Here is a 144,179-nt window from a genome sequence, read left to right as displayed (position 1 = left end):
TCCAACTCATAATTCCAAACCGTGCTGTTTATGCACTTGTCTGAACATTCTGAAAAGTGTTCTTTTCAAAATGCCTACTTCTGTGGATATTCTGGGAATATTTAAGAAAGTTTTTTTAATTACTGATTTAAATAGAGGTTTTTGGAAAAAGATTGGGTTATAAATGGATGCTCCTTTTTGAAAATAATTTTATTTGCAGTGGTTAAATTATTTTATGGTTGGTGTCCTTTTAACATGTTCTGTTCTTTGAAAAGTTTTAGGGTTTTATGTTTGCTTTACTTATTGCTTCCTTCAGTGATTTCTTTTCATCCAACTGGATGGCCAAGATAGCTACCAAAAACAAAGAGAAAAGTAAAATATTTCCATTTATTCCAAAACTATTAAGAAGTCCTAGTTGATGCAGCAGGTCTTTTTTTTTTTTTCCTCAAGGGATGGAGTGGATATGTGGAGATATAATGGAATGTGACCTTGGGATACGGTTGGGAAAGAGTTGTTGCCAAGGGTGTGGTCATATAAGAGAGGGCATAGCCTGCAGATGCATAATGGGCAAAGAAAGAGACTTAGAAGAAGCCCTCCTTATCTTCTCAGGCTGTAAAGAACACATGAAAGATTTGAACTTTCAGAGTTGCAAGACTGATGACAGCCTTCCTAGGTAGACCAGAAAAGAAACATGACCAGAAGAACTAATTTTACTTTATTGTAAGGCTACATTCACAAAATCTTGCAAGTAGTTTTTTAACTGCAATACTTTCCAACAAATATTTTTCCAACAAAAAAAATGGTTTTTCAATTGCAATGTTTTCCCAGCAAATGTTTATTTGCGAGAACATTTGTTAATGTTAATATATAACTGACAATGATGAGCTTTTTAAATTTTACCACAAAAACCATAGATTTGAAAAGCCTGGATTGAAGTTGAAGCTGGGATCAGAAAATAAATTATATAATGTAAATCAAGCCTTTTGAGTCTGTCAGTGGACGAGGGAAGAAAGAATCAGACAAAATAGCAGAATAACCTAGTTGGAAGGGACCTTGGAGATCTTCTAGTCCAATCCCCTGCTCAAGCAGGAGACCCTGGCCTATACCATTCCAGACAAGTGGTTGTCCAGGCTCTTCTTAAAAGCCTCCAAGGAAATCAGTTGTGGAGCACCCACAACTTCTAAAGGCAAGCTGTTCCACTGGTTAATTGTTTTCACCATTAGGAGATTTCTCCTCAGTTGTAGGTTGGTTTTCTCCTTGATTAGTTTCTATCCATTGTTTCTTGTCTTGCCCTCTGGTGCTTTGGAAAATTCTTTTAAAAAAAAATCCTTCCCTTTTTTTGACAGCCCTTCAAATACTGCAACACTGCTACCATGTCATCCATAGCCCTTCTTTTCACTAGACTAGGCATACCCAATTCCTGTACAAGGAAGACAGGGTGCAAGTTTACAATTCCAAAAAAAGCACAAATGTCTTCTGCTGTGGGTCATAATAAAAAATATTAATTCAAAGATACTTAACAAGTATCTGGGATCATGCTATTCTCAAAAAAAAAATGTTTTATTTGTGTTATGTTTTGTGAAAACCCAAATAAAATTTATATTAAAAAAAAGATACTTAACAAGTGAGGCAATATTTGATTTTAAGGTATGTGTGACATGTCCTTCTTTTGCCAGCCATCTTGTAATCCCAAAGATAAGCGGCCTTGGAAGCCAGTGCTTTGTTCCTGGGAAAAGAGTCCCAGAAGGTGTTGGCTACTCTAAAATGTCCTTCCATGGGGAGAAAAGAAACCCTCCAATAACTAGGAGGAGCCGAAATCTATGGCAGTGACTCATATAATGAGAGCCAAGGTAAAAGGAGGCATTCCAGTCATGATTGATTGTACCCAGAGCCTCACTGTTTCCTGAAACAGAGCACAGCTACCCTACATGAGCATAATCAATCTTCCCATCATTTGAGGCAATATAGTAGGTAGGATTTTTTTTTTTTAAAAAAGACAATGCTAGCAGCAGCAACAATCACAAAAGGAAAAGAACCACGAGTTTGTCTAAACGTCCCCCCACCTCCCTCAGACTTTGTTCTGCTTACTATAATTCTGTATTGATTTTGGACCAAATCCCATTAAATTCACTTCGACTTAAATCGGAATAAATATTCAAAGGATTGTTCTGCTAAAAAGGCTGAGAAGTAAATCTAAACATTCAGAAAATTTCCCAGTTAGTTAACTTTTCAGAAAGTTAAGTCTAAGGAGATGCAGATAGTGATTTTATTGTGGAACTGCTCCCCCCACAAAAAAAAGCCTCCTCCCAAACCCAAACCACATTCCAGAAAAATCCCTAGTTTCTTGGGACATGAGAGTCCGCTGAGCTATCTTCAAAAATAGGAAATCAGATCTCATCCATCATTCACGTGTGTTTTGCACTTTGCATTGTGGTGAATTAAGTCACTTTCATAGCACGTTTCTGCATCCATTTCAAAGTAGCCTGTGACCTATGTCTCCCCATAATATTTAGCAGTGTCTGAGACCTGAAGCTATTTATCTCTAGCTTAGCTGTGATGCACTTGAAGTACATCTAAAATTAGGAGGGGTACTTTGTGATTTATGGTTTTGATGATTAGACAGGATAGATTATAGAAAGAAGAGTAATATGATGTAACTTGAGAGAGAGAGAGAGAGTTTAAGATATATTTGTACTTACAAGTGCTCACAAGTGAAGAATATCAGAAGCTACTTCTTTTTCTTCCTTTCTTTTCTCTTTTTCTTCAACTATCTTTCACCTTTTGCTTTCTTTATTTCTTTTTTTCTTCCTTACTTTAGATTAGTCTGTGTTCATTTTTATTATTATTTTTGTTTACAAAAAAATTGTTTTGTTGTAATAAAAATTAGATACCAAAAAAAAAGCGAGGAGCAGTGTTCCCTGGCTCTCTCCAGCACTGATTTTTGCCTCTTGTCTTCAACATGTTATGTTGGGCTTAAGTTAAAGAAAGCTTTAACAGATGTCCTTAGACTGCTTCTCCAGGTCTGAGGAACAAAAGCAATGGGAAGAAAGGGGAAGGGATATGTGGTCCTTTATAGAAGCAGCACCTACACAATTACCTTTTAACAGATTTCAGCTCACAAAGAAGAATGATACTTGTGATGCTTTATTTAGCAATAAATATGAATTTATTGGGTCACTGCAGAGTTAGTTACATAAAGCAGTAAACGTTCCCATGTAAAAGACATGTTGGAATTTGTGGAATGCTAACTCAAGTATACGGGGCACTATAATAATACCTGTAAGAAACAAAGGGAATCATTCTGTACTCTGCCTTTTATTTTTAATAAAACCTTCACCCACACAGCTATACTCATTGCAACCTGTCCCAAGGTGGGTATGTGCCTGGGTCGTTAGCCACTTCTGCTTTACAGGAACTGAAGCCATGTTGCTTCTGGCAGCTTCTTTCCCTGGAGGTCCCATTGCAGATTGCAGGCTTTGCTCTGTAACAGTTGTTGTATAAAATAAAATATCATTGCCATCAGGCTCTGTCATATACAGGAACGAGCTGGAAGAAGGCACTTAGTAACAAGCGAAGCAATAAGTCTAACTGCATTTCTGATGGATAAATGCCTGAATATATATCTGAAGAGAATTGGGACCAGGGTGTCTATTGGATCAATGGACAATTAAGATTGAAGGGAAGTCCTGTTGGATGTAACACATTTGCCAGGTATTGGCTATGCCTCTTAAGTCCACACATATTAAAGTTTGAGAAGCGCTGCAATGTGGCAACCTTAGGAAAGCTGGTCTCCCATATGAGCCCCTTTTCATGATGCAATTTAGGTCTGTGCAGTTGATTGGTGCTGAAGTGAGCTTCCCTACCCGTCTGCTGAAGATGTATCATCCACTGAACCCTGGGCATGAAATCAGCTATTTATTGATTTGCTAAATTTATGTAGTGCCTTTCTCACTTAGGTGACACCGGAAAACACCCAATAAACTAAGCAATAAGAACAAAACTTAACTATTAAAACAATTGATGCAATATAAATAAGATCACTGGAGAAAGCACCATTAACTCACATACAATGCAACCATCTCATGGGTTCCTCGTTACCATGTGATTCCCAAGCCTGCTGGGAAAAATATATTTGAAGGAATTTCTGGAAGGCCAAAAAGGTTGGAACTTATCTCACCTGAAAGTGTTTGTGTGGTGATAGTGGTGGGGAAGATGATATTCCAGTGGGAGGGTCCTATGGCAAAAACTCATTACCTGAATCTTGTCAAATGGAAATCTTTGGTAGATGTTACCCATAAGATAACCTTCCTGCTGGATCTTGTAATGGAATGTATGGATGACCTTGAGGAAAGAGGGGAAGAGATGCCACCTAGGAAACAATTAGACAAGATACAGATGCAGATAATCAGAGTTGGAAGGGACCTTGCAGGTCATCTAGTCCAACTCCCTGACCCTACACCATTTCTGACAAATGGCAGTCCAGTCTCTTCTTGAAAGCCTCCAGTGATGAAGCTCCCACAATTTCTGAGGGCAAGCTGTTCCACTGGTTGATTGTTCTCACTGTCAGAATATTTCTAAATTTCCAGTTTGAATCTCTCCTTGTTTAGTTTCCATCCATTATTTCTTGTCTGGCCTTCAGGTGCCTTGGAAAATAGCTTGACCCCTTCCTACCCTGAGGATAGTCAGAGAAAGAAACTTAGGAAGGACCCACCCTAATGGATCAAGCAATTAAAAGTCGCAATGTGAAGTTTGTACAGACTTGCAATATTTTCTTCATGTAGCCTTACAATAAAGTAGAATTAGCTCATCTCGCTATACATCCTGTTTGATTTACCTGGGAGAGCTGACACACCTGATGGCTACAGGTAGAGGTAACCAAGGAGGGGTCCTCTTTTAAATAAAGTCACGCTGCTGCATCATTCATTGTGCCTTTGCTGTTATTGCCAAAGTCCTTGTTTTATATTTCAGCAAACATAAAGGGGTTTCATTGGTGTGTTTTACTATATGGCCCTTTGGGATATATATATTTTAATGGAAAATCCGATTCTAATCCAGCACCTTAATTGCTACCCTACATAATGGCTATATTAAGTGTTCATGCATTTTGGAAAAAAAAAAATCTATTCACAGAAACGGGGGGGGGGGGACGATGACGGGGGGACTTCCTGGAAAAATAAAAAAAGAATGGCACACCCGAGATGTATGCATTACAAAAAGAAAGTCTTACAAAAGTTCATGAGAATATTTTAATAAGTATTAAATTAAGGACTTGAGCAAAAATGAACTTGACAGGGTCATCCATCCCTAGCAGAGAGAAAGATTTATTTGGCACTCTGACATCAAAACACTTGGCAGAGCACTGGGTATCTTCCTACTCCCTGTCCTGTAAGTAATCCAAGTACAATAAAACAATAGTCAATCTGGTTGCAGATTTCGGTTGATGTAAAACAGGGAATGGATTTCAGGAGCATCATTTAGGAAAGCGAGTGGGGAGCCCTAGCTGAGATTATGTTTCATGCCATCTGGGATTCGTTTGGTAGGAAGAACGTCTTACAGCAACTTTGCTGAGGCTAAGCAAGAGTATCTTTGAGAGACACCTGGGTGAAAAGCAGACTCTGACTTCCATGGAATAATAAAGACAGAATATGAAAGATAAGTCTTTTAAAAAAGAACCCTTAACACAAAATGCCCATAGTGGTTACAGCTAATTGATTGTGCTCTTGCCTTTATGGGAGCCCCGTTGAAAACAGAATTGCTGTTTCTTACACAAACAAGGATCTCGACAGATTTGAACACTGGGCCCTATCTAACAAATTGAAATTCAATGCAGAGAAAAGTAAGGATTAGGCAAGAAAAACCAAATGTACCTGTACAGATTAGGTGAAACCTGACTCAGTAGCTGTAATTATTAGAGGGATCTTGGAGTCCTAGTGGACAATCACTTAAACAAGAGCCAGAAATCTGTGGCAGCAGCCAAAAAAGCTAGTACAATTTTAGGTTGCCATAATAGAAGGACAGAATCAAGATCATTACAAAGTATTACTAAGACCATACTTAGAATAATGAATCCAGTTTTATTATATTATTATTATTATTTTATAATAATGTATTTCACCATATTATAAAAAAGATGTTGAGATTCTGAACAGAGTGCGGAAAAGAGCAACAAAGATGATTAGGGGACTGAAGGCTAAAACATATGAAAAATGGTTACAGGAAGTTGGTATGTAGGAATATGCCTACCTACATGGATGAAAATAGTGTTCCAATATTTGAGAGGCTGCCACAAAGAAGGAGTCAACCTGTTTTCCAAAGCAGCAAAAAAAGCAGGACAAGAAACAATGGATTGAAACTAATCAAAGAGAGAAGCAACCTAGAACTAAGGAGAAATTTCCTAGCATTGAAACAATTAACCAGTGGAATGGCTTGCCTTCATAAGTTGTGGGTGCTCCATCACTAATGGCTTTTAAGAAGAAACTGGACAGCCACTTGTCTGGAATGGTGTCCCACTTAAGCAGGCTAGAAGACCTGCAAGGTCCCTTCAAACCCTTTTATTCTGTTGAGGAGGTCTGTCTGGCTTCTGTTGAGTCCCTGGTTTAGCTTTTAGAAATAAAACAATACCATATTGTCCAATCACCCATACCTTTTATCAAGAAATAAATAAATAAAAACTACAGTGGACTAAAATTAAGAAATCAACCAGTTTAAAACATACAGAAAGGCAATTTCATCCATGTATATAAGGAAAATGTTAGAAAGCACTTTCTGAATGAGAACTTCACAACCCATATTGAAAGGAAATCAGAAAAAGAAATTAATCTCTCATAACTCATATAACTCTTATTGAGGTAGAATATGAGGAACAGGGTTGGTGGATTAGCCAAGGTGGATTATACCTACCATCCTGTTTTATAGAGCGGCCCAGCAGATGCCAACAGGAAGTCCACATACAGGAGAACAGAAATCCAGGCGCATCGTGCGATTCCCTTTTAGGATAAACAACATTAAGCAAACTGCTGAAAAGGGGGAAATAATTGTAAGCCAAATGAATTAAAAGCATTAAATTAAAAAAAAGAGAGAGAAAAGAAATTGCAATTAAAGCTAGTAGACAGCATATAACTCATTATATCTCTCTATATTTTTTCTCATTTTGTTTCCATCACCTATATATACCAGTTCCTGGAATATATATTGCAGCTAGATCTTTTTCATTTGTCCTATCTACGTGACCAAGCCATCTTATTGTTTCATACTAATTACTATTAATGTTTCATATTGAAGCAAGCTACACAATACCAATTAATATATTTAGGCATATGCTATAGTATTTTTGTTCAGACTTTATATGATACCATTATATTCAATTTATTCTTCATGATAATACAACATATTTTCACTTAGGTTCACAGACCCATAACATTTTTTTCTTTCTTCTTTCTCTTTCTTTCCTTTCCTTCCTTCCTCCTTCCCTCCCTTTCTTTTTTCTTTCTTTCTTTCTTTCCTTCCTTCCTTCTTTCTTTTTCTTTCTTCTTTTTCTTTCCTCTTTCTCTTTCTGTCTTTCATTTCATTCTCAAGTCATATATTTACTATTTGCCTCTCTTACATCCCAAGACACAATTTTCTATATGCCATGATGGTCACCAGATGGGTTTATAGATATTGATCTTTACTATCCATAATGCTTTTGGTCATCCGTGCTTTTATATTACCCTTTTTTGTAATACTGAGAGAGTATACTCTGTGCTTCAGCGAGTTGCATTGATGTTACATGTAACATCTCTGTGAATCTTAAGGGCCAATCAATGCTGCACAACCAAAGCCCAATTTTGACTCAACCATTTTTAAGTGCGTTGAAATTAAGCTGTTCTTAGTAGAAGAAATCTGAGCATATATATTCAGTCTTCCCCTGAATCACTCTAATTTAAAAGTGCCTGATTTGGGTTGGATACTTTTGTATAATTTACAGATGACATAATACTTTAGCATGGTATGAAAAGAGGCTTTGGGATTAAAACCCTCAGTTCTAGGCAATCTTCTTAAATAATCATCTTGCTAATTATATTGCCACCAGACATTTCCCTGTTAATAAAACAGCAGGCTGAATCTGTCCAGCCAAGTGATTTTATCTCTGGCTGTGAGTATGTACAAAAACTGACCATACTTACAGCTCAGTTTTTGCTTCAAGCATACCATATTCTCTATTGCCTCTGCCTCTAATCTATTATAGGACAATAGTCGACAACCTCTTTATGGTCAAGGGCCAATTTTATTTGTTTGTTTATCACATTTATCACATTTCTGAACTCCACCCCATCTTCTTCAAAGAGGGATCTGAGTCAGGAGACTAAGGGCTAAATATGGGTGGGACAAACTGTGTTTGGACAAGAAATTGGAAGTTTTCATCTGTTTTAAAACTGTTCTATGTTGATTTCATCTAAATCTCACCTCATTATAGCTGGAAATGGTGATTTGGGGGACAATTCTTAGATCAGTCTTTAGGACTGCCAAAGAAGAACCCAGGAGCTAAAAGTCCATTGCTTCCTCAACTTAGGGACACAAGTCTAATTATGGGTCACATGTAGCCTTTTCTACTCTTCTCAGGATTCACCTCCTACCAGTCCTGCTCTTCCTTCAAGTCCACAAGTTCTTGTAGGTAGATGCAAGTTATCATTTACACTGAGGTGCTTTTTTTTCTCTCCTAGATGAAAAGCAGCATTTGGTTTTGGGATGGACTATGTTACAAAAAATAGGCAGAAGAAAATAAAATGATGAGAATCAGAATCCATGGTTTATCTTTAAATAACATTCAACATTAAGCTAAGTATAATTAAAGATGATTTGAGCTACAGAATTGTAACTGAATGGTCTTAACCAATTATTTATGGGGCTTCAAAATGTAATCCCATATAATTTCCTCTTCAAATGAATCAAAACAAATAAAATAAATAAGCTTTAGGGTCACTTACTGCTAACCCATGGTGAGTACCATTAATTCAACAGATCATGTATACCCTACACCAGTATTCCTCCTTGGACTGCAGTGTCCAGTTTCTATGCTGGAAATGCTGTCCGTGGCCATTTTCAGGAGCAATTATTGCCTGCATTATTGAGGAACTCATATTTGGCTTCTGCACTAAACCAAATGATTTGGGTTCATTTTAATTATAGATATACACATACTGATATAATTCAGATATCACTCTAATGGTCAGTGCTGAAATCAATGAAATTTTGACAGATCAATCTAACATAGATGGTGATGATCTAAAACTACAGAACAGCCTCACCAGGTTCACATTACAAGAATGGAACAGTATTTTTCTTCTCTTCTTCCCTCACTTGGATGGAGCAGAATAGAAGCTCCAGAGTTGGAAAACATTCAACCCTAATATACCAATAGATCTTCTTCATTTTGCCTCTCTTGATACTGTAATATCCATATCAGACACCAGGACAGCAGAACAGATGAACACAATTGAAATGGTATTAGGTCTACAAGATAAGAACATTACAGGTCACTATAAGAAAACTAGAACTATATTTTATTGAGAAAGGCTGTAGTAACAGAATCTTAAAAATAATTATTTGCCATCCAGCTCCCAGAAAGTCTAGGCAGTTCACAATTATTAAAACTTTTAAAAACAAAGAACAAAAACACCAGATTACTAATAGTTTATTAAATTTATATGAACCTAAAAATCTAACCTGTGTTTTTCCTGCAAGGAATTAAGGGGGAGCCAATGTGAGTCTTTTTCTGATGTTTTCCTATATATATAATTTGTTGCAGCCTCTTTCAGTATCCATCTTCAGCTCTCTTGTTTAAATAGATCTGGAGCTAAGCAACATCTGGAAGCAGAAATCACCTCAGCATGTAGTTTGCATTATACCTAGCTGGTGGGGATCAAACAGTGAATCTGTAGTTGTACCATCTGACAATAGTCACTAGAATCTGTATCAACATATTTAGATTTGCTAAAATAACAGTTGCAACTTCATGACCAGAGATTCTTCCCTCCCCCAAATAGTCCACAAATATAATTGGATAATTTGGACATTACTTTTTAACTATGAAATCTGAGGTGAGCATTATTCAGAAAAATCTTCATTTTTACAAGCAAAACCATTGCATGCGCTGGGATGAAAGAGTAAAAAGCATTAAAATTACTTCTTCTCCCACGTGTATAACCTAAGTAATAACACCAATAGTAAGTGAACTGAGCTTAACGTCTGATGATTTCATGAATGCACCAAGTTGCTCTCTTGGCAGAAATATTACTGTCTTCTCCTGGAATATCTTTACACCTTTCCAATCTAACTTACAACTCTTAACATTTTCTAGTGCCTCTTTCTAAGCCTCAACCAACTTTGACCCTGACCATTTTCAAGATGAGCCAGCTTTGGTTACATCTGCTGAACACAAGAAAAAGAATTTTTTAAACCTTACTTGCCACTGAAATGGAAACTACAAGCAGCTATTGTAAAAAAAAATGTAATAAGAAACAAGTGAACTCACAAAAAAATAAGAATTAAAAAGGCATAAGCAATAATAAAGTAAACCACCATGGAAAAAGTACTCCTTCTAGATATGGAGTGCAACTATCCAGTTAGCCACTATATGGCAGTACCAAGCTGCTAGTTAGTGGCCATCTGAAATTTAGAAGTTTCAGTTTGAGGATGATGAAGGAAAAGACCCTCACCAAGAATATTTTGAGAGCTATGAGGGGTTTAAAAGGACCTCTCCTACACATCTGCATAAGTGGACCACTGCACAACAAGCAGAAAAACAATTCTTCAGATATTTCCAGGTGTTGAATATTGCCTCTTTAAGAAGACAGAAATATAGCCTTTGTAGAACCTTGGTAGCATAGAAGAACAGCCTACTCTGCCTATGGTTCAGTGACTTGCTGATCTAAATAATTCAGATTCTTCCAGCTGACCAGACTGGATGTGATTAACATTGTTTCCAATTAGAGTTCTCTAATTAGCCTTTTTTTTCTGACCATAAAATGCTTTGTCTGGTAATACACTGAAAAAAAAATTAAGAGTATACATATTCAGCAAATGTTGCCTTGCTGTTTGTTTGCTTTATTTATTTATTTCACATGTTCTATGTAAATATACCCTTTTCCTGACTATGTAACTTATAAACAAGATTTAGAATAAGATTTTCCCAACTGGAAAACAGGCTCTCCTGGATCAATGGAACTCTATTGCCACCTTGTGGCTTGTGGCGGTTTTTTTGCAAGATTTCCCATCCTTACCTATGCTGCCCAGCCAAAAAGTCACAAAAAGAAACAAGCCAAACCTGAGAGCTGTTTACACACCTTTTCAGTATTTTCGCTATGCTGCAATTACAATTTGGAACCAAAAATTAGATTGGAACCTAATTCATCAAATCACGTAAGGGACAGCTGCAGCAACCATTACCTTAGCATCAGTACGCAATGAATTGTATATTTTCTCATTTAAGTTGGATATCTGCAGAGGAAACAATGGGAAGCCAATGAAGAAAGGTATACTACACGGTTGCAGCACCAAACAGATAACTTAAGGACTTGAGTTCAATTCAAGTATGCAAGTTTGAAAAGCTGGGTTTTGTGTCACGATGTATGTTTCATTATTTTCATGCAAGCTTGTTTCTGCTTGTTTAAATTTAGCTTCTCTGTCTTTCCCCTGATGCCATAAAAATGACATGTGAGCATGTGCAGGATAAATTTTACAAGTCTTTCGTTTAAAATAAATGCTTCTCAGTGTAGGGAGATGACAATTAATGGATGATACTGAGGTATTCACAGGATGAGGTGAGGAAAGGCAAGATGGAGGCTGCAATGATGCATTCAAAACTCTGCCTAGTTCTGATGTGCTATGAATTCACTGTCATGGCCGCCATTTTGATTTTTTCCCCACACCCTGCAGAGCCCTGGGATGACAAAAGTGAGCCACTGTGCAATTGAGTAGCAATCGGAGGACACTGGACATTCTTCATTGTCTCATATTAACTTGCTAAACTATGATGTATCTCCTGTATTTGATGCTCAAAAGCAATGATCTGGATGGGCAATTTCTTTCATTTTCACATTGGAAGATTGTTCTAGATTTATCCATTTTTATCTACTTTGAAAATGGATATGTGGTCCTTAGTATCTTCAGGAAAGATTGAAAAAGAAGGTGCTGGCCTAGAAACCAGGAGATTATGAGTTCCAGTGAATCCCACTTTAGCATGAATACTGGCTGGGTGACCTGGGACCAGTCAGTTTTTCTCAGCCCAAATCACTTCACAAGGTTGTTATTGTGAGGGAAATAGGAGGACGAGGAAGTATTAGTATTATGTTTAGTACCTTGAACTACTTATAACTAAATAAGTAATAACACTGGGATAAAAATATTGTGATGACCCATAGTCTCTCAAAATAACCCAAAACCCAAAACATATATTAAAGTCCGGTAAAGCCTTCAACTTAACTTCACTGTTTTATTAGACACAGTTTAAAGTCACAAAAGTAAATAATGAGGCAAACAGAAAACCAAAAGAAACCGCATTGATGAGAGTTCTGAAGCAAGCCAAGATAATTAATTATAAACTCCAGGAAAATAACTGAGAAAAGTTCATGGGAAGAACGCCAGCAAAAATAAACCTCTTTCAAGCTAAACACTAATTGACTTCAGCAATTCTAACTGCGCAGTTGCAAACTTATATACATAGCTCCCACCTGCAAGCCACGAGGAGGATCATGGTAATCTCCTCTTGAGTAGACCTCATTTTTCCCTGATCCTCTCCTCCCTGTGTGACCTAGGATGGATAGGGGATGGGCCTGGATCCTCTTCTGACTGCTCAGCTGGCCTCTGCCCTTCCTCAGCCTCCTCCACCACCTCTGGAGCCACACTCCCACTCCCTGTTGGCTGTTCCTCTTCTTCCTCAGAGTCAGACTCCACCAGGGGCATGAAACTATCCCCCCCTCAGGGCCTCCTCCCCTGGGACCAGGCAGATGAGGATGTTGAGGAAACCGAGTGTGAAAGTCCTTGACCAAACGAGGAGCATGAACATCAGTGGCATCAACCCAGTGAAGTCTTCTGGTCCATAACCTTTCCATGCCACAAAATACTGAAATTGGCCCTGGAACTGGCATGAATCTCAGATGCTATCCACTTTGTATTCCTCCTCTCCCAGAGGGGCTACTGGGGTCGGCTGTGATGGAGTCCATCTATGCGGACTGTCGGGTGAGGCAGGGACTAACAGGGAACGATGAAAAATAGGATAGATATACATGGTCCGTGGTAAGGAGAGATGATAAGCCACAGGATTGATCACCGCCTCTACTGGAAAAGGTCCCAAGTAATGGTGATTGAGCTTTTTTGATGGTCGCATCATGTCGGTCTGCAAACTGTTTATAGCCTTCCTTGGCTCTCTCTAGTTGATCGCGGACCATGTGGTGCACGGCTTTTAACTCCTGCAAAAATGTATCCACTGCTGGAACTGGGGAATCAGATGGGGCTAAAGGGAAAAGTCATGAATGAAATCCATAGTTATCAAAGAAAGGGGATATACGGGTGGATGCATGTTCAGCATGGTTATAAGCAAACTCCGCCACCGGCAGCACCTCCACTCAATTGTCTTGTTGAGTATTGCTGAAACAGCGGAGGTATTGCTCCAAAATAACATTCACTCTCTCTGTCCCCCCATCAGTTTTGGGGTGACGAGCAGATGACAGACACATCTGAACCTACAGTTTCGTGAGTAGAGTCTGCCAGAAGCGTGCCATAAATTGTACCCCCGCCCCCGATCTGATACCATGCAGTCTGGTAACCCATGCAACCAGAAAACATGGGAGATAAACAATTGAGCCATTATCTTGGCCTATGAAACACCCACACATGGAATAAAGTGGCCCATTTTAATCAACATATCCACAACCACCAAAATGGTTGTGGCACCATTCGATGGTGGTAACTCAATGATGAAAGCCAATGAAACTGCCCCCCATGGTCGTTCTGGCATGGGCAAGGGCTGCAAGAGACCAGGGGCCGCACGAGGAGCATACTTGGCTTGGCGACAGATCCCACAGGATGCCACATATCCCGACATATCATGTTTAAGTCTTGGCCACCAAAATGTCCTAGAGTTGAGGTGCAGTGTTTTAAACACCCCAAAGTGTCCTGCCGCCAGACTATCATGACATTGACGTAGGATAAGGCCATGAAGAGGACCTCCAGGCACATAAATGCGATCACAGAACCACAACAGATCCCCAATATATGCCCAAGGAGTCTCTTGTCTCCCATTCTCATCCAATTCTTGATGTTGAGCTGTCACAAATGGGTCCTGCTGCTGCACCTCCTGAATCCTCACTCGAAGGTCCACAGGTTCCTCGGTGGCCTCAAATCACTCCAACAGAATCATCGTCCAGGGCAAGATTTTATCCTTCCTTTGGGTTTACTCAGGCTTCCAAGATAGGGCATCGGGACATTGATTCCCTCCACCCAGAACATAGGTCACCTGGAAATCAAACCGAGCAAAGAATAAGGACCATCTCACCTGATGCTGGTTCAATGTCTGAGCTGTACTTAGGTGTTCCAAATTGTGATGATCTGTCCAAACCTCGATTTGGTAATGAGCCCCCTCCAGGTGGTGCTGCCATGTCTCAAAAGCAACCTTAATCGCCAATAGCTCCTTGTCCCAAATTGTATAGTTGCACTCTGGAGGCAACAACTTCTGGGAATAAAAAGCGCATGGGAACAAGGTGCCTACGAGAGCATAGGCCTGGAGGAGCACTGCACCAACAGCCACATCGGAAGCATCTGTTTCCACCACAAATGGCTGGCCTGGATCAGGGTGTTTGAGGATATGCTCAGAAGCAAAGGCAATTTTCAATGCCTCGAAAGCTGCCTACTCCTCAGCACCCCAATGGAACTTCTCCCCCTTCTTGAGCAGATTAGAAAGGGGAGCAGTCAAGGCTGCAAAGTGGGGAATAAATGTGCGGTAGTAGTTCGCAAACCCCAACAGTTGTTGCACATCCTTATCCCACTGTGGAGGTTCCCACTCCTGCAACAATTGATTTTTTTCTGGGTCCATTTCCACCCCAGCAGGTGAAATATGATGTCCCAAGAAGTCAATCATGGTTTGTGCAAACTGACACTTCTCACGTTTAGCAAACAGGTGGTTATCACACAAACACTGCAACACTAGCCAATTTTCCGGCAGGAAGTCTGAGTAAATCAAAATGTCATCTAAATAAATGACCATGAATTGATCCAACAAATCATGGAAAACATCGTGCATGAAATGCATGAACACAGCTGGGGCATTGGTTAATCCAAAAGGCATCACGGTATACTCAAAATGCCCGTACCTCATCCAGAAAGCTGTTTTTCACTCGTCCCCTGCACGAATGCGAACCACATTGTAGGCCCTATGCAAATCCAATTTTGTAAAGATCTTAGCTTGACGAAGCCGCTCAATCAGTTCAACGCGGCCAACTCCGGTTCCAACAGAAAATATATCCGACCCACTGGCAATTTTGCATCGGGCAACAAGTTGATTGGACAGTCATACACCCGATGCAGAGGCAACTGATCTGCCTCCTTCTCCCCATCAGCAAAGTCCAGCAACTCCTCAGGTAGATCCAGGTCCACACTCCCTGCACAGGAGTGCAAGCAATGGTTAGCACACTTCCTATCAAGGAACTTCACAGATCCAGATGACCAGGCAATCTGTGGATCATGGGCCTGTAGCGACTCCAAACCCAGCACCACTACAAAATGAGGCATTGCGGCAACATAAAATACAGTTTCCTCCACATGCTGCCCAATACGCATGCAAAGGGGTTTGGTTGCAGCAACCACAGGTCCCGAATGAAGGGGCCGGCCATCAATGGTCTCCACCATTCCTGGTGGGGATACCTGTTGCTGAGGAATAAACCACTGCTTGACAAAATGAGCATCCATGAAATTGGCTATGGCCCCTGAGTCGACCAAAGCTGGGATCTCCACTGCTCCCACACCAGGCAAGAACACACTTGCTGGAAACACAAGATGCTTCACCAATAGCGACTGTGGTGGAGATGTTGAAGAAGTTAAAGGTGATGAGGGTGGCAAGGTTGGTGAAGATAGCGGGCCTATGAAAACGAGCAATACAATCCATGAGTGAGCCACGCCCCTGCTTCAACTCTCTCAAACGTCTGTTTGCTGTTTGGCTTCAAACAGGGTCCTCAAACATGGCCTGAAACCGATGGCAAAACTTGACATAATTGTCCAACACCTGGTTGGGCTGGGTCAGCAGAGACGTTGCCCAACGTGCTGCAGAGCCTGACAACAAACTAATCAAAAAACCCATCTTATCCTGGTCAGTGGGAAAGTCCTCAGGCCGAAGGCACATGTAAAACTGGCACTGCCCAAAAAATGCTGGAAATTGGGCCAGCAAACCATCAAATTTATCTGGCACTGCCACTGGGCATTTTTGCAGCTTGCATTTGTGCCACCTGTGCAGTCAAAAGAGCCACTTGCTGAGTTAATTGGGAAATCTCTGCTCTGAGCTGATCCATGATCACCCCACAAAAAGCAAAAATAGGTTGAAGGGGTGGCTGAAGTCACAATGTGATGACCCGTAGTCTCTCAAAATAACCCCAAACCCAAAACATATATTAAAGTCCGGTAAAGCCTTCTATTTAACTTCACTGTTTTATTAGACACAGTTTAAAGTCACAAAAGTAAATAATGAGGCAAACAGAAAACCAAAACAAACTGCATTGATGAGAGTTCCGAAGCAAGCCAAGATAACTAATTATGAACTCCAGGAAAATAACCGAGAAAAGTCCATGGGAAGAACTCCAGCAAAGATAAACCTCTTTCAAGCTAAACACTAATTGACTTCAGCAATTCTAACTGTGCAGTTGCAAACTTATATACATAGCTCCCACCTGCAAGCCACGAGGAGGATCATGGTAATCTCCTCTTGAGTAGACCTCGCTTTCCCTTGATCCTCTCCTGCCTACGTGACCTAGGATGGATAGGGCTGGATCCTCTTCTGACTGCTCAGCTGGCCTTTGTCTTTCCCAGCCTCCTCCACCACCTCTGGAGCCACACCCCCGCTCCCTGTTGGCTGTTCCTCCAATTCCTCAGAGTCAGACTCCACCAGGGGCATGACAAATATAATAAAAGTTCCTAAATTCTGGAAAGCTGTTTTCAGTGAATATAGAGAGAATTCAGAACACAATCTCATCAGATTCTAACTCTATTTATGAATATTTTCAAGTTAAATATTCCTTTTCTGAAGAAACATTTCCTCTGTTCTGAGTGTCTGTCCAATCCAGGTAAATTATGGCTAAGGGTTTAGGTGGACATGCATATTAAAAAAATCTTGTGTTTCCTGTCCTCCCATTTCTGCATTTTATAAATCTATCTATCTTTATTCTTTCATCTCCACTGCCTTTCTTCTGGATTTCATCTCCCATTTTTGACTTGTTTCTCTTGTCCCCTTTTAAAGACCATCTATCTGCAGCTTTCTGAAGTTTAGAGAGAGAGAGTCCAAAGTTACCAATAGTTTCTGGTTTTCAACATATTTTGTCAAATACCAGAAGAATTTAAAAGATTTCTTTTACTGAAAAATAAATTAAGCTATAAAGTGAATTACCTGTCAAGCCTTTAAAAAATCTCTCTGCTTTGGCAATTGTTCAAAATTAAATAGTGAGGTTTCTCAGGGAGGTGGGAGGCACTTCAAATTCCTTGTCATTTTCTGTGTGCAAAAGGCTGCTAGCATTACCTCTATTTTATGTGCCTTCCAATGGATAAGTCAGAAAAAGTGTCAGTGAAAGTATGAATCAACCCTTCTGGAGAATGCTCCTGACCTCACGGAGTTTAATGGGGACATTTATTTGTTTCCTTTTTACTACAAAGAATATCTCACAGGCTTACAGTGCTATTGTCATCACTCCCAAAAGACTCTTTAAAATGTCACCAGAAAGGACCATTACATCATCAGAGCAGAAGTCATAGTTTTCCATGTTTACTCCCTGATGTTATCCTCCAAAAGGTGTCAACCTTTCTGTGTGCACATAAATCAAAATGCAAAAAAAAAGCTCATTACAAATGCTAAGGCTCAAATAAATCTAACAGTATTTGAAAAAAAAAAACCACTTTTTTTTGCAAGTCCCCTTTACAGTTGTCAGTTTTTCTCTCCCTCCCTTCTGCACCATCTTAAACTTTTTTTATACCCTCCCACACACCCGCCAGAAACCTCTGTAGGGGAGTTAATGCTACCATTGAACAGATGATAGGGTGCAGGGAGAAGTAAGGATTTGGACAATGGAGTTATATGTACTGATAGAGGAGAATATTTGTAGTTTAGGATTAAAATAAGGGGTCCTTGGTACCCTCTGAGCTTTATTGCTTTTTTGCAGATGTTTCACTACCCAAACTAGATAACATCATCAGTGCTTCTATGTGCCATGTTACTTGAAGACCACAGGGGTGGGGTTCTACTGGTTCGAGCTGGTTTGAACTGGATGATAAAGTTACAACTGGTTCGCCGAACTGATATTTCAACTGACCAGCTGGCTCCTCCCCTCCCAGAAGTCTCCACGCAGCACATTGTCAATGGAGCAGGGTCCGTGTGGAGGTCCTGGGAGAGAGGAAAATGGGCCTTCTGGAAGTCTGGAAACTGACCTGTTTCTGGCTTCTGGAGGACCTCCAAAGCCTGGGGGATGCGGTTTTCACCATCCCAGGCCGGGGGAGGCATCTGGACCCTTGGGAGGGCAAAAAATGGCCTTTCCAGAAAAACCAGAAGTGGTAAAACGGGCCTATTTCTGGCTTCCGGTGGGCCTCTAGGAGCCGGGGGAGGGTGCTTTCATCCTCCCAGAGACCCGGAGAGGCCTCTGGAACCTTGAGAGGGCAAAAACAGCCTCCCCGGGCTCTGGAGGCCCACCGGAACCCAGAAACAGGAAGTTCCAGTAGGCCCCACCTACCATGGCCCCGCCCACCCAGCAACTGGGCAGTGAACCAGTTGCTGTATTTTTGAACCCCACCCCTGGAAGACTGGAGAGTGGAGTGGACCTTTGTCAGTCCACCCAGCACCTGTGCTTATAAGAGGACATTCCTGTCCTTGGGAAATGTTGGCTCAATCCTCTTAGGGGGGGTCCTCCTTATAGTATCGACCTTGTGTCAAGTTTTGACTTTCCACTATGTATTCAAAATGGACAGTGATTAATATGTATTTATGTGTGTGTGTGTGTGTGTATGTGTGTGTGTGTGTATATACACACATATACACATGTATGTAGCATGTCTATATGTGTGTCATGTGTATATCTATCTATCTCTGTATCTCCATATCTTCATGTCTATCTCTGTCTGTCTATCTATCTATCTATCTATCTATCTATCTATCTATCTATCTATCTATCTATCTATCTATTTATCTATCTCATGCCCATACATGACACACATATGAACAAGTTATATACATATATACTTTTTTTTAAAACCAAGCAACAGAATTTCATTGTTAATGTGTGCCAGTATGCTCACAGTAAAAAATAACAAAAAATCTTATCTATCTTACTTTATCATAACACTTAAGTATGCACAGCTGGTTGAAGTTCGTCATTTTTTATCTTAAGCTTCAATATGGCTGTACTTCAAACTGAGCTAAATAGCCTGGCCTTTTTTTCCTGCTTATTTAGTCCTGTGGAAACTTAGAAGTAGGCCAGCGTTCTCTGTTTTATACTAATATAATTGCCTCCCACAGACAGGGGCTTAAGTCACACAGAGAGAAGAAGGTTCAGGGTGAGAATGGGGAGGGAGAGGAGATCTATTCTGGATCACCACAAGAAAAAGCTTCTTAAGAGTAAATGGCACTAAATGCCAAGTTGCCAACCCAGCTCATCTTCAGTTATGCCATAGCATATAAATATAGTGTGGCATTAAGTTTAATTAAAGCCTATCTTGTGTCTTCTTTGGGTTGTTGCTTCTTCCTTGTTTGTTTTCCCTATAGTGGTTGGATAGTGTATTGGTTAGAGTGCCACCTTTAATGCAGGAGGCCAGGGTTCGAATTCCAGCTGGTACCTACATCACTAATACAGGTCCTTGGGCAATAAGTCACCAACACTTCACTTGCCTAGTTCATAATAATATGAGAATGACATGAACTAGAAGAGTCATAATGCCTTGGACATTGTCCTATATAACAACAACTGTGCCAGATGTTGGGGAACCAGGACAACCCGATGATAAGTCTACTGGAACAAACCAAAGTGCCTGAATGAGCCAATAACAGTCAGAGGAGAAGTTGAACTCAATCCATCATTTTTGGAGATCCCTGGTGAAGTTCACCAATGAGATGAATTTGAAAGAGGGTGCAATCTGAAATGGGAGGAAAGGCTGCTGCACTCCAAAACCCTATGAAATATATAGTAATTTTGATTTGAATAAACCTTACCGTATGAACAAGGACTTACTATTCTTTTACAAAGAAAGATATCCTCAACTGGGAAAACAGGACAAAGTTATATGTTGCAGTTTTATACATACCTGTAAACATTTAGAGTAATGAAGTGGGGTAGAGATCATCAATCTTTTGACTATGTAATTGAAGTTGGATAGCTTATTGATGAGAGTCCCTGGGAATATGGTTTAAAAAATGAGTCCTTTAAAGAATGCCTTTTGGTAACGTTTTCTGTTCAGAAATCCTGGCTGCAGTCATATAATTTCATTTTCATAAATCTTTATCTGGAGGAAATACCTAAGTTATAAATTGGCTTGTGAACATATAATTACTTAGCCATTGAGAACAGTTTTCCTTTGACTTTCACAGGAGAAAAAGTCTTTGAACCAGAAGAGTTTAGATTCATATTACATCTTTCCCCTTTCCAAATTAATTCATAATTTACTGGCAGTATCTGAAAACATGAACCATTAGCAGAACATAATGATGTGCCGCTTATTCAAGAATATTCTGAAATTAGCATTATCATAGGTGGTTGAAACATTAAAATACTGCATGGCTCTGAATACATTCTGTTTCATAAATCTCACTGCTGGTAAAGAATTCAGTAACTCCTGCAGGAAAATGTAAGCATAATTTCCAAGATTTTGCTTTTTAAATAATTTCCTAGACATCAGGGCAAACCTATTTGGAGTGACCTTCGTAGAAGGATAAATTATGTCTTCCTTTCTCAAAGAGGACAATAGGAGGTAAGGATGAGGCAGCAATGGCATCATGTTCAGCCAAAGTTTATGGGATCTTATTATCACCATTAAATTCACTAGCATATTCCAGACACGCACATTTAAAAAGAGACCTCAGAATGCATTCATAAATATACTAGCTGCCTTTTGAGCTGTTATCTAGCCTTCTTCAGGTGGTACGTGTATATTGGTACTGAGAAATCCTCAGAAACTGATACCAACTTTTATGTTGGTGGTATATTCATTGAGTGCCATCTGAAATAGAGGAAAGTTACAGCAATGTATGAAAGCTTGGCCTCATGCCACAGGCGATATACATGGATACAAATGCCAGGACTTCTGCTCTAAAGAATAAACTATTAAATATAAAGGTAGACTGCCCACGGATTCATTTGGAGTGTGATTTGCACTTTGGAACAAAGCCCATGTTGACTCTGACTAAATCAGAAGCTCTGTGCTTCAGTCTGAGCTCCATCAAGTCATTGACTGGCAGTGGGAGAGCAGAAGTGGATAGTAGAATGGCTTTGTTTTTCAACAGAATGGATTGCAACCTGGCAGAATACAGGAAAGTTGCATGCCAGGGGTATGAGGATTGGCTGGGTTTAGGGGGAAAACGTACAAGGGTTTGGATGCTAGGTATCGGTGGGGCAGGATATAGAAACTTGCCCGCCATTTTGTGATTTGGGAACCGAATTAGAGGACATGTAGTCACTTGTGGTAAGAGAAATCAGATCACATTTCAGATAGTCATGGTGCTGAGAGGAAAAGATTGATTCATTTGGGTCCTATCCATGAGGATGGAAAGACAGCTGTAAGCTTAGGAGTATGCTAAGAGAAATGATTGGGGCAGCCTAGAGAAATGCTGTGGGACAGTGTTTCACAATTTGGCACCTTGAAGATGTGTGGACTTCAACTCCCAGAATTCCTTAGCCAGCATGACGGGTGATGGCACACTGGATACTATTTACTCTGTTCTGCAGAGGTTCTTGGGAAAACATTGAGAACTATAGCTGGATGGATCAGGCATTCGTTTGGCCACAGGACTTGATCTTACCTTACTTCCTCCCTCTCAGTATTTGGATTCTGTACTGAATGGAGAAATGGAAATGGAGAAGTCATTTTTACAGGCACAAGCAATTGTAGGAAGCCAGGAACCACTCACAAGGCTATGCCATTCAATGCAGGTTGCTTAATAAGGATCCCCTTTGCTTGCATATTTTGTCCAATGGAAATTCCTAGCATGGAGTGAGCTGTATTTTATTGTGGTAACCTTGGGGGTGGGCATCAGGAATTGCTAAAGGAACTACACCCCACGGTTAAGTCATCTAGGCTCCCTACATTTGAGATTAGGCCTTAAGAATATTGTTGCTCGGGATGCATTTCTAATGAACATCAAAGGGACACCTTGAGTATTTTTAGCAGAGGTCTTTTTAAGGTTAAGAACTATTCCCAGGGAATCATTTCGATGCTGTTGCAAAGAAAGCTACTCTCCATGAAGAGATCAGGAACTAAGCCTGACTCAGAGGAGGGTTATCGCTTCTAAAAGACTGAAAATGTAACTATAGAATGGATTCAATGAAATATTATTTTCAGTGCCACCCTGAGGAGATACATATGTGTGTCGGTAGGCGATCCAGGGAAGGACTAATGTCATTGCCAAAACTCTGATGGTTTGAAGTGGGTTAGGACTGGATGATGTTCGTGATGTGGGATGGTGGAAGACAAGAAGCAGCAACTGTTTTTCCTTACTCCTAGTAAAAGGGAAATTAAGAACTCAGCCTTCAGGAGGACTGAGAGATACTTGATTCTTCTGTGAACATCTCATGGAAATGAGGATACTTCAGCACATGTACACACAAACACAGAGAGACTATTTCTACCATATGCAGGAATACTGACATTGCATCTATGTCTGCAGAGCTTCTTACAGGTTTGGGATGGGATAGAAATGTCCTTCTGTCTACAAAGCAGCACTTTCATTGCACCCACTGGGTTCTTAGCTGGGCTTTGGCTGGCATTAAGACTGCCTTGTCATTTTTTGTTTTTGGATCCCTTGTGTACAGAATATGAGAATAAGTTTTTTAAGGAAAAAAAAAAAACACCCCATGCCACAAAACTCTGAAAATCATTACTCAGACTTAATATTTATTAGAGTACTGGCCTATCCCTCTGCAGATGCAATATGAAACATATTATTTATCAAATGAAAATATTTAACTCACAGAGTAATTTGAAATGTGTTTCTTCCAGAGTAATGGTGCCACCTGGTGGTACAAAGATGATTTTTCAAACCTGTCTTTAGATTTATTCCTAAATTACAGTAAATATTCAACTTTTTAAAATAAAGATAAGCCAATTACAGAAATAAAGTAAATAACTTGATATCCACAGTGTTGGTGCTAAATACAACTTTTCTTGTTCTGCTACTATCCAAATATATTGGATTTTAATTTCTGTAATTCTCCAACACCTGCAGAAAAATGGCATAACCTTACACAAGATTAGCCTGTGGATGTCGAAGGATGCATTGAATTTATGAAAAATAAGTTCCATATTGTTGATCATTTACCATCTGATTTAATAAATTAGTGTGAACTATAGAGGAAGAAGAATAACTATAATATCAAATAAACTTCTGATTTACTAGCTGGCCATCCATTTAAATCTCTCAAAGAGGAAAGATTAAATTCTCTCTATGGAGGTTTAGAAAAAAAAATATCACTCTTTAAGATCTCTGGTGAATGTTTGTGTTCTTCTGAAATGTTTCAAAGAATATATTGCTTTTCCTTGTTGTTTGATTGGATATCAGTTTAAAGCTCTAATAAACAGAAAAACAGAACATAAACCCTTATTCTAATAACATTAAATATAGCTAAGTCACAATTTTTTAAAAAATAATTATATTATGTATTTATTGTATTATTAGGATGAGCTTACCATTGTAACATTCTGAAATAAAGTTTATGAATACAAGTTTGTTTTTTGGCAGCGTCAGATTAAGTGTGCCAAAGATGGGAGTAAATGGCAAGAAGATGACAGGCAATTCCTTCTTTGCATCTGTCTTTATGTAAAAGCATAAAATAGCCCGACATATCAAAAGCAGCTCCAAGGGAGATAGAACAGGTATGCAAATCAAAGCAGTCAGGGAACTAGTCATGAAAAGACTAGCCTCTAAGGCGTTAGAGGATGAGTATAAAGGACTTGAAAAAGAGCTACAGAAAATGCCACAGAAAAAGGATACTAAGTTAAAAATGGATATAATTAAACATAAAATGGGTCTAATAGAAAAAGAAGAACTAGCACAGAAAATCAGAGGTGCAAAACAGAATTACTTTGAAGATACAAATAAACCAGGTAGATGGTTAGCATATAAATTGAGAAAGAAGAAAGGAAAATATTGCAATTAATAGATGATCAAGGCCAAGTTTGCTATGGTAGTAAAGAGAAGGAAATCATACGAGACTATTATGGGAAACTATACACACAAGAGAATATTGATGAGGAAAGAGTTAAACAGTACTTACAAAATGCTAATCTACCCCAGATACCTAAAGAGATTGAAACAATGTTAGAAAGCAATATAACGATGATGGAGTTAACTGAAGTACTCAAGAAGCAAAACAATGGAAAGGCACCAGGCCCAGATGGACTTCCGGCAGAATTTTATAAAACACTACAAGAATTGTTGAACCTTCCATTGCTAGAAGTTATGAATGAAGTTATGTTAAAGAAGAATACACCCAAATCATGGTCAGAAGCTTATATTACACTTGTCCCAAAAGAAGAGACCGATCCATTACAAATCAAGAACTATAGACCTATTTCCTTACTAAACGCAGATAATAAAATTTTTGCTTCAATATTGGCAGAAAGACTTAAAAATACTTAAACAATTTTATCCATCCTGATCAAAATGGATTTCTGCCAAAGAGACAAATTAAAGACAATATGAGAGTAATATTGGACACTTTGGAATACTACGAGGCACACCCTGAAAAGCAAATGGCTTTGATATTTCTGGATGCACAGAAGGCAATTGACAATGTGAATTGGCGATTCATGTTATTACAGCTGGAACAGATGGGCTTTACTAAACAATTTATTCAGGCAATAGAAGCTATATATCATAAGCAAGCATAAGCAAACGGCAAAGGTAATGATAGAGGGAGAACTGACAGACTCTATTGATATAAGAAAAGGAACAAGACCAGGGTGCCCACTATCACCTCTGTTGTTTCTGTTAACCGTGGTAGTGCTAAACAGAAATATTAGAGAAGAAAAGGATATAAAAGGGATGAAAATTAAAAAGGAAGAATTTAAGTTGCAAGCATTCGCAGATGATCTGGTTTTCATTTTAGAAGAGCCTTTAGAAACAGCATCAAAATTGATAGAAAAGATAGAGGTATATGGAAAGGTGGCTGGTTTGAAAATAAATAAAGATAAGACATAGATCTTGAAAAAGAATATGCTATCAAGACAAAAGGAAGAACTGGTGGATCTATTGAAAATTCAGGTCACGAATAAGATCAAATACTTGGGGATACATCTGACAGCAAGATGCAGTACACTAAAAGAGAATAATTATATCAAACTTAAGCAGCAGATAGTGCTAGATTTGGTGAAATGGGGAAATTTACAACTGTCATTAATAGGGAGAATAACAACTATCAAGATGAATATATTACCCAGAATTTTATATTTGTTCCAAACAATTCCAGTTAGGCTTGGAAAAGATTATTTTGAAGATTTAAATAAACTTGTGTTGAAATATATTTGATGTGGGTTAAGGAATGGATAACATTAAGGAATACTAGATTGTTGACATTAGAAGGACATGATCTGTTGTTGGGGTGGCATGCTTTTCTATGGTATAATGGAACTAAATCACAACGGTATTTTAGAAGACATTATATACAGGGGTCTCTGTGGTTAAATTGGGAGAAGACTAAAAGATAACGTTATTTGAAAATTCCAGTCTGGCTATCAACAATTGAAGCATTTTCTTATCCTATAATATATAAAAAGGAACAAACAGTTAGAAATGGTGAAATATTGAATGAAAAGGGTGAACTTAAATCTATACAAAAATTAGAGGAACAAGGTATAAAAATGAATTGGTTTTCATATGCACAAATACATTCAAGGTATGATAAAGATTTTAAAACAGAAGGTTTCTATGATAAACTGACTGATTTAGATAAGATTTTGACAGGTACGGATGAAAAGGTGATTAAAAAATTGTATGGATATTTATTAAAAATTAAACTAGAAGATGAACAAGTTAAAGAAACTATGATTGCTTGGGGAAAGAATTTTGGATATGGGATTGATCTAGAGAAATGGCAAAAATTGTGGTCTCAAAATTATAAAATGATAATGTCAACAGCATATAAAGAAAATTTGTATAAGATGTTTTACAGATGGCATTTTCCCCTGACAAGAATAGCAAGAATGTTCAAGAACAAATCTGAAAAATGTTGGAAATGTCATCAGACATCTGGCTCATATTACCATATGTGGTGGACTTGTGCCTATGCTAAAAAATATTGGACTAAAATCCACACGTGGTTGGAACAAATGACAAAAAAGCATATAGACTTGAAACCAGAGATATTTTTATTGGGAATTTTACCTGAAATATATAGTAAAGAATTGAAATACCTGATTGTAAATGTATTAACAGTGGCTAGGATTGTATTTGCCAAAAACTGGAAAAATGAGAAAATACCATTGCAGGAGGAAATCATTAAGAAAATATTGGAATGTGCTAAAATGAGTAGATTGACATTTGAAATCAGAGAACAAGATGATAAACAATTTTATAAAATTTGGGACCTATTCTATCAATGGTTAGACAATAAAACATGGTAATGAAATATGTAGATTCTTAGAAACTAATACATATATAAAGATGTATTTTCTTATTATATCTACAAAATGATTGTAGGATAGATTTGAGATGATAATATGAACTGTCATAAAACAAATTAAGTAAAATATGGATTATTTTGTAAAACATGAATGAATAAAAGTATAGTCAAATAATTGATTAATAATGATATTCATGTATTTAATATTTGATTGAAAATATGAGAGTATATACAATGTAATTGTAATTGAAGACTACGAAATGGAAGCACAAAACAATTTGTAAACCAACCAACACATTGTATGTATATATATATGTAAAATGGCTTGATGTTTTTGTGTTTTGTTTGTCTATGTTTGTCTTAAAAACCAATATTTTTTTTAAAAAAAAAAAGCAGCCAGGGAACTAGTAAGAGAATACTATCCACCCTGGATAAATACAATCACCTGGACCAGATGGGTTTCATCCCAGGGTTCTGAAGGAGCCAGCAGAAGTGATTTTGGAACTACTGAATGTAATCTCTCAAAGATTCTGTTACACGGGGGAACTCCCACAAGACTGGAAAAGAGCTAATGTGATTCCAATCTACAAAAAGGGGGGGAATTGAATCCAGGAAATTAGAGGCCAATCAGATTGACATCTATACCTGGGAAAACCCTGGAAAAGATAATACAGCAGCATATTTGTGAGGGATAGCATCAAAATCACAAGAAGTGATAATATGATACTGCTCTGTACTGGCCACACTTGGAATACTGCGTCCAATTCTGAAAATACAAAAAATATGACACCCTAGAATATGTTCAGAGAAGAGTAACAAAGATGATAAGAGGTCTGGAGGCTAAATGATGGTTAAAAGGATTAGGTATGTCTAACCTATTGAAGCTAAGGATTAGGGGTGACACAAGAGCTGCCCTCCAGTACTTGAGGGGATGTCACCGAGATGAAGAAATGATTCTCGAAGCACCTGAGCTGACACCACAAAGTAATGGGTATAAAAAAAGATCCAACCTAGAACTAAGGAGAAATTTCCTGACAGGGAAAACGATTAATCAATGGAATAGCTTGTCTTCTGGGGTTGTGTGGGCATTCCATTGTTGGAGGTTTTCAAGAAAAGAATTGGACAATCATTTGCCCAGGATTATATAAGATCTCCTGCAGGAGGTTGGGCTAGAAGACCTTTCAGACCTATGATTCTATGACTTATAAGATTAATGGCACAATATAATTTTAGATTCAAGTCTGACCATCACACTCCAACACTGCATTCACAAGTATCATGAAACATGTGATTCTTTCATTTGCAGTATCATTTGAAATGTTTATTTCTGCATTGGCTTTGTTAAAAAGGTGAAGGCTTTGGCATGGGTAAAGGGGATTCACAGGTTCCCTTATAGGGAAAAGAAACCATGAATCATTATCAAGGACCTTTGATCATATTATGAAAACACCATCAGTATCAATCTTTCTGGAACCGTTATTGTTCTCAGCATTGTAACTGATTATCTCATTTTATTGTAACAGGCCCTTCGCAACTGTGAGTCCCATATTTTCTAACAGCTTCTTTTTTTTTCTAATGGAGAATGAGTTCCAAAAGGACCGGAACCAGAACAAGGGAATCATTCTAAAGAAAAGCAGGTACCAGCAACTCAAGAGAGCAGTTCTTATGACAAGTACAATCCAATGAAGAACTGAATGGAAATCGTAATGGTAATGAAATACCCCTTTTGATGCCCATACAGTATCCAGAAAAAAAAGATAAGGTGGCAAGCAGGAATTTCTGGTGGAACACGGTAGATAGTGTGTCTACATATAAGCAGTTTGCTGCCACTCACATTGTTTGATTACAAAGCAAGACATTGTGTTATGTCAGGTGATTTTGGTTCCCAGACAAATGACTGGGGAAGCAAAGTCCAATCCGAGCACAGAAGTAATCCATCCACTTTCAAGAGCATTAGGAAATGAGGGTTTTCAGTAAGAACTGTCGAGTTGAATATTGGTTTCCAGATTTGTGTAAGTGCTTGTCAAATAGCCTTAGCGATACTTTGACTAGATAAAGGCAAACCTATAGCATGTAATTCCATTAGCAGTTCTTGTCTTGTTTTCCGTTCCAAGAAGTCGAAGTCTTGGGCATGATCCAAGACTGATTTGAAAAAGAAAACCCCATTAAATGTGCACATTTAATTTTAAAACAAGATGTTTTACTTCCAGTATTACAGGCCATCATTTCTTATTCTTGTGTTACTTATCGACACCCACTTCCGTATAGGCTGGGTCACTAAGAAAATAATTTCCATTTTAAAAAACAACAAACAGAAGCTGGAATAGTTTATGGAGGAACCAGTCTTTCAAGGACATTTCCTTTCCGAGTACAGAATACAAGCTCAGAGCAGGGGAAATAAATAAAAGCTTAATCCTTTGCATTCCCAGCTGGGAATTTGTTTTCTTTTCACAGCTTTGAAAGCAAAGCTAAGGGAAGCTCGGAAGAGGTCTAAAAAAGAAAACATTTCACTCTGATCTACAAAGGAAGTTATGCCCTGTGTCTCTCTTCTTTCTTTAAGGAGCATCAGATAAGGCCTAAATGTATTGCTGGCCCTCCTTTAAACTATTCTGCACATATGTTTCTGTATTTAGCACTCGTCAGTTCCAAACATTAGAAAATGAAGTCTTGGGGAGGGCCTCAGCAAGGAGTGCTAAAAGTTCTGCCGTCCTATCGATTTAAGTCAGCCTTACCATGAAAACCAGACAAAAAACATGACTAGATGAACTAATGCTACTTTATTGTAAAGCTACATTACTAGAACCTTGCAAGTCTGAAAGAACAATTCTTCTGCTGTCTTCTTTACAGTCCGAGAAGTTAGGGAGGGTCTCTTCTGAACCTCTCATCTGAGCCATTGTCCAGTTATGGGCTATGCTGCCTTTTGTCTGATTGTCCCCTAAGCAGTGCTTCTTGACCTATTTTCCCAGTTTTCCTCATGTAACACTATGTAAGTCCACACAAGACAACCATTTAAATATGAGCCAGCAGTGTGCATCAGCTGCCAAAAAAGCCAACACAGTTCTGGGCTGGATAAACAGGATAGAATCAAGATCACGTGAAGTGTTAATACCACTTTATAATGCCTTGGTAAGGCCACACTTGGAATATTGCGTTCAGTTTTGGTTGCCACGATGTAAAAAAGATGTTGAAACTCTAGAAAAAGAATGCAGAGAAGAGCAACAAAGATGATTAGGGGACTGGAGGCTAAAACATATCAAGAACGGTTGCAGGAACTGGGTATGACTGGGTATGAAAAGAAGGACCAGGGGAGACATGATAGCAGTGTTCCAATATCTCAGGGTCTGCCACAAAAAAGAGGGAGTCAAGCTATTCTCCAAAGCACCTACGGGTAGAACAAGAAGCAATGGAGGGAAACTAATTAAGGAGAAAAGCAACTTAGAACTAAGGAGAAATTTCCTGACAGTTAAAGCAATTAATTAGTGGAACAACTTGCCTCCAGAAGTTGTGAATGCTCCAACACTGGAAGTTTTTAAAAAGATGTTGGATAACCATTTGTCTGAAGTGGTGTAGGTTTCCTGCCTAGGCAAGGGGTTGGACTAGAAGACCTCCAAGGTTCCTTCCAACTCTGTTTATTCTATTCTATTCTATTCTATTCTATTCTAAAACAAGTATATGTGATAAGAATATTTGTTGACCCTATCTATGGAAACATTATAAGAAATGTTGGAATTGCAATATTATTTTCCTGTGCCTTTGTGTATATGGCAGCTGCAGATTCCTACCCATTTTTTAGTTGAGGATGGGTGAGGCATGGAATCTACGATACGTTTTTGTGGGTTGAGTCACTCATTTGCAGTTGGACAAGTGAGGAGATTCAGGCAAGTCTCACAATGTGATCTAGAATTCTTTTGAACTTAAAGAGACGGAGCAAAGAGATTGGAAGTTTTGTACTACAAGGTCCACTACTTGCAATGTGGACTCAACTAGGTTCCTTCAGTTAGCCAGGAAAGATAAGTGGGTGTGGAAATATATTTTTGGGATAATGTGACAGTTATATCATTGATGTTTTTATTTTGTAAATTACCCAAAATCCATATAAATGGGTTGGGAAAATATTTTGTAAATGAATAAAACTAGTAGCTGGAGAAAGAGAAATCCTGCTATTTTAACATACAGTAAATCTGGTATTTTGTTGGGTGGTGCCAGATTCCTTATTTTTCCTTAATTAAGCTATTAAGAAATCAAAATCTGATGAGGCAGAGTCTGTTAGACACAATCAAGAGTTGTCTGATGATGTATTATTCCTATGCATACTGCATTGTTTATCTTTGTCTTGAAGTCTTGAAATGTGGCCAAGGGAGATTATCTTAGATCAGGGGTGTTAAACTCAAGGCCCAGGGGTTGGATCCAGCCCACAGGATGCTTAAATCTGGCTCCTGGACCTCCCGAGCTCCATTTTAGGCTGCGGCGGCCTTCTGCAGCTCTCTGCCAGTGAAAAAGAGCTCATTTTTTGCTGGCAGAGTGTTCAGGCCACTACAGGTGCCTCCAACATGAGTGACATTGAGCTGGCCACGCCCAATCTGAATGCAACTTTTTCCCCTTCGCGGAACTGAGGTGGGCATGTGACGCATTCAGCCCATGGGATGGCAGTTTGACACCCCTGCTATAGAAAAAGATAAGAGACATCATGGAGATAAGCAGGAGAAAAAAAATCCCAAGATTTCAAAGGTCCAAGTGACTTTTAAACAATGCTGTATTGTTAGCTAAGAGAAGATGGAAAGTGGAAGGGGAGCTATTGAACAAAGGCTTCCAATTCGAAGAAAAATCCAGTGTCCACAAGTAGAAAAAGTAACAAGAAAATGAAAATGAAGCCTGTTTTTTGGGAGATCAAATAATCATAACAACATTGAGAGCTAGTGTAAGAAACCCAGAGTATTCATGGGCAAAATTTAATATAGTGAATAAGGTTGAATGAAGGTGGAAGGAAGATATTCTAATTCTTTACAAACAAGATTACAGCTATATTTGCAGAAAGAGGATATATTCACAAACCCGTTCTACAGAAAGCGAGCTGTGAGAGATGATGGACAAGTGATCCTACAGGAAAACACCAAGCTGATGAACTTCGCATGAGTGGAGGCTGCAAGAAAACAGGATCTTAAAGAGCCAGCAGTTCTGCTAATGTAGCTTAAAGTTAGGAAAAAGATTGATGTGCATTTAGCCAAAGAAAGGAGAAGCAAAAGAACATGCAATTTGCTGGGCATTGCCCTAAAGCTTTATTTAAAATCTCACAAAGAAGAATAAAGCCACACATTGGAGAAAGTAATGTCAAATAAACAGGCAGCTTTCAGAAACCGGCAAAGGGACAGATAGAAGATAGATATCAGATAAATGTAACATACTGTAGATAATGGAGACAGATAATCTAAGAATGAACTTTCTCTTTGCTTTACAGATTCTGGCAAAGCTTTGATCTGAAAGATCATGCCATAATGAGAAATATAGGGAGATTAATGGATGTGTCAGGCTATCTGATTAAACTTTAGAAGCTTTACAGTGAACAAGAACCTACTGTTAAGAATTAAGTTTGGAGAACTAGAAGGGCCATTGGGCTGGGTGGCTGACATAAAGCAAGAAAATCTCCCTTATCTCAGTGGTGGGATTCAAAGATTTCTACCCACCAGTTCAGTGGGCGTGGCTTGGTGGGTGCGCTTTGTGCGCATGCACACAGTTTGCATGTGCATGCGCGAAACATGCACTTTGTGCAGGTGCAGAGGCATTCCAACTCACCTCCTGCAAGCCTGCACTCTCCCTGTCGCTTCAGCAACTGCTGCAGGGAACTCTGCTGTGCCGCGCAAAGCAGCTGCACTTCCAAAGCAGGGGAAAAAGATAAGTAAGGGAGCCTGGGTGGTGGGCCCAATAGCAGAGTGGAAGAGAGAACCGGTTCAGTCTCTGCTGCTCATCACTGCCACCGGCTCGGCAGAACCGGGCAGAACTGATAAGAGTACCGCCACTGCCTTGTCTGTATTTCAAGATATGTATATAGGAAAAGATAAAGGCAAAAATCCTATCTTCCCCGTCTATTTAGAGTGAATTTGAGAACCAGATCTGAAAGGCAAACTGGAATCCTAGTGCAAGACTGAAAGATTTCCAATTTGGCACATACAACTTTCTTCCACAGAAGTAAAGAACCTGCAGACAGGTGATGGAAGCTAGTGGTGGATAGAAAAAAAATGACTACTGAAGCAAGTTGAGGAAAGTAGAAGGACAAGAAGAGAATGGATGAAGTGGATCAATAGGGAATCAAAGACATTTCAAAATAAATTATGAGAGAACTATGGGCTATTATTGGAAATAGATTTGAGATGGTAGCCACTTGCTTATATAATCAGCAGAAATTGAGCTCTGCCTGGAAGTTCTATTTCTGGATGTATAGGAGGAAAATTGTAGGGTTTTGTTTTTTCTTGGCCTGCATTATATCATCATTTAAGAATTACTTTAATATTTTACCATCACTGAAGGGAAAATATGGCTATAGAATCTTAATGATGGAGTCAGTGTTCCAAGTCTTCATCCCAATACCAACTCCATTGACAGAGATCTCGCCAATGTTTGAAAAGCACAGAATCTTTTTACATAAGGACTGCAGCTTTGGGAAGGTAGCGTGTTATCTGAAAACAGCTATTGGAAAGAAGCAGTTGAATGGAAAAGGAAACTCCCCTAACTTTCCCAATTGCCTCTGACTACCATAATCAAATCAACAATTGGATGTGGGAGGAAATCTGGTCTCTTAAGTGGATTTCTAGAAGGTAGTATCCCTTGGTCAAACTCTGCATTTTTACATCACGCCACTCGCTTCCCAGTTTCTGGAGAGTCTCTATTAATCCTTATGTTTGTATTATCAGTTGATATTGGGCCCTTTTCTATTGCCGAGAGAGTCAATGGATTAGACCTAGATGGTGAAAGATGTTACATTCCAAGCCAGATTTTAAGATTTGCTTGCTGGTTTTTATTAAGCTTCCTTTAAATGCTGTACAATCTACATTTTGCTTGTTTGATTTATATCCAGCCATTTCTTCAAACAGCGTACTGATATATATCATAACCATTGCTCAATTCTGTATAGTGCTGTATAGATGCTTCTGGAAGCAGAAATATGGCCATTTTCAATTCAGTTTTCTTGTTAATCCCAATCTTCCCACACCTCTTCCCCCTATTTGTATCATGATCTCTATCTTATAATCGTCAGAAATTAGATCCCAGCAGATCCTTTTGACATATTTTACCCTTTAATTTCCTGAAGCCAGTAGTGGTGATGACCCGGGGTGTGGCATAAAAGCAACAAAGTCACAAAAGTAGGTAAAGTCCCTTTAATACCTCCAACGTGGCCCCCAATGTCCAGTTATCATCGGCTGGAGACAAAACTCTCCCAAGAACAGTTTTTAAAGGGAAGAAATTCAGTCCGAACCCAAAGTACATATAATTATAAATAAAAACCAACACAAATCACAGCTGCAGCAATTAACAAGACAGGGCAGGATAAGGAATTGCTGACTTCAAAAGATAACGAAACACACACAGTTGGGAGGATGCCAGAACCCAGATAAGACTTGACAAAGATAATTAATGCTTTGCTTCCAGCAAGGTGCTGTGTGCAAACACCCTTTTAAAATCCTTTTTTCCCAGCAGCAGCTAATGAAGGGAATCAGGGCCCTTTTCTCCTCCATTACCCACATAACTCATGTTGCTCCCTTCTCCGTTCCTACCTGCGTGCCCTAGGATGAAGAGGGGATGGCCCTGGGTCTTCCTCTGAATGCCCAGCCAGACTGTGCCCTTCCCCAGTTTCTTCCACAGCCACTGGAGCCACACTCCCACTCCCTGTCAGCTGCTCAACCTCCCCCTTGGAATCAGATTCCAACAGGGGCATGACACCAGTGTGCGTGTCATATTTACTGCTGAATTATATTCTCTGAATCAGGGGTCTTCAAACTTGGCAAGTTTAAGACTTGTGGACTTCAACTCCCAGAATTCCTCCTCCAGTCATGTTAGCTCAGGAATTCTGGGAGTTGAAGTCCACAAGTCTTAAACTTGCCAAGTTTGAAGACCCTTGCTCTGAATGCATTTGCCACCAGAGACCAAGCTATATCAGGGATAGGCCAAACAACTTAGTCAGCCTGACCAGCTGCCATTTTTGCTGCAAATTAGAACTATGCCACATTTAACCATTGGCCTAGGAGTATGACCGACCCAGTAGAACTAATTAGGATTGGGAATTTCATAGTGAATTGTCAAAGCAAGGTACTGTGCCTTTGGTGTAAGTTATGTTTTGTATATATGTCTTTAAAAAAAAAAAGCTTGATAAAGCAACCACCCATCTGCCCTCACTCAACCTCCGCCCCCAGTGATCATTCAAAGCCTTTCACTCTCCTAAGAAGCTCCAATTTAGAGAGCCTCCAGAACACCCTGAAACTCAAGAGAAAATGTTTTAGAGAATTCTGAAGGTCTATGGAGGTTCTCAGTCACCCAGGTCTTGGCTATCCCAAGGGTATTTTAAAGAACTGAAGAAGCTTCTTGGGATGAGAAGCAAAACATCTTCAAAGAAAAAACAGTTGCCTCTTGAAAAAAGTACCTTTGGGAGAATTCTGGAGATTCCAAGGAGTGAGTTCAGAGGATGGGGAACTAATGGGCAACAAAGGCATTTTATGAGTTCCTGCCCTACAGTCCCTATTCTCAGGGTTGGGATACGACAGGGTTAACTACCAGTTCGGGATTTACGAGCTTCTCTGCACAGTGAGCCGGGCACCTGTAAATCGTCATCAGCATGCTATGTGCAGAGACGCAGCCTTTGAAACAGCCCTCTTTTCCTGCTTTTTTAACTGCAGCAGTGCCTCATTTGGCAGCTGAAGTTGAAAAACCAGGAAATAAAGATCAGGTAAGAGCCCGGGTGGGCAGGTGGGCAAAAACATCAGCAGCTCTTCAGAGCTACCAGTTCTACAGAGGTGGACAGAACCGGTAGAAACCCACCCCTGCCTATTCTACAAGACTGGACAGCTATACAATCACCTTTAATTAAGCACATTCAGTGCAATACTGGGAGACATCAAGCCAAGTCATGTCCCATCTATCGCTGCTGTTTAGGTTTTTGATTTTGATACTTTGCTGTCCCAGATTCTCTCAGTCCACAACACAACACTCAAGAATTCCACTAACATGCTATTTTTTTCTTTTACTGTTTTGAAAAGTCACCCCCAAAGTTCTTCTGCCTTCCTGTACTTCTAAATGTGCATCTGCCTCCTTTCTGGGCAGAACTGCTGCTACTCTGGTCAAATAATCTGTTTTCTGAGTGCTTATATTTGATAAAACTGCTTAGGATTGCATTTTTGAGCCACAATTCCTCATCTATAAAATGGGAAATATATTGACTTCCTTCTCAGGGTTGAGAAGATAAACAATTACAATACACATTGCATAGAAAACAATCAGATTGTAATTAGATATACTGAGAAGTTATATTGATTCCTTTTAAATTAATTCTGCTTAGGGCAGCTGAATAAGAATGCTGCAAATAGTAAACCATCATTACTAAAGTTGCAGATACCTCTGGTGTTTTATGGTAGTGAGGCAACTCTAATATTTAAAACTGGGACAATTAGAATAAATTTAATCATACTTCAGGTATGTTTTATATTCATCTTGCTAGTTGCATCTTGATTTTCTTCTTAATCTCATAATGCTTTCCAAGTGCTAGGGCCTTCTCTAATGCCTCAGGGCATCTCATTACAAACAGGTTTCTTCCTAAAGTAGTTTGGCCAGCAACCTGGAGGAATATTTAAAATATTCTGTGAGCACCTTCAAAAAATGGCTTGCATTGTGAGGGTATCCTTCTCCAGAAGAAAAGCTAGTGAAGCTAAGATTAAAGTAATTGGTCCATAAATCAAAGGTGAGATGAATTCAAAAATAAAACTTTTTTAAACTCATAATTCTCTTAAATAAAAAATGTTCTCAGTTGGACTTTAAATGACTGACCTTGCCTGATTTTCATATAAGTGATAAGTTATCAAAATAATGAATCATTTAGCAGTATATACACAAAGCATCAGGCATTCACTTTGTGACTTTTGAGGATACAGAAAACTACATAGCAGGGACAAAGGAATCTAGATAAGCCATGCTATTTTCTATTAAATATGTTAATTTCACACAAAAGCACAATAGATTGCAGATAACTCCAATTGTAATTTGAAATGGGAAAGCCAGAAGTTTGTTTTGTCCACAAGAATACCATAAAACAAGAAGTCAAAATACACAAGGACAACATTATTTTGGCCTAGGTGCCTCTGTTTCCAGTCAGAGTGAGTATCCACTGTTGCTTTTTTTTCTTTTTGAAACTTTAAGGAACTGAAATGCAGTTCTCAAGATTCAATTGGAACAGGCACTCCATCTTAGGTGTGACTTTCTGCAATGAAGCTATGGGCAAGTGGACACCTGCCATTTATCTGAACAAGTCATGAGAATGCCTAACCTAGCAGAACAAATGTTAACATGTCATTAAGACAGGATGACAAGACAGGAAATGATCAAAAAGAGCAATGAGAGAACACTCCCATCTTTTTAGAGTGGTCCAATCATGATAGTTTACTGGAAGGCAAGTCTGTGGGTAGCATGTTCCTCTCAAGTCTGTTGTGTTTATTAAGAAAATTTCTCTATGAAGAAAAACAATCAAATGTTAAAAAAAAACTTCAAACGTTTATTAAGACATACAGTTATGTCTGTCAGTCTACACACGAGTTTGCTACTAAAAATAAAATGTCTACGATTCACAAAACCAAAAAATACCCACACTTTTTGAGTGCCAAGCCTAATGTATAAATAAGTGACTCGTTCCTTTTCATATCAAAATTCACATAAAAAAATTGTCAGCTCCCACCCACCCCTCCCAGTTCTACCTAAAAAGCCATGATGAATGTAAAAATTTAAATACACGCACAATCTTGTCAAGGGAGAAGGGGCAAAAGGAGAAATAGGAAGGGATCCTTTTAAGAGCCTTAGGATTGGCATTTGCGGCATTTGATCATACAATTTATGTATTCATTCCCAAAGGTGCAAATATTGCCAGGAGATTAATACTGCTTTAATTCAGCTGCAAGAAATAATATATATATATATATATGTCTGTCTGTCTGTCTGTCTGTGTATATGTATATATGTATGTGGTCTGTGTGTGTGTGTGTTTTATTATATATATTTATATATGTAATTGAACAGCACTGAGAAGGCTTCAATCCGCAGCCTAAAACTCCTCACATCACTCTCCTGAACTCACTGGTGGAGTTGAGAGAGAGGTCACTGGAGCTTTAATTTACTTCATACTGCCTGTACTATCCAAAATGTCTTTTTTAATGAAAAAAGACTAAACATTTAAGTGTTGAATACTCCAGCATTAACAAAAAATCAAGATTGCTTATAGATTACATGAATGTAAATGCCCCATCTGACATGCCCAAAGCATTCCCACCCCCCCCAACATACTGGAGCACTGCTCTAGTCCAACACAGTCCTCCATATTGGCATTGTTGAACTCCAGGCCTCTACATGATTTTGGTCAGTATTCTTAACTGATCTCCATTTGCTGCAGAATGAGGAGCCAAGGAGACATGCATACTACTTTTGTCTTTCTGTTTAATTTTCTCATTTCAATATGAGCAATACTGACTTTTGTTTCACTAGTCTCTCTGTCTGTCTTTCTCTGTCTGTCTCTGTCTCTCTTCACCCTCTTCTTGTGTTCCTTCCCTTGAGATTCTCAGCCCCAAACATTCAACTTCCCAGATTCTGCCTTTTTTGTAACACAGAGGCAGATTCTAAAAGCAGTTTCCAGTGGAACCAAGCAGCTCACAGAAATCAGCATGGGATATTATAAATACATTTTGGCCAGCATTCTGAGAATTACACTTGCTCACAACGAGAAAAAGGAGAAGACTCTGTCTGCTGAGCCCTGGAGTAGGTATTTTTGCACCAGCCTTTACTAGTTCAATTCTGGATGGCTCCTCTTAGATCCTGTGTTATCACCCCTTCCTGTTCTTCAGCCAATCCTTCTGGGGCAGTTGCTATGTGATTGGCTTCACTGGAAGATGCATTGTCCAAAGTATTGTAATCTTCCTTGGCATCAACAGAGTCCTGCCCTATGACAGCGTGTCCATCGTCCATAGGCTCAACTCCATTCCCTTCCTGGTGTTGAATATTGGGGGCTCCAGTAGCTTCTTGCTGAATAGTACGTTGCTCTGCTCCAAGATTTACTTGTGGCACTGGATCTGGTCCAAGCCCAGGGGGCTGAGTGGTGTTTTTAAGTTGGCAATGGCACAAGGGACAGGTTTCTTGCACATACAGCCATTTCTTAAGGCAGCCCGCATGAAAAAAATGACCACAGGGTGTGATGATAGCTGATTTCATGTCCTGAAAGGAAGAGGCACCATTATGACATATTACTTAACCACAAATACATTTCCCAAGTCTAATATTCATCATTACAATCATTACATCTAGCCTCTGCTGACATTTTTATTTGTCATTATTTACACATAGCCTGACTTCTTAATTTGGTGCTATCTGAATATATTGGATTTTAACTCCTGTTATTTTCAATCACTAATGGGAATTGAAATTCAGTAGATTTGGAGGGCACCATACTGAGACTTTATATTCTCTGCCTGAGTCAACTGTAATATCAAAAAACATGAAGCTTAACCTTTCATTTTGGGTAGGCACTGTTTACATCAAAAGGTTAATGTACTAACAGTGAGTCTACATTGGCGAATTTATCAAGACACTGTAATTCTATGCAGAAAGGGCACACAATGCAATTGTAGGTATATCTTATTTGGCTTCTTAAATTTATGCTCAATCAAAAGCAAAACATGGTATATCCTATTTCTAGATCCCTTCACAGATAAAGATGGAAAGAAGAATCTTGTGTTGGTTCCAAACAAGCTGATTTCAATTCGCCACAAATGCTTTACTCAAAAGTAGGGTCTACAGTTACATGTGCTTTGCAGGGGTGTTCCAGCATTTTTCTACAAGCATCATGAGGAGAACCACTACTGTCATCTAGAGCTGGAGGAGCAAGAGTGATCAGTACTCTAATGTGCTGAGCTTCTGAGGCTATTTCAAGAATCTTCAGAATGCAAAACACTGTAAGATCATCATTATTTATCCTTCAACTGCACATCAAATTGCTGCTCTGGGTTGCATCTGCAACCAAAACTTGAAGTGCTGCTGTTGCAGAAGTGCATAGGAATCTTCCTCCTTCAAAAACGTGATCTCACAAAGCTGCAGGAATAGTCATGACTCACAACTTTCTATCCCTTGTGGAGGATATCCTGATACTTGATCTTTTTATTTAGTCAGGATCTACGATCTGTTGCCAAAAATGCTTTTCTTTAGAAACACCAGATTCCCAAACACTCAAACACAACTATTGCTATTCTCTTGTGATTTGGATTTGTTTTAGAGTTCCAGTTAGAACATACAACACATTTTGCTTCTGAAGAATCATACAGAGGCCAGAATGTTGGTATTCAAAACCAATCCAAAGCTATAAAGAGGAATTTTTAAAAGGAAAATCTAAGTGACAATCAGAACCTGTGAGGAATTTAAAGCATGCTACGGAAGTGCTACCTCTGTGCTTATTTTAGTTTCACTGCAAATTGCTTAAATGGCAAAAACCAATTGAGATAATTGGCCTTTTAATTTCTGGTCAACTTGTTCTCTCAAGAGGCTAGGAATAGGCCTGACTGATTGGATGGATTTTGCAACTGTCATTGCCAAGAGAGGTAGAAACTAATAAGATTAGATAGCAAACATATAAACAAACAAATAGCCCACCTGAACTATAGGAAGCTATAGAAAAAAAGATGATGCTGGGACTCACCTACCAATGTCTTATTCCTAGGTAAGCATCCTATAACTCGTTTCAGTTGCCAATATCAAAGTGAAACCCTTAATACTTAAGTTGCTATTTTTTTAATATCATATTATATTGTTATGTTTTCATCCCACTTTTACCTTCCTTCTTTTCTGGGAGCTTAAGATGACATATACTGCATTAGCTCATCCCGTTTCTCCCTCTATCACAGGGGTGTCAAACTCACAGCCCATGAGCCAGATGAGTCATACGCTGGTCACGCCCACCCCCATTTTAGCCAAGGGGGAAACAGTTGTGATACGTCACGTGACATGTCATTGTGAGTTTGACACCCCTGCTCTACCCCCCACTCTGCTTGAGCTGACAAAAACAGTGATCGGTGTGGGCATTTCAGCATTACACAACACTAGCCTTTAAATCAATGCGGTTACTCAACTCTGCAAAATGAAAGAGCCGGCTTTTCCATATTTTTTATGCCAAATGGTGACAAGGCTGGTTAAGTTAGCGCTTTATGGGGCAGCTAAGCAGCAGTTGGCTAGCAAAGCTGAGGCATTTCTCTGGTCCTTAAACTTTGGCTTAAGGTAAGGTTTATGTAGCATATGGAAAATTTGGAAATGTAGGATCCCCGTTCATATAATTGTCCACTTTTTCCTCTCCTCTTCAGCAACTGGAAAAACTGGTCCTATGTTCTGGCACACAATCTGTGTAACCCTTTGTTACACAGCTCTGACAATTTCTGTCAGCAGGCAATTTCCCAGCTCGGCTCATTTAGAATTTAAATCAAACCCAAAGCTCCAGCCTTTTTATATAAAATACCACAAGGAGGAGCCAGAGCTGCTGAAGTTCAGCTTAATCACAGCGTTTACCTGATAGCAGATGGCACAGATATCGTTATGCTGTTCCAACTGGTCTTTGGTGGCAGTGGGCAGTGATTTGATCTTATTGACAGCATCTCTGCGGAGAAGAAAGCTTTTCCATCCCAACTGAGCCCGAAGCCACACATTATAGTAGGAATGAATGAAAATGATCATCGAGCCCATCACAGTCCATTCTCCAAAGATAGTCTCTGATACGCCATAGGCCACAACACAAAGAGCCACGAGAAACTCCAGCAGCCGATAAGTGCCGTTCACGTAGTAAATAACATCATCCATGTTTTCTACTGGCTCTTTTCTAAACTCTTCCACCATAAATAAGACATAAATGAAAAGAGTCCCCAGGACCTGAAGGAGGGGAAAAAAAACCCACAGCTTTTGATTAAAGCAGGCAAATCACAAGGTTGCAGCTTTTCAGTGTTAGCCTATATAGTTTTTGAAAATTGCTAATCTTATAAATCAACTGCTATTATTGCCAGATGCTAAATGAAATCTTGCTTAAGAAAGTTCAAATCCAGAGCTTGCAAATACGCCTGTGAGAAAAAGGAAGAAAAAAGATTGTGTACAGGGTTTGAGAGCTGCTCTACACCTGGATAAAACAGACTTTTGATCACATGCTCAACACATGCTCTGACCACACACCTGAGTTAGTGAGGGTTTTTTTTTTTAAAAAAATATAAATTTAATAAACAAACATTGCAGATGAAATACAAATGTTGGGTTCTATTTCATGTTCTGGCACCAACATTTTATATTTATCTTTCCTTGGCAATGGATATTTTGTATATTGATATAAATTTATTATGACATATTTTAGTAATCTTTACAAAATAAGCCAATACCATGTTTCCCTGAAAATAAGACCCAACGAGGATCTTTGGATGCTCATAAGATAAGCCCTACCCCCAAAATAAGCCCCAGTTAAGATGGGGAGCCCTGGAGAGAGGGATATGGGGCAGCACAGAAGACGGAGAGCCCGTAGTGCCAAAAGTTTTCAGCAGCAGGCGCAGCCCACCAGCCCCTTGGCCAGCATGCTTTGGGGCTATGCAGCCTGCGCAGTGCAGTGAGTCTGAGCACTGCGACCGCTGGACTGGCCCTCCAAACAGCAGGTGGCGACAGAGGCACGAGGGGGAGACATGCAATCCAGCCCACCAAATGTGCCATTGCAAAGACAGACAATGTGGGCGCCCACCCATATCATCCCATCATCTGACTTTGCTTGTCTGTGGCTACAATGAGGCAGGCAGTCAGGCAGCACATCCAGATCACATGCGTCCCCCCTGTGCCGTCAGGGCTCAGACTCACTTGTTCTGCATGGGCTGTACAGCTCCAGAGTGCACCAGCCAAGGGACTGTCAGGCTGCAGCTGCTGCCGGACACTGTCAGCACCCATGCACTTGCTGCCTCTTGTGCATGTGCCGTGGGTGGCACCAGATAGATAGATAGATAGATAGATAGATAGATAGATGTGTGGGTGTGGGTGTGGGTGCGCGCGCATGTGTGTATGGATGTGTGTAGGTGTATACATATAAATAAGATATATATATCTTATTTATATATAAACACGGTATATTGTGCTTGGCCAGAAATAGAAAGTGCTGTAAGCAGGAAGGTGCAACTTTCATAAGCTCAAAAGCGGTAACAGGATTTGTCTAGAATGTTAAGGGCCATACGCCAAAAAAGGGCAAGATGTGGGCACAAGCCAATGAGAAATCTTAAGGAGTTCTAAGGGCAAAAGGGATGCCTTAAGAACCACACAGCTTATGAGACTCATTTTTGCCCTTCCAAAATCCCAAAGATCTCTTCAATACCAAAAAAAAAAAAAAAGTTTATTGGCCTTATTCATTCAAAAGGAAAAAACAGGAAAACTATTGTTGCACATCTATGTCTGTCTGTGTTTCTATCTGCTAGGAGTCAAAAATAATTTGATGCCACATAGTCGATCAGTGTAGGCAATCCTTGGGCTGCATATTTTGCACATTTCCTTTAAGAGAACCGGTGGGAAATGCTCCTTTACATTCTACTTTTTTCAACGTCTTGCTCAATCTGCACCTGACTGGCTCTTGCTGATCATAGGAATAAAGAGGCCCTTACAACTTACCTGGAGAGAAGTGAGGATGCTGCTAGAAATGATGATCAACAGCCAAAAGTCCATGTGGAAAAACTGACAGATCATGTAGGCCATGTAAGCTGGGAAAACCAGCAAGAACAAACAGAGACTCACAGCGCGAAAATGCTTCCAAAGGCTCCTATAAAAAGAAATTTCCCTTTAGAGCTGAGAATAAACTTCAGTGCAATCACAGAAAGGACTGGCTCGATTACATGGTTTTATTTATTTGGATTCCACCTTTATTATTATTTTTTACAAATAATTCAAGGTGGCAAACATATCCAACACACCTTCTTCCTCCTATTTCCCTGCAACAACAACCTTGTGAGGTGGGTTGGGCTGAGACAGAGTGAGTGGCTCAAAGTCACCCAGGTGGCTTTCATGCCTAAGGTGGGACTTGAACTCACGGTGTCCCACTTTCAAACATGGTGCCTTTCGTATCATAATTTCCATTTCTTTCTTTATCCTGAAAGTATGTAAGTAGCACCCATCTGTGCCTCATAGTTTCTCTTTGAATATAGTTCAACAATTTGGTGACTCTATTTGGAGGAATCTGGGAGATACCTGATCGTAGTATCTGAAGGCTGCCTTTGACAACCTTGCCTTAAGAGAATATTATAATGCAACAAAAACCTTCCTTTGGAAATGCGTTTTATGCTGACATGCTGCAATTATCAGTTAATTTGCAGAGTAACATTTCTTACAACCCTGTTGTCTTAAATTAAATCACCACTCAATGGAACTGAATAGAATTTTCTGAGGATATATGCCCACTCAGCCCTCTATACTTCCTGATTTGGCTACTATTAACTTTTTTTCCTCACAACTTGTCCAGATTTTTATTTGTCCAAGCTCATACAGAGGATCCAATTGGCTAGGAGATGGAGTTAACCCTTGCCTGGACTCTCGTAACCATACAAGGGAGAATATATGTCTTCCACAAGACCTTTCAGATCTTCCAATAAGACATGGCTTTAGCATCATGGATAGTTATTCCTGACCTCCCTTTTAACTGACAACAACCACAACATCCAATTTGCATGATACGGATTTCTTGAAACATAATAGTTGCATGCTATTTTGTAATCTTAAACTGCTCATGTAAAGGGCATTGCCTCAAATAGATTTGTTGGAATTTCTGACTCAATCTTAATTTCTAAGAAACATAAAAACTAATCCTCAGAATCATCATCAGCTCAGGTAAAAGATGTGTTAGGACAACAAAAATAACATATGCCTACCACCAAGACTATCCCAGGTTAAACTCTGGTAACCTGAACACAGTTCAGAAGCCACTGATGTGTGATATACTCTGCCTTGGTTGAGCCTCTCTGTGCACAGAGAAGAATGGCTGACTATAGCCTGGCTAACTGCTTTTCTATTTATTTTTGTTTTCAGAATGTGAGGTTTCCACCCACCTATATCTGGGGAGAGTAAAGTTCGGACAGCACGTTATTGCTGAATGTACAAATGAATGTGGAATGAACAGAAGACAAAACTGCTGAGGAAATTTTGTGTAAATGCACAGGAACGACATGCATATTCACGCTGTCTTGGTTTATATTCTCTTCTATTGGAACAGTATTTTTTGGAATGCAAACTGCATTGGGATTCTAACTGCATTATCGTATTACACTTGGGATGGCTGAAGTTATACAATCATCTGAAGTTATACAATCATCTATTCCGCATGCGTGTGAATGAAGAAAATCAAGTCCCAAAATAATAGAATAAGACAAATTGCCTCAAAGAGTAGATGTTAGGGAATGCAAAAACAGACCGCAAAATTAACAGCTTAGCTCCTTTATCTGAACATCAACAAATGAAATGCCGAACAGTTTGTGATATAATTTGAATGTGTGGTCAGCCTTCAATTTCATAGGATCAATCATTATTACATAATGGCAAATCACACTGCTTCTTATTTCATGACCCAATTCAATTGAACTAAGCTAATTACATGCTTCTTCAATCTCATCTCTGTGTTACGAGGGCCTCAATACTGTACTATCAATCATTCATGGTGACTTCAAGATACAAGATTCAGAACTGAATAGTTAAGAACATTAATGCACTATAATTCCCCCTCCCCCAGATCTTTTTCCCGCTATCTGGTTTGAAACCAGCTAATCAGAATTCCCATGTGCCAGTATCAACCTGCAGAATTAAGCTAGCTATTCTCCTGTAGCTCTGCTGTCCTCATTTCCCTTTGCTAAAAAATTTAATGGCAACATGGTGCAAGCAACAGATGCTGCTAACAGGTGACCTCCAGCATAACAGGCCCAGTAGATAAAAATAAACCTCCTCATATATACAGTCCTTTCTGGCTACCCTGAAGAGGAAAAGTGAAGTAGAGAGGAAACATAAAAAGATGAAAAGCAGCACTAACCCAATTTGAGAACCAATTTTTGATAAAAGTATATTTCTTTTACTCTCTCCAGTCACTCGCCATCTTTCCCTAGATTTTATATGCATTCCATATATTCTTCTTGCTACTGGTAAGTTTGTTCCACCTTCATTGTGGAGCCTGAGAACTCTTTCCATACAATAGACATAAGGCCAGCCAGAAGAGAGACTGCCCAACTTATCTGCACATCATTGTATCTCATCTCTGCAGATGCAAAGAACAGAAATCATCCAGGTTGTGGTGGAGCTTTCAAGGGCTGTTAGGCTCAGCTGCTCCCTTCTCCCTTCACGATAGCATATGGTAAGCCATAGCTTGTCTTAACCTGGATTTATTTTAAAGTCATGCTGGCCTTGACCTATATGAACCTAAGATAACCTGAGATACCATGCCCCGTGGAACAAAACGGTTGCTTTGACACAACACGTTAAACCATCTTATCCATATTGCCATTTTATCCCCTATAAAAATGTGCTCCCCCATCAGACAGACAAACTGCTGTCTGTTTTGTCCACATCAGTTAAGCTATGGTTTGTGCTTGCTCTGTAAACTATAGCAGCAAAAAAAAAAAAAGTAGCTTGTCCTTTGAATTGTCCCAAAACAGTGTATGAAGGAAAAGTATGTGAGCCTTGGAATTCGGGAAGCCTGGCTTGTGTTAAATTATCAGCCCTGAATCAAGACATAAAATATTTACATCCAGAACAAGAACAATCAAATGATGGCTGCCTATACTGAATGCTATTGACTTACTTGTCTCTTGAAGCTCCCAGAGCTAAGACAATGGGGTCTGCGATCTCCAGCATGGACTGAAGGATGGATGCCACCACAATGAAGAGAATAATACTGAGCAGGAAAGCCCGATGCACCACTTGTAACTCAATGAGTCCAGTCTGCACAGCCAGGATCAAAAGTGTGACTCCTTCTGTCATCCCCCTTTGTAGATATATTTTTAAAGGCAATGAAAAAAGATCAAGAACAAAACTGTAGTTCTCAGGGATCTGAGGCAGTTTTAAAAGCATGTGACTACTATACAACTATCTTCCAAACCTTCTGATGTAGCCAAATATCTCCCTTATCAGATGATCCCAGCCAAAGGACTCTTGCTCAACAATTCTCAGAGGGAGATTTTATCTTGACTTTAAGCTATTTGTGAATTTGCTGGCTAGACAGGCAAAGCACCATCCTTCAATGTTAGTTGTTCATCAATAACTCAAATGAATAAATGTTGCCTGTCACTACCTCTCTAAACCACAGCTCTCTAATCTATAGATCAGTAATCTATGGTGAGATTGTACAGTCGGGTGTCACATAAATATATTTTATCTTGTCTTGTTTGAATACATTTCATATTTGCTGCACATTCCTGAACATTACCCACATAATTTAAACATGGCAAGAAATATATATGTATTTCAGTCATTGTGATGACAATGATATGAACCAGGATGGTTTTGTTCATGCGATCTCCGCTTGAAATGGTCCCAAATCACTTTTGATTTCTTCCAACTTTGGTTCATTTTCAAGTCCCAATTTTCTATAGATTAATAAGCTTTTTCTAGAGCAGAGTTCCCCAACCTTTCTGGGTTGGTGGCCCAGAGGGGGGAGAGGGGCAGGTGCCTTTATGCATATATGTGCCGGTGCAAACGGGACAGCAAGTGCCCATGCAACGCTGTGATGCTAGTGCCTGTGGCGACAATAGAGCAAATGGGGATGCACACGCATAAGTGCACGCATTGGCCAGCCACTCACGCGGCCTAATCGCCAACAGGCCACTGACTGATAACCTGCCGTGCCCCACAGGTTGGGGACCCCTGTTCTACAGAACACCTGACTAATGTTTGCTATTCTATTTTTTTCTGGTGAAAGGAAAAGGCTTCATCTATTGCTGAATACAACTGAAAGCAGGCTTTTAGGTTGAAATAAAGAGAAATGGTGATAGAAGGAAGTTTACAAGTCTGTGTTTCTCAACCTTGGTGATTTTTTGATATGTGTGGACCTCATCCCCCCAAATACCCATCAGCATGATGACTAGGGCATTCTGGGAGTTGAAGTCCATATACGTTAAAGTTGTAAAACACTGCTATAAGTTCTGAAAATTGCAACGTTACTAGCATCTTTTAATATACATTGTGGAGCTAAGAAACTGGAGGAACAATGCAAAAAAGCTATACATCAAGGAGGCAAGCAAATGAGAATTCCACCTGAGGTAGCAAAGATGCTGTACTTTAGAAAGTAAGGTCATAAGAAGAGGATTCAGTGACCCTTCTAATCTATCTTGAGTCCAGAGATTCCAAACGAGTTAAAGAAATTTTCCCCAATCCAGCAGTATAAGTATACGGGTGGGACAAAAGGAGAGTTGTACTACTATTAATAAACAGTAAACTTCTTAGAAAATATATATTGTATCTAAATAGTATCTGAAGGTATTTGGGGGTGTTTGTTTTAAAGAGTTGACACTGTGCAATATATTTAATTTGCTTTGGAATAATAAACATGGGATAGGCCCTTAAAGGGTTAGAGGCACTGTTATTTGGGCACTTACCGATTCATAGCTGGATCATTCATGAATGCCCGGTAGCCTTGCAGGTAAAACTTGCAAAGTGTTAGAACGCCAAGTGCCACAAACGAGACAGTGAACACCAATCCCAGTAAGGAGTAAGGAGTGCTACAGCATTCTGCAATACTAGGGAAAAGAGCATACATCAACATTAGAATCCATAGTGTTCTTAATATAAAGGACAACCAGGTGTACTATATGCTGTTGGATAAAATGTATTCAAAGAGAAGACCATGTGCGGAAGAGAAGTTTAATGCAAGATCATTGGTAACTCCAAAATGCATTCAGTTTTTGTTCAACGATACTTCAATTCAGAATTATTTCTAAAAATGCAAAATTAAACAGATGGAATTTGTAGCATCATTTCCCGTTTATCCAAGCATTTGAAACAAGTAGATAATAGTTGTTAGGCAAACTATATAATGGATATAGTTCCTAGAGCTATTCGATAGATATTTTCTCTATACAATGACAGGATTTTGTGGAGCCAAGGATCACCTTCTATAAACTAAATACAACTATAATGGAAGAAATTCGATTGTCACATAAAGTCTAAATGTCTTTTTTATGGGTGACTCCCCCTTCAAATAATCAGAATCATCATCAGAATAAATTCCACTTATTTCTAGTATTCAAACAATTTCATCTGGCTTATTATATAAAAGCAAACTGAGTATCTTCAGTGGAGGAAATTCATCTGAATCATCCCTATTTCTTTTTCAGCATTTCATTTCATTTCATACTATGTTGTTCACTAACACTTTATTCAATTACACCAAGAGTTTTGAGGACAGTCTTTAAAAAGAGCAATTTTTCAAATCCTCTAAAGAAGATTATTTTATCTAATACATTTTTTCTAAATAGCTCAGAACGCACAAAATTGTATAATGTATGGTCCTAAGGGTCTGTAATGCTGAGATCAAATAAATTAGAGTGCCAAATAAACTCTTCCATGGGGAAAGATTACACCTAAACTGAGCAGTTTCTAGCTTGAAAAAAATACCAAAGCCACCCATTTCTGGTCATTTTGAGTACTAAAAAAAAAACCCACTTCTCCCAACACTGTTCTCTAGATAAACATTTTATTTTATGAGGGAATAAATATTACAAAAGACCTTCACAATTCTTTGATCTAGAAACAATGCAAGGAGGGAGGGAGGGGGGGAGGGGGAGAGAGAGAGAGAGAGGGAGGGAGAGAGAGATGCTTGTGAGATGAATGTGGTTATCTGCTTCATCTCATTTGTAGAGCAGAGCTTTCAGCCCTTTCAAATAGATTAACTAAGGCCAAGAGTTGGCAATTGCTAATTACCTTGTTAGGAACAGAAAGAGAAGCCTCTCCCTAGAGGCTGGCTGATCCCGAGTGCTGAAATAGGAGTAGATCTGAAGAGCAAACAGCAGAAGCCAGAAGACCATGAAGAGAACAGGGACAACCAGCTGGTTCCACAGAGTCATCCCCAGGGCCAGCAAGCCATAAACTTCTACTATCTGGAAGAGAAGATACGGGTTTCTTATTCAAATCTGAAACATCAATCCAAATAAATACCTTATGAATGTTTACTTCAAATGAATGAGCGTTTGCAATGGGATAGCTTTCCCTACCCACTATCTTCCATGCACATTGGCCCACATCTACAAGTATTTGCCATCTGGCTTTAGATCATGAGTTGTGTACAGTACAAGTGTTATTGAGTGTTATCTGAATGTTACATACATACATACATACTTGTGTGTGATGTGTGAGTGTGATGTGTGTGTAGATAGAGATAGACAGATAGATAGATAGATAGATAGATAGATAGATAGATATAGATAGGTATAGTTAGATAAGTAGTATGTAACACATCTATAAGGCATTAGGTTGGAATTTATATTTATTCATTGAATTTATGCCTGCCTTTCTGTTTATTCCAGCAATCAAGACAGTTTACTATTATAAAGTATATATCAAAACAAAATTAACACAGTTAAAATCAGAAAATAACGCAGTCATTAACAATAATTAATAACTAGATGCTTGGCAAAAGAGAGATTCCCCTCCCAAGAATTGAAAGCAAATGGTTTAAGGAGCGCATTCTGTAGCTTGGCAGACATGAAGGAGAAATTAATCAAGGAGGGAACCAACCTAGAACTAAGGAGAAATTGCCTGGCAGGTTACAACAATTAATCAGTGGAACGACTTGTCTCCACAAGTTGTGGGTACTCCATCACTGAAAGTTTTTAAAAAGAGATTGGGCAACGATTTGTTTGAAATGGGATACGGGTTCCGGCTTGAACAGGGGATTGGACTAGAAAACCTCCAAGATCCCTTCCAACTCTGTTATTCTATACTACATTTGATAGTCAAGCTCCTGACAGTGGGAGAAGTAGGTGCATTCATCATTGCCCTGGAACACAACCACCCTAAATTTTGTCCAGTTGACAACTAGTAGCACTGCAAATCTTTCAGTGGCAGCATCACACGATTAATGTACCTTGCACCAGTCAGCAACTTGGCTACTGTTGAGTTTCGTACCAACTAAAATTTTATTTATTTATCAAATTTATATAGCCAAAGTAAGTAGTCAAAATTACCAGAAAATTCTGGATTCTTTTAGCTGTTGAAGATATCTTAGGCGATTAGGAAACATTTCACTTCACTGCAGTCAGAAGACAGGAAATTGAAGAACTTGTTGTCATTAGTATAGCTCGGGCATTCCCCTCTGAATGACCCATCACCACTTTCAGCACCATAAAAGACAAGACCAACCTCTATGGGACATCCTAGGTCAATAACCTTCAATAACTCCCAGCTCTATTTTGTTGACATGTACTGAGATGAAGGACCACAGCAGTACATCCAAGGTCTAACTTATTAGATTACCTAGAAGGATCCGGTATCACAAGCTGGCAAGAAATCCAAGAGAATCAGTAAGGTTGGACAGCCTACCAATTTCTGGTGATGGTTATCTACCAAGGAGATCAAAGGAATCTTAGTACCACGTAGACTAAATCACAACTGAAATGGTATCAGAAAATCAGTTTCATCTCATTAGATGCATAGTGAGAGTCAGTTTGGTTTGGTGATTAAGGCACCAAGTTAGAGATCAGGAGACTATAAATTCTAATCCCACTTTAGGCATGAAAGCCGTCTGGATGACTTTGGGCCACTCACACTCTCTCAACCCAATCCACCTCACAGGGTTGTTGTGGGGAAAATAGGAAGAGGAAAGTGCACTGGATATATTCACTACTTTGGATTATTTATAGGCAGGATAAAAATAAATAAAAACGAATGCTGTCTTACAAGCCAAAGCACGCTCATACACTAACACTGACTATTTTTTGCTACATTTCTGCTGACAAATCATATAACTCAAGTTTAAAAGAAGCGGGTGACATAAATATGAATCACTACATCCTCCCACTCTTTTATGTTATATTGCTGATATTGCTCTTTAATTAACAGTTCATGGTGCAGACACTGATGTGTGCATGACAATTCTGTTTATTATTAAGAGCCATGTGATGACTTGGCACCTCACAGCCCTAAATAAAGCTCCAACTCTCACCTAGCTGCAGCAGAGACATACTTTTTATTATACTGCCTCTTCTACAGAGATATTAAAGAGTCGGGAACATTGCACCTCTTTCTGCAGATTTCCCAGAATATAGGGTTATTTTTTTTGGGGGGGGGGTATTTAACTACCACTGGCAGACCAATACCATCTTACATCTCTGTCAGTAGCCAAATTTTGCTTTCCTGCCTCCAAGATCAGAAGCCAAATTCTGATCCAGAAAGAGAAACATTCTGCCTGTGGTCACGTGTCCCGTTCCCCCCCGGTTTTGTTGGCTTTTAAAGAATAACATTTTTTTTCTTTTCCTTTCTGCATTTCAGACAGCAAATGGAATGAATGAAATGAAAATGAAGCTTTCCTAAAGGACAGCATGTCCAGGCAGACACGCTGGGGATTGATTTTTCTCAAAGGAAGAATTGCTGCAGAGGATTAATGTGGGAATAGAAAAGCAAACAAGGGGAAAATGAAGTGTGATCCCAATGACTAATTGAGCTGGGGAGGAGATGATTTCCCCTAAAATCTGTGTGACTTCCAGTTTAATTACAGCAGTGCTGAGCATAACAGTCTGCTTGGCTCCTATAAAAGCTTCTGGGGGCAGGCATTGTGGCTCTAGCACTGAACGGCTAACATTCAAAAACGACTAAAAAGCATTCGGTTGCTATCGCTATTTGATTACAGACTGGGGAAAGGTTTTTTCTTAAAAAAATATCCAAACTGTTTTATTTGAATTTATTTATTATAAAACTATAGTGTTATAGTGATAGATATATTATGTATATGAATAAGATGAGAATAGAAAAGTAATACTAAAATAATGAATATGGCTGTAAATTTTAATTGTTATTGCACCCAGGCAACACACTGTTAAATGGAAGATGAATTGTATTTAAAATAAAATAAAAAAGCTTATATAAAAAAACTAAACTCTGGAGGTGTCTACAGAGTTGTCGTCTTCATCTTCTTTAAATCAGTAGTCTAAAAGCTGATACTGTTCTTTTTCCTTTGTGAGCATTTAGCCAACTGATGCAAGAAGTTGCTTAAGATGGACAATATCTTGAATTAGATTCACATTATCTGGACCCACAGTCTGTGAGCAAACATCACCATTCTGTATCACTTCGGGGCCCGTACTAGTTTTTCCTATTTCCTTTTCTAGGATCGCCAATAATAGAATAGAATATAATAGAATAGAATAGAATAGAATAGAATAGAATAGAATAGAATAGAATAGAATAGAATTTCTGAACAGAACAGGATAGAATAGAATTCTTTATTGGCCAAGTGTGATTAGACACAGGAATTTGTCTTGGTGCAAATGCTCTCAGTATACATAAAAGAAAAGATACATTTGTCAAGAGTCAAGAATCATTAGGTACAACACTTAATGATAGTCATAGGGTACAATAAGCAATCAAATCATACTAGGAAACAGTCAATATAGTTCGTAAGGACACAAGTGACAAAGTTACAGTCATACAGTCACAAGTGGGAGGGGATGGATAATAAGGAGTGATGAGAAAGTTAACAGTAATAGTAGTTCAGATTTTGTAAACAGTTGGACAGTGTTGAAGGAATTATTTGTTTAGCAAATGTGATTCCTAGGTCTTTGGCAAATCAGCAGCTAATTGGTATCTTTCACTCTGATCAGTTTAGACAGAGGTCTCCAAACTTGGCAAGTTTAAGACCTGTGGACTTCAACTCCCAGAATTCTGGGAGTTGAAGTCTACAGTTCTTAAAGTTGCCAAGTTTGGAGACCTCTGAGTTAAGAGTTTAGATAATGTCCCATTCAGTTGGGTTTTGAGCAATGTTAACTCTTCATTCTGCCTTGCTGCTTTAAAAATGGAAAGTTTTCTTTCTAAAATTCACAGAATTCTACCAATGTTCTGGGGCTAATCCTGCCTGGCTGTTTCTTTTAAATAGCACGGAAGACATTTGTAACACCTTTTTCCAAGATTTCATGACAAAGGGACAGGTTAAGAAATCCAGGGAAGCTTATCAAAGAGAACTACAAAGAATGCAATGGACTGAGCTTTGCAACTAGTTCTACCTTTACTTTTCCCTCCAGGAATTGAGGTTTTAGAACTGAAATGCTCTGGAAAGGTACCTGCAAAATGAAATTGACTCTGCTGCACATTTTCATCTACTGATGGCCCTTTCAAGTTCAGTATTAATGTAAGCTGAACCAACTTTTGTGTAAGATGAGTCAATTGTCAGACTGGCTTTGTGTAATAAAAACCTTCAATTTCAGTAAGAAGTTTTAGGTTTTTTTTTAAAAGCATCAGAAAGCATGCAGTTTCTTTTTTTAGGAGAAATAAGATTGTGATTACAATGTGCTATTAACAAAAGTTGCTATTCCTAACTAGTGATTACGCAAGATTAGAATCTTAACACAAAATCACTGAGCTATAATTATATTACATTGCATACCAATTGCTGGAAATGCAATTGGGGGGCAATTAACTCTGTGGCAATTATGTTACTTTATATAATACTCTTCCTTTGTTCTGTTCGGCACTGTGCACTGTTATTCTCAAACACTGTTTATTTTTTATTAGCACCTTTCCTACAAAACTACAGGACACAGTATCTTCTAAATAGCTTAAATATTCTGAGTAATTTACAAAGAAAGTTGGTAAAATGATAGTATGGGCACTGATCCTCAACTATAACGCGGTTTGCATTTCTCAATAGCTGCAAAGTTCCCTCCCTAGGAAATGCTCTCCTTTTGGGGGGTTCTGGAAATCAGTTATTTTCGGGGACGGGATGGAAGAAATATGCCACATTCTCTACCTTCAGAACTTCATAGAAAAGGCGAAAAAAATGAAATAGATCCAATTCTTCAGATGCAATAACTGTTTTGTAAAATGCTGACATAAGTTGTCTTCGTACCTAACTGTTTGTACATGTGACAATGAGGACATAACCAGATAGCTTTTAAATCAAAGGATGAAATTTAAGGAACAAACTCTAAGGAGGTAATGACAAACACAGAAAAGGAAGACAAGAAATCTGTACACAGAAAACCCTTGGATGTTGTTTCTTCTCTTAGGCTATTTGGAAGAATTCCAGTGGAGCGGCAGCTTATTAAGGATTCTGTCCTGTGGGCAGCCCAGTCTGCATGCACAGAAGTAGGAAAAGGTTGCCCACAGCATGAAAAGTATGCATCAATGCTCCAATTAAGTGGTATCTAATCCTTATACAGCATGGTGGTTTTGGTGAGGATTCAGGTAATTTACATCCTCATGCTGCCAATAGCAGATCTAGCTATGGTCGTTCAGTTTGTCCTTAACAGATCTGTAAGGGTCTTTTAATTCCAACTTTTGCGTCAGCAGAGAGAGAAAATGGATACACAGGCAAACCAAGAACTCATCTTACAATTTTTCTTTTATGCAGTTTCCTTAGCTTCAAGCGACACAAACTAATTGTTTTGGTTAAAATGTGTTGAACTGTAGACCCAGGTTCACATCTCCATTCAGCAAATTATTTGGGACTAGTTCCCAATGTAGCACTAGTTACATGTTTAACATCACATTAATTGATATTTATCATCCTTTAGGTCAGTCTTTTTCTTTCCTAGAGATGATAGGAATTTTAGTTGCAAAGGTTCTAGGGGCATTTGGCTGGGATGGGCTCTTCTTCGTGGAATAAACTAACTAGTTGAAATAGCTTTGATAACTTTTACCCACTGAATTCTCCCTAAATGGCACAGAAAGAAAATGGAATTACAAGATTGCTATTTTAAAAGAGAGCAGACCATCTTGTTAATTAACAAGCTGATGGTCATTTATATGTCTTCAATTCTTCAGCTGCATTTGAGATTGCAACAACATAATTAGCAATTTCAGTGGTTCATTAACTTCACAACTTAAGGAGTCATAGTATTTTTTAATCCAAAGGATTTATTACAAACACACAAGAAGCAATGTTTAGAAAAGAGAAAGACTATCCTTATTTAGCATCCTGGAATGATGTCAAAATGCACTGTTTCTAGGTGAAATTTTAAAAGATAAAAGTCAGCAGGGGAAAAAAAGTTTGGTCTAGTGGTTACGGAACAAAGCTAGAAACCGGGAAACTAAGTTCTAGTCCCAACTTAAACATTAATGCTGGGTGGATAAGTGTGGACCAGTTGCTCTCTTAAGTCATTGAGTTTTGTAGGGAAAGTAAAAGAGAAAGGAGTATCACATGTTTGCCATTATTATTTGTAAAAAATATAATAAAGATGGGATAAACAATATTTTAAAAAGTTGCAGGCACTGATATTACATCAGAACAGTCCAACCTAAAATCCATGGTACTTTACTCACTATTTAATAAAAAATTACACCAATAAATAAAGATTAATAAAGAGCTTGATACAGGATGTAGCTTTCCAAATGATTATTGGCCCTTTTAAACTTGTCTCACACTCATATTTCATCACTTTAAAAAAAACCAAAATCAAAACACAAAAAAATATTTTATTTCAAATTTTGCCATTCTTCTGCATCAATATTGTTTTCAAACATTCAGCTATAAACCAGTGTTGAAAGTCTAATGAGAAATCAAGAGGTTTATCAACTAATATTCAAAATGTATCTAATTGGCAGCAGGAAGTAAAAATTCCTGCTTTAAAATCTCTTACACTAGTTTGGACAAAACAGTATTTTCTAATATTTGTTTTTCCTTAAAATTTCCAGTTACCCATTGAATAATATTACCAGGTTTTGTTTTCACTCATTTCCTAAAATGTCATATAAAGTACAGATAATCCTCAACTTACAACCATTCATTTAGAATGAATAGAGAGAGGGCTGTAAAGCACTATAAATCGGTATATAAGTCTAAGCGCTATTGCTATTTAGCAATCATCTGAAGTTGCACTGGCACTGACGAAAATGACTTACCACTGGTCCTCTACTTATGACTGTAGCAGCATCCCCACAATCATGAGATCAAACTTTGGGGTGCCTGGCAGTCGGCATGTATTTATGACCACTGCATTGATTTGGTGTCATGTGATCACCATTTGCAATCTTCCCAGCTGGCTTTTGATAAGCAAAGTCAAATTTGGGGGAGGGGGGGAAGAAGAGCTGGATTTGCTTAACGACCATATGACTTATGGCAGTGATTCACTTAACAACAATCATGAGTAACAAAGGTAAAATTGGATGTGATTTACTTCACACAACCACCTTGCTTAGCAACAAAAATTCCTGTCCCAATTTTGGTCATAAACCGAGGACAACCTATATTTATCTTGTATAAACACAAATGAATAATTTACACTGGTCAGGGTCCCCCCCCCCCAAAAAAAAATAAAAAAGTATCATCAGTACTGTTTACAAAATAGCTCTTACCTGGACAAGTTCTCTATAGGCAGACTTGGCTAAATTGTATGGCACCAAAAGATTCGACGCCAGGAAATAGAGGACTTCCAAGCCAGTGAACACCATTGCAAATTTGTTGATGATGACAATAGTTTCCAAGGGAACCAAGCAAAGCCGGGCCAGCAGAGGGAGCATGTGAGCAGAGAAGAGCCAGATCTGCTTGGTTTTCATGACACAAGAACAAAGAGTGCAGACCACCAGCTGACCTGCAAAGGATTAAGAACACCAAACAGTTCAATCCTTTCACTTTATCAAAAAAAAAAAAAGCAGAAAAAAAGTTTCTCCTTATAATTCTTTTTCCTCTCTATCTCTGACACTCCCAACCAATTAGTATCACATCTTTCTTCTGACCGTCCCTCTCCTTTAGCAATGACAAGTGACTTGCATGAGTAATTATGGGTTTATCCATTTACTTTTTTAAAAAGAGGAATATCATTTCTATATCCTTGAAGAAGGCAATGGCAAACTGTCTTCTTACTCTTGCTGTGAAAATTACTTGGCGCTTCTGTGAAAACACCAGGAATCAAGTTTGACTCAAAGGAGACTTCTTTTTATGCCACTGGAATAAAGATCTCATACACATTTTTAAAAATCACATATATTTTTATTTTATACAATAAGCATGGGAAAACATGCAGCTCTTAGTTGGCTCTTTACTGCCCAATTTCAATAGCCCAATCTCAGAAACTTGCAGAAACGGGAAGTTTATGAATATTCACTTTCAGTTTTTCAAAATATGCACATAAATATTTAAAAAATGAACTAAATTAAAAAACAACTCTTGACAATAACACATCATCCTATATGCACCTCTGTTTTTTAAAAAAAATAGTAATATTTAAGCTCGATTCCTTTTGAAGTAAAGTGGTCTGAAAATTTGAAGACAATCAGTTCCTCATATACTTGGCTTGGCTCATCATTTGTAACAACTTGTGGAAAAATTCCCTTAAAGGGTAATTTATATAAACTAAATCAGCTCATAATCATCAATATTACAACAATGTTATAAATTGAGATGAAAAAGACCAGACTGGAACAATGTATCTACTACTTATGTATTTATGCAGAGTACTTCAAATAACATTATGTATTTATGCAGAGTACTTCAAATAACATTTTCAATAACTTCCAAGTACACTGCATTCTTGATAAATTTCATAGTACAACCCATAATTGCTAAGGACCCCTTATACTGCACTAGTAACTCTTGCTCTAAGATATGATACTTAGGAGTAATAAAAAGCACACTTGAGGTACAAATGGCGTAATACAGTATAAAACAACCATTGTTTTTTAAATCTTTACATTTCCTTGCCAGTCATTGGCTACATATTAGCTCTTTCATTAAGTTTTGACCTTCAAAGAAACTTTTTGACTTCATCTTTCCAGTGTTTAAGAATAGCAAATTACATGCTCGCAAAAAATGCAGTGAGGCTAAATAACAGGCTCACACCCTTCTTAGAGCAGGTTCAAACTTAACTATATTGGCTCAGTAAATGTAGTTTTATTAAAACAAAGACAATTCTGCCTTTACCAGTGTGAAAATCAGGTTACTTGCAACCACAATTTCCATGTATAATCTTGAATTTAAACAAAATCCATTTTGAATATTGATAATACACTTCCCTGATGAGAATGTAAATGCTTGTTTCTGATATCTAATGCAAAGTTGACCCTGTAAGGTGGTTAAGACATCAGGCTAGAAACTGGGAGAGCATGAGTTCAAGTCCCATCTTAGCCAAAAAAGCCATCTGGATGATCTTGGACCAATTACTCTCTTTCATCTCAACCCATCTTACAGAGTTGTTGTTATGATGAGAATAGGAGGAAAGAGATATATTCGCCGCTTTGAATTGTGTAGAATACGGTAATACAAAAGCCAAACATGAAAATCAAGCCAGTATTTGGTACTTTCATCAACGAATAATGTTATCACCTCCATTACTTCAGCTTTTGTCTTACACTATATTTAGTAATGATTTTCTTTATGCCATTCTTTTATAATGCTGTTAAATTTACATTCTGCTTTCCTTCCAGCAGCCCAAGGCAATGTATTCCTCCAAATGTACCTCAGCAATTTCCTTTTCAGGTAATTTGGGGCAGAGTGTATATGCTAAAGGTCACTTTTAGTGAGTGGTGGGTGTGTTTCCAGGCCGAGGGTAAACTTTAGGGATGTACAAACTGGTTTATGTATCATGTTGTAGAAGGCTTAGATGGTTCATGTCTGAACTGAAGCATACTCTGAATATGGAATGAAATGACACTGCTTTGTTCTAGATAAAGACCAAAATGAAGTTGTTCCAAAGAGAAATGCAGAGGAGGAAAAGACCAGGAAGATCAGCGAGACTGGCAACAGTTGGGGAAAGATCTGGGAAGATCAAGTGGGTAAGTGGCTCACTAGAGAGATCATGACAGGATGAGCTAAGGGCTTAAGACACTGAAGCCTTGCCTTATCTGCCCCATAAAATCTCACAGAACAGATTGGCAAAACTTCTGGAGTTTAATAAATTTAACAACTAGTTTGTCTGTTTCTTTGTTTTGGATTCAAAACAAAACACACTTTCTCTTTCAGGCATACTTATAATTGATTTGAATTTGGGTTTTCCCCGAAAACCAATCATAACTAGGACTAGCTGTAACCTTAACTACTATATCACAGTGACTATCTGGTTCAAGCTTTGCTCAAGCTTTCAGTATTCTGAGACAAACTGTATGCAGATACAGAATTTATGTATCTTTGCTATGAAGTGTTTGTTTTTATAAATGGAGAAAGAACTTGTAGCACTTTGAGTACTATTCCAGAATTATAAACTGGTACAATAGCGAGAACCACAAAGTTTCAGCAAACATGTTTCTATAATGTGGCTGCAATTGTTTTGGAAATGATTTAGAGAAATAACTCTATTATGAGCACAGTATCTTTCTATTAAGCATGAACAAAGCTGCAGTTCCTTTGAGGCATTGAATCACTAAAGCCAACTATGCTTAAAGAACTTATCTGAGTCTGAAAAAGAGGGCTGCTTTAGTAGAAAACAGAGAATACTATCTGTGCTCATGCGTAAGTCACGCCCAAAGTACTTATTTCAAAATATTTCTGAACCCTGTACAATCCCATTAAATATTCAAACAGTTGGAAATTAAAAGCTCATTAAAAGTGGCTGCATAAACATCTATCATCTTATTAAAATATTATATTGGTTGCTGAGTTAGACATCAGCTTCTATATTGGCTGCCTCCAACCTGACAAGTCTCCCAGTTAGTTTACTAATCTTATTCAATGTATCTCTCTGGATTTTGAATAACTTCCAAGTGCCCAACCCCCATTTTGCTGTGAGATAAGTAATAATTAAAATGCATTTTTAAATTCTCTGTTCTTCTCCCATCTTAATTATATAAGTTATGATTAATTTAACAATCATGAGGTATGCTCAGGCTATAGTGCTAAAAAGGTTAAAAATCAATGGGGTTTAAAGAATGAATATAGCTTAACAAATCAGGATGGGAATGAACAGTGTGATTGTGCCTGGACATTAAGCATATACTTTTGTGTTGTAACTTCTTCCCTTCTGGTCTCCTATTAGAAGCCTGATAGCTTCCATCATTTTGGGATTTCTCCTACTTCCTTTTCAAAATTTATTACTTTACGTACAAAATTTCTTGGGGATCCCAAGAAATGTAACAAAACACTATAGATTGCATCTTCTGAGTATTACTAATGTTTTACAACAAATGTAACGTTGTATTCCCTAAGTCAGGACTGTCAAACTTGCAGCCTGCGGGTTGGATGCCTCACCCGCTGGCCATGCACATGCCCAGTTTAGCGAAGGAGGAGGGAAAGTCGTGATATGCCATGTGATTATGCGGTGATGATGTGAGTTTTACACTCCTGCCCTAAATGGACTTTTGTAGCAGGATCAGGATCAGAACAAATCTTCCATAATACCCACACAGCTACGGTTCCCACTGTTCTTAAATTGGGAGGGGAAGTTGCACACCATATTGTGCTGTGATCTGGTTCCTACTTTCCTCTTGACTTCCCCATCTCTTTCTTTTTCTATAATGTTTCTTCCAAACAGGGAGGCTCTGTTTGGTTATCTATAGAATATACCCTGGGAATTAGTTCCTAAACTAGCAGAGGGACTAAAAGAATCACACTTTAAAAAAACCATGTACATGTTTTCATCAAAATTAAATATGGGAATACTCCCAAAAGAATTAATAACTTAAATATGGACTGGCAGGATATATGAAAGACAGAAGAGTCATTAAATATTTTAAAGTTGCAATAAACACATGTTTCTTCCTCTCTTTGAACAAATAAATCATGCTTATAATGAATGGCAGAAAATTAGCCCAAAAGGGGAGACAGAAAAGTTGTCCATAGAGCAAACTTCTTCCAAAGCCATTATCCATTCATCAACACAAAATGAATGAAAAACCAAGACTAGGTCACACATCATAGTTTCAGTAAATAAGCTGTTTAGATTTCATTATTAAACGGCAAACTGATTTCCTGTCAGACCAGCTGTAATCTTTCTATGGGTGACAAATCATTTGAGCTGCAGGGCTGGAATGTTCTTTACTTCAAAAGAATCTATCAATCTTTTCCTGTAAATCTAAAAAAAAAAAAAAGCCAGCCAAAATCACAATGTCATCATGAAAACCAGCCCATCCTCCTCCAAGCTTGAATATGGTATCAAGTTCAATTCAGTAAATTGGTTGACTCATGTTTTTTGTTGATAGTTGGGAAGCTCTGCTTCCATCCTCAATGTTTGATCAAAGAGGACTGGATAGCTGTTGTGGGAACAGTTGTTTTGATATTGGGATTCCACAGTCTGGACATCTGGTATCCCAGAAAGAAGTAATCTGAGAGCTCTGTGAAAGAATCCCTCATGATAGCTTGCAGTGCAATTACAAAGCTGTGTCTTGATCAAATAGAATAAACACCATTTGATGCAATGTAAACTGGATCATTCCCAGAGTCTTTTCACATATATGAGGTTTAGGTTTAAAGAAGCCATAACTCATAAATGTTGAATTTGAATTGAACAACTGTGGCTTCTTTAAAAAAACAAAAACAAGTCAAAGCTTGAATTGATCTTATGTACTGAACTATTCACTCTGCAGAATTCTTACATGTGGTTCCAAAAGAAGAAAAATTGGACAACTGTAGATTTCTGCAACTACTTTTTGCACAATGGGAAATCATAGTTTCCCAATATGTTTTAAATGGATCTCGGTGCCAACACAGCAGAACGCTATTCTGGATTATACAGGTAGTCCTCAACTTAGAACAGTTCAATGAGTGGCCATTCAAAGTTACAACAGCATTGAAAATAGTGGCTTATTACCATTTTTCACACTTATGACACTTGCAGCATCCTCAGGGTCACATGGTTTACATTCAGATGCTTGAAACTGACTCACATTTATGACAGTTGCAGTGTCCTGGAGTCATGTGATCCCCTTTTGTGACCTATCTGACCAGCAAACTCAATGGGGAAGCTAGATTCACTTAACAAAGGTTTTACTAATTTAAGATCTGCAGTGATTCACTTAACAAATGTGGCAAGAAAAGCAATCAAATGGGGCAAAACTCACTTAACAACATAAATGTTTGGCTCAATTGTGGTTGTAAATTGAGGACTGTACAATGATATATACACAAAAACTCACCTCACCATTTATTTCTACCCTCCTTTCCAGTTTAAGTCGAAAGAATTAAAAAGAGAAGTATATTATTGCTGAAGTGACACAATGCTAATTAAGACTTATTTTCATACTCCAGACTGGTGTATGAGAATAGAAATTGTTGCTATTAATATTGTTTTCTACTGTTTGTAAAAGATCATATTGAGGCACAGGGCATGCAACAACATGACATAAAATGTTACTGGATTACTCAGAGAATGTTACTGGTGGCATAAGATCTATTTTATTCATTGCAATGCTAAGCAAAATCTTGCTATTCTATAGAAGGTGATGATGTTTGATGTACTCACCGATTAAAGCTGTCACAAAACGATTCATGGAAAGAGGCTCTAAGTACATTGGCCCTTCATAACCGGATTCTAGCTCACTTCTTACATAATCCCTAAAAGAAAATGAGCTACATTAAAGAACTTTTAACATGAGGCGATATTTGAAAAATGGAGGTAGTTCAAGACCAGAATCATGCAAGATACAAAGTTATGGTATTTAATCATGATTTATTCAATATAACACCATCAACTTGTTAAATTATCAATCATAATATATTAAACCAACATTGAAAAGCATAATCTGGTTTAGTGCAATGTGAAAGTCCAGACTAACATTTAAACGTTATTTTTTTTTTAAAAAAAGGTGTCCATTCCATATGGTTCTCATTGGTGACAAATCTTGATGATGTATATTAATTGATTTTATTAGACAACAAAAATGCTCTATGAGAAATGTAGCTATCAATCTCTCCCTCACTGTTATATGTTTCTCAAGGAAGGTCATGCTCTCATCTTCCCCTCCCTGGTAACTCAGCCTTGTTATTAAACAGATATGGCTGAATTATTCCAAGAATTCATTCATTAATTTGAATTTCATTCCTGAAGTTGCCAAACCTCCCTTAACAACATATTTGCTTTGTGAAACCTTCCTTTGTGTGCAAAGCAGTTGACAAAAGGCCAAAAGTTTGGCATACTGCAAAATTTCTGCTAGATAGATGACCTTGCCTGTATTTGAGAGATAAAAGGACCAATATAAAATGATAAGCATTCCAGCTTATTTGAGAGTCATCAATGGTCAAGGTTCATAGTAACTCTATCTCTAAAATAGGCCCATAGTTCTGATCTTTAAAGATAATTCCTTAACTAGTTGCAACAGTTGCAATTTTTTTCTAAGTCTATATTGATTCATTTAATTTAGATAGATACAGACAAATGCTATATATACACCAGACCAGCCACATAACTGACCTCCTGCCCATCCCAAATTACACACCAACTTATTCCTTCTTTGCTTGCCCCAATCTTTCCTTCTGCTTCTTCCTTTATTAAAGCCACAATTTCTCTATAGTACTTTAAAAGGCATAAAAAGATACAGGTAGTTTTTGTTTAGGAACAGCAATTGTGGACTGGCAACTTAGTTGTAAAGCAAAGTGGTCACTGAATGAAACCATGACTGTGCTTACAATTTTACTTCAGCTTTTCTTTCCTTCATGGGTCTGCAAAGGTCATAACTGCAAGGATTGTTCACAAATTTATTTCTTCATCAGTGTCCTAACTCAACAGTTGTTAAGCAAGGCAGTTACCTCTTCCTGTAAACGCAACAAAACCTAAGCAGTTGTGTACCTATCTCCTTAAACTAGATTATGTTTACTTGGGTAATTGTACTTTCTTCACTTATCAGCTGATAAACATTGCTTTTTTTTTTTTGAAACATAATGAGATCTGTTCATTCCAAAACAATTCAATCTAAAATAATAAAACATAATACAGTACAGGTAGTTCTCAGTTAATAACCTCTTTGGCAACAGTTCAGAAGAGCAAGGGCACTGCACAAGTGGTACTTCTAACCGGTCCTTGAAGTTCCAGCCATCGTACCACCACCTTAGTCACAATTCAGGCACCTGGGTGGGTGACTGGATCACACCTACAAGAGTTGCAGAATCTCACAGTCATGTGACCACTATTCGCCACTTTCCCTGCTGGTTTCTCACAAGCCAGATCAATGGCAAAGCCAGAAGGAAAGGTCCCAAATTGCTTCACTGTTTTTATCTCCAGAGGAGCCCTGCAGTGGAATATAGGTAGTCCTCAGCTTACAATAATTCATTTAGTTCAAAGTTACAATGGCACTGGAAAAAAGTGACTTATGACCGGTTTTTCATACTTACGACCATTGCAGCAACTCCGCCCCCCCTTGGTCACATGAGCAACATTCGAACGCTTGGCAGCTGACTTGTATTTATGACGGTTGCAGTGCAGTGTCCCAGAATCACGCGATCCCCTTTTGCGACCTTCGGACAAGCGATGTCAGTGGGGAAGGCAGATTCACTTAACAGCTGTGTTGCTAAGTTAACAACTGCAGTGATTCATTTAACAACTGTGGCCAGAAAGATCGTAAAATGGGGCATAACTTGCTTAACAAATATCTCACTCAGCAACAGAAATCTGAGGGCTCAATTGTGGGTCGTAAGTTGAGGAGTACCTGCATGAGATCTCTGAGATCTTGTAGTCCACAGCCTTACAAGCCGTCCCCCTTCCCTCGCCTTACATGCACTTGGGGGCCCCAGCAGCAACCCCCCCTTCCATAGTATTCATCTGCCCTCCAGCCTGCTTGCAAGCTATCCTGGATTTGCAACTCCCAGCCACCTTACCTCATTGACTTTGCTTGTGGGAAACCTGCAGGAGGTTGCAAGTCACAGTCATGTGTGGTCCTCGCTTTACAATATGCAATTTTCACTTAATGGCAACAGGGACTGTCAGGATCACCATCAATAAGCAATGCAGCCCACCTGACATCACACTATGCGATTAGTAACTGCTTAGTAACAGAAATTCTACTCCAATTATTGTCATCTCCTCTACCAACAATCACAACTGAGCCCAAAGTGTCCACTAAGCAACATGATTTTTAAGTGAATTGTGCCCCATTTTATTAGCTTTCTGTTAAGTGAATCACTGCAGGTGTTAAGTTACGAACGTAGTTGTTAACTAGATCTGGTTTCCCCATTGACTTTGCTTGTCAGAAGGTTGCAAAAGGTGATCACATGGCTCCAAGACAGTGTCATAAATTGTCTTAATTTCATAAATACATACCAGTAGTCATGCATCCAAATTTAGAACAAATGCCCATGCAGACGTTACAATGGTTGTAAGTGTGAAAAACGGCCATCAGCCCCATGGCACTATAATTTTGAACGGTCACTAAAATGATTGATTGTAAGTTGAATACTACCTGTATTTGCAAAACACAGATGACCGACTGTCTTTATTACAAGGGTTGCAAATATCTGTCCACTCAGTTTCACTTCTCCAATTAAAATTATTGTAAGAATAAATAAGTTTTTCCAAAGATAAATTCCAGAAACCATAAAGCGTTCTGTAAAATAATTGCTCAAATTATGGATTCTGAGACTCTTTTCTTAATGGGTATGTTTAAGAGAGCTGTTTTACTATATAAACTGATGGTTGTGTTTTATCTATTTTTATAACTGGAAGAACAACATGGTTGTTCCTAGAAGAAGCAAGCTATATTGAAAGGTGCAGCACATATAAGTCAAAGAAAAAGAAAAAAGAACTTGATATAATTGTTGCTTATCTTTCCCTAAAGTATAACAGATGTAGTAGACTATACTGACATTGCAAATTAGCTGGCAACAGAAAATAAAAATGCAATTATGACCAAAAAAGGAGAAAAAAACATCTTCTAGTTCTCACAGCTAGGACAGTAGATAACTAACTCTCAAAATTTCCCCTCTCCCGCCAATCAGTTACACACAATTCAACGGCCTTTTTGCTGATGAAGTGACTTCACCTTTTCCATGCTACTTCCCTTCTTTCCCTTCTACTAGCTCCAGAAAGTTGGATTAGGCTGGCAAGGAAAGTGCTGTATACATTTCCCCCATTACTTCCGTAAATCCCTCTCCTGTTTTATTATTACAGTTTTCTGCAAACTCTTTTTCCTTAAGCAAAAGATAAAGAAAAAAAAAATGAACAGTGTCATTCCGCTCTCATTCCTAGTGAAAGAAAGTGAAGTTCATCACCCTGGCATGAAAGGATTATAACTGCTAATGCAAACAAGTGAGAGCATAGTCATTCATAAAGCTGAAGTGAGAGACTAGTCCTTTATCTGCCCTTAAGCCGAGAGACACAACAGCAAGTTACATTTTGTAAACGAGGTCATACATTGCTGCTGCTGGGCTTTATGGAGTGGCCAGTAAAAATGAAGGGGAAAAAATAAAAACATTGTGCAAGAAAATGTTTTTCCCAATTGCTCTTTACGTATAATTTATTCTCTGTGACATTTTTTTTTAAAAGACACATTCTAGAAATAGCAATAGCGCTAAGACTTATAAACCCGCTTCAGAGGGCTTTACAGCCCTCTCTAAGCATTTTATAGTCAGTACATTGCCCCAACAATCAGGGTTCTCATTTTATCAACCTTGGAAGGATGGAAAGCTGAGTTAACCTTGAACTGGTGAGAACTGAATTGCTGGTAGTTGGCAGAATTAGCCTGCAATACTGCAGTCTAACCACGACGCAGCTCATGCATAGGTGTTCTTATGATTTCTTTTAAAGTGGCCATTCTACCACTTCCTTCATTAAAAAGAAGTATTTCCCCCCTGTGGCTACAGTATGAAAGACAGCTGATGATATTCTGCCATTGCCTAGAACTGCTGTTACGAAGACGCAGAAAACTTTACTTAAACTGTAATCTATGCTAACCTTCTGTAACAGAATCTTTTGCTTAGCTGATCAAAAATACAGCACACAGCCATTAAATTACCAGTTACAATGGTGCTTACTTTTAAAGGCCATGTGATGTGGAACTTCAGACACTATCTCCCAGATACCATGGCAATCTTTCCAGATCTTCAGCTGAAAGCCTCTGCCTCCTTAAATTAAGGAAGAGGACCCTTTTCCATAGAGCTGTCTCGAGTGTCCAGGTTGGGAGGAGCTCCAGTCTCGGCTCTCACAGGCTGAGCTTGAGATTGAGGAACGCCTCTCACCATCACGTGGTCCTCTGGGCGCTCCCCAGTTTTTTGCTCAGCCTCGTGGCAGTCAGGCTGGTTTTCCTTTTGCTCCTGGTCGTTCTAGCACCTCGTGTTTTTTTTGATCAACTTGGACTCTCAGACAGCGCAGGAAACTGAGGTTTGAGCTCCCTAGGGAGCCTTTTCTTCTAAGGGGATTTGTTTCACTATTTCTTTAAGGGAGAATCCAGCGCTTCGAGCGCTGCCCCCCCCTCCGATTGCCGCCTTTTCGCTCCGTGCGAAGCTGCATCGTTCCTTCCTGCCTGGTTTTTTTCTTTTCGCCGTTTTCCCCCCGCGAACGCCCTCTAACTCAGGGAGATGCTTCCCTGCCTCTCCCAGGTACTTCTTTGTGGCCTCCGGGCCTCTTTAATTTCTTCTGGGTGATAGCCGCCGCTGGGGATTGCCTCGTCATTGCGCCCTCCATTTTGGGCTCCCTGTGGCGTCCGCCATCTTGGGAGTGGCCGGAGTCACCGCCATCTTGTGTGTGGCCGCATGGCCGGGCGCCATTTTTCAGAGGCCTACAACAGGCTGCTTTTCTTAATTGTTTTATAGGCAGACTCCGGACTGCCTATATCCTTGCCTGTTTGCGCTTAGTTTCTATCAGGCAAACCAGGGTTAGTTGGCTCTGTAGCCCTTCCCCAGCAGGCGAGTTAGCAGCTCTGCCATCCCCTTCCCGGTCCGTCCGGCAGGGGTAGCTGCCTGGCGTTCAACCTTTGGCTAATTGGCTTGGCTAGACCCTGCTGTGCAGCAGCCTCCTATTTTAAATACAAAAATTTTTTGATCAAAGGGGGGTGCAAACGTGCGCTTAGGATCCCCGCCTCTACGTAGGCCGCATCCAAACGTGCAACCGTCCGAGGACCACGTGATGGCACTTTACTTTAAAATTTTTGGTTGGTAGCCCCAGGGACGCCTGCCACTGCTCAAGGCCTACCTGCAGGCCGCATTGTGTTTGATTCCTGGGCAGATCCTCGGACTGTCCAAATCCCTGCTGGTACCTTGCAATCCTGCCTTGGTACTCCTCTAGATATAGGAGTCTACTGGCTACACAGTCTCTCCCCAGCAAGGGAGGTAGCAGCTCCGCCATTCCCCTTCCCTGGTCCGCCCGGCAGGGACAGTTTTTTGGCGTCCATCTTTGGCAATTGGCCTCTGGGCTAGGCCCTACTTCTCAACAACGTGCAAAGCACCTCTGTTGCCCTTGACCTAGGGGGTACGGTAAACGAGTACTGGGTTTCCCGGCCCCTGCTTAGGCTGTGTCCAGACTTGTTAATCACCTCACGTTAATCAAGAATTTTTCCTCCTTTCTCCTCTCCAGATGGCAGACGACAATGCATCTCGTGGCACTTCCCTGAAGGCCAAGGCTAAGTCTCACCACCTGCGCAAACAAGCACAGGAAACATCCAAAGCCTCTCAAAGGGATGCCCTTAGGCGACACAGGGCCCTTGAAAAGGAGATTGACAGACGCTCTAAAGAGTCAAGCTCTGTGCCTCTGGACCCTTCCAATCCCACTCCCTCTACCTCCACCCATCCTCCTTCCTCCCCTGCTTCTGCCTCTTCATCGCAGCCTGGACAGGCCCCTGAGGCCACCTTACCCCCGCTGCTGCAGGTCTGCGCCCGGAGGAGCCTCACCCACCCCCACGGTGGAAATCCCCGAAAATCTCAAACAAGCGATGGAGCTGGCCATCCGGCACGGGATAGCACAACAGTTTCAGCGCTGACCGGTCTGGCCCCTAGGCCTGAGGCCCCGAGGCTCGAGGATCAGCGACTTCGCATGGTCAGGTAGCTCTCCACGGGACTTGACCCTGCCCTTGGAGATGGAGGAGATGGAGGCCCAGGAACTCGGGACCCTACCCTCTTTGGGGACGAGGAGGATCTCGAATTGGGGTCTATTGTAGACAGTGAACTCTCTCAGGAGCAGGCCCCCAGAAGGGGACATGTCGGAGGACGCAGGCCTCTCTCCAGGCCAGCCCGCTTTCTGGGGCTGTTTAAACCACATCTATTTAGGTCCTCCTGTTCAAGGCCAGGAATACCTCGGGCCTGAATCCTCCCCCCACCCAACCCAGCGGCATCGGGGTTCCTCCCGACTCTATTTTCTCCCAGCCTGTGGTGGAAACCAAGTGATTCCTGTCCCACCCATATTCTCTGACATGGTCTCAAGGCAGCTAGCCTCCTTGGGGCCTCCTCCCCTCCCAACGCCCAGGACAAGCAGTTTTTCAATCTTGAACCGCAGTTCTCTACCTTGCTCGATCCCCCGTGACGGCCGCCCGTAGTAGGTCTGGCCTCCCGCTCAACTCCCAGTGAGTCACTCGAAGCTCTCCAGCCCGAGGACAAATGAGCTGAACTGGCTCCTGCGCCGCGCTCATCTCTCTGATGCCTGGGCGGTCAGGCCTCCACGGCCACGCCTTTTTTCACCAGAACCTCCATCAAGTGGCTCCAGCAGCTCAAGCAGCACGTCCCCGCAGCTAATCTCAGAGCGCACCAGGATATTGCCAAGATCCTGGCCGCGTCGAGTTCTCTGCAGACACCACCTTCCAGGCTGCAAAATTCTCCACCAGGGCCATCTCGCCCCAGGTCACTGCCCGTCGCTTTCTGGCTCCGCCACTGGCAGGCGGACGTAAAAAACAAGGCTAAGATAGCATCAGCCCCATCTCTGGGGGAAGCTATTTGGACCGGTTCTCACCCATTCCTGGCCGAGACCCGCAACAAGCGCAAATATCTCCCTTCTCTTGCTAGGAGGTCTGATTTCAGAGGTTCCTCTCCCTCTTCTCGCCAAGGTTCTTCCCGCTCTTCCTCCTTCTCCAGGTACTACCAATCCTCTCCCTACAGGCCTCCCGACCGATCGAACCAGACAGGTCCGGAGGCACCTCATCCAGGAAGCCCTCCCGGGATCCGGAGAGGTTCGCTCCGTCATTCCCGATAATGCAGTCGCCCCAGGTGGCTGCCCCCAAAAAAAAAGAAACAAGCATAAAACGAGGAGAAGGAGAGCGAGAAAGCCAATCCTCTTCAGGCTTCTCGCCTAGTCTGGCTCTACTCTGACACTCAACTCCTGCAAAACCTCTTTCTCTTCAACCTTGCCCAAACCGTTGGGGAAGCCTAACCCTCATAACTGCCTTCCTCTCCATACCAAGACTCCCGTAGACTATACGGCTCCCGGACGCAGGCTCATAGCCTGGAGCACCCTTGTCCTCCTCACCTTGCCCCAGGGCATCTGGCCGGCAACACATTTATCCCCACCCCATGTTAGCTGGGGTTCCTCTCTGGGCTCCCCGGTCCACAGCCTCATAATCCAGATACACGGACCCCTTGCCCTGGTCCTCACTACTACCCTTAGTTCTCTCTGGGGCGGTCCTCGGTCAGTTGGCTCTTGAGTAGGGCCGACCGCCTCGTTCTGGGCGGAACCAAACTTGGTCCCCACTAGCACAGGTCACAGTTCGGGAACTCCTCACGTCTCCCCTCCATCACTCTGTCCTGGAGTTCTCTCAGGGGGTTCCCAACAGGGTCTATCCCATAACATCCTAGGGCGTCCCATCGCCACCCTCGCAACGGTGACCCTCCGGTTATTATGGGTGCCTCCCCTCAACCCTGGCTAGGTCTCCTCAGGGGAGCTTTCCATCCTCGCCTCTGCCCGGCTCCTCGCATCGGGTCCCTAACAATATGTTTTGGCCGCTCTGCCTAGTCTCCTTGCCCCACGGTCTCAGTAAGTATCCATGGCATCCACGGCAGGGCTACCTTTTAGACAGCCCCGCCTCCTTCATCAGGCCCTCTTGTTGAGGCATTCCAACCTCCGAGGGGTTCTCCTGTTGGGCGTGCCCTCCAGCGGGTCATCAGGGTTCCAGGAGAGGTCCCATTCCAGACGGGAGCCCGCCCGCAGGACTAGCCAAGCTTTTGGATACCCAACCTGGACACTCGAGACAGCTCTATGGAAAAGGGGCGTTGGTTCTTACCTGATACACTTCTTTTCGTAGAGCTGTTGAGAGTGTCCAGCCCCACCCGTAGGCCGTCCTGGTGGGAAACCCTGCTGTTCGACCGAGCAAACTAATATTTTTTTCCTGAGTAAGATGAGAACAGGACCTTCCTTCTCGTCTTCGCAAAACTGGGGAGCGCCCGGAGGACCATGTGATGGTGAGAGGCGTTCCTCAATCTCAAGCTCAGCCTGTGAGAGCCGAGACTGGAGCTCCTCCCAACCTGGACACTCTCAACAGCTCTACGAAAAGAAGCGTATCAGATAAGAACCAACGCCCCTTCCAAGGCCACTGTCTTATATCCACCACAGGGTTTCCCAGCCTAAGCAAAGCTTTCATCCCTTTCCAAATGATCAGTGACAGATCTTCAATGTATGGAGGACTACAGCCCCCCATTGTCCACAACCAGATTAGTAAGTGAGATTGGGAATGAGCGCATCAACCGATCAACAAACTAATAAATTCTTGATTCTTATATAAGGCTCATGGATCTTATTTTTAGTTTTTTTATTTTTTAGTTCTTTCATTTTTACAGTGCTTTGATGGAATATGTAATCTTACTATTTTATCTGTCTCGTTTATAATACTACTTTATTTGTTGTAACCAACACTTTATCTGCTATGGTGTAACAACCAACCAGGGAGTAACAATACTGAACAATCTGGATACTTAATCATGCTTGGGGTTATTTCTTGCTCAGAATAAAGCAATGAGTGTATACACAAGCCACTATAAAAACAAAGAGTAATTTTAGAAGCACTTAAAGCTTCATCTATGTATCTTTTTGTTAATGGGGGGGTGGGGGGAATCTCTGACAGTTAACAAAGATACATTGTACTCACTGTGGTCAAAAATCATCTATAGCTCCAAAGTGGAATGATCAGAATGTTTTTTAAAAATAATTCATTTTCAAATAACAATTTCAACACTAATACGCATGAATTTTCAGTAGAGCAGAAGCTAAGCTATAATTAAAAATTAGCCAAGAAACAGACTTAATTGGTTTTCTGTTAAGAAACACTTGGACAAAGATGTTAAAACTACACCTAATGTATGCACCTGTTTCATCAGCATAATCCAGTTATGTATCCGATATGCTACTGACTAACATCAGGATTGGAATATGCCACTTTGTATAAAAACAAAAACGTGATTTAGATAAAGATAAGCACATCCAGATAAAGTTAAAAGCATATCCGGAAATAAATCTCAAAATCACTGGGCATGCCTTTTATTTGTACCTAAGGATAAATAATCTTCTAAGCAGAAGGAAGATGTCACTGCCAAGACCTCAGAGTCAACACCAAGTTGATGGCACTCCAATCAAATAAAGGATGCATGGCTAGCAGAGTGTTATGCTACCAGACCCTCATTCTTCATTTCCCAGAGACTATATGAAAATGATGGCACTTAATTGAACCACTTTACTACAGAATCAGGAGTCTAGGAGCATCTCTTCATACCAAAGCTGACTTCTATCACTTCACTTCAAACACTTCAGTTCACTGATCCCTTGATCAAGTTTCAGATTATTCATCAACCATCAAATGTTTATCATATGAAAATAATTTAATAAATACTAATAGTATTATAAATAACAACAAAGTCTTATTAAACCTTGGGGGCTGATACTGGGCTAGACTGATGTTGAACATAGATAGATAGATAGATAGATAGATAGATAGATAGATAGATAGATAGATAGATACACACACACAGAGAGAGAGAGAGAGAGAGAGAGAGAGAGAGAGAGAGACTATAATATATACAACTCCATCCATCATCCTGTATGCTTATCTGAAAACAAGATCTCTAAGCACCTGACATTGGACTATTGCAATGTACTGTACATTGGGCTGCCCTTGATAGCTATTCAGAAGCTGCTGTGGCTTGGCAGCAATGGATGTGCCTTGGCAGGCTTGTGTGTCACTATTCCTCTATTAGTTGTACTGGGATTTCCAGTTGCAATTCAAGGTGCTGGTTACTAGATATATAGCCCTTCCTGGAATAGAGCTAGTTTTTGCAAAATGAACACCCCTCTCTTAGAATTTCTGCCCATTCAGTAAGATCAGACAGAGTTGGTGTGCTGTGTGTCTTGTACGATGGTGTGGGCGGGCTGGTAGGGCCACTGCAGAGCATGTCTGGGCAGGTGCAAGTGCTACAGAATATGACCCAGAACAGTTATTTTCTTTGATTCTTTACAGAATATGCTACAGAAAATGACCCAGAACAGTTATTTTCTTTGATTCTTTAGTCTCCACTATCTAATACTAAACTTTTTAACAGCAGACTTTGCAATCTCTAAAATAATCGTCCATATGACTGACTTCTAAAGTAATACATATCAACAATTACTGGCACAAAAATTGTATCTTCCCAGCCCTCAATCTCATATTTTGTAGGTACTCTGAACCACATCGTTAGAGAAAACTGGAGATCAGGCTGGTATTTAAACTTATTGGAATTTCCTGTGAATTTGGACCTGAACTATGACTCTATGGGACTTTGGGGTGGGTTTGGAATGAAGGATTGGCAATTTTGATCTGGATGGCGGGCATTAATATGCTAGGTGTGATGATGAGCTCATTGGGTACCTCAAATGTCACAATGTGCCAGGTTACCACTAATCTCTTCTGTAAGTGTCCATGGAGATTCTCAATCATTCAGATCATGGTTATCTCAAAGGGTGCTTTTCAAAAGACAACTGGACTTTATTGGGGGCGGGTTTCCCCTTGAAAATGTTTTGCATCTCATCCAAGAACTGAACAGAAGAAGATTCTTGAATGAGAAGCAAAATGTTTTCGAGGAAAAACCCCAAGAAAGCCCAGTTGCCTTTTAAAAAATGCCTTTGGGTCTTCTGTCAGTGATTGCTGGGGACTGCCCAAGTCAGAGATGAAGCAGGAGATAGGTGCGCCCTGTCTCTGTGGACAGACAGTCTGGGGATAAACCCAACCAACCAGACATTAGGAGCAAGAGAATGTAATATTGCAATATAGGAAAGGTACTTAAATTAGTAAGTATGCATAATTATACAGTTGAATGTAAGGGACTCAGGATGCAAAGCTGTTATTCTGGGATCAGGTCTGAGTTACCTAGGCTGGTTGAGGTACAAGGAGGTTCCTTTTTTAGTTGCAAAGGGAGGGAAGGAAAGACTGGTCAATTCTGCCATGAAGACAGTGAGGCAGTCATAGCACCGTTAAGGCGATATGGTGGAGGACTGTTGAAGTGGAAGGCAGAGCTCCAAGCTGATTTCCAGCCTCAAGGCTACATCTTGGGAGCCAGGTGATAGACAGCTGGAGATCTCAGTCCCAAAGTATTAATAATTAATGTCAGACCTGTTTCAAATAAAATCACCTTCATTTATAATTTGTTAGTGGACGAGAAGGCAAGCCCATACAAAGGAAATGTCAATGTAATTAAACAGGCAGGTAAAGAAATCAATTCTGTTATTCTTACCTGGAGATCTGATGCCCAGCATACAGCAGCAGTCCAGTTAGAAAATACAGATAAAGCTGAACCAGGTGTTGTCTGGGCAAGGTTAGGAGCACAACACTTAAGATATAACCTGAATAAGAAATTGAAATAATACAGGGTTAACTATAGAAATTCTTACCGAATGATTTTCAGTCACTTGTGTGAGGACATCGTGATATCTCCTATGGACCTCCATGCTTTCCCTGTCTCATTATTGATATTTAGCCTCCACACATGAAGACCCAAGCATTACCCAAGCTTTTGAATGAACAGAATAGTTTACTATTGCACATCATCCACCAAAGTAACCATCTTGCTGGGATTAAGCTTCAGCCTTTTTGTTCCTATCCAGTCCCCCACAACTTTCAGACACTGAATTAAGGCCTGAACTATATCTTCAATTAGACTCACACCTAGGATTGACGTCTCTCCTGTTGAAAATTTTAATAAGGGTTTTAAAAAGAACGCCAAATGACCTCACTTCTCCCATCTCCAGCAGTATTGATTGGAACTGCCTGTTTAGAAAGGAGTGGAACCACACAAGAATGTGGGTCTCAAATGCTGCTCAGAAGTCCAGTGTATGATAGTTTACTATTGTACATCATCCACCAAAGTAACCAATGAAGTTTCAGACTCATGCCTATGTTTGAACCATGACTGAAAGAGGTCCAGATCATGCATTTTGCACTCAGACCCTGAAAATTTTGCAACCCACGCCCCACTGGTTTCTCTAAGACCTTCCCTAAAAAGAGAAGGTTGGATATTGGGCAGAAGTCATCCAGTATGGTTGACCCAGATATGGCTTCTTTAGAAGCCATCAAGCCATTGCCTCCTTCAAGACAGCTGAGACAAAGAGTGAGAGATTCTCCCAGGATCACAAGAAACAGTGAGTCTACTTGAGAGGTGATATCCATTGTTTGGGGTGGACATTCATAACTGCTCCTCTACCCTAACTTCTATCCTTATCACAAATGTGATAAAGTGAACTTTTATCCATTAAAAGCTTAGGCTACTCAGTTTAATGCTTAATTTCAATGTTAGTTTAAGATACCAACAGGTTCTACTTGAGGGATAACAGTTTTCCCCTGTGGTGCAATCTGTTAAAAAGTAGCAATCACAAGTCCATTGTTTCAGTGGGCACATTTTTCTTTTCAATAAAAGATGTTATCTACTTTGAAAAACAGTCTATGTTCTAGAAAAATGAGTACACCGGGACCCAACAGCTGAATAGGAAGTTTATTTCCAGCCCTAGTTCCTGTAATGATTGATAATGGGAAACAAAGCACAACATTATTTTCTCCTTTCCATGTCAATCACTAGGCCAGATATTAAAAGCCTTAAAACACGATCTTGTATCTCTCAACAAAGAGGTCTCGAACAGAGATAATTTTGCAAGAACTATCACAATCATATGTATCTTTTCTTTCTGCAAATTGACTCTTCCAGTCACCTAGGTACAATGGTGGGAGTAGCAGCAAGTAGTGACTGCTTGGAATGGATCATAAATAAGTACCTTTCCTTTCGCCAAAAATTCATTGTAAAAATCAAGATTTGAAACATTCCAATAGTAAAGCTTAGCAGCCACTTCAGATAGTAAACGAAGTTCCTGAATGGATGCCAGCAAATAGCAATGCCAATAATATTATACTAGTGCATATACAACATGAGCCACAATCAGGATCAGAGTTTTAAGTCTGCAGTTTAAAAACCCAATGTTCAGATTTAAATCTGTGCATGGTCAACAAAAACCAGAATAAAGACAGGCCAACTGCCTGTATTTAGGCCAGATATTCTTCTGATTCAGCTAAAGGATGGAGAACTATATCGGATCTATTCACAAGAAAAAAGGAAAGCCCATTCATTTTTAAAAGTATCATTAAACTTTGACAAAGTGGAATAATATTGATTACACTATTTGGTAGCTGAGACATAAAAAGAAACCGTAAATCTGGTGTTGCACAGTCTTTCCAATATTAATCTTTTTTGCAGTGTCCTATGTTCAACAAATCCATAATTGTTCATATAATGAAATGTCAGTATCTAATTAAGAAGTACATTCATTTTTTAAAATCCATATTGATCTCTGTAATACCATAAGCACCATTCATAAACACATATATTTTAGATGAGTAAATTTTCTATTTGTAATATAAACTGAATGCTAACCCTCTTTAAGCATTCTTTACCATGTGTAATATGAAAACAATGTTTTTGCTAAATTACCCAACTTTTAAGTTTGCAATAAATTTAAAATTCTTCAAAATCTTTAATGAGGAAGGAAATTTTTTGAATTTGAAAAGATTAAAACCTGAAGTCATTTTATGCAGCGAATGCAATAGAAGATGTTAATATGCTATTGAATTATATTCCAAAACTTTGGAATCTAACTGCATCTGAGGAATTCTGGTTGTATGAGGGATTGAAGATTCCAAAATGGGCGTTGGTAAATTTACCTAAGAACACCCTTTCTATCTATGCTGCTAGAGAGCCCAGGATGGGTATGATTCCTCCTGATGACATCATCAAGCTGGGTCCATATAGTATAAAAGTAGCAGCCTGTGGGAGAAACCCCCCAGTTTTGGCAAAGATACTTGACAGACTTTAGTGAGTGTCTCTGAAAGCCAAAACAGAATCATGAACCATAACATACCTCACCACAATCTGGGCGCAACAAGGGAGGGGCTGGTCTTTCTAGCAGCATAGATAGAAAGGGCGTTCTCAGGTAAATTTACCAACACCCATTCTCCTCCATGCTGCTGCGAGAGCCCAGGATGGGACATACCAAAGCCTTCATGTCCTCGGGAGGGTCCTCGTCCGGTCTCTCACTCCGAAGTAGGCACCACTCGCTGAAGAACCCGTCTACCAAAAGCCGCGCTTGTGGAGGCGTAGGAATCCAGGTGGTAGTGTCTGATGAATGGAGACGGGGATGTCCATGTAGCCACTCTGCAAATCTCCTCTAGGGGTGCCTGGGTGGCCCAGGCAGCTGAGGGTTGCAGCACTTCTAGTGGAGTGTGCTGTCAAGCCGTGTGGTACTGGCAGAGCTTTGGCTTTGTAGGCCTGTGAGATGCAAGCCCTGATCCACCTGCTTAAGATGGCAGGAGAGGCCTTGTTCCCCCAGTGGGAAGGGGAAAAGGATACAAACATAGCCTCTATCTTCCTAAACGTTGAAGTGCGTTTGATATAAATTCTAAGAGCCCTTCTAACATCTAAGGTGTGCCACTTGCGCTCTAAGGCATGGTGTGGACAGGAACAAAAATCAGGAACTACTATGTCTTGGGATCTGTGAAATACAGAATTTACTTTGGGTACAAAGGTAGGGTCTAAATGAAGAACAACTCTATTGTTGTGAAAAGTGCAGAGGTCCTGCCGTATAGATAGAGCAGCCAACTCTGACACCCTTCTAGCTGAAGTGATGGCTATTAAGAAAACCACCCTGAAGGTCAAGAATTGAAGGGACACCTTTCTGAGGGGTTGAAGGGAGGTTCAGTTTGGGCCTGGAGTACCTTGTGAAGGTCCCAGGATGAGAACCTGTGAACCACAGGAGGGTGGAGATTGGAAGCCCTTTTTAAGAATCTCTGAACTGAAGGATGATGGGACAAGGAAAGAAAGGAATCCCATGAGATGACTGAAGCAAGAGCCGCTACTTGACAGCGTAAAGCGTTAGGAGCCAGAGCTTTGTCAAGGCCATCCTGGAGGAAACGGAGGACCTGTGGTACCTCCACTACTGTAGGAGAGAGACCTTCCCTGTGACACCAATGACAAAAAACCCTCCAGGTGACATTGTACATATGCTTCATAGAAGATTTACGAGATGCCTGGATAGTAAGGATGACCTGGTCTGGGAGATTGGCTTCTCTTAACAGTTGCCGCTCAAGCACCATGGTCAATTTGAACCACTGGGGATCTGGGTGTAGCAGTGTCCCCTGATATAGTGAGATCATGCGGTCTGGAATCCTCCAGGGAGTGGCTACAGACAGGTTCACCAGATCTGCAAACCAAGGTCTCCTGGGCCAATGGGGGGCTAGGAGAATCAGATCTGCCCGTTCCTCCAACATCTTCCGAATGACCGCTGGAATGATGGGAAGAGGGGGAAAGGCGTAGAGGAGACCAGTGGGCCATCTGCTCCAAAGTGCATTGATCCTCTCCACTCCCTGACAAGGAAACCTGGTGAAAAATCTGTTTACTTGAGTATTTTGGGGAGAGGCAAAGAGGTCTGCCTCCGGGGTCCCAAAACCTGAGAGATCCCTGAAAATGGACTGGGGAAGGGTCGACTGGGCTCCTGCTCAGCCAATCGGCCTGGGAGTTGTCAATTTCCGAGATGTGGTCTGCTGTGATAGACAGCAGATGTCTCTCTGCCCACCTCCCCAACCTTTCGGCTTCCCTCATGAGGGCTCTGGACCTTGTGCCTCCCCTGCCGGTTGATGTGCGCCTTTGCAGCCATGTTGTCTGTCAACACTAGCACATGGGACCCCACTATCCTGTCCCTGAAATGTTTCAGGGCTAGATAAATGGCTCTGAGTTCTAGCCAGTTTATGGGCCCAGTCCTGTCTAACCAGGACCAGATCCCTTAGAGCCATGAGACCTCCATGTGTGCTCCCCAACCCATGATGGTCAGTCTGTCAAGTTCCTTGAACAGGAGACCCTTCGAAAGGGCTGGCCAGGGAAAGCCACCACTTGAAGGAACAGCGGACCTCTGGAGAGAGCAGGACCTTGGCAGATGTGTGGCTGGTTCCTGCTCGTTGAAAGGGGAGCAGGAACCATTGTACAGCCCATGAGAATAGCCATGCCCACGGAATGATGCCTATGCATGAGATCATTTTGCCCAAAAGTTTAGACAACAGCGACAGGGAGACAGTGAGTTGACATTGGACCTGTCAAATGTTCTTGATAAGGCTCTGCCCTCAGGCTGGAGACAGAAAACCTTGGCACAGAGTTGTGTCGATGATGGCTCCCAGATGGAGCAATCTGGTTGTTGGGAAGAGATGACTTTTCTTGGAGTTGATGGAAAAACGTGGTACTGGAGGCAATGGAGAGTAGTTTGAAGATCTTGATGGGCAGAGTGGGTGGAGGACGACAGGATCAAGATGTCGTCCAAATACCATAGGATCCTCACTGGAAGAGACTGGAGCGAAGCCACCAATGCCGCCAGTAACTTTGTGAAGACTCTTGGGACAGATGAGAGCCCGAAAGGAAGGTGAAATTGGGAATTCTAACATAAACGGAGAAACTGGCGATGATGAGGCCAGATGGGAATGTGTAGGTAAGCCTCCGTGAGATCAATCGAAGAGAGGAGATCGCTCTCCCGAATAGAATGCAGAGTTGCATTTTGAAGCACCTATATGGGATAAACTCATTCAGAAATTTTAGGTTGAGAATGGCTCACCACCCCCACCACCCCGAGGCCTTAGGGACCGCGAAAAGCCAAGTTGTAGTTCAGGGATTGGTTGAGTGGCCCTTATATCAACCAGGGGACTAATGGCCGATTCCATAAGTGCCCTTCGTGAACTGTCCCGGGAAATGGGGCAGAGTAAAAAATTTTCTAGGGGTGGTGATAGAAATTCTAATTGTAAACCCGACATTACTGTATTGAGTATCCAGGCATCTGTCATTGACTCCTCCCATCTGGAAGCAAAGGAGGCCAAACGACCTCCGATGGGAGGGAAGAAAAAGAGATTATTTAGAGCGACGGAAGGAGCAACCCCCTCCCCCATGAAAGGGCCATTTACCTGCAGCTTGTTGTCTACCAGTAGCCTCATGGCGTTGATCTTAATGCTGAGAATATGCTCTCTGAGTTCTGGAGAAGCAAGAAGTGTTTTCGGACCTGAATGAGGGAGGCCAGTATGGGGTAGGGTGGAAGTCTGCCCTCTTTCCGGTTGATGAAAGGACTTTCCTTTTGTCTTTTGTTTCAACAACAAATGGATCAAGGGCATCTCCAAGCAGCTTCTCACTGGTACATGGGGCAGAAGCTAGTTTCCACTTCCGTTGAGGCTCCACTTGCCAATTTCATAGCCATAGCAGTCTCCTAGCTTCCACTGATGACGCCATGGCCCTGGAAGAGAACTTGGCGGCATTGAAGGTGGCATCCGCCGAGAACTCTGCTACTGCTATGATCTTATTGAGGTCTTGATGCGACCTACAATCTGATGGAGGTATGCGGCCTTGAAGCTGGCATAGCCAGCGAATGGAAGACCTTGTAAAAAATGATGCAGCAGCCGAGGCTTGATGGTTATGCTTCAGTGTTTGTCCGGAGTGTTTGTCCTCTGCCTTTAGTACATCTTCAGGCTCAGTTAGAGTACTTGAGGAGAAGGAGGCCACAACTGGGGAATCTAATGGGGGAACTGCCAGAGCTGTAGCTAAGGAAGGACCCATGTTGTAGAACTGCCTATATTGGGATGATGGGCGGGGGCCTGCAATGGGGAAAGCAAATTGTTCCTTGACTAAGTCAAGAAAGATGATGGGGGAAGGAAGGACCTCCGAATGAACAATGGGTTTGGAGAAGAGGGAATCCCCATGCCCCGACTGTAGCACTTGAGGCTCGGGGGCAATTTCCTGCGCTGACAACTGGGTTGTTACCAGTGCCTTGTGTAGGAGAGATTTGAATAAAGCAGATTGGAATACAGAAACTGAAAGAGGCTGATCAGGCCTCAGATCTTCCTCTTCCTCTGAGAGGTTGGGGTCCCAGATTTCTCCCTCTTCCAGATCAGAATCAGGGAAGGGGCTGCGCTCAGATGATTCCTCACACTCTCCCTGAGTGAGGTCCACTCCTTCCACATAGGTAAGATGGGTCCTTTGTTCTACACGGCGAGGCAGTCCCCTTTGGGGAATCTGCACTAGAGGAAAAGCCGGGAAGGAAGGCTGAGGTCTGTCTGAAGGACTGAATATGTGTTGAAGCCCTTCTGCCAGACCCTGTCTGATGGCTAAGGAGACTACTTCGTTGATGTCAGAAGATCTGCCACTTGATGGAGGAGGCGGGGGCCGAAGGCCTGCTACTGTTGGAGTAAAAGTGGCCTCTGGTCTTGATCGAGAGCTGCTTTGGGCCACAGATGGGATAGATGAAGAAGAAAGATCCCAAGGAGTCTGGGCGAAGTTGGGACCTGACCCGCTCAAGTCTTGAGGTGCTGGTTGGATTTCAGGTTGCTTTGGGGACCAGGATTGGAGGTGGCTAGGAGGAGCTGAGGTATCTTCCCTCTCCCTAGAAGTAGCTGGGTGAACAACTAGAGGATTGGCTGGTTGGGAAGCCTGTTGTAGTTGACCCCTCATTTGTTCAATAGTTTTGTTGAACTGCCTTTCTAAGGCTGCATGCCTTCGTTTCTCTGCCTTTAATTTGGCCTGGGATGTTTTCTTAGGGACCAAAGCTTTGGCCCTAACCTTGGCCACCACCTCCCTTTGAACAGACTGGGAGCATTGTCTCCTTCTCTTTCGTCTGCCAGCTTGGGGGCCTTGAGAGATCAGGCCTGAAGACTCTGTGTGGACCTTGTCTTGATCCATAGTATGCATAAACAGACACAAAGGTGCTGGAAGTGATCCTCACTATGTGTTGCCTATGCAGTAGCCTGAATAGAAGCTTATGAATGGTAGAAGCTGGCCTTTGGGGGATGATGCCACCTAAATTGGCCGCTTGCTACTTTCTTTAGAAGAAAAAGCTTTCAAAATGGCTGCTCGCCACGTGCGGTTGAAGAAGCCTTCAAATTGGCCGCTCGCAAGAGCTACAGGCTACGCAAGAGTTAAATCACTCCTTAGGCTGTAAATAGCCCCGAACAGCAAAATCGGCAATAAAGTGAAAACTGCGGTTTTAACAATCAGCTGAGAGGCGCTATTATCGCCGATGCGATCTTTACGATCGTGGTGGCTGAAATCTCTGAGGGAAGACCGTGAGGAAAGATCAAGGGTTGCTCTCTACTTACAGTCTCCCTTCGATGAAGAAACGTCGAATCCTCGGTGTTGCAGGAGGGTGACGGGGATGTCCAGGTGGCCGCCCGGCAGATGTCTGTTATTGATGCCTGAGTAGCCCAAGCTGCTGAAGTAGCCGCACTCCTAGTGGAATGTGCTGTTATTCTACTGGGTATCGGCAAGGCTTGTGACAGGTAAGACCTAGAGATTGCTGCACTGATCCAACGGCCTATAGTTGACGGGGATACTTTGTGACCCAGTGTCTTGGGCTGGAATGAAAGGAATAAATGTTCCGACTTCCTAAAGGGCTGAGTGCGCTTGATGTAAATATGCAGAGCACGTCTCACATCAAGGGTATGCCACTGTCTTTCCCTATCCCGCGAGGGTCTGGGACAAAAGTTTGGGAGAATGTGGAAAGCTGAGTTGACTTTGGGTAAGAAGGTAGGGTCAGGTCGGAGAACCACCCGATCGGCGTGAAAAACGCAGAGGTCCTTTCTAACTGACAGGGCTGTGATTTCTGATATCCAACGGGCAGATGTGATGGCTACAAGGAACACTACCTTGAATGTTAAAAACTGGAGGGTTGTCTCCCTTAGGGGTTTGAAGGGGTGTTTAGTGAGTGAAATGAGGACTTTATTAAAGTCCCAGGTTGGGTACCGGTGTACAGTTGGAGGGTGTGAATTAGTGGCTCTTCTAAGGAAGGCCCGAATACGAGGGTTGTTAGTGTTTGGGGATAAACCCCCTAGCAGAGTGTGCAGCAGCAGTCAAGCCAGGCAGGCAAATGAGAGAGAGAGTGGGCCCAAGAGTATACACACACTGGAGACAAAAACACTGTTTGTGGTTTTAAAATAGTTATTTAATACACACAGAGATTAAAGAAGTGTCATTCAGTCCATATATCATTATCCAGTATATCAATCCAGTTATCAAGTCCATTAACAGTAAATACAATGTCCTTATCTGCTTGTAAATCTTCTCCTCCCGATACCTTTCTCTCAAAGACAACGCTGAGTAAACAGCTCACCAAGTAAACAGTCCTTGTGTTCAGTTGAAATGGTATCTGGCACAGTAGCCTCCAAAGTAAGCAGATAGACGTTTCCCAGCACACAGCAGGCAGCAGACCAGGAACAGAACCAGGTGCATCCAGAAGCAGGGTCTATTACGTTTCCTTCCTACCTATATTACTGCCTGCAACCGCACCCACAATGACATTGCAGTTTCTTGTGCTTAAAGCTACAAAACACTTAAAGCTAGGTTTACATATTTATTCAACCCAAACCAGTTGGAGTATTCATATACCCAACATTCTCCCCTTTGGGTGACATAAATATATAACCTTTACATTCTAAACCCATATTTTTCACAACTCTCTAGATGCTTAATAGCACCTTGGGCTTTAGTAAAATGATCAGCTACATTGTCCTCCGACATGCAGTACTCCAGCTGTATCAATTTACTCTGTACAGATTGTCTTACATTAAGATACCTCAAATCTGTATGTTTACTTCTCGTTTTAACTGCAATATTAGTGGCCATTTGAATTGCTGCCTGATTATCTTCATGTACAACTACAGGGTAAGTTACAGTTATACCCATATCCTTCAACATTTGTTTGTACATAATTAACTCAGTACACAGTAAAGATAAACAGGAGAATTCTGCCTCCATAGTAGACAAACTTATATGCTGTTGCCTTATAGACTTCCAGCCTATTAATGTCTTACCCAGCATTATGGCTGTTCCTGAAGTCGACTTTCTAGTATCTCTTTCTGCTGCAAAACTAGCATCTGCATAAGCACTCAATATGAGATCACCTTTGGTTCTAAATACAGTGCATGGTGTAATGTACCTTTAAGATATCTTAGGATTCTTCTCAATGCTATCCAGTGACATTGAAGCGGGTCATTATTGCGTTGTGCCAGCTGATTAATACTAAAAACAATATCTGGCCTTGACCAATTGCTAATATATGATAAGCTACCAACCAAGGATTGATATAGTTCCTTATCACACTTGGGACTTTGTGTATCCATTTTGCAAATATCCTGACTCATTGGAGTCTTTGCAGGCTTACAAAGTTCCATCTTATAATCTATTAGCAATTTAGATATCTTATCTTCCTGAGATATCCTAAAACCTTTCTGTGTTTTCAGTATATTCAATCCTAGATATCTCTTTATCTCCCCTAATTGCTTGATTTTTATTTTCTTTGCTAATGATGTTATTATTTCATTTGCTTCATCATTAGTCTTAGTTATCAGAGCAATATCATCAGTAAACAACAATAATAATGATATTTTCCCATTCTTTTCTCTTAAATAGACATGGTCAGGTTAAACCAGCTTTAAACCCTATATTGGTCAGTTCCTTCACAATATACTGGTTCCATTCATAGCCCGATTGTTTAAGACCATAAAGGCTCTTCTTTAATAACCAACAATCATTATTATTGTCTCCTTTAAATCCATTAGGCCTTTTCATATAAACAGTATGTCTTAGTGGAGCATGCAAGTAAGCAGTTTCCACATCTAAATGGTTAACTATATATTGCTTGCTTGCTGCCCACACTAATGCTGCCCTTAAAGTTGCTGCTTTCAGACTAGGTGCAAATACTTCATCATAGTCTTTGCACTTTGTCTAAAGCCTTGGGCTACTAACCGTGCCTTATGGATTGTGTTTCCATCCTTATCTGTTTTTATTTTAAAAATCCATTTGCAGCCAATGTTTTTTTCATTACTAGGTAATCTCACGTTTTCATATACTTGCATATCCTTCAGAGACTTCAATTCTTTATTAATTGCTGCATACCACTTTTCTTTCTCTTTAGAAGGATATCTTTTAATCTCATCCACAGTACTTGGGATTCTATTTTCCTGGCACACTGTGTTAGCCTGGTATCTATCAGGCGGTTTAGAAATACGTGTAGTCCTTCTGGGTATTACTGGGCTTGGTTGAGTTACTACCTGTTCCTCATCCTCAGCTATTTCTTCCTCTAGGGGCTGTACTTCTTCCTGTACTTCTTCCTTTACATTATTTTTAAAGTTACAGGGATACTTAATGGGATTTCTGTATGATTCAATAACCACTTCGTTATTGCTATCCTGCTCTAACTTATCCCATCCTACGTGCTCTAGAAATTGGGCATTAGCACTACATAACACCTTAGATGTGCCTTTCTCCCAAAATCTATATGCCCTATGGTTAGCTTGGTAACCAACGAAGAATAATTGTTTAGCTCTGTGTTGCCCTTTACGCCTGAGTTGTGTAGGGATATGCACCCATGCTGGTGCACCAAATGTGTGCAGGTAACTCAGATCAGGCTTCTTGCCATGCCACATGGTGAATGGTATTTCACCAGTGGTTGAGTTAACCACGTTGTTTAATAAGTGATTAGCACACATTGCAGCCTACCCCCACAAAGTATCAGGTAATCCAGAATCAGTTAACATTGTTCTAACCATTGCCTGTAGTGTTTGGCCTCTTCTCTCTATAAATGCGTTGTGTTGTGGTCTGTATGGTGCAGATTTCTCTGTCACCAAGGTTATCAGTTGCCGTTTAGTCTTTCTTTCTGCAAACTTTAACCAGTTGAAGAAATGTTGATATGTTTCAGTTTTGCTTTTCATTAAATAGCAAAACCGATATCTAGAGTAATGGTCCATAATGCTCAGTATATATCGAGCACCCCCCATACTGGGTTTCTTTGGACCTATAATGTCTGCAAATACTACTTCTAAAGGTTCTTTAGTTTTAAAACCATTTAGCCTATTTGCAGGCAATATTTTACTCTTATCTTCACAACAGACATTACAACGCAAATACTTATCACAGGGTTTTAACCTTATTCCTTCAGATAACTCTACTGTACGTTTTAGCATTTTAAAATTTACATGCCCCAAACGCCTATGCAATAAATGGATACATTCATCATGAGGCTTGATATTATTAAATACAGTTTGTGCCTCCCCTTTCTTACTATCATGTAAGACATATAATGCTCCATTTAAAGCTGCAGTTACCCTTTTGCCATCTCTTTCCAGTATGCACTTATTATTCTTCATATCACAATTGCCAAACATGGCCAGTTCAGAGGATTTCTTTGGCTTCTTTACATTCTGGCTTTTTCCTTTTCTGCAGAATCTTGCCAAATGTCCTCTGCCTCCACAATTAAAACACTTTTTAATTGTGTATGCCGTCGAAGATAAATTCTCTTCTTCCGGGTGCTTTCCTTTACACAGCTGGTTTCTTTCAGGCTTTGAAGATAATTTCTCTTCCTTAGTCTTATCTTCCCTCAGCTGGTCACGTTCACTCCTTCTCCTGGCTTCTTCTAATAGCCTGCCGGTTATCTCAGTTACTGATAAACTGTCTTTAGGCAACACCTCTAAGGCAGTCACAAAATCATCATAGCTTCGATCCAAAGAAGACAATATGATGTATACTTGTTGCAACTCATTAAATATAAGCTCTTTTTCTTGCAATTCTTGAAAAATGCTTTTCATACAGTTTAAATGAGTTAACATGTCTCCATTTATCTCAAGATGTGTTCTAAACAGCTTCCATGTAAGATTGATATGAGCTCCTACACTGTCTCGAACATAAATCCTTTTAAGATTATCCCAGCAGTCTGCAGCATTTTCCACTCCACGAATATGAATCAGTTGCTGGTCTGAGAGAGTCAGTCCTATGATGCACAACGCCTGCTCATTTTTTCTTTCATAGTTCTGTATCTTTTTATAATCCTCTTCATCGTTAGGATTTAAGTTTGATACATCTGGTGGGTTTGCTATTATGTCCCACAAACCTTCTCTTCGTAGCAGTAAACTACATTTCATAGACCATGAAACATAGTTTGTTCCATCTAGTCTGGATATCATGGACAGATGTGGCAAATTGACTTGTGCCATTGCTCTGCAGAAAAATAACTATTCAACAAACAGTTTGTATTTACAGTAATGTGCAACTCCCACCAGCTCTCACTGCTATATCCTGGTTAGTTAGACTGTGCACACTGCTGGGCCCATAACCAATGTTAGTGTTTGGGGATAAACCCCCTAGCAGAGTGTGCAGCAGCAGTCAAGCCAGGCAGGCAAATGAGAGAGAGAGTGGGCCCAAGAGTATACACACACTGGAGACAAAAACACTGTTTGTGGTTTTAAAATAGTTATTTAATACACACAGAGATTAAAGAAGTGTCATTCAGTCCATATATCATTATCCAGTATATCAATCCAGTTATCAAGTCCATTAACAGTAAATACAATGTCCTTATCTGCTTGTAAATCTTCTCCTCCCGATACCTTTCTCTCAAAGACAACGCTGAGTAAACAGCTCACCAAGTAAACAGTCCTTGTGTTCAGTTGAAATGGTATCTGGCACAGTAGCCTCCAAAGTAAGCAGATAGACGTTTCAGCACACAGCAGGCAGCAGACCAGGAACAGAACCAGGTGCATCCAGAAGCAGGGTCTATTACGTTTCCCTTCCTACCTATATTACTGCCTGCAACCGCACCCACAATGACATTGCAGTTTCTTGTGCTTAAAGCTACAAAACACTTAAAGCTAGGTTTACATATTTATTCAACCCAAACCAGTTGGAGTATTCATATACCCAACAAGGGTGATGGGAAAGGGAGCCAATGTCGTTGCAAGAGATGACGGTTGTTAAAGCTGTGACCTGTCATCTCAATGTATTGGGGGATAGCCCTTTATTCAGTCCCTCCTGAAGGAAGTCCAAAATTTGAGCGATAGAAGGAGAGAGTGGGTTGATTTGGGATTTGTGGCACCATCTACAGAAAATGGTCCAAGTGGCGTTGTAGATTCGGGTGGTTGAGGACCATCTGGCAGCTAGAATGGTGTCAATGACCTGGTTAGAAAACTTTTCTCTCTTTAAACGGTCCCGGTCAACCTCCAGACGGCTAATTGGAGCCACTGTGGATCTGGATGCAGAAGGGGCCCCTGAGACAGCAAGACCCTGTCCGGTGGGATCCTCCGGGGGGGGCTACTGATAGGTTGCGGAGGTCCGCAAACCACAGTCATCTGGGCCAGTAGGGGGTCACCAGAAGCAGTTCTGCCTTTTTGTGGATCAACTTCTGGATGACTCTGGGAACTAGAGCTAGTGGGGGGAATGCATACAGGGGTCCTGTGGGCCAGGGACAACGTAACGCGTTGTGATTCTCCGCCCCGTGAGATGGGTACCTTGAGAAGAATCTCGGGAGCTGAGCGTTGAGCGGGGATGCGAAAACGTCGACAACCGGTTGTCCGAAGATTGTGGACGCCTCCCTGAACAGTGACGGATGGAGGCGCCATTCTGATTGGTCTATAGTGGTCCTGCTCAACCAGTCTGCTTGGATGTTTGAAACTCCCGAGATGTGTTCTGCCTTGAGAGAGAGTCCCAGGTCTCCCCCAGCGGCAGAGGCGCTCGGCCTCCCTCATTAGCCGAATGGATTGTGTGCCCCCCTTTCTGTTGATGTGCGCTTTGGCTGTGATATTGTCTGTTAGGATAAGGACATGACGTCCGCATACCTGGGGAAGGAAGCTGCGTAGGGCCAGGTGTACAGCGTGAAGTTCCAACCAGTTTATGCTGCACAATTGTTCTGTTGCTGACCATCTGCCCTGTGAGCAAGTGGACGTGAGCGCCTCATCCAGATAGGCTGGCGTCTATGGTGAGGGTGAGCCTCTGGGACTCCTTGAAGTAATGACCTTTGTTGATGGCCGGTTTGGCCCACCAGACGAGGGACGTGAGGAGGGACGTGAGGACCTTTGGAGGTACCCTGACCATGCATTTTGAGTTGCTTCTTCCGGATGTCTGGTATGGAAGCAGGAACCACTGTAGGGATCTGGTGTGTAAATGGGCCCAGGGAACAATAGAAATGCATGAAACCATTTTTCCTAATAACTTTGACAAGTCTAATAAACTCACCTTTTTTGATCGCCTGATCTCTCTTACAGATTTTTGGATACTAAGGAGTCTTTCCGAGGACAGGAAGACCATCCCTTTAACTGTATCAATCACTGCCCCCAGGTGGGTTATTCGGGTAGATGGAGATAGTTGACTTTTTCCAATTTATAAGAAAACCATGATCTTGAAGAGCAGTGAGGGTAATTCTGGTGTCCCTTTCTGCTTGACATTTGGAGGGGGACAGGATGAGGATGTCATCCAGATAACAGTGGAGACGAACAGGGAGGTTTCTAAGGTGGGCCACTAGCACCGCGAGGACCTTGGTAAAGATCCTTGGGGCCGAGGCCAATCCAAAGGGAAGGGCCACATACTGAAAGTGGAGGTTATTATAACAAAATCTCAGGAATTTGTAATGGGAGGGCTGAATTGCGATGTGTTAATACGCTTCTGAGAGGTCTATGGAAATGAGCCAGTCTCCTTGTCTGGTTCCCTGGAGAATGGATTGTAATGTATGCATCTTAAATTTGCGGTGGATCAGGTAACGATTAAGTCTTTTTAGGTCTAATATAGCCCTCCACCCTCCTGAATGTTTGGGGACCACGAAGAGGTGAGAGTAGAAACCCTGCCCTCGTTGCGAGGACGGGACGGGTTGGATAGCCTTTATGTCAATGAGATGCCGGATAGCAGAATCCATTAGGTGCTTGCTGTGGTCTTTGGAAAGGGGGGGTGCCATGAAATAGTCGGGGGGGTGGACTGAAATTCAAGGGCGAGACCAAATATAATGGTGTCTCAGACCCAGGCATCAGAGGTAGAGAAGTCCCATTGACCGGCAAAATGTTTGAGATATCTGCCAATGGGAGGGGAGTGTCGAGGCCTATCTAGGGCGCCAGAAGGGTCTGCTTCCTGGTCCCCGAAAGGGCCTTTTGTAACTGGCGCCCCTTCTGTTCCTGTCGCCCGAGTCGGCTCAATCCTGGGGTTGGGTCGACCGAAAGGATGGGGTTCTCTGGAACTTGGGTGAGAAAGAGGTCTGGTAGGAGGGTCGAAAGGACCCTCTCCAAAAAGGCTGAGAGGCTTTGGGTTCTGATCTCCGAAAAAGAGAGGGGAGAAATTTTTTCTTACTTCGGCTTTCAACCAATAAGGGGTCAAGGACCGGGCCGAATAATTTGTCTCCCGTAATGGGAGCTGAAGCCAATTTGACTTTGTTCTTGACGAATGCCTGCCAATGTCTGAGCCAGAGCAGACGACGGGCTGTGACATGCAATGTGATAGCCCTGGTAGAGAACTTAACTGAATGGTAAGTGGCGTCGGCCGAGAACTCTGCTGTGGCCATAAGCTTAGCGATGTCCTGATGCGCCTTGGTGTTGGATGAAGGGACATGCTGTTTTAATTGGCGAAGCCACCGGATCGAGGACCTGGTAAAAAAAGATGCGGCCATAGCCGATCTAATGGCCCAAGCATCAGATTGGTGAGTCCGGCGCAAGGCTAGCTCGGCCCGCTTGTCTTCTGGTTTCAGGGCCTCCAGAGCATTGCTTGGGGTTGAGGAGGACCCTAAGCCTACTATGGTCTCATCAACCTTGGGGGTATTTAGTAGGTTAGAGAATTCTGAGTCGAGGTTGAAAAATCTCTTATCCTGGCTAGACAGGGCGGGAGGCGCCCCTGTGGAAGCCAGCTGTTTTGATACCAGATCAGAGAAGATAGGTGGAGTTGGAATGACTTCGGCCTCCACTACAGGCTGTTTAAATATGGAGTCATCTGGGCCCTCCGAGACTGCAGCGGGGGGGTCAGAGGGTGACTGCATACTCAGGTCCAAGATGTTTTTGGCCTTGAATAATAGGGACTTATATAGGTGTGATTTGAATAAACCCCCAAAGGTGGGCTGATCAGGGGTGAGACCCTCGTCCTCGGACATCTCTCCTTCCATTGGCTCCGCCTCCGATAGGGGCTCGCTGTAATGCATGGACCCCAAATCGAAATCTTCATCTTTCCTGAATTGATCCAAACTCCCTTCCTCCTCCTCCTCCCTTTCTGTAAGAGGGATATCCCTCTGCAAGAGCACCTGACCATGGGGAAGTTCCGATCTGGGTAGGGATCTGCCCTGTCTCGAGTTCAGGGGCCATCGGGTAGAAGCCGGGCCTGGTTATCTGCTGGAGGCCTTCCGCGATCCCTTGGCGGATAGCCAGCTCCATCCAGGACCTTACTTTCTCCGGAACCTCATCTATAGATGGTTCCTCTTGGCGTAGGCCAGCAGCTGTAGGGGTAAACATAGCTTCGGGTGCCCGTCTAGCCATTGTTCCAGGAGCCTGAAGACTCTGTGAGGGCGAGCTGCGCCTCGATAAGGAGGAATGGTCTAGAGGAGGGGGGGTTGAGTAGAGGTAGAGGGAGTGGAGGGTGGGAGGACTGGAGGCACTGAGCGTGACTCCCTGGTTCGTCCGTCAATCTCCTTTTCCAATGCCTTATGGCATCTTAAGGCATCCCTCTGGGAGGCTTTGGGTGTTTCCTTAGCTTGCCTGCACAAATGGTGGGTTTTAGATTTGGCCTTCAAAGAAGGTCCTTTGGAAGAATTGTCCTCTGCCATTTTAAAAGGTAATAGCAAGATATAAGAAGGATTAGTATGAGGCGGTTGGCTCACCTAGGGGTTCGACCTGCAACAAGGCCAGATGTCCTAATAATTGTTTCACGCCCCCCTTTTTGGATTTTTTTTAAAATATATATATATATATATATATGTGTGTGTGTGTGTGTGTGTGTGTGTGTATGTATATATATATCTATTTGAACCGTGACATACAATTAGGTACTGCTCCAAAAAGGGTAAAAGTTTGAGCTAATAAAGAAACAACTAAATGCAATAAATAAAATTAAGTGATCAGCGTGTCCAATTAGCCGAATGAACGCCTGAGGCCTTGGAACAAGGAGATAGGGCCTCCAGCAGCTGCCTTCCCAGGCGGAACTGGGCAGGTTCTGTAACCAACGATAAACTTTGCCAGGAGAAATCGGGCTCAGTTGCCTCGAATGAGTAAAGTAGAGGATGGCAGCTCTAAACAGGCCTACGGGTCCTGCTTTGGAGAGCTAAGGTCGCACCGCAGCTAGAGAGACAAAAAACAAAATGGCGCCCGGCCATGAAGCGATGCCCAAAATGGCGGCCGCCCACCAACGCGAGGTTTCAGGGGCTCTCAGCGGCAGAATTGTCCTCCCCAGATGCAAGCCGGAGCTTAAAAAGCGCAAAGAGGGGCAGGAAGGGAGACATTAGCTCTTCCCTAGTAAAGCGGCGTTCGTTGTGTGGGGAAACAACGGAGTGGTTTAAACTGAAAGAAATCAAGCCACTAGCAACGAAACGGGGAAAAGGAAGCGGTGGAGAAAAGCGGCAGGGAAAAAGTCTTTGGGTATGTGGGGGCAGTGTGAGAGCACTGCTATCCCTCCCGTTTGCCCCCCTCTGGGATGAAAAAACGCTCCTCTGGGGTGGATGGCAAATCAAGGTAACCAGTTGCGCAGAGGCTAAGAGGAGAAAGAAACAATCCAACCTGTAATGCGTGAAATGGAATCAAACAGAGAAGTCCTGAGTCGGCCAAGGAGCTCGATAGCAAACTGCCTGTCTCACACGAGGCTGAGCTAAAACTGGGAACGCTACGGAGGAGTCATGTGGAGGAAGAGGAGCGTTCCTCAATTCAAGCTCAGCCTGTGAGTGCAGAGACTGGAGCACCTCCCACTCTGGATGCTCTGAGCAGCTCTATGGAGAAAGCAACTGATTATGTACCCTTGAGAACATTTTAGACAAAAAAAAATCCCACTTAATATGTCACTCAGTCTCAAGTACACATGCTCTGCTTCAAGTGTGAAGTATTCAATCACCAATTAAACAAAGCTCTACTTTAAAATGGTGAACCCTATTAGAAGGACAAGTTTATTTTTATCTGCATTATCTCTTGCCTATTTCTTTATCAATAGAGTTCACCGATGCTTTCTTTTACTAAATTGATAAAGCATTCTATATCTACCTAAAAAGAAGGCTAGAAAGATTTTCTCTCAAGTACTGATAATGCAGTAAAAGGTCTGCTGATGGTTGTGTGTCCTCCCCCCTCACCCACATCGTTCTTTCTAGGTTTGGGAGAAATTCAGGCCTGAAAAATTGCTTCTCTGTCTTGCTGGAAATTTTGCAAAAAGAAATAGCTGCAGCAGTCCAGTACATATGGATGCATCTGCTTATGGGAAAACAAGTAGCTTTGAGTAGAATTTCCATGGGGGAGGAAGACTAGATTTCTTTCCCTTCCAAGGAACCAGATTAGTGAAAGAGAGAAATCTCCTAGTTTGACAACTAAAGTAATCTTCTAGGATCAAAAAAAACCCCATCCCTAACTTATTTGAATGTGGTTTTTATGTGTATTTAATGCATTCTAGGATGAACATCTGCAGAAATAATTTTTTCATGTATATTTTTCATTCATGGCAAGACTGAGAACTCTGGGTTTTGGGGCCTGTCAGCTCTAGGACTATTCTATCTTTGGAGCTGGATGCCATTGCATTGGCCCAGATAGACCAAGTATGCAGTCTGGGGATCATCCTGAACTCACGACTTCTGCTCGAAGAACAGATGAGTGTCATGGCTAGGAGGGCCTTTGCACTGGCTCAGTTGTGCCTGGACCAGTTGTGCCTGCTCCTAGACTGTTCCAGAAGTCTCTCAAGATCTGGCTATGTGAAACAGAATATGTGTAGATGAACTTAGGGAACAAGGGGAAGAGATGTTGCCTGCAAGATAATCAGACAAGTCAAGGAGGAGCCCTTGGAGCCTTAAACACTCAAAAAAAGAAACTTAGGAAAGACGCACCCTAATTGAAGTTTGGATCTTCAGACTTGGAAGAGTAGGTTAATGTAGCATTACTGTAAAGAATTAGCTCATCTAATTGTGTTTGCTGTTTACCAGGCAGGGCTGACATTATTGTCATCAGGTCTAGGGGTCCGGGGCACTGGTGACATTTTAAGATGGTTCCATCATTGTACTTAATATTTACTTTTCCCAAAGCCTTTGAGTTTTTAAAATAATATTTTTACACTGATTGCTTTATATTTTTAACAAATCATTTTTACATGTTCATTGTTGTATACCGCCCAGAGTCACTGTTTGTGAAATGGGTGACCATAAAAATTTGTTGGTTAGATTGAAGCAAAGCAAAATCTGAATGACGAATTCATTATCGCAACATTTTAAAAGTTTGATTGAACCCAACTGGAAATATTCATTAACAGCAAAGGTGGTTTCCCTGTCCAATCGTACCTGACTGTAGGGGGCAGTGTTCATCTCTGTTTCTTAGCTGAGGGAGCCAGCATTGCCTGAAGACATTTCCATGGTCATATGGCCAGCAGGACTATATCCCAAAGTGCACGGAACGCTGTTATCTTCCAAATGAAGTGGTACCTATTTTTCTACTTGCATTTGCATGCTTTTGAACTGGGCAGGAATGGGAGCTCACCCTGTTGCATAGCACTCAGGTCTCGGACCTGGGCTGTCAACTTTCCATCTGACAAGCTCAGTGTGTTTAGCCATCGTGCCTTCATCAATTCCCTAACTACATAACTGGATTTACTTTCTGGCAATTAATCTTGGAAAAATCTGAAGGCCCTTCTACTTTATTTTGGACCCAATGTCAGTTGAGAAATCTGAATTTCCCTTTCTTTAAAGCACGAAAAGGTATCAAGCCTATCATAGTCACTAAGTGTGTGGGAGCTGTTCAGTAAATATTTCCCATTATGGGCTCACCCTTCTGTGCTTGAAACAGCAGCGCCTGCATTTTAACAACCAACCACAATGGAAAGGGAACAGAAATAGATTGTACAGTGAGTTCCAAGCACAAGAGAAGTACATTAGATCTCATGTGCCTTCTCATTGTGTTAAATAACTAATTTTCTAAAAGGAACTCGAGATAGAGATTGATCATCACACTCCAGAGGAGTTCATTCCTCCATGTCATTAGAAAAGAGATACAAAACCAAATCATAAGATTGTGTGTTCACTTAAAAATAGCTGTACCCTAAAATAAAACATTCAAAAATTAGATCTGTCATTCAGCCTAATGTCTGCTTAAGCATAAAGCTCACTTGGAGGTGTCATTAATCAAGGCTACAATCCTCTGAGAATTTCATGCAAAGGCATTTGCTCCTGTGATTGTACATATATGAGAGGTGTGTATGGGCAAGCATATGCCCATTTGAGGGAATATGACAATCATATCTTTGAACATTGGCAATCAGTGTCATATTGTATTTATCCTCTCTGTTCGATTCGTTTAGAAGAAGGCAATAGAAGAAGTGAACTGGCCATCTTTATCAAGATTCAACTTAAGACCATGAACAATGGATGTATCACTTGCAAAGAATATTCCATTTAACCTGATATGGGGAAGTTCAGTTTCTAGAAAATAACAGTGCTTTCACCCACTCCTACCTCTATATATTTTTATTATAGCAGGTTATACTACATCTTTTCATATCTCTACAAATACACAGAGTTCCATTGGCATGAATGATGGACAAGGGTATCTTGCAGCAAACTGACAAAAGCTGGGGAAGAGGGTGTGAGAAAATTGGAAAGTGGATGAGTTGTGATAAGCCAGGACTCAGTTCTTTCAACTGAAATGTGATAAATGCTCCCATATCTTAATCATCCCTGAAATGAGAAGACATCTACAGACATTCTTGAATCAAGCTCCACTCTTGCTGACTACACAGGCACAAGCATGTTGTTTTCTTGGCAACAACATGGAAGTGCCTTGCTACTGTCTTCTTCCAGGATGTTTTTCTAATTTCCCAGTCTAGCCTACTGCCCTGGAATTCACTGACAGTCTCTCATTCACTCAACCAGGGCTGAACCTGCTCAGACAAGGACATTCAAGGGCTTCAAAACTCTGCATTGCTATTAGCCACGTAATTCTATTCCAATTTAGGAAGGCAGATAGAAAGTTATAATATAATTCTGGTCGAAAAGTTCCTGATATTTAAAATGTATTTAATTATATCAATTTTAATTTTTTAAAGCAAAAGTAATTCATAAGTAACCTCTCCCAACCAACCAATCAAAAAAGAATAACAAATATCAACACTTAAAATAATAAAACAAGATTATTACAATAATGATGGAAACACATTAATGACATAGCAACACAGGTTTAGTCAAACACTTTGACAAATATGTCTTTAGCTCATATCAAAGATCAACCCTAGAGAGATTTGATAGCAGCCATAAACAAGAATGGAATCATAACACTGAGAACATTTGCATCAGTAAGGCCCACAAATAGTTGCAGAGTAAATGTACAGTCATTGTAACATCTATTAGATTTTTGTTAGCTACCCAAAGTTGTATGTCATAAGATGGGTGGCCCAATAATCTTTTAAAATAAATAAATAAGATGGCATCCCCACTTCAACTTAATTGCTGAACAAATATATATAGATGATTCCAATAGACATCCAAGTAAATTGCAATACTAGTTACAATCATAGTTATAAAACCAAGAATTCTTTTTTGTGAGCACCAGCTGAATTTGGGATTTGATTATTCATTCATACATTCAATTATATAGCCACCCATCCAAACACATAAAACTGAATTTGGCTTTATGCTCCCCAATCCTGAAAAAGGCTGTGTTTAAATCAAGGGTGTCAAACGGGATTTCTTCAAGGGATGGATCAGCATTGTAGTTCTCCTCTGCAGGCCAGCCAAGGTAGGGGGAGAGGGGGAGGGAGATGGGACGGCTGCCTCCTGCAGCACCGTGCCAGCCAAAACGGGGTATGGGGAGCCTCATGTGGCTTCCCTGCACCCCGTTTTGAGCCTGGATGGCCTCCTGCAGCACTTTCCCAGTCAAAGACGGGGACAGGTGGCCTCACACAGCCCCCGCGTGGCCCGTTTTCTGCCTCCCCAGCCTCCTGCAGAACTCTGCCTCCCGAAAACAGACCACAATAGACCCCTATTGGCTGACAGAGGCCGCCCAGGCCGGTTCTTTGATATTTCCAGACCAGTCCCAGGGGCCGGATCTTAGCAGCCCACAGGCCAGATCTGGCCCATCGGCCTTGAGTTTGAGACCCTTGGTTTAAATATATAATCCTTTAGTAATGGAAATACTTTGCTCTGGGCAAAGTGAAAGCAAAACACTTGAAAAAGGGAATTGATATGAATATGTTACTTGATTTAATTTTAAGAATGTTAATGGTAACCATCTAATTATTGAAATCAATTTCTGTAGTTTTGAAAAGAATAGGTCACTCAGTCTTCTTGAAATATCCACATCTCCTTCTGTCTCCTTCTCACGCGGGAGGATCCTCACATTACTGTCAAAATATTTTCTCCAAATCACTCTTCACAAATTCAGAAGGGGGTGAGTATCCAGAATATGTGCAGTGCCACAATCAAAGCAGTAAATATGTTCTCATATTTAAACACAAAGTACTGCAGGTGATTAATTACAGACAACAAGAGGAAAACACTGAGAAAATACATGCAAATGCATGCACACTCGCAAATCCCTCAGATATAAAAATATTTACATGCATTTATTTATGAGGTCTTTTTTTAGCTCATGCTGTACAATCCCATGTATCTTCATGGAATTCTATAACTAAAATTGTTTGAGTATGTTTAGCGTAACAAGGAAAATTGTCATATTATCTGAATTTTTCTTCCCTATCTTAGGGCAGTGTGTGTGTTTGTGTCTGCTTAGTTTGGTAATCTCTTTCCTAATCAGGAACTGAAAGAACTAAAAAGTATGCATGCTCATTTTGATTGAGCAATGGATTTTTACACTATCAAAACAGATACATGTGAATGAAGTTTACCTAACAGAAAAGATAAGCATTCGCCACAAAATTCAAATTTTGGGATGTATTATGAAAGCCTTAGTTAAAAAAGCAGAATATTTTGCATGCTTTAATGAAGCTCTCTTGGAGGGTAAACTTTATGCCAACTTTAAGGGTACTACAAAAGTTAAATATCTACAGGTAATCTTCACCTAATTGGGACTAGAAATTCCATTGCTAATTGAAGTAGCTTTTAGATGAAACATTACATGACCAGATCTCTTAGGGGTGGCAGTTCTAGTACTCCCAGTTGCAGTTCTTAGGCAAGGACCATGCTGTCATTAGGCAAAGTCTCATGTGGCTTCCCTGCCAGGATTGCCTTGCTATAACTCCCCCACTCCCACTTATGTCTTGCTCCCCCACCCCTATTTATCTCTGTTAACATTTAGCAGTTAACTGAAGAAATAAATTTCACTGCCTTTTGGATTCTTGACACGATTCTTTTTATAGTTTAATATATTTTTAAAAATGTGTTTTTAGTTCTGAAAGGCATGAAAACAGTAAGACACAAACACAACCACAGTTTCACTTAGTGACCTCTTAACAACTGAGTTTTAGAAAATTGGGATAGTTAACTCCGCAAACTTTGTCTTAAATACTCAGCTGCTATCCACTGATTGGAAAGCTTCACCACCTTCCAGTACTGAATCTCATTTGCTTCTGCAAACACAATGTCGAGGTTCCACACTTCTGCTGTTTCCAATACTACAATGACAATGGTTGAGAAACATTCCTTAAACCCCCAGTCCAAGATTGGAACAGGAAGCCATTGAAATGGAGAAGACAACAACAAGTAAAGGATATATAACTAGCAAGCTGTTCCACCCAAAGAGGTAAGATGGGCAGAGGAAATTAGCGGCAACTTATGATGCAAAGCAAAATGAAGAAGCACAGACTGTAAGCAAGCCATGACCTGCTAGAACTCACATGCCAATCAGCAGGACCATACTTCACTCTGTTGCTTTACAAGAACAGTGGACACACTACTGACCTCCCCAAACATTACAGTGTAGAATCAATAAGCTATAAGCACAAAGAGGGACTGCATATTCAGACAGGAATTGGGTCTATTTAGAGCAAGGCTCTTCAAACTTGGCAAGTTTAAGACTTGTGGACCTCAACTCCCAGAATTCTTGAGCTCACATGACTGGAGGAGGAATACTGGGAGTTGAAGTCCACAAGTCTTAAAGCTGTCAAGTTTGAAGACCCCTGGTTTAGAGTGTGATGGGCATGAAATTCATTTGCACTTTTTTTTTCCAGCATACACTTCTTAAGTCCCTGGGCAAATCAGAATACAGTGACTTCCAAATCTCCACCGTTCCACATTCGCAGCTGTAGAGTTTACCAACTGGGAAAATACATGTATTTGTGGGGAATGTACACAAAAAACAGTAGGCAGAGTATGTATGCTAGAAAAATAATAAAATTGGAAATACATTTCTACACAGGAATTCTTATGAAAAGCTGGCATGGACATTGATGAAAACAAACACAGCAAAGTGTTTTTTTTTTAAGCAGAGTCATACTCTAATTGGGTACTCTTATCCCAATATGCTGAACAGTGCATTTATGCAAGAGAGCTATGCTGGTGAGGAAGGTGAAGGAAAGTCAACAATAATGCAAATTGCGGGTATGCTTTCCACCCAGATTGAGCACAACTCCCACTAAATCCTGCTATCGTTCATCCTGGCACCTTGGAGCCAAGCAGTCAGGAAGCCAAAAAACAAAAAAACTGACATTGCCTTTATCTTCAATCTGACTTCACTTTGAAATCTGTGTTATGTCCAGCACAATAATGCAACACTAGCTGGAAAAAGGAAAAATACTTTCCTGTTCCTCTGCCACTCTGCTTTGCTTCCCTGATAATTGGGATGTAATTTTTCTTTCTATGACCAACTTGGAATGTAACAAGACAGTCATGGTCAAGGTAGAATTGGTTGCTCCATCCCTTCTTCATAGGTCTTGACAAAAAGCCTTATAAATACAAAAAAACAACAACCCTAGTCTGGTACAAAGAATGGTGTTCTATTGTCTTTAGCTGACAGGGAAATGTTATGCTAACGTTCTTCTCCCCTTTCCTCGCTGTTGCACTATAACTCATTATTTTGTGCCACAAGAATGTTTGTGGTAACTTTTCAAAGCTCCTTTCTAGAGCTCTAGCATCAATGTCATTTTCTACTTGCACCTATTTTGTTCTACAATACTCTTCCTGATATCCCATAATATCATGCCTTTTGTTTCTTTAGATTTATACCCTTCTTTCCTTCCCGAGCTTGGGGTGTCATATACACTTCATCTCCCACTCTGTTCCAAGTTTTCTCCTCCAAAGAATTCAGTGATATAGGTTAAGCTGAGCGAAAAAGGATAGCTGATGAATAGATCTTAAGCAAAAATATTAGCATAGTTTTTGGTTGCTCAGATATTCCTTCAATATATGAATCAGTACACCAGGAAACTTTCCAAGTTGACTTTATCTGAATAAGAGTATTAACCAATTCAAATTAGAGAATCAAAGACTGCCTTGTTCCAACTTAGTCATAGTTCCCTGACTCAGGAAAACTGGGAAACTGTAACACATGGAAGATTTCTGGTTTCAATGGAAGAGAATATATGTAGCTCAGGGTTGCACTATGAAGTCATTGGTGCTCTCTGAGCATGGCACCAGATTCAGAGAGCACCAAGGACTCCACTTTCTGGTTTGACAGTTCATTCATGCGCATAGGCATACGTTTGACTACTGATTAGCCCAAAGTTATTCGTAAGATACATAGCTCTTATTTTAACACTGTAACCACACTATTTGACTGTAACTGCAATTAGCTTGACTCTTCTTTTATATTGAACAAGAGATTTTCCATCCTCTGAGCCAATCATTAAAGAGGTATTCACAATTAAAGCCGAATCATCTAGATAGTTGAATGGAGGAAAAGAGAAAAACTAGGTTCTTCTGAATAAGCAGATAGCTCTGCTATCTCTGCAAGGCATAAATTAACTGTGGTGATGAACAGCAGATAATATGTAATCTGCAAAGAAAAACAAGATGCTACAGGCAATAGACAGGTAAGCAGATACTAATCCAACACCTACAGTAACAGGATTAAAACTAAGTTACTGAACCACGCCAAGCAAAAACAGTATCACTTAGACCAACATTTTGGAGCCCAAGAGAAGCATTTTAGCATTATTTTCCAGGGGTGGGATTGGAGATATCTTAACTTCTTAAATATAGTATGCCCATCTCAAAATGGCAAGAAAGACTGCTCTACTGTTCTGAACACTTGGGTCTCTTCAGATATTCCTGTGTGGAAATCAGAACAATTTTTAAAAGCCTTCCATGGAGGAATCTTCAAAGCACAGGTAGGCAAGGCTATCTTCCTTCGGATATTAGCGAACTATAACTCCCAACAGTTCCACTCACTTTGAGGGTGAGAGATGTAGAGCACCATACATTTGCACCACGTTTAAAGCTGAAGTGCACTAATGAGAAGCTCATCTATTGGACCAGTTGAGTATCAGAAATAGTTTTCATTAGCTGAAAACCTCTGAATACAGCCAGAAAAGGAGGGCTTGTCAATCCCCATACTATATGACCAGGGAATCATACCGATTTCAATAGGAAGTTTTAAAGCAAAATTAGGGATATGATATAGGATCTAGGGAACTGTGACAGGAACCCCAGCCTTCTTTTATAAAGGAGGTCCATTAAGGCATAGTACTTGAACGTTTTGAATCTGATTCTTAATCGTTCCTACAGTCGACAATTTGGACAGACTATTGCTCATCTTCCCAAATCCATAGAGTCTTATTATTATAAACATCCATGTTACGTCACACATATTGCTAAAGCAGGATTTAAATAATGGTTTATTTAATAAGACACAAAAATCCAGTTCACATGTAACACTATACAACAAAGACAAGTTCACATATCACACCAATCTCCAAACTAATCAACTTCATTATGGCTTAGTAAGAGATGTGATGTGAATGCACAAAGCTTTCATAAGCCCAGCCATATTCTTCCAAATCTCAAATGTTTGCAAATAATAGTGACAGTTTCTATACACCTTGACAAATATGCTAATAATATATAGAGATTGAATTCAAATACCAATGATAAAAATATGCAGTAAATAAGTCTTACTGATATTTTAACATTCCTGTTATTGGATATTGATCTATTTTATTGATTTCATCCTGCCCTTAGATCCATTTATAGAGGTACAGCAGGTTGCAAATATTTTAATGAAAAAATTGTCTATTTCACTAATGTGGTTGGAATAGGGTAGACTGCACCGTAAATTCAAGAAGCACTGAAAAAGATTCTTGACAGTCTTGACCTAAACTTTACACTTTTTGGACCCAAGTGTACTGGTTAAAGCATGAAACTACTTAAGCCAACAGCCTCCTCCACATATACAAGAAGTGCAATTAATTCTTGTTCCAACGGCTTTTTTTCCTGAAGGAAACTGCTTTGCTTTTAAGAGTTTCATGGTGGGATGAACAATAAGCCATAATTTAGTGCTATGATAGAGCCTAGGATAACATGGCCCAGCCAGCATGAAAAAAGACATTAAACACTATTGTATTTATTTCCAACTACCACACATTGTTCTTATGCACCAACCATTGCACAAATCTGTTTTAACATTGCCTTTCCTGGAAAAATCAAGACAAATAAGTGACTGATTCAATCTGGTTTTTTTCAAATAAACCGTAATTAAAAATAAACACATTTATCCTAGTTGATCTGTTAACGACAAATTACTGTTCACTGAAATTGAAAGCAAAAGTCTCAATTTTCCTTTTGTTACTGCTTTGAAGGAACATGGCAAGATGAACTGAGCACTTTTTCTAACAAGGTACCGATATATCTGAAAGTAATTTTTATTATCTGTCCAAGAAAGTACAATATAATCCCTGCTTTTTTTCACTTCCTCGAGTCTACTGAGGAAGTGATTCTTCATTCATATCAGGAATAAAAAGAAGGGCGAGAGGTTTGAGTCCAGCATGGCTGAGTTCATCTTAAAGAAAGAGAGAAAGCAGTGATGAATATTGTGTTTTAGGCATGGCACAAGTGAATTTCCTGTCTAGAAAATATCACCTCAGAACAGACTCTGTTTCTCGGTAATTTCCTAGTGAAAAGTCTTTGGAATATGTCTTTTTAAAGCATGAACAGGAGGTTGCAATTCTAACAATGCACACAAAATGACTTCTTTAGTTCCTAGGGTCAATTACGATATAACTGGATGCTCTGAATCTAGTCAGAAAGGGGTTTTACTTCAAGCGGGAATATAACAATTACCTACACGTTCTCAATCTCAACAGCCCTAAAGCCATGTGGACTTCAACCCCCAACTAGCATGTTCCCCAGTTGAGAAACCATCATCTCTCCACAGGCCACATACTTATATACTCACCCACGTAATGCATATTGAAGGCCAAATACTTGTACTGGAAGAGGGGATTGTTGTTTAAGCTACTTCTTTGGATCTGTTGGAAGAAGGAACTGACATCCCATCGGTATAAGACATCCAAAAGCATGATGCTTGGCACCCGTAAGGCCACATTCAACATTGCTTCCAATTTCTCCTTTGCAGCCATGCTGTTTCTTTGTTGTGATGTGGGGCAGACTGTAAAGAACCAAAAGCAGCATGTAAGTTTAACAGTTGCCATAGATGTAATACTAATGAACTCTGCATTTATTTATTTTAGGATTTATAAGGCTACCCAATTTGCTGTGTGACTCTGGGCAATGGACCAACAATAACTGTCTAGCAACGATTATATAAATACAAAATGTAAATTAGTAACCAAGCACACAACAAAATAACCTGGGGTAGAAGGTGCTCCCACTCAATCAGCTACTAATACCAGGGGGAAGGGCCAAGTGTTAAGGGCTTTCCTAAAGGCAAGGATAATTGGGGACAACTATATATTGGTGAGAGATCATTCTAGAAAGAAAGAGCAACCACAGAAAAGCTTCCTAAATACCATAAGACACCAAAACCCTTAGGGGAGCATGTGGGACTAGCAGATGTTCTTAGGAGGAGATCTATGAAGTAACCCAGTCCTATGCCGAGTGTCACCAATATCTTGAATCATACCCTAGGAGCCAGCAAAGTTCACAGGGTTGCAGTATTTTGTGGTATAACAAGCTGAACCCATAACTACCCACAATGCTGCAATAGTCCAATTGGGGGGTGACCAAGGTGTGAGTGACCATGAACAGAGCCTTCAACTTCTGAAATGAGTGTGACTGGTACACAAGCACTAGTTGTGTAAAGGAACCCATGGTCATAGCTGCCTCCTGCTCTTTGGGTAGGAGTTGTTCACCAAGTCTGAATGGGGTAGTGCCATCCCATCCAGAACCAAAGATGGAAACTCTGCAACTTCTGAATCCAGGAGACCCAACACCCATAGCCACTTAGTCTTAACAGAGTTGAACAATAACCTATTCTTCCCCATCCAGATGCTCCTAGCTTCCAGACTCTGGGAAAGGACACAGCACTTCATCATATACAGCGGGGTATCATCAGCACCTAATCCTGAACTAATTTATGACTTCCCCCAGTGGCTTTACATGGATATTAAAAAAAGGGGGATAAGGTAGAGTCCAGGGGCAATGAGCCTAAGTCTCAACAGCTCTCATCTCACCAACCAAGTAGAACTATTGCAGAACAGTGGCCCTCACCACAACCTCTTAACTGGTCCAGAAGTATACCATGGTCAATGGTACCAAACGCTGCTAAGAGATCATGGAGAGCCAAAATGGATGCACCATCCCCCACCTTGAGCTTGCCATAGGTCAGTGACAAGCACAACCAAACACCTCTCCATACCACACTCAGGTTTGAATTCATTCAAAACTCTTGAGTAAATCCAATGAACATTCACACATAGCCCTATAATTTGTCATGCTAAACTACTCTTCAAAAGGAAGCAGAAATGCTGAGCTTCTATTTTAATGGAGCACAGCTTGAATGAACGGTAGGTAAATAAATTGAGTCACAGCATGATGGAAGACAAATACTACTATAGTAAACCTGAAAGTATGGATGGAGAATTATCCAAGAAAAGATTTTTTCAGTCCTGAAAATAGAATAAAAGCATTGCTAAAATAACAGAATGGAAACATTCAACTGCCTCTCATCATGACTGAGTTTCCCTCAAGATATTAAAGAATTAAATGACTACCTTTTAGATTAAAAAAGCAAGCCTTACAGATCATAGTCTTTACCATATGATACAGCTTAAACTGACTTGCAAACTTTGAATGTTGTGGGGATTCTCATCAAGCCTTGTCTTTATTCTAACAATCATTAAGAAATGCATTTTCCTTTAGTTAAGGCACAAGTTTCTGTTCCAATAATTTGCTAATGATGTTCTGCACCCTATAGTTGTTTCTCTCATGATTTAAAGGAATCTCTTTAGAAGGAATCATAAATTAATATCTCTAACCTTTAACTGCCACATTCAGATTGATTTCTGGAAGGGTGGCACTGGAATAGAGAAAGTGTAGGCTCTTCAATTAGGCAAATTTAATGGGAACCAAAGAGTGGGAGTTGAACCCAATGCTAGCATGTTTAACTACATATTGCAGTTTTTTGAACCCAAGAATGTAATGTAATTCAGAGGTAAGATGACTTTCAAATAGCTCCATAATAAAAAGTAATAGTTCACATGAAAGCAGTGATGGTATTCTAGCGGTTCGGTTGAACTGGTATTTATGACAATCTTCCGATTTCCTGCTTTCTAGCTAATCTGAATCGTGTGGCACAGCCAATCCCTCCTCGCTTCAAAATGCTTCCTTTTTCAGCACCCAGGAGGCTTCCCTGAGGCCCACTAGGCCAAAAATGGGGCACGGAGGGAGGGAAGAGTGCTGCGAAAGAAAAAAAGAGAAAGGAAGAGGGAGGGAAGGAGGGAGGGGAGAAAGGGAGGGAGGGGAGAAGGGGTGTTGGTCCTACCTGACATGCCTCTTCTCAGGGAGAATCCAAGATGGGTAATCTCTAGTGTCATAGCTCTGCAAACCGAGTAAAAAAACCCGAGGACACCCCCCCTCGATAACAGTCCCCAGTTCTGAATGACGTTGAAGCGAATTTCGCTGTTCATTGTCTTCTGAAAGTCTATTCGATGATACAAACAACCCAATTCCTCCTTACTCTGACCAGACAGAATACAGGATGGGACTGGATTCTCCCTTCGACTCCTGAGAAGAGGCGTGTCTGGTAGGACCAACATCACTTCTCCACTGAGCCAAGGGAGAATCCAGGATGGGACATACCAAAGCTGGCTGTTGGCTGTCCTACGGATGGGAATTGGACTGGTCAAAGGTCCCCACCTCTACATGAATGCCCTGCAAGACTCGTCTTCCAAAGGACGCCTCCGCTGAGGCAAAGGAGTCAATCCTATAATGTCAATCCTAATGTCTTATGAATAGAGTCACAGACGACCACGTTGCAGATCGACAAATGTCTAGAACTTATGTCTGCATTACCCAGGCTGCAGTAGTCGCCGCACTCCTGGTTGAGTGCACGGTAATTCTCCTGGGCACAGGGAGAGCCTGTAACTCATAGGCTTTAGCAATACCAGCTCTGAGCCAGTGACCCACAGTGAAAGGTGTCACCCTGTGGCCCAGAGTTGACGGCTGAAAGGATATGAACAGGGATTCAGTCTTCCTGAAGGAAGAGGTTCATTGATATAAATACAGAGGGCCCTCCTAATGTCCATGGTGTGGTGTGCCATTTCCTTTCCAGTGCATGATTAGGCTCTGGACAAAAATCAGGCAAAATCAACTCAACTGTGAATGATGCAATAAGGAGTTCATCTTGGGCAAAAAGGTAGGGTCCAACCATAGAACCACCCTGTCTGCATGGAATACACAAAGGTCCTTTCTGACGGACAAGGCTGCCAACTCTGAGATACGCCCGGCCGATGTTATGGCCACTAGGAATGACACCTTGCACGTAAGCAGACAAAGGCTGGCTTCATGCAAGGGTTCAAATGGGGAAGAGGTCAGCGCCTCCAGGACCTTCGGCAAATCCTAGGTGGGGTAACGGTGGACCACCGGAGGCTTCAAGTTCATAGCTCCCCAAAGGAAGGCTCTCACCCTGGGGTATTGGGCAAGAGTGGTTGAGTCCTTGAATGACAGCACTGAGGCCAAAGCAGCCATCTATCTCTTTAAGGTATTGGGGGAGAGACCTCTGTCCAAACCATTCTGTAGGAAGTCTAACACATTAGCAACAGATACAGTAGTAGGATCCAATTGGTGGCTGGCACATCAATTGCAAAAAATCTTCCATGTGGCATCATATATCCTGGTCGTGTAAGGTCTTCTGGCCGCCTGGATCATCTGAATGACCTTTCTGAAAAACTCCCATTTTAGGAGCACCCACTCAAGATGGTCAACCAGAACTATGCTAGCTCCGGGTGCTCAATTGGACCCTGACTGAGGGAGATCCTGTGCGGGAGAATTCGCCAAGGTCTGGCGACCGACAGACCTACCAGGTCGGTGAACCAAGGCCGCCTGGGCCAGTAAGGAGCTACCAACAAAAACCTCTATTATAAGCCGATGCAAAACTTACAAGAAACGAGGCGGTCTAAGGAGAATCTGGGCTCTAAAGCCCCCTCCTTTAGGCTTTCTGATCGGGGAAGCAGAAAAAAAGCCCCAACCATTTAAACTGGCCACTCATCTCTTAAAGTGGCACAGCAGGGTTTTGCGATGTCAAGCTGTTGTTGTTTCTAATCGCTGCAGAAGTGGCTGAGGGTTCCCTGGGGAGCCGATGTGTATTCCGATGGCAGTCTTTGCCAATTTGCCATCGGAATAATGTTATTAGAAAAACAATCTAGAATTGTATTAGAATGGTAATTTAGAATTGCCAATTTGATTATTCGTTGTAATTCAAACCTGTTTAATTTGTCCTAGTCCGGCCACGGAAGCAACCAAGCTGCCTACCTCACAAAAGCTGAGCTAAAACTAGGGAGGGTAAGAAAGAATACATGGAGGAGGAGAAGCGTCCTGTCAATCAAGCCCATCCTATCCAATCCAAGTCTAAGCACCTCCCACTGCTGGATGCTCGTCGCAGCTCATTGGAGAACCTCCAATGGTCCAGAATCAGGCGGCCAAACCATTCCACCATCTCCTGAAACAGACTGGGATGCAGTCACCATTCTGACTGGTCGACCGTGGCCTTGCTTAACCAGTCTGCCTGCACATTGGAAACTTCCGAGATGTGTTCTACTCGTAGGGACAACAGGTGTCTCTCTGCCCACCTGCACAATTGAATTGCCTCCACCATCAGGGATTTGGAGCGAATGCCCCCCTGACAATTTATGTGGGCCTTTGTGGCCACATTGTCCGTAAGGAGAAGAACATGCCTCCCTCCCTGTCTTAGACCCTTGAGAGCTAAGCAGACAGCCCTGAGCTCCAGCCAATTTATGTTGTGGGCAAGCTCCTCCTATGACCACCACCTCTGGGTAACTTGGACTTCTACGTGAGCCCCCCCCAACCATACAGACTGGTGTCTGTGGTGATGGTACTCTCTGGGGCTCCCTGTATAAACACCCCGATCCATGGCCTGGGATTGCCACCAATGGAGCGAGCAAAGTACTGGCAAGGGCACTCGAACCCTCATCACTGAGTCACCCCACCCACTCTCTGATAGGGAAGCAGGAACCACTGCAGGGTCCGGGCATGGAAGTGGGCCTATGGGACAATGCCGATGCATGATATCATCTTGATGAGAAGTTGAGATAACAAGATGATAGGGGCCTCTCTGGAAGGATCTGTGATGTTATGTTACATAATCCAAACAATTCAGAGCCCATTTAAGGGAGGTCTGAACATGCTGAGACCGAGTGAAGAACTGGGGACTGTTACCGGGAGGGGGGAGGGAGGGGTCCTCAGTTTTTCAACTCGATCTGCAGAGCTATGAGACTAGAGACTGCCCAACCTGGATTCTCCCTTAGGCTCAGTGAAGAATGTCCGTGGGGCTGATGACAGGCCAATAAGAGAGCTCTGTATTGAAAATGATGGCCGCCATAGCAAAACCTCAGGAACTGATGGTGGTTGGGGTGGATGGGTACATGGAGGTAGGCCTCCATCAGATCTACCGAAGCCAAAAAGTCTCCCTCCCGAATTCCCTCTAGGATGGAGTAGAGGGAGTGCATCTTGAACCTTTAGGTGCCTGTTGAGCCCTTTCAAGTTGAGGATTGCTCACCACCCCCACCCCCTGAGGCCTTTGGAATCACAAACAAAATTGAGTAAAACCCCTGTCTCTTCTGGTCTACTGGAACCAGCTGGATGGCCTGGATGTCCAGCAGATGCTGAATCGCCAATTTCATGAAATCCCTCTTTGAGGGGTCTCTGGGGATGGGGCAGCACACAAAGGCTCAGAGAGAGACCTGATCTTAATGTTGTCAGGATCCAAGCATCCATCGTGGTCGAATAGACCCAGAGGGCCTCCTATGGGATAAATGGCTTTGGCATCACTTGTTGAATCTAAAAGGTCTGCCGGATCCCTGGAGTGACCTCTTGCCCTTTGGCCTCTGACGCCCTCTGGCAGCATAAAATCTATACCATAAAAATGAATATAATCAGGAATATAACTTCCAATAGATATTCTATATTACTTTCTAAAATGGAGATTTAAAAAAAAAAATAAAACAGAGGAGAGCAGCATTCTGCAATCACAAGACCACAATTTGTGATGGTTTTTTGATGGTTTCCAGCATTTTCTATGTGACGTAAAATGCTTGGCACTTACAGTTATGAACTAATTTACTCATATATATAAGGTTACCTGAGTTTACAGGCCTTTAATTTTAACCAAGTTATTACTTCAATTAACATTGTTTCTTTTATCCTGACTCCACCTTTATTGAGAATGTGGCTTTTAGCACATATATCCATCCACACATATATGCACACGAGAGAGTATAAATGTGCTCATTTATTCAGCCAGTAAGTCTCCCAAATTAGTTTCAGACATAGCCAAGAACTATTGGATAACAAACAGCAGAAATTCAGTGTTCAGCAGGATTTTTGTCTCTGTTAGACTGCTATTTCTGTCTATTCTTGGGAAGGGTGAGAGAGATCTTACATTCTGCTTGATAACTGATCTCTTTCTAAAAGTAAATGATAAAGAAGGTCAATGAATATAGGGATTTGGGAATAATGGAGAAAATATTTGGAAGGACTGTAGCTTTGGAACATAAACTGTATATTCATGGCCAGGGGAAAGGCATTGAAAGCAAAATACAAAGTTCCTACAGTCCTGATCCTGAAGATTCGAAGGATAAGCTTCTGGTTTATCAAACAACTCTAAACATGATAGCAGGCCATAAAACAAAATCCTATTTGGGGCATATTTCCATAAATAGTCTATAATTGGGGTAAGAAACATTGCCTGTTAAGATTAAGTTTATCTCAAAAAAATGTTTAATTCGTCTATATAATATGTACCTTCTAAAAACCAAATCTGCAAGTACTGCTGAATCCTGAAGAATATAAATTTGTGTTATACCAAACAAAATGCATTTTTATCAGAAATTATAGTCTTGCAAACTTGAAAGTAATGGGTGGTTTAAACTGTGAAACAAAATCTTCCCAACTAGTGATTTAAACTACTGTATTATTTATACCAATCTGGTTTAAATCTACTCTAATTCACAGGGCAGCTGCCCGTATTCTGGGATCTTCTAAGCTTATAGAAAATGGCTGAGCAAAAAGCCTTTCAATACTAGGAGCACCTAAAAATAAATCCTCAGTGTTTTTATTTAATTTTTATTCTGTGGAACACTCAGGAACAGTGCACTGAGGCTTCCAATGTTGAAGTAAGCTGTGCACAACATGTATCTGTGGTTTTACAAGTATTTCTCCTTTTTGTGACATCACCTCCATATCTCTGCCACCCAGTTGGGAAAGAATTGGATTACTTTGGCCAAAAAGTTTGAATTGTTTGCAAAAAGCTTTTGAAATTAGGTCAAGAAACCCATATATTTCCCATCTGTTGTACTGCAAGCAAAACTATGCCAGCAATGAATGAATAACAAACCACATGCTAATAAATTACAGCAAGAGAGAAAGGTTCTGGAAATTCCATTTCCAACTTATCTATAGATAATAGTCCTTAATGAATTGTTTGTTTTATTTCTTTAGCTGCCCACCTCAACGTGACTCTGGGTGATAGCTCTGGGCATCTGTACCATAATGGAGAAAAGAAATATCACACTGTCCCTTTATATGAAACATGCACAATTTCTTATTTTATATCATTTTCACCTATTACAAGCTTGTGAAACTTACACATACACAAACATACATGCTTCAAAATACATTGTTACAACCAAAACCCCTGCCCATTGCCAGATAGCAACAGCAATTGCACTTAGACTTTTATACTGCTTCATAGTGCTTTACAGCCCTCTCTAAGCATTTCATAGTCAGCATATCACCCACAACAATCTGGGTCTTATTTTACGGTCCTCAGAAGGTTGGAAGGCTGAGTCAACCTTGAACCAGTGAAAATCGAACTCCTGGAGTGAGCAGTGAATTAGCCCCGCAATACTGCATCCACCACAGCTTGCTGTTATTCATCTCATTGCTTAGGGGCTGCAAAATATTTAGAGCAGGCTTGTCCAACCCGCGGCCCATGGGCCGCATGCGGCCCAGGTTGCCTCGTAATGCGGCCCAGTGCCCACCCCAACCTTCATGCCAGAGCCAGCGAGGAGGAGGAGGAGGAGAGGCAGGCACGAGGCGGGGCGAGGCGAGCGCCAGGCCAAGCAGCAAGAGAAAAGGCGGGCGCCGTCAGAGCGCCACCTCCTGCTGTTGTTCCCGCCGCCTTCTGCCCCTACCGTCGCTGCCGCTGCTGCCCCGCTGCGCTTCTGCCCCCTGCTTCAACTCTGCCCTGCCACCGTTCTTCTACCCCCGCCACCTCCCCCACCGCCGCTGCTTCTGCCCGCCGCCGCCGCTTCTGCCCCGCTGCACGCTGCCCCATCCGCCTTCCCCATCACTGCTTTCCCCGCCACCTGCTGCTTTGCCCCGCTGCTGCCCGCGGCGGGGCAGTAGCAGTGGCGATGTGGCGGGGAAGAAGCGGCGGGGGAAGAAGCGGCGGCGGGGGTGGCGGGCGGGCAGCAGCGTGGCGGGGAAGAAGCGTGGCGGGGAAGAAGCGATGGCGGGGGTGGTGGCGGGGGCAGCAGCGGTGGCGGGGCAGCAGCGGTGGTGGGGAGAAGTGGTGGCGGGGCAGAAGCAGCAGCGGTGGCAGGGGAAGAAGCGGCGGTGGGGGCAGAAGCAGCAGCGGTGGCAGGGGAAGAAGTGCCGGCGCCGGCGGCAGGCAAAGCCATGGCGGGGCAGAAGCAGCAGCGGTGGCGGGGAAGAAGCGGCGGGGGCAGAAGCCACGGCGGGGGCAGAAGCAGCAGCAGTGGCGGGGGAAGGCTTTGCCCTCACCGCTGCTGCTGCTTCTGCCTTCCAGTCCTGCCTCATCCAGCTGGGCCATTTGCAGGAGGAGAGGTAGGTGCGAGGCGGGTGAGCTTTCTCCCCCCCAAAAAAATTGGCCGGAAAATAAACCATGATAAAAACTGTGATAAAAAAAAACCATGATAAAAAATAAATAATTTTAATAAATAATAAATAATAAATAATAAAAACATCTCACTAACTTCATTTCGAAATAAATTTAATATGTTAACTATGTTTTCCATGCTTTTTTTGGATGATCAGGTATGGTTACTGTTATTTTATGTGCGGCCCAAACCAAATTTTCATCTTCTAATGTGGCCCAGGGAAGGTGAAAGGTTGGACACCCCTGATTTAGAGGAATGAGCTGTTACAACAGGTTAAACATTTACCCAAACCTGCAGTTCTAAAGTCTAGGGGAACGAATATGTCTAAAATAAATTAGTATGCACGTCATTTTAAAGTTCTCAAAAGATAATCATGGATTTGTAAACAATTCCAGAATTCCAGAACAAAAGAAATATTTCATTAAATGTTTTATATTTCATGCTGGTTTTTATGTCAAACTGATCAATACGTTTCATATGTACAAAAACCTTGTTTAAATCTTCAAGTACGATTGCCGCTTCTCTTTCCAAACACTGGAACATAAGAACCTAAGCAGTGCTCTGCTGGATTTGATACTCGGCCCATCTAGTCCAACAGTCTGTTTTCATAGCAGCTGACCAACTGCACAAGCCCACTATGCTCTCAGAGGATGGCCTTCAGAAGAAATCACAGTGCCATCAAGCTAAGAGACATCGATCCCCCTGACTTACATGAATTGGTCTGAATCTTTTTTGAAGCTAGCCAAACTGGAAGCCACCACACATCTTGTGGTAGCAAAGTTAATTTCATGGCGCAGTAAATGTATATCAATTTCTTTTATCCACCCTGAATGCTTCTTTAGCAAAACATACTGCTGGGGACTGCATCTTTGCACTTTTAACCATTATTGCAAATGGCGAGAGAGAAATAAAGGTCTTAACATATTGTTCCTGTATCCATCTCTCACCTGGCCCATTGTTTGTTAAATGTGTCTTCATGTTTAAAAGAAAAAAGGAACTTTTTCCTTCTCTTCTTTCTCTGTCTTCAATATTTAATTTAAAAAGAAGTGGGGATTTCCTATCTTACATATTTCTTCATAAATCTTTCTTCTCTTCAAACATAATGTATGTTTGTGAATATTTATTGCCAGCTATTCTAGCATCCAAGACAAGATTTTTGTGTTCTTGCCTGAAAATGCTTGAGAAAACTGAACTATGCAGCACTATTTGGCTAATGCTGAAATGTGCAAACTGTTTCAAACATTGTAAATAAATGCTACTAAACTGATTCTCAACTTATTTCAGAGCAGTTTTGTTTCCCTGTCAACAAAACAAACAAAACTCAAAAGCTAATTCTGCTGAACTTTCACAGTGCAAAAAGCATATAAGAAGATGCCAGCTGAAACCTGCAAGATTCCACAGCATGCATTTACTAAATTTTGCCAGGTGTAGCTACTATGGTTCACTGACTCAAATGAAAAAGAATCATGTAACAGTGTAAAGGTTGTTCTTGGGCAGCTACCAATAGCTTAAAGAGAAACCAGTACAAAAGGAACAAGATTTAATACAATGTTTAACTACCAAAGAAACCTTAGTAAACAAACCAAACCCTCTGCACAGTTCACAGAATAATGTGTAACAACTTCCTGACAGATAATCTAAACAGCATTTATAGACAGCTATTTAGCACAATGCCTTTAGCAGTCAGGGATCCTTTTCTAATAAAACTAAAATTTGCTCGACTACTTACAATGCTTCCATAAGGAGGTGATGGATGTTTTAAGCTCCAACCAACTCTGTCCAACCTTTTTGCCACATGCTGGAATCTATTTGAAAGTAGCCTTATGTAAATAAATGGACTTTGGAAATGTACACACTAACCAGAAATCCACAGAAGATGCTATTATTTATCGGATTATGCCAAAGCTACTGCAGCATTTCAATCAGGGGTAGGATTCTAATTTCTTAACAACCAGTTTTGTGAGTGTGGCCTAATTTGTGCTTGTGTCCTGGTGGTCATGTGACTGGGTGGGTATGGCTTGCTGGGTGGGCATGGCTTGGTGGTCATGTGACTGGGTGGGTATGGCTTGTATGTAAATACTATAAATATTTATGTAAATATTGATTTTTTTTTTAATTTAAAAAAGAGCAACTTTTACCCAAAAGCAGGCAAAGCAGGCAGGCAGATTGAGTTGCTCACAGAATCACAGATTCACTTAGAGATCTATCTATCTCCAATCGGCTACCTGAGTCTACACTGCAAAGTAGAAGCTTCAGTCCTAAGGAAGGTTCAGCTCTGCTTTTAGATTAGCTAGAAAGCAAGAAAGCCAAGGATTTCCTGATTTCTAGCTCATCTAAATCTCCTGGCAGAGCAGAACAGCTGATGGCTGGGGGAAAAGAAAAAAGAAAAATAGCAACTTACCAAACCAGGCAAATTGGATGGCTCACAGGCCAGGTAAGGAGTGAGTGGGCAGGGAGGGGAGGGACCAGCCAGTGGAGCAATTTTCCGGTTCTCCGAACTACGCGTGTGCAGCGTTTGCAAGAAATCACCTGTGTTGTCTGGACAGCTGACAGGCGCTGTGCGCTAGCGCAGTGTTTGAAAATCCTCGATTCCTGCTTTTTCAACCTCAGCTGTGCCGCGCAAAGCAGCTGAGGAGGAAAAAGCATGGAATAAAGGACAGCCTAGAGCCCGGGCAGGCAGATGGGCCAAACACCGAACCGGTTCAGTGTCAGCTGCTCTTCGCAGCTACCAGTTCTACAGAACTGGGCTGAACCGGTAGCATCCCACCCCTGATTTCACCCTGCTAGTTAAATAACTGAAGTAATTTGGATCCCCAAGGATTCTAGTCAGGCAGCCTCTGCCCAGTGACAGAAAGCTGGTCAGGACATTTTTCCTCCACATTAGATTTGGAAAATGTCAATGAAAAAGGAGAGGGAAAATTAACTCAAGAAAAGTGATATCCAAAGTTTTCTTGATTGGTCTGGAGAGTTAAACAACTTCCATATTTGGTTATGAGTCAGCCCAATAAAATCTTCTGGCTATTGATTAAGATGATGCTCTCCCCCAATTTAAATGATCGGAAAATTAAAATAGAGTAGAGTTGAATTGAATTCTTTATTGGCCATGTGATTGGACACACCAGGAACATGCTTCACAATGAATAAGCTCTCAATCAAACAAGTAAGTGATAGGTCATAGATCATAAATCATAGTTACAATCATTTATCTTAAGACAAGCAACAAGTGATAAATCATAAGACACAAATAGGAGAAGATGAGAAATGAGAAATATGAAAAGGATAATAACAAAATAGCCTACTACATGGGTAAATATCTTTATGACTCATATTTGAGAGGCATATTTCAGCATAAAGGTAAAGTAGCCCAGAACATCGGGCCAGGCTCTACGAGCGATCGCCTCTCCTGATCACATCAGCCCATCCCATTAGGATCTGGGACAGACAGCATATTGCAGGCACCACATGCTTGGGGCTCACACTTGGATGCTTTTTCTGCTGTAGCACCCACCTTATGGAACATTTTCCCCCACCTTAAAGCCACCCTTGTTAACATTCTGGACATCGTTATGTCGCTAGGCCTCAGATCCCAGGGTCCCAGAGATGTTCTTAGATCGCTCCACTATACTTGATATATTCACTCTCTGTGTACGGTTTGTATATTTGAAACTTTTTAATAATATTCTAAAAATGCTTTTTATACTTTTACATTGACTGTTTTTATATATTTGTTATTTTAAAATGTTTTATTCTATCATTGTACACTGCCTAGGGTAGTTTCTTCATAAAGAAACAAACAAGATTCCTCAAGTTTAATGCCTTTCAGCTATTTAATTAGTACAGTAAAATGTGTGAACTTCAACTTTTAGTGTTTTCCTATCAGCATGAACTCTGAAGACTGTCCAGATTCAGGGGGAAAAGAAAAGATGCAGAGGCAGCCCTATCGCTTTTTCCTCAAATTCTGTTGCCACTTCTCAGTATATGCCAACTGATGCCACTGACTAATCAGATAAATATCTCTGCAGCAAATCCATATCTGTATTTATTCCACAACAGAAAATTTTGTTTAGCAAACAGTATCAGTTTCTATGGAATGGGCGTTGGCAGAAGTTACCCTGAAAGCCCTTTCTATCTATGCTGCGAGAGAGCCCAGGATGGGTTGACTCCTTCCTTTATGGGTTGACTCCGTCATTTAGCTGAGTCTGTACTAAGATATAAAAGCCAGCCCCCGGAAGATACCCCAGCTTTGGCAAAGATACTTGACAGACTGAAAGGTGTCTCTGAAAGCACAAATGAATACAGAAATGTGACTTACCCTCTCCAGACGAATCAAGGGAGGGGCTGGGCTCTCTCGCAGCATAGATAGAAAGGGCATTCATGGAAACTTCTACCAACGCCCATTCTCCTCCATGCTGCATCGAGAGCCCAGGATAGGACATACCAAAGCTTGCATGTCCACGGGCGGGTCCTTGTCCGGCTCATCACACTGACTGTTGAACCACTCACTGAAGTACCTGTCTGCCGAAGGCTGAAGTTGCCATGGCAAAGGCATCCAGACGGTAGTATCTGATGAAAGGAGACAGAGATGTCCATGTGGCCGCATGACAGATCTCCTCCAAGGGTGCTTGGGTGGCCGCGTTTCTGGTAGAGTGCGCCATCAGACCTTGAGGAACCGTAAGGGCCGCAGATTTGTAGGCCTGCTCAATGCAAGATCTGACCCACCTGCTAATAGTAGAAGAGGCCTTGTGCCCCAAGTGAGAAGGGAAAAGGAAACAAACATGGCTTCCGACTTCCTGAAGGAGGAAATGCGCTTCATGTATATTCTAAGAGCCCTTCCTACGTCTAGCGTGTGCCACTGCTGCTCTAAGTCATGGTGCAGGAGGGGGCAGAAGCCAGGCAACATAATGTCCTGGGACCTGTGGAACAGGTGTTGACCTTTGGAAGAAATGAGGGGTCTAGACTGAGGACAACCCTATCATCGTGAAAGGAACAAGGTCCTGTCTGATGGAAAGAGCAGCGAGCTCAGATACCCGCCTGGCTGAAGTGATGGAAATGGGGAACGCTACCTTCAGAGTCAGGAAACGGAGAGACAATGTTCTAAGGGGTACAAAGGAGGGCTTTGTAAGGGCATTAAGGACCTCATGAAGATCCCAGGAAGGATACCTGTGAACCACCAAGGTGCAGGTTGGAAGTCCCCTTTCAAAAAAACTTCCTGACTGAAGGGTGATGGGATAAGGAAGAAAGCGAACCCCATGAAAGAACTGAGAAGAGGGCCTCAACCTGCCTGCGTAAGGTGTTGGGGGCCAAACCTTTCTACAGATCATGCTGAAGGAATCTAAGAACCTCTGCCAACTGGGCTGAAGCAGGAGAGAGATCCTCCCTAAGGCATCCTCGGGAAGGGCCATCCAGGTGGCATCATAGATGTGCCTTGTAGAAGGTTTGCGAGATGCCAGGATAGTGATGATGACCCTTTCAGGAAGATCAGCCCCCCCTAGCTGCTGCCACTCAAGTGCCACATGGTCAGCTTGAGCCACAGGGGCTCCAGGTGGAGCAGAATCCCCTGATGAAGGGAGGTTAGATGGGCTGGGATCCTCCAAGGAGAAGCCCCCGATAGGTTGACCAGGTCTGCAAACCAGGGTGTCCTTGGCCAATAGGGTGTCAGGAGGAGGAGCTCCACTTGCTCCTCCAACATCTTCCAAATTACTGCTGGAATGATGGGAAGCGGGGGAAAGGCATAGAGGAAACTTTTGGGCCATCTGCAGTGAAGAGCTTTGCTCCCTGGCAAGGAAACCCGGTGAAGAATCTGGTGACCTGGGCGATTTGAGGAGTGGAGAAGAGATCCACCTCTGGCGTTCCGAATCTGAGGGAAAGGTCCCTGAATAGAGACAAAAGGAATGGACCATTCTGCCTGGTCGACTAGGCTCCTGCTGAGCCAGTCTGCCTGGGAGTTGTCAATCCCGGAGATGTGGTCCGCCAAGATTGACAAAGGCGTTTCTCTGCCCATAACACCAACCGTAGTGCTTCTCCCATGAGGGCTCTGGACCTTGTCCCCCCTTGCCGGTTGACATGAGCTATGGTGGCCATGGTGTCCATAAGGACTAGAATATGAGAGCCGGTCACTGAGTGCCTGAAATGCTTGAGAGCTAGAAAAATGCCTCTGAGCTTTAGTCAATTTATGGGAAGGGCCAGCTCTGACCTGGACCAAGGTCCTGAGCTATCTGGCCCTGCATATGGGAACCCCAATCCAGGAGGCTGGCATTGGTGGTTATCACTAGCCTGTCTGGGACCCTGAAAGGGAGTCCCTTCCAGATTAACAGGGAACACCACCAATTGAGAGATCTCCGGATATGTGGTGGGAGCGGGACCTTGATGGATGAGAGGCTGGTTCCTGTTCGTTGGTAGGGAAGCAGGTACCATTGGAGTGGACAGGAGTGGAAAAATCCATGGCTCTGGAGATATGACAGGGTAATTTGCAGATCCTGATGGGCTGCATGGATGGAGGACAGAATCAAAATGTCATCCCAGTAGCATTGGATCCTCACTGGAACAGAACACAGAGATGCCATCAATGCTGCCAGAACCTTTGTGAAGACCCTTGAAGCCGATGAGAGGCCAAAGGGAAGTGCTCAATACTGGTAATGGGTATTCTGATAACAGAAACAGAGAAACTGGCGGTGATGAGGCCAAAAGGGGATGTGGAAGAAACCTCCATGAGATCAATGGAAGAGAGGAGATCGCCCTCCCGAACGCTCTCTAAAATAGAATGCAAAGTCTGCATTTTAATTTGTCTATATTTTACCAATTGGTTGAGAATTTTTAGATCCAGGATGGTTTGCCATCCCCCGAGGCTTTGGGAACAACGAAAAGGCGAGAGTAAAGCCCACATCCCTGTTGAGAGGGGGGAAACAGGTTGAATAGCTCGGATTTCAAGAAGGTATTGAATGGCCTGTTTCATGAGGTCTTGCCTTGAAATGTCCCAAGAGACAGGCCAGCTCAAAAAAAAAAATTTTCCCCCTTTTGGGGGTGGCATTAGGAAGTCCAATTGTAACCCTGACCTAATAGTGCTGAGCACGCAGGCATCTGTTGTTGACTCCTCCCACTTGGAGGCAAAGAAGGCTAGGCGACCTCCGATGGGTGGGGAGAACGAGGGATTACTTAAGAGTGATGGAAGGAACAACACCCCCCAAAGGGCTATTTACCAGTAGAAGGCTGTTGCCTGCCAGATGCTTCCGCACGCTGGTCTTGGCATTGGGAGTATGGCGTCTGAGACTGGGGGAAGCGGGATGAGGTCTCCGCTCGAAAGGCAGGAGGGCAATAAGGAACTGGGCGATTCCCAGAGGAAGAGAGAATTTTACGTTTATCTCTGGTTTCGATGAGATAAGGTTCCAGAGCAACACCAAAAAGCTTATCGCCCGCAAATGGAATTGGAGCCAGCTTCCACTTATGGCGTGACTCCGCCTGCCAATTTCTGAGCCATAACAGTCTTCTTGCTGCTACTGAAGCTGCCATGGCCCTAGATGCAAATTTGGCGGAATTGAGAGTAGCATCTGCAGTGAATTCCGCCGCTGTGATAATCTTATTAAGGTCTTGGTGTGACCAAAGGGCAGATGTAGGCAATCTAATCTGGAGTTGGTGCAGCCACTGTGATTGCACTTGAGGGCCTGTTCAGAACATTTATCATCCGGTTTCAGGTATCTTCTGGCTCCGGGAGAGTACCAGAAGAGAACAAATCCAGAACTGGAATGTTAACAGAAGGCAGTGCCAGGGCATTGTCCAGGGCCGTGCTGATGTTGTAGAATCGTTTATCCAGAGAAGATGGGCAAAGACCTGCCGAAGGGGAGGTGCACTGTTCCTTGACCATGTCCAGCAGCAAAATGGGAGAAGGCAAAACCCCTGCATGAACTACAGGCTTGGAGAAGAGTGAGTCTCCCTGGCTAGAGGGATTTCCTTGTGGCTCGTGAGCCACTTCCTCTGGCGACAGCTTGGCAGTGACCAAGGCCTTGCTGAGTAATGGCCTGAAGAGAGAAGGATGGAAGACCAATGTAGAGGATGTCTGCTCTGGGCGAGAGTCCTCTTCCTCTGAAAGATTTTGGTCAAAGGTCTCACCCTAAATCAGGGTGATGAGGCAGGGAACTTATAGATTGAGAAGGGAGAAGGGCATGAGCCCTTTCCAGAGGTCAAAGAATTTGCTTGAAGCCTTCAGCCAATCCCTGCCTAATGGCCAATGAGACAACATCTTGGATATTTCCTGGTCTATGCTCAAAGGTAGAGGCAGAAGGCAGAAGGCAGAAGGCCCGCTGCTGTGGGAGTGAAGGTGGCTTCAGACCTAAATTGAGAAGACGTTCTTCGAGGCCTGGAGGGAGTGGAGGAGCATTGGGCCCAGAAGCCTGTTGGAAATAAGGCCCAGATCTGCTTAGATCCTGAGGATAATATTGTACTGCCAAAGCCTCAGGAGACCAGGATGGAGGATGGAAAGGCTCAAGATAACTTCTCTTCCCCTGGGAAGGCTTGGCTGGGGCCCATGGGTATTACCTGAAATCTGCTGTAATTGCACTCCCTTCTGTTGAATAGTTCTGTTGAACTGTCTCTCTAGGGCTGCATATCTGCGCTTTTCTGCCCTCAACTCAGCCTGAGTTGCCTTCTTAGGGGCTAGAGCCTTAGCTCTGATTTTAGCAGCCACCTCCCTCTGGACCAATTGGGTGCGTTGCCTACGTCTTTTTCTCTTATTGGACTTAAGAGACTGCTCCACTGGGGGGAAAAGTTCTGCCTGACCCTTATCTTGCTCCATTGTAGAATAAAAGGCTCTTGCGATAGAAAGAAACTGTTTGTAATTTTTTTGTATTAAGCCCCTTAGGGTATAAATTGGCCCCCAGGCTTAAAAAATGGATGCTCACCTCGTGGTGGAAGGCTTCAATCCAAGATGGCCGCTGACTATGGGAAACAGGCTCCGAGATCCAACAATCGCTCCTTAGGCTATAAAGAGCCCCAGCAAAGTCAGCAAAGGAAAAGGCAACCTCTGGCCACACGATCAGCTGGCTGACACTGTTATCGATTTGCCGATCACTTTTTATGACTGCTCAAACCGCAGGCATGGGGGAGGTCTACAGACGCTGCCCAACTTGCCTGAACAGCGCTCTGGCAATGCTGCTCCCAATGTTGCAGGAGAGAGAGAGAGAGCCCTGCTCTCCTGGAAGAGCAGCTGTCCAGATCCTGGGAGCTGCTGAAGCGAGGAAAAAAAGTACTGAAGATCGCTGGTGAGTGCTATCTACAGAACCTCAGCTGGCTGACGCTGTTATCAGTTTGCCGATCGCTTTTTACGACTGCTCAAACCACAGGCATGGGGGAGGTCTACAGACTTGCCTGAACAGTGCTCTGGCAACACTGCTCCCAACGATGCAGGAGAGAGAGCCCTGCTCTCCTGGAAAAGCAGCTGCCCTGGGAGTTGCTTGAAGCGAGGAAAAAAAGGTACTGAAGATCGCTGGTGAGTGCTAACTAACAGAACGCTTTCAGAGACACAGCTACTGACTGAAAGGAGCTGAGTCAAAAGCTGGGGTATCTTCTGGGGGCTGGCTTTTATATCTTAGTACAGACTCAGCTAAATGACATCATAGGAAGGAGTCAACCCATCCTGGGCTCTTGGTGTAGCTTGGAGGAGAAGTTATTATTCACCAACTAGTAAGACCAAACTGTTGTGTTCTAAAACTGCTATATAGGTAGTCCTTGACTTACAATCAATCACTTAACTGTTCAAAATAACGACAATTATGATAAGCCCAAAATGAGTGGTTTATAAAGCACTTTTGGTCATCATAAAATGCTGTGCCACACCCTTTCCCATATTCATGTTTTAAAATTGGGTGAGGTCACGACTGCCTCGATTTATGATGTAATAACTTACAACTAGAAATCCCATTCCAATGGTGGTCATAAGTCAAGGATTACCTATAAATACAAAATATGAAATTATTCAAAGAACAGAACTAGATTCCATTTTTACACACACAAAATTATAGCAGAGCTACTTCTAAGTTAAAATTCAAGTTGTTAATACTGGTTACAGAAATAAATGAGTTTATGGAGTTCCTGTAGCAAAATAGTGACTTAAGTTTGAACAATACAGTTTTCATCCAGAAAAGAAAAACTTTATAGAATTCCAGAGAAGTCACTTGAATTCATTCATTCATCCCAGAGATTCGAAAATTGGATAGTAATCTTAGTATATTTTGAAGAGTGCTTTTAGTGATTTCTGAGGTCACTGGATACTTGATAACCATTCATGATTCTGCAGCTTTAAAAAAATATATATAAGCATTTAAATTCAAATGATGCATAACAATACCAACCAATAGATTACTTCAAAAGAAAGCCAGAATTTAAAACATGAATTGCACTTCTAATATCTGAACTATCAAAAGAGTAACTGAAAGGCAATGAAAAGTGTGCTTAAAAGTTTTCTTAAAGCAGACATGCAAGGCATAAGAAAGGATATTCAACATTTCCTCAGCACAAAGGGAGACATCCTTTCTCAAGATTTCTAGAAGCTAGATAACTACTTGAAAAAATGGCACATCTAACCAAGCCAAACAAAAACAGAAGTAGCCACATTATACCTCAGCAATAGAAATGCAAATTATCAACCTTCAATGAAGTTCTGGAACTGTATTTTGCAATGTAATAGTTCTTGGAAGTTATGGTACTTATGGATTACACTGGACAGATCACTAACTTCTCTGACAATATCTTCAAAAAACAGCTGCAAAATTGAAAAGCCACCATAACTTACTGAACAGACTGGCTTGAACATCCTGGGCTGCTGGTGCTAATACCCTACAAACAACAGCCTTAGCTTTGGTTTATTCCATAGCTAAATATTGTGCCAGCGCATGGCTTAATAGCACCCACACACAAATGGTTGACGTGCAACTCCATCAGACAATGCTTATCAACTCTGGCACACTGCATCTCACTTCTGTGCACTGGTTACCAGTCCTTAGTAATATCATACCACCCCACATTAGAAGACAACAAGCTCTTGTTTGATTATGGTCAAAGATGCTGAATAACAAGGCCCTCCCTATTCCCCAGAACAATCACAAGATTGAAGTCCTGTAAGTCAGCATGGAAAATAGTTATTCACTTAATATCTACCCAGTTTAATTCAGAGAATGCCTGGAGAGAAAGCTGGTCCAAGGTACTTTCTTGTGACCTGACCATTAGTGATCCCTCTACCAAACCACCTGGTTTTGATCTATCTTGCTCTATCTGGACAAAACTGAACAGAATTAGGTGTGACACTGGAAGAAGTGCCTCTGCCCTATATCAGTGGGGATGGAAAGTTTCCCTTTGTTGTGATTGTGGTCCTGACATGCAAACTATTAAACATATTGTGCCAGACTGCCCACAATATATGTTCTTTGATTTCCTACAAGACCTGCACGAAGCAATGAGAGGTGATTGCCTTGATAGCTGAAGTGGACGTCCAGTTATGAGGCCACTGCCATACCTCCATAGAAGTTTTACTTACAATAACGTGGACTGTTTACTTTTCTTCTATTCTCATCATAAGCTAAATAAATAATTAACACAAATTCTGCTTAGCACTTTATCTAGTTTAGCTACAGATCTTATACACTTTTTCAGAGATATCAGGAATTGATTCAAATTATGTTCATGGTTCATCTAATTTCTCATATTATTTTTAGCAACTGAATAGCAATCCAGTGCCCTCCAATGTTCAGAATATCAGTTACTGTTAACATTGGAAAACATGGGTAATGACAAAGGATGATGAGAATTGTAGACCAAAACAGTATAAGGTGATCTGCTTGCTTTTCAAAAGATTCAACAATTGTGCTAAATAGTCAATCTGAGAGAAATCAGCCCGTGATTTCTAAAACATGGTCTCTGGCTCAGCAAAAAGAGCCAGCTCAACCAATTACAATTTATTCAGCAAACCACAGATTAGTATGGTATGTGAACTAAGCCCTTATTTTGAAAATATATGAAACATTATTATAACTCACAGAAGCCTGTTTTTCCTTAACAAACGTAATTTTATTTCCCCCTTAGAACACAGTCAAGTTGGGTTACTAAACTTTTCTCCAGCAAGGTTGTTATGCCTCAAACAGCTATAAAAGAAGAATTGTAGCAAACAAGAAGCTTCGCCACTATTTTAAGAAGAGCTACAGCTGAAACATTTCTGCTTATGATAACACAGGACCTTTGCGGGCTACCATTCCTCATAAGAAAATCAACAACTATAGTAACACTATCAGAGCTGCTTGCTTTTGAGACTCAAGCAAACAAGAGGTCATATCATCAAACACAAATTAGCACTTGAATTTATTAAAGTAGTACAGTACTTTATCCCTGAAATAGGGGCTGTGTCGTGAATTTATCCCCCGCGCCCCCGCCCTGGCACCCGCCTCGCCTCCCCCACATGGAATGGGGTTTTTTTGGTTTTCCCCTGATAAACCGGTATATTTCACTTGAGAAGAGGAAATCTAGATTCAGATTTCTACTCCATCACTGGGCTCACCAAATGACTTTAGGCTAGTCATTTTCTACTTCAGCCTATTTTACAGGGTGGCTGATATTAAATAAATTTAGAAAAGGCCCTCATGCACTGACCTAGAGATTTCAGAAAAAAGCTAGACTATAAATGCAATAAACAAAAATGTCAAGAAGTTAAATGATAAGCAATTGTTGCCCTATTATACTTTTGCTCAGTCTGTATATTGAAATAGCAATTTGTACTTCTAAATAAGTTAATATCGCCTGCAACTCAAACATTTACAGTGCATCCTGTTGTTTCCAAGACAATAAACCTAAGATTGCAGTTTTGCATACCTAAAGTTAAAAACCTATTAACTGTTGTATATTTAGAAGAGAAAATGGGGGAAAAAGTTTACCTCCATGCTCACAGTTTCAAACATAATCAGTAAAATAAAAAACTATCTACATTTAGAACAGGGCTGTCAAATTCCCGGCTTGGGGGCCGGATGAGTCACATGCTGGCCACACCCACGCCTGGTTTATCCAAGGGGAAAAAAAGATATGTCATGTGATGCCACCGTGACGTGAGTTGGCCACCTTCTATCTAGAATAATCACAGATCACTATTTTAAATTATGTTCCTTCAATTAAAACAAATTTGAATGACAGCAAAACACTGATTAGCATTTCTTTGTGTTTTCTAATACAGAAACAGCCCATGGACTCACTGTGCCTTCAACATCACATTTTCCTTCAAACCACTTCAACTCACTCATTAACACATGACTCTTGGGTTCTTGCCAGGAGAAAAAGTAATACCTAATTTGAGGAAAGCTTTCCAATAACTCTCTGCCTCTCAACATAAGCTCAGTGAATTGAGTTGATAAATGGTCCCAAGTGGATTTTTTTTTTAAAAAAAGCAAAGATAATTAGAGGTTTCAAGTTTGGAGAAGAAAAAGTGCTGAACAGAATTTGATCTGATAAGCAAGAGCAGCAACCCTCCAACAAAGCATTTTTTCCCCATAAGCATTCGCTTTCTAAAAGAATTGTACTTCTTCTCCACTTCCTTGTAGACTTTCTGCACATAATGGGAAAGTTTTAAAAAGAAGGGAATTTACTGAAAACCCCAACTGTGTTTTATCCTCGTCCCCTGATCTGGAGCCTTGGATATGGCTTTTATTTCCTTCACCAACTTTCAGATTTCAGAGCTAGGGGTTTTATCACGTATCTCTTGCTCTGGGCAAAACCAGATAGGGATCAGACCAAAACTCTTTTAAGGAGGAAAGCGGAGGTGCCATAAGTGATGCATAATAAAAATCACAACCAGGGCCAAACACCCCCAAACACCTCCCACCCCCCAAATTCACCCAGTGGATGGCTGGCGTCAGACGAGTCCAATCTGTTCCTTAGAAACCGAAGTCTTCCCAGCCCCTCCCCTCCCAGGGTCTCCCCCTCCTCACTTTCCAGCAAAATCGAGGAGGGTTTCCCTATTCTCTGCCTGGGACGCCGAATGCAACGGCAAACCCCCAACATTTACCAATAGGTCGCAGAACGACCCCACCCCCCGGGTCTCGGGCCCCGGTCTAAAAGCTCCGCCGCGTTTGAACTCGAGTAACCCCAGCGCAGCGAGCTGCCAATCGAAGGCAGTCGACGACGCCGGCCTAGCAGGAAAAGGACCGACGGGGGTTCCCGGCACCGATCGGCGCTCCTCGGGGAGGGTGGGAGAGAAACGTTCCACGGGTTTCCTCCCGTCATTAAGCGGGGGAGGGGCGGAATTGGGGGCGCTGCAACAGTCCAAGAGCAATAAAAGGGCTTTTTTTTTCCCCTGGGCCTCTTAGAGACCACCGGTTTTAATGGTCAAGCCGGGACTTTGGCGGGGAGGGGGCGGAGAAGGCCCTGGCTGCACGGGGGGAGGGAGAAGGGGGGCTTGCGATCTGCGGGCCGGGGAGCGGGAAAAGTCAGCCAACTTGGCAGGCAGCCGGATTACCGGGGGGGACGGGGGGAGACGTGGGTGTAAGAAGGATAACGCCGAGATGGAGCAAAAGCAGGGAAGGATACAGAAGAGAGGGGGAGAGAGAGAAAAGAGGCGACGGGCCGTAGGAAAGAATCTCCCGCGAGAGAGGCGAGGGGGACGCGGCTCCAAAAAAAGGATCCTCCGGACCCGGCAGGTTCGTACGGATCTCTCACCTGCTGCCCGTGCGATTAATCTTCACCCCAAGCGGGGCTGGAGAAGGGGGTCCCTGCTTGCTTTGCCCGTCCGCGCCCGCCTTCCTTCCTCCTCCGCCTCGGCGCAGTTCCTCCAACAGCCGCTACGGCACCATGCCTGGCCTGCGCTGGCGTGGCTGCAACCGATCGCGCCTCCAGGGCAGCATCGCCGCCGCTGCCGCCGCGGCTGTCTACCCGCTGAGGGCCACACAGGCGACCCCAAGCGGGCTCTCCTTCCCCATTAACGGGCGCCCGGGGCCCCGCGAGCTCCTGCGTTGCGCGCTTCCAGCTTTGCCAACAAACCGCCAGGCTCGGGCAGCCTCCTCCGCCCCCTACCCTAGCGGCGAAGAGCGCATGCGCTCCGGGGGCAGCGAGACAAAGTGCCTGGCTGCGCCGTGGCGGGAGCCGAGTGGAAGAGGGCCGCCCTCTCCTGGGGAGCGCGGCGTTTGCGGCTCTCCTGTTCAGTCCCCAACGCTGCCCCGGGCAGCCATGTTCCCGCCAAAGCCTGTCGGAGATGCAAATCTCGTAATCGCCTCTTTACGAGGGCAGGCAGAACCCTCTGATCCCCGCCGGGGTTTCCAAGCGCTTCACGTTCTAGCCTCCTTTACCAAGAAAGTAGGCGCGCAATTTAATGGTGCCGTCGCTCCAGTAAGGGTGGAGGAGCCAACTCGGAATATGGCAAGATCTCGGAACCAAGCCCGGGTGGCTTTAGGGAGCATGCTCGGTTTAAGGGATTCCGAATGTAATGAGGTTGAATGGAGTACGTGCCATCAGATGATAACGACTACATAGATTTTCTCCTGGATGATTTATCCGGCTTCCAGAGATCTAAGTCTTTGCCTCCTATACCCAAAGTATGAAAAATTGAGGCTGGTCGTTTGTGCTTAAGTGAACTCTGGGTTGATTTGTTGCCTTAATCTGTTCGTTTGCTTTCTTGGCTACCCATGGTATCCTCAGGGGTCTTCTTCAGCACCAAAATCCATTGAAATTGAACTAAACCGTTGGAAATAAATATAAATGGGAGTAAAACTCTGGCATAAAACTGTGCCATGTCTAATCACAATCTGGCCAAGGTAGACACCCTGGAGTGGAATTGGATGTTTTCATAGGCATGGGTGTATTTGCTGGAGGATTTGGGGGATGGGGGGAAAAGGCAAGTTGCAAAGCATATATGTCACATTTTAGTAGACATAATTATCTTCCATGACATTCAGTATGATAAAAATTACAGTATTGCGTTACAAATCTCTGCTTTCTGTTTTAATGCAACCCACTCTTTCTACAGTAACTATTGTATGATGAGATGTGTGGAGAACTTCACATTGAAGTATGTATCATTCCACGTAGTTTGCTCTGATTTAAGTTACAATGTGAATAGCAAAAAATGCTTCCAGATTTCAAGAAGCACATCTGACTAGGCACAGATGAAAATTTGGATTATCATTAGAGATTTAGTGACCTATTGATTTCAGTCCCTTCCGTCTATGAATCAAAATATGGCCTGAAGATCTGTTCATTATACTTAACAAATTTCAAAAGATAACTAGTTTGGTAATGCAGTCCTAGGGGTGTCAAAGTGGATTTCTTCGAAGGCCGGATCAGCATTCTAGTTCTCCTCCATGGGCCGGTGGAGGGGAGGGGGGTGCAGTGGGAGGGCTGGACAAATGCCTCCTGCAGCACTCTGCTGTCCATTTTTGGTTTTGGGGCTGTTTTTTGGCCTGTTTGGGGGCTGGTTTTTGGCTTGTTTTTGGCCTGTTTTTCAGCCCTTATTCAGAGGGTTTTTTGGCCTGTTTTTTGGCCGTTTACAGCTGGCAGAATGCTGCAAGAGTCCATGGCAGGTGAAAACAAGGCATGCACACGTGTCTGTGTGTGTGCACACAGCCTGTTTTAGCCACCAGAAGCACTGTGGGCCAGTCCTTTGATATTTCCAGGCCGGCCCCGTAGGCCAGATTTAAGCACCCCGTGGGCTGCATCCAACCTGCAGGACTTGATATAAAGGCTATTCAGAATGAAATGAGTTCATTGAAGCTTATGTTCATGTAGTTTTCTAAGCAACATATTTGGAAATTGTTTGCTATTGCCTACTTCTTCTTAGAGCTGAGTGCGCCTGGCGCAAGTTGATTTCCCATTCTTGATCCATTGGTCCAATGCCTTAACCACTAACTAAATCCTTTGGATATGGATATTTAGTATCTGAATTTGGGTGGGGGAGAGAAGATTTTGTGGCTTTTCATTTCCCATGCCCTCTGTTTTCTTGACATAGCATTTGTACAGCTTTGTTATTACAAATATCTTTTCCTTGTTTTTTTGCAAGGACAGTTCATATTTTTCCAACCACAGATAACTTGGATAGAATTTCTTTCTGGAAAGCATTATGACTCAGAAATACATAAATCTTCCAATGGGGCAACCAGGCAGATGTTTTTCAAAAAACACGCCAAGCATTTCAAAGAGTCATTTGTTGCTCCAAAATCTGCAATTATAATTTACAAAGCTTTACTGTATAGAAAATGTATTTTTCAACATTCCAAGTCAACTTGAAAAAGTTGAGAGCTTTTGTTTCTTAGAGTAAAGGACACTTTTCTCAGAAACAAAAGCTCTATTAAGATGTGAAAATAAATGTTTGCAGGATGCAAGAAAAGTTCATTAAATGTTTAAACAGTTTTTTTGAGACCTGGAAGATAATATTGAAGTGTGATATAAATGGCTGGAATATAGCTGTTACCTTCAATGTGAGCTGCATTGGTTGCCAGTTTGTTCCCTGGTCCAATTCAAGATCCTGGTTTTAAACTTTAAAGCCCTTCAGGTCATAGGTATCTGATGGAGTGCCTCTTCCAGATTATGCCAGCCTGCCCAATAAGATCTGGGAGAGATGGCATTGGGAAGAGCCTGGGAGAGACTCAAGAGACATGCCTTCTCTGTCATGGCATCCATCTTATAGAACATTTCCTCCCTCCTGAAATTAGGTGTTGGCTTACCTGAACGCAGTTTCTCAGCATGCCTTGGGATAATCCACACATATGGGGTTGATTCTGCCTTTATGCCCAGAGACTGAGTCATCAATCTTTGCCACACTTCTTCCTGTCGGGGCAGGAAGCCCCCTAGTCCCGGTCACAACGAAGGTGCAGCCACCAAATGATCTTTTGTGGTGTTGGCTCTGCCTCCCACCTGGACACTGGATCAGACGGTTGCCAGGGTGGGAGTGGATTATCCCAAGGCATGCTGAGAAACTGTGTTCAGGTAAGCCAACACCTATTCTCCAGCATGCCTTTGGAATAATCCACACATATGGGACATACCAAAGCTGACAGTCCCTATGGGCGGGAAGAAGTCTGGTCCTGTGTACTCCTGTCTGTATGCACTCACTGTAGCACCCTTCTACTGAAGGCCACCTCTGCTGAGGCATATGTGTCCAGTCTGTAGTGCCTTATGAATAGAGACGGGGAGGACCAGGTCACCACCGTGCAAATGTCCTCAAGTGAGACTTGCGTCGCCCAGTAGCTGTGGTAGCTGCACTTCTGGTCGAGTGGGCTGCTACCTGTCTGAGTGCTGGAAGAGCCTGGGTCTTTTAGGCCTTGGCTATACAAGCCCTGATCTACTGGCCTATAGTTAAGAGGAGACTCTGGTGCCCATTGTAAATGACTGAAATGAAATGAACAGGGATTCGCTTTTGTGATACATTGATGCATGTTTGATGTATCTGTGAATATCCCTCCGAACATCCAATTTGTGACATATGTGTTCTCTGTCATGCAATGGAGAGGGACAAAAGTCGGGTAGAACTGAGCCCTGTGGAAACGAGAGTTTACCTTTGGGATGAAGGAGGGGTCAAGGTGCAGGACAACTCTGTTGTCATGGAATGTGCAGAGGTCTTCCCGGCCTGAAAGAGCTGCTAATTCTGATATGTGCCTGGTCGATGTGATGGCCACGAAGAAGGCAACTTGGAGTGTTAAGAAGTGCAGGCTTGCAGATTGAAGAGGTTTGAACGGTGCCTGAGTAAGGGCTTGTAACACTAGACAGATTCCAAGAAGGATATCTGTGGACTTGGTGGTTTGAGATTAACAGCTCATTTGAGCAAGGAGTGGACAACCGGATGATGAGCTAAGGAATTCCTCTTCTCGTAGTGCAACACTGTGAATAGGGCTGCTACCCACTTGCGCAGCATACTAGGAGAGAAGCCCATCCTGTTTGTCGAAAGTCCAGGATCTGTGACACGGAGGCCGTAGTTGGATCCATGTTCTTCTTGGTACACCATTGATGGAATGCTTTCCAGGTAGCGTCATATATTCTGTTCATGGAAGGCCTCCTGGAAGCTTGTATTGTTTTGATGACATTTCTTGAAAAGTTATCCCTCCTCAGGATCTTCCTCTCAAGTGTCTGGTGGTCAATTGGAGCCACTGAGGCTCCGGGTGTTCCAAGACTCCCTGGCTGAGAGATATCCTGTCCTGAGGAATCCTCCAAGAATGGGACACTGACAGGCTCAGTAGATCTGCATACCACAACCATCTGACTATAAGCAAAAGAATGAACAGGCTTTGTGCATCATAGGACTCACTCTCTCAGACCAGCAACTGATACATATCCGTGGAGTGGAAAGTGCTGCCAAGTGCTGGGATAATCTCAAGAAGATTTATGTTCGAGACAGTGTAGGATCTCATATTAATCTTACACGGAAGCTGTTTAGAACACATCTTGAGAGCAATGGAGACATGTTAACTCATTTAAACTGTATGAAAAGCATTTTTCAAGAATTACAAGAAAAAGAGCTTATATTTAATGAGTTGCAACAAGTATACATTATACTGTCTTCTTTGGATCGAAGCTATGATGATTTTGTGACTGCATTAGAGGTATTGCCTAAAGACAGTTTATCAGTAACTGAGATAACCGGCAGGCTATTGGAAGAAGCCAGAAGAAGGAGTGAACGTGACCAGCTGAGGGAAGATAAGCCTAATAAGGAAGAGAAATTATCTTCAAAGCCTGAAAGAAACCAGCTATGCAAGGTAAAGCACCCGGAGGAAGAGAATTTATCTTCAACAGCATACACAATTAAAAAGTGTTTTAATTGTGGAGGCAGAGGACATTTGGCAAGATTCTGCAGAAAAAGAAAACGGCAGAATTTAAAGAAGCCAAAGAAATCTTTTGAACTAGCCACATACAGCAACTGTGATGTGAAGAATGATATATGGGTGGTGGACAGTGGAGCATCCCACTGCATCACGAGAGATAAGACAAAGTTTATAAAAATGTCTACAAGCTCTCAGCATATATCACTCGCTAATGGTTGGCACCTCAAGGCCAAGGGTGAAGGTATTGCATATTGTCCATGTTTAAAACAGAACATGAAAATGTTGTATGTACCACAGTTAAAAATGAACTTACTTTCTGTAAGAGAATTAGATAAACTAGGATATGTGATTACATTTAAGAATAATAAGTGCATACTGGAAAGGGATAACACAAAGGTAACTGCAGCTTTAAATGGAGCATTATATGTCTTACATGATAGTAAGAAAGGGGAGGCACAGACTGTATTTAACAATACCAAGCCTCATGATGATTGTATCCATTTATTGCATAGGCGTTTGGGGCATGTAAATTTTAAAATGCTAAAACGTACAGTAGAGTTATCTGAAGGAATAAGGTTGAAACCCTGTGATAAGTATTTGCGTTGTAATGTCTGTTGTGAAGATAAGAGTAAAATATTGCCTGCAAATAGGCTAAATGGTTTTAAAACTAAAGAACCTTTAGAAGTAGTATTTGCAGACATTATAGGTCCAAAGAAACCCAGTATGGGGAGTGCTCGGTATATACTGAGCATTATGGACCATTACTCTAGATATGGGTTTTGCTACTTAATGAAAAGCAAAACTGAAACATATCAATATTTCTTCAACTGGTTAAAGTTTGCAGAAAGAAAAACCAAACGGCAACTGATAACCTTGGTGACAGATAATGGTACGGAATTTGTTAACAGCAAATTCCAGGATAGATTAAAGGCAGCTGGTATAGAGCATAAGAAATCTGCACCATACAGACCACAACACAACGCATTTATAGAGAGAAGAGGCCAAACACTACAGGCAATGGTTAGAACAATGTTAACTGATTCTGGATTGCCTGATTCTTTGTGGGGGGAAGCTGCAATGTGTGCTAATCACTTATTAAACAATGTGGTTAACTCAACTACTGGTGAAATCCCATTCACCATGTGGCATGGCAGGAAGCCTGATCTGAGTTACCTGCACACATTTGGTGCACCAGCATGGGTGCATATCCCTACACAACTCAGGCGTAAAGGGCAACATAGAGCTAAACAATTTTTCTTTGTTGGTTACCAAGCTAACCATAGGGCATATAGATTTTGGGAGAAAGGCACATCTAGGGTGTTATGTAGTGCTAATGCCCAATTTCTAGAGCACGTAGGATGGGATAAGTTAGAGCAGGATAACAATAAAGAAGTGGTTATTGAATCCTACAGAAATCCCATCAAGTATCCCTGTAACTTTAAAAATAAAGTAAAGAGAGAAGTACAGGAAGAGATTGTGCCCATAGAAGAAGAAATAGAAGAAATAGCTCAGCAAGATGAGGAAAAGGACCAAGTAGTAACTCAAGAAAGTCCTCATACAAGCCCTGTAATTCCCAGAAGAACTACACGTGTATCTAGACCGCCTGATAGATACCAGGCTAACACAGTGTACCAGGTAAATAGAGTTCCATCTACTGTGGATGAGATTAAAAGGTATCCTTCTAAAGAGAAAGATAATTGGTATGCAGCAATGAATAAGGAATTGAAATCCTTGAAGGATATGAAGGTTTATGAAAATGTGAGATTACCTGTTGGTGTAAAACCCATTGGCTGCAAATGGATTTTTAAGATAAAAACTGATAAGGATGGAAACACAATCCATAAGGCAAGATTAGTAGCCCAAGGCTTTAGACAAAGTACAAACGACTATGATGAAGTATTTGCACCTAGTCTGAAAGCAGCAACTTTAAGGGCAGCATTAGTGTGGGCAGCAAGCAAGAAATATATAGTTAACCATTTAGATGTGGAAACTGCTTACTTGCATGCTCCACTAAGACATACTGTATATATGAAAAGGCCTAGTGGATTGAAAAGTGATAATAATAATGATTGTTGGTTGTTAAAGAAGAGTCTCTATGGTCTTAAACAATCGGGCTATGAATGGAACCAGTATATTGTAAAGGAACTGAACAATATAGGGTTTAAAGCTGGTTTAGCCGACCCATGTCTGTTTAAGAGGGAGACAAATGGAAAAATATCATTATTATTATTGTTCACTGACGATATTGCTTTGATTACTGAGACTAATGATGAAGCAAATAGAATTATAGAATCATTAGGTAAGAAAATAAAAATCAAGCAATTAGGGGAGATAAAGAGATATCTAGGTTTGAATATAGTGAAAACACAGAAAGGTTATAAGATATCTCAGGAAGATAAGATATCTAAATTGCTAATAGATTATAAAATGGAACTTTGTAAGCCTGTAAAGACTCCTATGAGTCAGGATATTTGCAAAATGGATACTCAAAGTCCCAAGTTTGATAAGGCAATATATCAATCTTTGATTGGTAGCTTATCATATATTAGCAATTGGTCAAGGCCAGATATAGCTTTTAGTATTAATCAGCTGGCACGACATAACAATGATCCCCTTCAATGCCACTGGATAGCATTGAAAAGAATCTTAAGATATCTTAAAGGAACATTAAACCATGCACTGTATTTAGAACCAGAGGGTGATCTCATATTGAGTGCTTATGCAGATGCTAGTTTTGCATCAGAAAGAGATACAAGAAAGTCGACTTCAGGAACAGCCATAATGCTGGGTAAGACATTAATTGGTTGGAAGTCAATAAGACAACAGCATATAAGTTTGTCTACTATGGAGGCAGAATTCTCCTGTTTATCACTATTATGTACTGAGTTGATTATGTATAAACAAATGTTGAAAGATATGGGTATAACTGTAAATTACCCTATAGTTGTACATGAAGATAATCAGGCAGCAATTCAAATGGCCACAAGTATTGCAGTAAAAACTAGGAGCAAGCATACAGATTTGAGATATCAAAATGTAAGGCAATCTGTAAATAGTAAAATGATACAGCTAGAGTACTGTATGTCGGAGGACAATCTAGCTGATAATTTTACTAAAGCCCAAGGTGCTATTAAGCATCTAGAAAGTTGTGAAAAATATGGGTTCAGATTGTAAGGCATTATATATTCATATCACCCAAAAGGGGAGTATGTTGGGTATATGGATACACCAACTGGTTTGGGTGAATGAATATATAAAACCTAGGTTTAAGTATTTGTAGCTTTAAGCTCAAAACTGCAATGTCATTGCATAATTATGGGTGCGGTTGTAAGCTGCAATAAGAGGCAGTGAGAGAGACGTAACACTTCCTGGTTTCTGATCCTGGTTTTGAGTCTCTGGTTCCTGGTTCCTGGTGTTACTAGTCTCTGGTCTGTCTGCTGTCTGCCTACTGCTGCTTTACTCCTGTATGAGATGTCTACTGTGCAAGATACCTCTCTCTACTGAACAAAAGGACTGTGTTTACTTGGTGAGCTGTTCATACTCAGCATTGTCTATGAGAGAAAGGTATCAGAAGAAGAAGATTTACAAGCAGATAAAGACATTGTATTTACTGTTTATAGACTAGGTAACTGGATGGATATACTGGATACTGACATATGGACTGAATGACTATTCTTAATCTCTGTGTGAATTAAATATCTATTTAAAACCACAAACAGTGTTTTTGTCTTTAGTGTGTGTATACTCTTGGGCCCAGCCTCTCTCTCTCTTTTGGCTGCCTGGTTAGACTGCTGCTGTGCACTCTGCTCGGGGGTTTATCCCCAAACACTAACAGAAGTCATAAAGGAGACTCTTGGGTTAGTGGCTGCAAAGGATGTTTACCCATTCTGAAGTAGAATCAGGGAAGTTAGGCATTCGTTGGAGTGACAAAGAGATCGAGGACCAAATCTCTGAAATATTTCCTGAAACAGATCTGGGTGGAGACACCACTTGGAGTTGTCTACCCTGGTTCTTCTCAGGTAATCTGCCTATACATTTGCCATCCCCGTTATGTGCTGTGCCAATCTATATAAAAAAAGAAGAAATTTCAGATGAGAACATAGCATAATATTTTGAGGGCAAAGACATACCCATGATAACGGAAACTGCCCAGGAGATGTTGAACGACCGAATAACCCTAAGAGAAGTAAAAGAAGCAATTGGAAGACAAAAAACTAATAAAACTCCGGGACCAGATGGAATTCCAGCAGAATTCTATAAGGAATTCCAAGATATAATAGGGGACTTACTGGTGGAGCTATATGACAAGGTCTTAAATTGAGCCAAAATACCCCAAACATGGATGGAAGCCCTGATAACCCTGATTCCTAAAGAACAAATGGATCCCCATAAAATAAAAAACTACAGACCTATCTCACTCCTGAACGTAGATTACAAAATTTTAGCAGTAATAATGTCTAAAGACTAAACAAATATTAAATGATATTATTCATCCAGACCAGAATGTTTTTCTCCCAAATAGATATATAAAAAAATAAATAAGAATAATAATCGATGTCCTAGAGCAGGGGTGGGCAAACTACGGCCTGGGGGCCACATCCGGCCCATCGGTCTTTTTAATCCGGCCCGCCGAAGATTGGTACAGAATTAAGGTTTGATGTGAATGATTGAATGATTGCATTCATTTGATTTTGACTTGTAATGACAGGCATTTCGACACCAGGTGGCGGCCTGTCTGTCAAATTTTAAAAGTCAGTGAGGCCCCCGAGCCAAAAAGTATGCCCACCTCTGTCCTAGAGTATTACAAGACCAACTCTAATAAACAGATGGCATTAATGTTCTTGGACACCAAAGAGGGGAGAAGCTATGCAGAAAATGTAAAACAATAATAAGAATAGAATAATAAGAATAGAAACAAAAATAAAAATAGAATAGAACATAAAAATGAGCATGAAACTGAATTTGTGTCTATACAAAGAAATGTAACCCGGGATTATGCAACTTTCAAAAAAGATATTTTACTTGTATTTTTTTGTGAAAACTCAAATAAAATTTACAAAAAAAGAAAAAAGAAATGGAGATGGTGAACTATGAGAAACAACAAGAAATGCCTGTAGAATAAGAAGGGTGGGACAAAGAAGAAACCATCTTCAATGACCAAGTAATTCTATGTGGAGGGGAAAAAAAGGAAGGGGGGGAAAGAGAGTGAAAAATTTAAGATCTGAGAAAACAACCCCAAAAATAGTTTGAAAAGTAATTATAATATTAGGAAAAAATAGAAGAGAGGATTACAGAAAAGAGAATTAGAATTAGAGAGGCAAGGGGTCAAAAGGGGGAGGGAGAAGAAGAGTGGGAAGAGGGAAAGAAAAGAAGTTGTAAAGGACAGAAACAGGATATAGAGAAATGGGGAAAATGTACAAGGATTAAAGGTATAAGCCTATTTAGAAGACATAGAGATATTGGGCGAAAATTTAATTGAAAGTGGGATTCTGCAAGAGTACATAAGAGTATTGTTATATTAGAAATAGAAATGAACTTAGAAAATATGAAACAAGTGTGATTAAAATGATAGATAAAATACTCATTGTAATGTAATGGAATGTTTGTTAATAAATAAATGAAATAAAGAGAATGAGAGAATGAAATTAGGAAAAAATGGAAACATTTTAATTATTAATGAGTTATAAAAATTTAAGTGAAGAGGAATATGAAAGAAATATGAAAAAATTATGGAAATGTAAGTGTTCCTAAGGAAGTATGATATCCTATTGAAAAGAAATGTTAAAGATGTTAGAGATTATAACTAACATTAATGATAGAGCTGAATTGGAACGGAATAAGTATTTTATTTATTATTGTTATATATATACTTTCTCTTTAAGAACTTAGTGTGTATTTTAAGAATATACCAAGCAGAATTCGACTGGAAGTTATGTGTTATATTGAATGTTACAATTGTAAAGGCATAAACTGAAGTTTAAATAAGAGTTGAATGGACAAAAATTCAAAGATACAAAGGTGTCATACTCCAATCAGTAACTATAGAGGAAAATGTTGTTTAATCAGAAAAGAAAATATGAAATTGAAACAAGACAGACAAAAGTATAAATATAATGATTAGAAAGATATTGAAACTTAGAAAAAGATATATATAATTGAATTTAGAAAGGAATGAGACAATTAAAAGCAAGGTTGAAAAAACCTTGAAATATTATTAGAAAATGTTAAAATAGTAATAAGATATGGAATAGAACACAAAGGTGAATATGAAATTGAGTTTGTGTCTGTATGGAGAAGTGATAACCCGGGACCATTCTATTCTGAAAAAAAGATAATTTATTTGTGTTATGTTTTGTGAAAACCTAAATAAAATGTTTACAAAAAAAAGAATTGCCAAATTTATTTGGCAAAAGAAAAAAGCCATAGTAAAATACAAATTAATGCAGGATAGTAGAAGTAAGGGAGGATTGACTGTCCCAGACTTTGAGTTATACTATCAGGCTGTAGGGAGTACTTGGATGAAAGATTGGATTAACCTGGAGGATAAAAGAATATTGACGATAGAAGGCTTTGATTTACAGCTTGGCTGGCACGCGTTTCTCTGGGATGCAAAAAATAGAAGTCATAACTGCAGTATTTCCAAAGATACTGGATAAGAGACGCTCTGCTACATGTATGGGAAAGAATTAAAAGGAACCATTATGTGAAAATATCTCTCTGGCTATCTCCAATGGAGGCACTAATATATCCCAATGTTATGGATTTAAATAAAACAATAAAATATAAAGAACTTATAACAGACGAAGGTGACCTGAAAACACAGTCACAATTAAAAACACAAGGAATTGAAATAGGGTGATGGCCGTACGTTCAAATTCAAACAAAACATAAAAAAGACAAGGTACAATTTGGATTTTATAACACAGATCAGGAATTAAATAAAATATTACAAGGAGATGAAAAAAAGATGATTACTAAAATGTACAATTGCTTATTGGAATTCAAAATGGAAAAGGAAATGGTTAAGGAGAATATGATAACATGGGCCAAAAATTGTGGCCACAGTATTGAATTAGAACAATGGGAACGAATATGGTATACTAATTATAAACTAATGTTATCAGTCTCATATAAAGAAAATATTTACAAAATGTTTTATCGCTGGCACTTGCCACCAGCGAGACTAGCTAAAATGTTCCCCAACCTGTCACCCAAATGCTAGAAGTGCAATCATAGCCAGGAAATGTATTTTCACATGTGGATGTGTCCCCAAGCGCGAAAGTTCTGGCTTAAGATCCAGGCATGGCTAGAAGAATTGACAAAACAAACGATTAGGTTTAACCCAGAGACCTTATTGGGAATGTCAGACCTGACATGGGACAAGAAGCATCAGCATTTAATATTACACATCATTACAGCAGCAAGGATAGCATTTGCTCAAAACTGGAAATCGACAATGGTACCCACAGATTTGGCAGTAATCAATAAAATTCACCAATGCGCAGAAATGATTAGATTAACCTAATATTAAAAAACAAGGAAGAAGACTTCTTTACAATATGGAATATATGGTACAAATGGTTGAGTAAAAAGGAAGTAAAGATGTTTACTGAAAATGATTAAAGTAATAGAAAAAAGGACGAATGTGTATATAGACATATATATATATAAAGTAATGTAAATAAATAACTATTGTAACTTAATACACATAAGTAAGGATTTAGCAAATAAGTTATATGCTATTTGAAGTAAATGACCTTAATTGACACTAATAGATATGCATACTGTTACAACACTGCAAAATGTGAGAACATGTTTCTCTTTTTTTAATTTTTTTTTAAACTGAATAAAAATATATTTTTTAAAAAAGAAGCTAAACTAGGAACAGTGAAACTTGAGTTCTACTCTTACCTTAGTCAGGAAAACCAGCTGGGTGATTTTAGTCAAGTCACATCCTTTTGGGGTCAACAACCCAGAATTAAGTCCACCCTGAAGGCATATAACATTTCTACTATTCTCAAATAAACTAATAGGGTCCAGAACTTCAGCCTAGAATATGGGAAGCAAATGCAGACAAATCTACCAATATTGCAAATCAATTTGCAACTGCTTTTTTTGTCATCTTAAACTCCAGAATGCTATGCTTTCAATTTGCTACAAGCGCCATGCTGTACTGAGCTATCTGACTAATTAAAAGACAGCCTTTAATTTTTTTTTTGGAAATGAAACAACCCTTCAAAAAAGTATCAACCAATTTGTTAGCAAAAAAATACTTAGGAATCCCAGAAATCTCTTTGCTGGTTTACTTATTCATGACATCCTTGATTAACATTTCAAAAACAAATACTTGAAACCTTCAATATTGCCTCATTCATTGCCAAGGCAAAGAAGAAACCTTTACTCTGAAATTAATATTTCATGCTTTGAAAAAGCCTGTATTTACTCGTATTCACCTTGAAAACTAATTGGAGGTGGGAAGTGACAAAAGCAGCACAGTGCCATCACAATGGATACACATACAAAAAGAATGGAGGTAGTGTCATGAACCCTGCTATTGCCATTTTGATGAGTCTTTGATCATGCCAATGCCTCCGCACCTTTCACAACCTGCATATTCAGGGACAAGATTGCATTCACAATTTTTTCCTACACAGAATGTATGTCTTGTCCTATATACAGTTTTTGATTCATAAAATGTTTTAAGATCTCCCTACTCATGCCGAAATTCTTTCAAGGTGACTGCATACAAGGTACCATGGTGAAATTTTTTGTTTCCTCATACTTTCAGTGCTAGACTTAAGTTTGTGCATTGTTGTATAAATTGGTATAGATTGAAGGTTATACTTTTGAATTTAGGCATTCTGTGTAACTAGGATTCTCTTTCTTGGGATCAAAAGTCCAGTACAAACAAGGACAGGCTAAAAAATCTGTTGATCTTGCTGTAGATGAACAAACTCTTCATTGTATTTCCAAGTAGATATGGTATACTAGCTGAATATTCTCTAAGATAATAATCTTTCATTCCTTACTCCTGTCAGGAACCATAAAGTTGCTTTTGAAGATTATTTAGAATCTGTTCCCAGTCCAGAACACAGCAATCAATCTCACCAATGCTGGTCAAAAAGCATTTTCAGTTTGATATAATTATTCTTTTTAGTGTACTGCATCTTGCTATCAAATATATCCCCAAGTATTTGATCTTATTCATGACCTGGATTTTCAATAGATCTCCAGTTCTTCCTTTTGTCTTGATAACATATTCTTTGTCAAGATTTTTGTCTTAGCTTTATGTATTTTCAAGCCAGCCACCTTTCCATATACCTCTATCTTTTCTATTGATTTTGATGCTGTTTCTAGTGGGTCTTCTAAAATGAAAACCAGATCATCTGCAAATGCTTGCAATTTAAATTCTTCCTTTTTAATTTTCATCCCTTTTATATTCTTTTCATCTCTAATATTTCTATTTAGCACTTCCAAGGTTAACACAAACAACAGAGGTGATAGTGGGCACCCTTGTCTTGTTCCTTTTCTTATATCGATAGTCTGTTAGTTCTCCCTCTATCATTACCTTTGCTGTTTGCTTATGTTTGCTTATGATATATAGCTTCTATTGCCTGAATAATTTTTTTAGCAAAGCCCATCTGTTCCAGCAGTAATAACATGAATCACCAATTCACATTATCAAATGCCTTCTGTGCATCTAGAAATATCAAAGCCATTTGTTTTTCAGGGTGTGCCTCATAGTATTCCAAAGTGTCCAAGATTACTCTCATATTATCTTTAATTTGTCTCTTTGGCAGAAATCCATTTTGATCAGGATGGATAAAGCGAAATGGGAAAATTTACAACTGTCATTAATAGGGAGAATATCAACAATCAAGATGAATCTATTACCCAGAATTTTATATTTGTTCCAAAAAATTCCAATTAGGCTTGGAAAAGATTACTTTGAAGATTTAAATAAAATTGTGTTGAAATATATATGGCAAGGTAAGAAAGCGAGAATAAAGTTAAAACTTTTGCAAGATGGTAGAATAAGAGGAGGATTTGGTTTGCCTAATTGGGAGTTGTACTACCAAGCTACAAATTTGATGTGGGTTAAGGAATGGATAACGTTAAGAAATACTAGATTGTTGACATTAGAAGGACATGATCTGTTGTTGGGGTGGCATGCTTTTTTATGATATATAAAGAAACTAAAACACAGGGGTACTTTAGAAGACGTTATATACGGGAGTCTCTGTGGTTAAACTG

The 144,179-nt window shown here is 41.1% G+C and overlaps 1 protein-coding gene across 2 annotated transcripts; it reads right to left on the bottom strand.

Annotated features, from left to right (window-relative positions):
* Window positions 1–38,690: 38,690 nt before the first annotated feature.
* Window positions 38,691–129,194, bottom strand: RNF145 (ring finger protein 145). 2 transcript variants are annotated; one of them, XM_026696687.2, is made up of 11 exons: window positions 128,839–129,194; window positions 105,018–105,230; window positions 75,952–76,060; window positions 63,812–63,903; window positions 57,780–58,015; window positions 50,199–50,374; window positions 48,875–49,015; window positions 47,083–47,265; window positions 43,920–44,067; window positions 41,811–42,167; window positions 38,691–39,476 (listed from the first exon to the last, which is right to left on the bottom strand). In XM_026696687.2, exons 2-11 carry the CDS (start codon window positions 105,199–105,201, stop codon window positions 39,054–39,056), a joined length of 2,049 nt encoding a protein of 682 aa, XP_026552472.1. In that variant the 5' UTR covers window positions 105,202–105,230; window positions 128,839–129,194; the 3' UTR covers window positions 38,691–39,053. The 2 variants fall into 2 exon arrangements, with proteins under 2 accessions (XP_026552472.1, XP_087780346.1); XM_087924220.1 differs by lacking the exon at window positions 128,839–129,194 and adding an exon at window positions 115,889–115,907.
* Between the last annotated feature and the right edge of the window lie 14,985 nt (window positions 129,195–144,179).

This window comes from Pseudonaja textilis, chromosome 2, assembly GCF_049901715.1.
Source record: "Pseudonaja textilis isolate UNSWEBS1 chromosome 2, rPseTex1.2, whole genome shotgun sequence".
NCBI lineage: Eukaryota > Metazoa > Chordata > Lepidosauria > Squamata > Elapidae > Pseudonaja > Pseudonaja textilis.
Note: the sequence above shows the minus strand (reverse complement) of the source record. Positions and strands in the feature narration are given on the sequence as shown.

What these genes read in the sequence shown, in the direction of transcription:
- RNF145 (XM_026696687.2), bottom strand. Translation starts at nt 105,201, where the DNA reads ATGGCTGCAAAGGAGAAATTGGAAGCAATGTTGAATGTGGCCTTACGG. An exon ending in TTTTGTGACAGCTTTAATCG is followed by an intron (nt 58,016 to 63,811) that starts GTGAGTACATCA and finishes AATCCTTTGCAG; the next exon opens with GTCAGCTGGTGGTCTGCACT. An exon ending in CCTATAGAGAACTTGTCCAG is followed by an intron (nt 50,375 to 57,779) that starts GTAAGAGCTATT and finishes CTTCTCTTCCAG; the next exon opens with ATAGTAGAAGTTTATGGCTT.